At 57.5% G+C, this 111,895-nt stretch overlaps 7 protein-coding genes across 13 annotated transcripts; 5 read left to right on the top strand and 2 right to left on the bottom strand.

Annotated features, from left to right (window-relative positions):
- Positions 1–345: 345 nt before the first annotated feature.
- Positions 346–3,581, top strand: LOC138731693 (GRAM domain-containing protein 2A-like). The gene is given in 11 exon segments (XM_069877786.1): positions 346–522; positions 524–679; positions 827–905; positions 1,073–1,246; positions 1,337–1,435; positions 1,571–1,642; positions 1,723–1,782; positions 2,075–2,138; positions 2,397–2,468; positions 2,642–2,723; positions 2,930–3,581. Coding segments are annotated over 11 exon segments (1,092 nt in total). The 5' UTR covers positions 346–400; the 3' UTR covers positions 3,042–3,581.
- Positions 3,582–7,308: 3,727 nt separating this feature from the next.
- FZR1 (fizzy and cell division cycle 20 related 1) lies at positions 7,309–25,660 on the bottom strand. 4 transcript variants are annotated; one of them, XM_069877915.1, is made up of 15 exons: positions 25,559–25,660; positions 21,118–21,218; positions 17,339–17,487; positions 16,180–16,305; positions 15,872–15,935; positions 15,362–15,489; positions 14,763–14,845; positions 14,161–14,344; positions 13,886–13,951; positions 13,255–13,357; positions 12,408–12,592; positions 11,291–11,524; positions 11,105–11,209; positions 8,864–8,956; positions 7,309–8,079 (listed from the first exon to the last, which is right to left on the bottom strand). In XM_069877915.1, the coding sequence occupies exons 3-15, from the start codon at positions 17,405–17,407 to the stop codon at positions 8,038–8,040; spliced, it is 1,482 nt and encodes a 493-aa protein (XP_069734016.1). In that variant the 5' UTR covers positions 17,408–17,487; positions 21,118–21,218; positions 25,559–25,660; the 3' UTR covers positions 7,309–8,037. The 4 variants fall into 4 exon arrangements, with proteins under 4 accessions (XP_069734016.1, XP_069734015.1, XP_069734017.1 ...); XM_069877914.1 differs by having other exon boundaries at positions 17,339–17,484; XM_069877916.1 differs by lacking the exon at positions 21,118–21,218 and having other exon boundaries at positions 17,339–17,484.
- Positions 25,661–28,852: 3,192 nt separating this feature from the next.
- On the top strand, positions 28,853–32,084 carry LOC138731724 (uncharacterized). The gene is made up of 2 exons (XM_069877841.1): positions 28,853–28,971; positions 30,662–32,084. The coding sequence occupies exons 1-2, from the start codon at positions 28,885–28,887 to the stop codon at positions 31,778–31,780; spliced, it is 1,206 nt and encodes a 401-aa protein (XP_069733942.1). The 5' UTR covers positions 28,853–28,884; the 3' UTR covers positions 31,781–32,084.
- A 728-nt stretch (positions 32,085–32,812) lies between these two features.
- DOHH (deoxyhypusine hydroxylase) lies at positions 32,813–36,085 on the top strand. The gene is made up of 5 exons (XM_069877920.1): positions 32,813–32,892; positions 33,031–33,372; positions 33,738–33,814; positions 34,004–34,241; positions 35,590–36,085. Exons 2-5 carry the CDS (start codon positions 33,099–33,101, stop codon positions 35,904–35,906), a joined length of 906 nt encoding a protein of 301 aa, XP_069734021.1. The 5' UTR covers positions 32,813–32,892; positions 33,031–33,098; the 3' UTR covers positions 35,907–36,085.
- A 1,736-nt stretch (positions 36,086–37,821) lies between these two features.
- On the top strand, positions 37,822–39,396 carry SMIM44 (small integral membrane protein 44). The gene is made up of 2 exons (XM_069877921.1): positions 37,822–38,764; positions 38,898–39,396. Exons 1-2 carry the CDS (start codon positions 38,524–38,526, stop codon positions 39,119–39,121), a joined length of 465 nt encoding a protein of 154 aa, XP_069734022.1. The 5' UTR covers positions 37,822–38,523; the 3' UTR covers positions 39,122–39,396.
- A 1,114-nt stretch (positions 39,397–40,510) lies between these two features.
- Positions 40,511–42,388, top strand: SMIM24 (small integral membrane protein 24). Its single transcript, XM_069878279.1, has 4 exons — positions 40,511–40,787; positions 41,346–41,463; positions 41,544–41,579; positions 42,171–42,388. The coding sequence occupies exons 1-4, from the start codon at positions 40,715–40,717 to the stop codon at positions 42,226–42,228; spliced, it is 285 nt and encodes a 94-aa protein (XP_069734380.1). The 5' UTR covers positions 40,511–40,714; the 3' UTR covers positions 42,229–42,388.
- Positions 42,389–43,048: 660 nt separating this feature from the next.
- Positions 43,049–87,159, bottom strand: NFIC (nuclear factor I C). Of its 4 annotated transcripts, none has more exons than XM_069877911.1 (11): positions 87,008–87,159; positions 66,915–67,446; positions 56,933–57,004; positions 56,358–56,432; positions 56,083–56,206; positions 55,818–55,942; positions 53,984–54,112; positions 53,701–53,885; positions 51,970–52,129; positions 50,274–50,359; positions 43,049–48,739 (listed from the first exon to the last, which is right to left on the bottom strand). In XM_069877911.1, the coding sequence occupies exons 1-11, from the start codon at positions 87,008–87,010 to the stop codon at positions 48,722–48,724; spliced, it is 1,509 nt and encodes a 502-aa protein (XP_069734012.1). In that variant the 5' UTR covers positions 87,011–87,159; the 3' UTR covers positions 43,049–48,721. The 4 variants fall into 4 exon arrangements, with proteins under 4 accessions (XP_069734012.1, XP_069734011.1, XP_069734013.1 ...); XM_069877910.1 differs by lacking the exon at positions 87,008–87,159 and adding an exon at positions 84,655–84,813; XM_069877912.1 differs by lacking the exons at positions 51,970–52,129; positions 87,008–87,159 and adding an exon at positions 84,655–84,813.
- Positions 87,160–111,895: the final 24,736 nt, after the last annotated feature.

Here is a 111,895-nt window from a genome sequence, read left to right as displayed (position 1 = left end):
GAGGAGGAGGGCTGGGAGGCGCCGGGAAGGAACACGAGTGAGAGCGGGACCCGGACGGGCCGGGGGGGCTCCAGGTACCGCGGGGTGGGCAGGGTCGGGGGGCTCTGCCCTTCCCGCACCCCCGCCCCGAGCGCCGGGAGGGACCGGGGCAGCCACCGGCTGCTCCCAGAGAGCCCCTCGCCCCGCACTGCCCGGCCCCGGGGCCAGCAGTCACGGACCGTCCCTGCGGGGAAACTGAGGCACGGCGGCGGCGGGGGTGGCTGGGCGGCAGGGAGGGGCGCCGAGTGTCCCCGGGAGCCCCGAGAGAGGAGGGGGCACCGGGGGGCAGGTGGGAGAGGGGAGCCCCAGGACTGGAAGCTGCGGGGGGACAGCAGCTGGTGGAAGAACCGTGGGGTGGGAGATGCGTTCGTGTCCCCGGGTGGGCTTTGTCGTGGTGCCACCCGGGACCGAGCCCTGTCCCCACCTCCCCGCGAAGTGGCTGCGCTGCGGGAGCTGCTGCGCTGCAGGGACGGGCAGCGTGGGGACCCCCCACCCCTATCCCAGCGGGGCGGGACTCATCCTTGATGCCGGCAAAGCTGCGGAGGAGCAGCAGGGGGGTGCTCGGTGAAAAGCGGTGGCAGAGCCTGGAGGAGAGGAGCGGCAGCACAAACGCCCAGCTGGGGCTCCCCGTGCTCGCAAGGTGGGCTCCGTGCCTCCCTGGGGGCCCCTTTGCCCCACGGCTCTGGCACGGCCGCGCCCCCGGGTGCGAGGGCACGGTGCCCATGCGTGCGCAGAGCTGGCTCTGCAGGCAGCCCCTGGCTCACCCCTGCCTGCTGCTCCCCGACAGGTCCAAAACCTACGACTCCTCCTTCTGCAAGAGGACAGAGCAGGCGGCAGTGGCCACGCAGGGACCCCCATCCCCATCAGTGAGTCTCGGGGCACGAGGAGGGGGGCCCCCAGCGCCGGGGTCTGGCTGGTTGCTCTCCGTGGGATGGCACGGAGGGAGGGCCCGGGCTGGTTTTGTGGCAGAGGTGGCACTAGAGCAGGGTGCCCAGGGTGCCACGCCAGCCCCACAGCCCTGCCTGCCCCACAGCTGAGCAAGCGTGCGGCCGGCTACCACAAAGCCTTTGCGGAGCTCGCGGAGCAGGAAGAGCTGCTGGCCTGCTTCTCCTGTGCCTGGCAGAGAGAGGTACCCTACCATGGCCGCCTCTACATCTCCTCCCACCACGTCTGTTTCCACTCCAGCCTCCTCCTCAAGGACATCAAGGTGGGCTGGGGGTGGGCGGGGGGCAGTGGCTCTGATGGGGGTGTGGGCAGCAGCCAGGGACATGGTGACACTGCCTGTCCCCCTGTGCAGGCTGTGGTCCCCATTGCCTCCATCTCGTCCCTCAAGAAGACCAACACGGTGCTCCTGGTGCCCAACGCGCTCAGCATCCGCACGGCCGAGGGGGAGAAGGTGGGAGCAGGGACAGTGCTGAGGGGCAGCTTTGCACAGGGGTATCTGGGGTGTCCTGGTTGCTGTGGCTGGCAGGCCCTGGGCTGTGACCAAGGGAGCAGCTCTGGCACAAACCCTATTCCTGCTCCCTGGTAGTTCCTCTTTGTATCACTGCGCCAGCGGGAGGCCACGTACCAGCTCCTGAAGTCAGTCTGCAAGCACCTGCAGGTACGTACTGAGCGGCACCAGGGGCAGGTCTATGGGGTATTTGGTACCCCTTCGCACCCCCTTCATCTCTGCCTGTCCAGGACAGTGGCTGGAGCCCCCTGGCCTCTCCGAGGACTGAGGAAATCCTTAGGAAGCCTCTGGTAAGCCCAGGAAATGGTCGGAGAAGGATTTGGGCAAAGGGATACACAGCCCCAGCTCCCTGGACTGGGACAGGGATGGGTGCGGTGGTGGCAGCCCATGCTGTGTGGGTACCTGCCCTCCCCAAAGGCTTTCAGGTGGAAATGTGGAGCTGAAAAGCCCCAGCCAGGGGCAGCACAGACCCCAGGTCCCTCAGAACTCCCTTCTCAGGGTTGGCATGACTCCCATCAGGTCCCACTCGTGTCCCAATGGCCACAGAGTTGGGGACATGCACCAGGGTTTGTCTTCTTTCAGACCTCAAGCCAGTCAGACCTGGAGCAGAGCACCCCGGTGCCGGACAGCTTCCAGGAGCTGCCTGGTAAGTGTCAGAGCCCTGCTTGTGCGAGCACACGTGTCCGCACTTGCAGTTCTGCCTCGCTGACACCTCTCAGCTCTGCTCCCCCTCCCCAGCCATGCACGGTCCAGGAGGGACTGCTCCATCCTCCAGCACCTAAACAGCATCTCCCACAGCACTGGGGAGTGCAGGATCACCTCCTTGCGGCCCCATGTGCCCTTCTGGCTCCCCAGAAACCCCACTCCCCTCCTGGGCACTCATCAAACATCTGGTTGCACACAGATGGGCCAAGCCTGACACCAAGGCGAGGGGAGGAGGAGAATGGAGAGGCAGCAGCGCTGGCTCTTAGCAGTGGTAAGCAGGTGCCCTCGGCAAAGCTGCATGGCCCCCGGGGTCAGGCAGGGGCACTGGGGAGGGTGATGCTGGGGCTTCACCTCATGCTGGCCCCCAGCATCAGGCAGAGCTAATGGAGGGGGCCAGGCTGAGGCTCTCACAGCCCCAGCACTGATATCACCTCAACCCCGCAGAGACACCCCCCACCATGCTCTGGGCTCGGACCCCTGCGCTGCTGATCCCCCTCAACACCGTCATCCTCATCTACCTGCTGCTGTGAGTGCCCAGGACCCATCTGTGTCCCGCAGGGCTTCAGGACACCTCACATCCCTGTCCTGTGGGCAGGCTCTTCCATGGGGTGCTGGCAGCCTGGGGTTCCCCTGCTCCCCTTGGGCCTCTGCGTCCCCAGGGTGAGCGCGTGGAGCCCAGCGGCAGTCTTGTCCCACCTTGCTGTGCCCCCCTGACGCTGGCATGTCCTCCAGGATGGTGGCCCTGCTGCTGTCCTCGGGGTACATCGGTCTGCGCATGGTGGAGCTGGAGCAGCAGCTGCTGGCCATGGGGGCTTGGCCAGACCTCAACATTTCACAACAGTGAGTGGTGGGGCCAGGAGCCCCTCTGTTCCCAGTGCAGCAGAGACCCCCCCTCACCCTGCATCCACCCCACCATGTACAAGAAGATGTGAAACCAGCAAGGACCTACCTGTCACCAGGCTCAGCTGCAGCCCAGGCACAGGCTCAGGGGCTGCTCAGAGCTCTTCATCCACCTCTTGAGAAACGAAATAGGGCTGGGGCTCCATCACCAGGGGCCTTCCAGCCCCGCTAGAATGCCTGGGGACCCCACCTAAGCTGTGGGACTCCGCTCTGCTCCCTCTGTGTCTGCCAGCACCAGGAACGCCCCAGGCCAAGCTGCAGGGGCAGCGAGAAGGGTTCAGGGGCTGGCTGGGCTCCTGTGCCCACTGCCCTCCCCACGCAGGGAGAGGGGCAGAAGATGCCCAGCACCAGGCATGGCAGGGACAAAGGAACAGAATTACTTTGTTAATAAAGATGTGAGCCCTTCTGGGGTCTCTTTTGGCTGGGGGGGGCCCACAGTGCTGTGTTCCTGAGGACACACAACTGTCTTATTCCTTGGGACAAATGGAGAGAGTCTCGTAGCTCCCCAACCTCCCCCAGAGAGGATTTGGGGGGCTGGGGTGTCCCTCAGCACAGGGTGAGCACCAACCTGTGCCCCTATTCTGCAGCCCTCCTCCCACCCCCTGCCATGCTCCTGCCCCAGGACAGGTCTCTCCTGCCAGAGGAAGGGGCACAGGGTCCCGGGGCTGTGGTGGGGACCCTAGGGTCTCACCAGGCCACCTCCTGTAGGTGCAGAGCTGGGAGGAGGGAGGGGCACAGAAGGACCTGCACCCCACAGCAGAGTCCTCCCAGCCCAAAGCCTTTGAGCTGAACCCCCCCATCCTGATCAGGTTCACCCCCACACTTGAGGTGGGAAAACCGAGGCACTGAGCAGTCCTTGCCTGTGCTATTTTCTCCTTTCAGTTCCCTGTGCCATCCCTGCCCTCCCCAGACCTCCAGATCAGACTGGGGGTGGGGGGGCCTTCCAGTACTGAAAGAGGCTGTAGGAAAGCTGAGCAGGGACTTTTTACAAGGGCATGGAGTGATACGATGAGGTGGAATGACTTTAAATTGGAAAGGGAAAGATTTAATATTAGATGTTAGGAAGAAAGTCTTCCCGATGAGGGGGGGAGGCCCTGGCCCAGGTTGCCCAGAGAAGTTGTAGATGCCCCAATTCCTGAAGGCATTCGAGGCTAGGCTTGAATAAGGCTCAGAGCAACCGGATCCAGTGGGAGGTGTCCATGCCCCTGGCAGGGGGCTGGAATTGGGTGGGCTTTGAGGTCCTTTGCAACCCAAACTATTAATTCTACAGGGCTGCACCCCACTTGTGTCCATAACAGCTGCAGGATCTGATGGGGCTGGAGTTCCCCCTGGGCTGGTGGGACTGAGCCAGCAAGGTCAGCACAAGAGCTGCCACATCCTCCCCAGACAGGTCACTGCTGCCCCAGAGAATCTGAGGCACGGCCAGGCAGGAGAGGCCACGGCCATGGCCTGGGCCAGGGGCTTCTCCTCCGCCAGACAAGGCTCCAACCTGCAGAGCGCGACCCAGGGCCTGTGCTGCCCCAGCTCCATGCCCAGTGCTGCCCATGGCCTTGGAGCCAAGTGCCAACACTGGTGGCCAGGGGGACACCTTTGATCCCTTCCTGCCCCGGAAGGGGAGCAAGGGCAGGGCAGGGCAGTGCGCGCTGGGGATCCAGCAGCAGGAAAGCAAATAGGAGCTTGCAGGTGGGAGCAATAAACCACAGGCAGGACTCACTCTAAGGAAGCTGGAATCTCTGGAGCCAGGGCAGCCAGGGTCCCTGGGGCCTCTGAACCCCGTGGGGCAGCTCTGGAGCACCTGGGGACTCAGCGCTTCTCACCTTGCCCTGAAAAACCAAAAGGGAGACCTTTTCATGTTGTCACAGAAAACCAAAAGGGAGACACCAAGCCCAAGGAAAATAAATTCACAACATGTTTAATGCCAGTTAGATTGCTTTACATGGAAAAGTACAACGCGCTCCATTTCTCCCCCACCATATGATATATAACAATGCTAACAAGGTTGCAGACGTTATCGCCCAGGCCTGGGGAGGACTCTTTGCTCCACCCGCGTGGCTCAGCACTCACCAATCACACCCCGCAGTTACAAGATGCCATCAGCCTTGCTCTTTTCCCCATTTATCGCACCACAGGTGCTCCAGCCTGCTGACGGCATTGCACTGTGCGCCTTCCCCCTGCGAGGCACGCACCCACACTGCTGCTGTGGGAGAGCTGCAGGAAGCACTGCCAGGAACTCAGAGTGGGTGGGGGAAGGAGTTTGTGCCACGCTTCAATAGTGAAGTCAATCAGAGCAGCTCTTTCTCAGCTAGTGGGCTCAGCTGCAAACCAGCCACCACCTAGAAATCACTGGCCCTCCCTGCCAAGCACTGCGAGAGAAGCCACCACATGCCAACCTGCTCTCAAGACAGCTCGAAAGCAAGAAAAGTTAGACGTGGTTTGTGAAAGTCCCTGGCAAGAGAGGAGCACAATGGGAGGAAAGAACAGCAAGGGTCTGTGTCTCCCATGCAGCATCCCATGACATAGCTGGATGCTGTGAGAGCCGGGAGCACTGAGCTGGGGATGCAGCACAGGCCACGCACCTGGACAGGGCTGCACACCACCCCAGCATCGCCCGGGAGTCCTCCAGGGAACGCAGCCACATTGCAGGGCAGGAGGCAAACCCACCGCCCCTCTTGCCATCCCTGCAGGAGTCTCAGGGCTGCAGGTAGTCCCTGTAGCACAGTGCTCGCCCTGTGCATCCCACATTCCAGCTCCCTCCTCCAGCTCCAGAATGGGCACAAACCATGGTGAACGTCCCTCAGCTGAGACTGCCCGTGTGCCCCCATCACAACCACCTACTTCTTCCTGGAGAAGAAACCAGTGTCTCCTGGGGTCTGCATGTGTAGAGGTGATCCAGAACAGAAAAGAGAATGCACATCAACATTACTGACCCCTCGACCCTAGGCTGACAACCCTGACACCGCATCTCGCTGCAAACCTGCTTACCACCTTCACCATCAGACTTAACACTAACAGCTCCTCTATGCGCTGTGGTGTTCATTCTACTAAGTTCAACAGTGCCAGTGAAATCACAAGCAAGAGAGGGGCTGGGAGGCTAGTGGATGGTTTTTAACCCAAGCCCCAAGCTCCCACAGCAAGAATCACACTCAAATAGTTGTGTTGAAACCGTGTTCCAGAAATTACATTGAAATCACATTTTGGAGGCAAGCAAGGCTGGAAGCTGACAGTGTGGCTGCACTTTGGGCCTTGGAGACTCTGGAGCTGCCAGCTCCTGCACACAAGCTCCACACGCCTGCCTTTGAGTACCTGTGCTGGGCAGAGGCCACACCCCGTGCCCAGCCCAGGTAAAGGCAAACGTGGCCAAGGCTGTGGTGAAGAGAACAGCACCTCACTGCCCTTCTCCGTACCAGCCTTCCCCCACCGCAGCAGCTCACCCTACAGGTCCCAGTGGCGCTGGGGAGAGACAGTTGCATTCCTATCACCATCCCTACAGTCTGGCTTCAAGGGAAGAAGGCAAAAATAAAGGAAGAAAAGACAAAGTATTGCCTACGCACTCTACAGGTTGAGGTCTATATACACAGCCAGGAAAACCCAAATGAGGACAGGAGACAGTGCTCCCAGCCCCGTGCACTGGGGAGGGCAGGAGGCAGGCACATGGCAGGGAGAGCATTGGCACATATAGAGTCAGACAGGAACAGGCTGCTGCAAGCCTAACAGCTTCACTTTAAATTAAAAGCAACACAGAGATGCTTTGCATCACATCCCACCGCACTCATCACAGAGGCCCCGCACACACAAGCAGGCATTCTCTTCCCATACACCTACAAAAAAAAAAAATTCAGAACACAAATCAACCACACGTCCCTGGCTGGGACTTGGAGATAAAAAGAGAGCAACACTTTTTCCTTGCTTTACAAAAAGAACCCCTCTCACCAAGATGTGGCGTTTCCCGCCTTGAGCCAGAAGAGGCGACACTCTCAAAAAAAAAAAACAAACACCAAACAGATCCACATGAGTTGTTTGTTTCTCAAACGAATCTCAACTGCTTTTGTCCTCAGGAAGACTCCAGAGCAACCAGCCTGCCATTTGTGGCACTGCAGGAAGCTCCACACGCACAGTGGTTGGTGGATGTTGGTGGTTTGTTTCTTTTTTTTTTTTTTTAAAGCCATTGTTTTTCCTGTTAACCAAAAGAATCAACCCAGAACACGCAACGATTTCAGAACTTTCTGAATGCGCTCGCTTGGAGGTGGAGACTCTTCTAAGTCTCCTCCAAAGTTCAGAGCCCAGAAACATCTTTATTTGAAGGCAGCTGTCACGCATGCCACAAATCAAGCTGTCCTACAGGAATGACTGTATCAAACACTATAGTACCTCTCCAAAATGAAAGAAAAAAAGGGAAAATAAGCTGTTTGCCAGTTTCTTTATGTCATGGGGATGCCAGGCTATAACCAATGCCCTTAGGTAACTGGAGAGGCTAACACTCAGCCTGGAGTCTGGCCCCTACCTCCAAAGATGTCCATCCAAGGACACAGGAACCCAGGGCAGCACCTTAAACTCATTCCCACAGAGGCAAGGATACTCTCATCTCCCCTAAGAGAGGACAGAGACAGCAGCTGGGATGGCCTTGGTCTAGTCTCAATGGTCCATGTCATGTGTTTTCTCCAGTGCACAACATGAGGGTTGGAGGATGTTGGTTTAACACTGCTCTTGTACCAGTTTCCCTTTATGACGGATCAATCTGTAAACCTTCGGCAGTTCCCTCCCCAACCCCATGCCAAATACTGCCCAGCGTGGTTCACAAGCACATATTTAATTAGCATCCATTGGGTACATTCTCCGTTCCCTCTCCTTCTGGCTGATTGGTTGGGGTTCCATGTGCACTAAGGCAGTGGTTTTATCCTGGTGTGTCAGGCTCTGGTCTCCTGGGTCGCAGTAAGTGGGGTTTATCGTATCCTGGTGAAGAGGTTGAGAACGGATACAGACTCCTGACAAGAAAAGACAAAGCAGGTGCTAAGTAACACACGGCACACTGAGTGTTACTCCACATGCTTGTGTTGTTTGTTTTTTTAATAAAACATCCGATAATCTAGCGAGGCTCAGGGCGTGACCTGAGCTCAAAGTCCAACACCATAAATATTCCCATGGTTTTTCCCCAGCTGATAACAAGAAGCAGGGCAGCCAAGTGTGCCATTCCCACAGCTCTGCGGGAAGCTGGACCCCAGTGCTGCCAGAAGCCAGGGGTCACCCAGAGGCGTGCAATGCCAGCTCCCGGCAGCTCCTTCCTGAAAGGGTCTCTACCATTCTCCACTGCCTGGGCCAGACAACCAGAAAAGCTCTCACAGTATCTGGCACAACCCCCTTTCAGTGATGGCGAGTTGTCAGAGGCAGCGTTCACGATCCTGTTTCCATTCAAGTCAGTTTTAAGCAGTTCCATACAGAGCTGAGGGAGAATCGCCTTGGAGGGCCAGGCCAGCTCAGAGCAGTGTGCTAGAGGGCAGACAGTGGGCTCCAGGATGAGCTCCCCAAATGCTGCTGTGTTCAGCAGTCCTGTCCCAGCCAGCATAAGGGTGCTCTGTCACCCTGCTTTGGGCATAGAGGCAACCTTTTATTAAATCTGATGACTACAGATCCCTTTCTACCTCCAAGTTTAAACCCTTCACTGCCTCCAGCCCTCGCTCGCAGGATACACTGAAGAGCTCAGAGGCCAGGCAGCAGAACAGATCAAACTTTGACTGAGCCTCCCCTGCTGGACAAACAATACATCCTTACCTTCGTTGAGCGAGTTTTACTGAAGACGTTCCAGAAGCGCAAGGTTTCATCTCCAGCTCCTGTAACTATGGCTTCCCCATCAGGGGACATTGCCTAGGGCCAAAAGAGAGCAACCTATAGCATCTGGTACATTTTTGAGGTTGAAAACAAATCTTCATTGGAATGCACAAGGAATATTTAACTCTCCTTCCTACTTGGCTGGCAATGAGTAACCAAACAACTTGGTTGTTGAGAAACCAAACAACAACCTCTGCTTCCACATGCCTTATTCAGTCTCAGTAGGCATCAATTTGAGCACTCGCATCTTACTTACACAGCTATCACAGAATCACAGAATCATAGAATAACCAGGTTGGAAGAGACCCACCTGATCATCGAGTCCAACCATTCCCATCAATCACTAAACCATGCCCCTCAGCACCTCGTCCACCCGTGCCTTAAACACCTCCAGGGAAGGTGACTCAACCACCTCCCTGGGAAGCCTCTGCCAGTGCCCAATGACCCTTTCTGTAAAGAATTTTTTCCTAACGTCCAGCCTAAACCTCCCCTGGCGGAGCTTGAGGCCATTCCCTCTTGTCCTGTCCCCTGTCACTTGGAAGAAGAGGCCAGCACCCTCCTCTCTACAACCTCCTTTCAGGTAGTTGTAGAGAGCAACGAGGTCACCCCTCAGCCTCCTCTTCTCCAGGATAAACACCCCCAGCTCTCTCAGCCGCTCCTCTTGTTCTCCAGCCCCGTCACCAGCTTCGTTGCTCTTCTCTGGACTTGCTCCAGAGCCTCAACATCCTTCTTGTGGTGAGGGGCCCAGAACTGACCCCAGGATTCGAAGAGCGGTCTCACCAGTGCCGAGTCCAGAGGGAGGATAACCTCCCTGGACCTGCTGGTCACGCCATTTCTGATACAAGCCAAGATGCCATTGGCCTTCTTGGCCACCTGGGCCACTGCTGGCTCATATTCAGTCGGTTGTCAACCAACACACCCAAGTCCCTCTCCTCCAGGCAGCTTTCTAGACAGACTTCTCCTAGTCTGTAGCACTGCATAGGGTTGTTGTGCCCCAAGTGCAGGACCCGGCATTTGGCCTTGTTAAACCTCATGACATTGAACTCTGCCCAGCGGTCCAGCCTGTTCAGATCCCTTTGCAGAGCTTCTCTACCCTCCAGCAGATTGACACTTCCACCCAGCTTAGTGTCGTCCGCAAACTTGCTAAGGGTGCACTCGATGCCTTCATCCAGGTCATTGATGAAGACATTGAACAGGGCTGGACCCAGCACTGAGCCCTGGGGAACCCCACTTGTCACTGGCCTCCAGCTGGATTTCACACCATTTCCCACCACTCTCTGGGCCCGGCCATCCAACCAGTTTTCCACCCAAGAGAGTGTGCGCCTGTCCAGGCCAGAGGCTGACAGTTTCCCAAGCAGAATGCTGTGAGAAACTGTGTCAGAGGCTTTACTGAAGTCCAGGAAGATACATCCACAGCCTTTCCCTCATCCAGCAGCTGAGTCACTTTGTCATAGAAAGCGATCAGGTTAGTCTGGCAAGACCTGCCTTTTGTGAACCCATGTTGACTGGGCCTGATCACCTGGTTCTCTTGCATGTGCTTCATGATCGCACTCAAGATGGAACACATGGGCAGAGTTACCATAAAAAGGACTTCTGTGTTAAGAAACCCAAGCCATATGCAATCGAGGCTATTCCTCTCAGGACCACAGACATGCGTTAATGCAGGAAGCATGACTTGCCCGCCTTATTAGTCACTTGCACTGGAATCCACTTCACAAAACAGTCTCAGCACTTTTATCTCTTACGAATCTGCTGAAACCCCTACATACCAGTAACAAAGCAGGTACGAGATCAATGGGGATTAACTGCACCAAGCACTTTAATGAAAAATCAGGAGGACTAAAAGCATCAAATTCTGCCCCTGCTGGCAGTCACCAGTGAAAAAGCATACAAGTCTTAAGACAACAAGAAGAGATACTTCTGCCTCCTCAGAAAAGTTTAGGCAGGCTTTGCTATTCATTAATAAACCCTCACATTTCCACAGCAGCAAATTAAAGTATCCCTTGCAGGCAAGGAAATCAGATAGAGAGCATTCTCCATTGCCTGCAGGGCAGCATTCAGATCTCCACCTCGACTACAGGTGGCTCACAGCACCACTGGCACCTCAACTTTGGGTCTTGTCTCCGCACACGCATGCCCAGATAAACAGATACAGGAGTTTTCAGGGACACAGCACTTACTTACCAGATACAACACTCTGTATGAGTGCCCCGTTAGCTTTGCCACTTGAGTTAATGAGGGGTATTTCCAGACAAGGATCTGGTTCTGTGAGTATCCATGGGTACTCACCTGAAAGGGGAGAGGGAAATATGCATCACAGTTCCTAACACAAGAGAGCTCTGCAGCAGGACTGCACAGGGAGGAACTTACCAGCTCATTGGCGTGTTTCGACCAGGCCAGGTTGCACACTTGTGACCCAGTGTCAATGCACTGCAAAGGCTGCCCGGTGAGTGTGTTCCAGAAGCGTATGCAGCGGTCAGCTGTCCCACCGCCAGAGGCAAGGAGCCCATGCTGGTGTGGAGACCATGCGATAGCTTTTACTGCTGCAAGATGCTCAGTGTATTGTTGGACAGGACTCAGACTGGAGTGGTTCCAGACAAGGAGCTGGCAGAGAGGAGAGATCTGATCAAACTTGTGCTGCAGTCACACATCCACAACACCCACAAGCCATGAGATCAAACTGGGACTGAAGGAGGCAGTTGGGCAACAAGATGCTTTCCCACAGCTCTCCCCAAACACTGCATCTCTACCTGGCAGCCCTGAGGCCAGTCCCACCCTGCCACCATGCTCAAACGAGGAGCCATGCTGCCATTGGGCTGCAGGGAAGCTGAAGTCCTTCAGTTAAGCTCATGAAGCTAAAGACAGCATCACTGGATGTGAACTCCAACTCTTCTTTTGTCTTTATGGCTGCATTATTGCAGAACAGTTCGAAATATGCTCCAGTTCATTAGGAGTTATTCTGAGCAGGAAGAACTCAGTACAGCCATGCTGTCACACAGACACTGGGCAAATTCACTACTTAGCAACCTGCTCCAAAGGGCTCTGAACATTGCTTCTCCGTAACAGATGCTTCTCCCATATGGCGCTTCGTGAACTGGAAGCTGCGCTATAGGTATCAGAACTGACAGAGCTCTAAACTCAGTTTTCTTCTGCATACATAAACATTACTGCAACAAATTTGCCTATATGCTACCTAAACAAAGCCAGGAAGCGCAGTAAAGCTGCACCTTTGTTGAACCCAAACTCCTGAGTTAAGCTACAGATTTAATGAGTCAAATAGAGAAGCAAAGTTACACTTCCCTTTTTAAGTTTATTAGAGAGGAAATCGAGTAGAAGCTCAGCACGATTTGTGCTTGGGCACAATCCCACAATGGAAACAAAATTCCCTTTTGGAGAGGCTGAATATCCTTAAAGAAAAGGTGTCTGACATTTTCTGGTGAAGATCTAGAGACGCTGACCCTCACATGACTCCCTGGAAGCACTGTACCTTATTATCATTTCCTCCAGAGGCCAGGAGCTGGTGGTCTGTAGACCATTTGAGCCCACAGACCTCCTGCCTGTGGCCCTGGAGCCGCCGCTCAGACTGCAGGGGCGGGGTGCGGATGTCCCTCTGGAGGATCATCCTGTCTCGACTCCCAGAAGACAGCTGGTCCGCATTCCATGCCAAGGCACCTGTAATGCAGGCAGAGCATAAGAGTCCTCCAGGAGCAAGTAGGCAGAACAGCTACAGCTGCCAAGGTTTTAGACAAAAACAGATCAAAAACCAAACCCTAAAACCAAAACCAAACTCCAGTGCTTACAGGCGACCCTTACATCAACTGTCTGAAGTACTAGAATGGTGTACCAAGAAAGAGTAACCTGAACACACTTACTGAAGGTGTCACTAACCCCATTTCACAGTGCAGTGAAGCACAGAAATAGAACTCAGAAGGTGCCGTGACTTCACAAATCTCACTGCAGCATTCAGATTCACAACACCCCCGAGCAAAAACGAAACAGTACCCACAGAATAAGGGAACTGGAAATCTCAGTGAAAAGCAGCCTGCCTGCAGGGCTCAAACCGGAAGCCAGTAGCAGTGAAGAAAGATGTTGTAACCAAACCAAAAATGCCTCAGACATGGGGTAAACACCTGCTGTAACAGTCACATACCACCACACCCAAGTTCAGAGCACCATAATTATGGGATGATAACATTCTGAAGACAGCTCAAGACACAGCAGGTGATACATATAAATTCTGGTACTTCTTGATTTCTGTTATTTCCAGCTTACTAGGAAAAAGGTAAATAACGAGGAAACGAAACACGTGAAACCTCTGCCTCCCACCTCCTTACCGACTCTGGCCGTGTGTCCCTCTAGCATGGAGAGCTTTTTTCCTGCAGCTGCATCCCAGATCTGTACAAAGCCCTTGTGAGTGCCAACGGCTACCAAGTTCCCCTAAGCAAAAAGAAACCCACAATCAGTACAGCCAGTAAGCTAAGTCAGACATAAAACAAAAGCTAGATGCTGAGGAAAAGACTAGAGATCAATCCCACCAGACTCTGATCCAGTGGGTCTCTTCCAACCTGGTGATTCTATGATTCTATGAAAGCACCCATCATTCCTCCATCTTACATCTTTCCCTGCTAAGAGTGCCAAGTAGCCTGGCTGGAAAACATTTCTTATAACATTTTATTGTCAAGAGCTGGAGAAGCAAACTGTCTCTTTCACCCTCCCATACCTCTTAGCAAAAGCCTTGAGAACCTCAAGATAAAAGAGGTTGCTCTCTATCCCCCTCACTTAGCAGAGAAAAGTAGTGCAGGCAGGAAAACAAATTTAATTTATGATGCATACAGGGAAGTTTGGGGAAACACACACAGGCAAACAGCCCAAGTTAAAACCTGTGAGGAAGAACTACACAGCTCTAAGGACAGTGTCTAAGTTACAAGTGTTTTTGGCTGCCATTGTTGACAATGTTATACTGACCCGTTCTGACCAGCCCACAGATGTTACTGAATCTCCTTCCACAGAGAGATCACACAGTCGGGTTACCTTGAAAGCAGGACAGGATGGAATAAGAAATACTTGTTATTGTCATGCTACACTACCGTCTGTCTCACAAATTAGTACTTGTTTTAGGAGAGAGCATTGCAAGGGCTCAACATCTCACATAGCATATTCCATAGCTCTGAAAGATGCCATGGCTGGAAAAGACCTACAGCAATGGGTACTTCACTCTCCAGACACCGATGATCGTTTACCTGGCTGGTGCAAGCACTCCACAGGTAAACACAAGTCCCAAGGCCAACGCTGAGGACGTTAAGAGAGGACCAGTCCACCAGGTTCAGGTAGAAATCATCCTGCAGCTCTGGGGCATCCAGGACTTTGAAAGGAATCTTGGAGATTTTCCGAGTCGGTTTTCGAGGTGAGCGTAGCAGCTTCTGACTGTTTACAAAAACAGATATAAACCTGCCTGCAGGATCCTACACACCAGTGCAGACACAGATGCAGCCACTCTTAAAACAAACCTGCATTTCTATAGAAATGCACAGACACAGAGGCTGCACAATCCTTTCCAGCAGGTGAGACTTGAAAGAATTACGTTCCACTTCTATAAAAGAGCTAGCGAGCAAAAAGGTAAACTGACTACTGAAAGCTGGCCAAGATATATTGGGTATTTCTGCAGGTGCCCACCCTGCCTAGGCTCTTAGAATTTAACTATCCGTACTTACTCATCTCCCCAGATTTCCAAAACTAACTCACATAGTAATTCTGGGTGCCTCAGAAAGAAACCCTAGACCCCGCTCACTGAATGCTGTGGTCCAGCCCTCCCCTCCTCGCAGTTGTGGAGAATGAACATTACCTTTTGTTGCTGACAGGAGACAGGGAATACGGTGAGACCTCGTTGCCATCATCTGGACTGGAACGTTTTGTGCTGAGCGAATACTGCATAAAGAAAACAAATCCAGTAAGAACCTCGGGGTGCCTGAGATACAGGGGATAACTACAACATGCACTGGTGCCTGATGCCAAGAGAACTCCCAACATCCAGTCAGATTTTCCATCCCTTCCAGTTCCTCCCTTTTCCAGGTACTCCAGAACCATACAAAAAAAACCCCAAAACCAAAAAATCAAAAAAACCAAACCAAAATCAAAAAAAACCCCAAACCAAAAAAACATCTCCACAGAAGCCCAAAAGCTGGATTTGGTCATTTATCACGCTGTCCAAAAAATGCTTGGTACCAATCTCAGCTTCCCTGCCAGTACAGGGACAGGAAGCACGCAGCTCGCTGCAGATACTTACGTACTCTTTCCAGGCCACCAAACTTTGTTATCAACTACTTATCTGAGTCAAACCACAACACTCACTCACCTGCACTAGCAACTTGACAGAACTGTGCTTTGCTCCTGTGATGCACATGTGCAAAACCCATTGGTTTTAATGCAAAGTTACCAACTTACAGTGAAGAGAGACTTCTTTTCTGGGGTGGACGGCTGCAGCCTCCTGTCTTCTGTCTGTGGGTCTTGCACTTTCTCTATCCCTGCTCCTAAGAGTTCGTTCTTCAGCAAGGCAGAGTATGCAAGGCCATCTGTGAACCCAAATGAGTGCTTAGGAAGAGAGCTCAAAACCAACAAACAGCTCTGCAAGGAGTGGTAGGATCACATCTGCTCAATTTATACAATCACAGGGCCTCTTAATTAACCATGGGGTCCCAGTTTGGAATAAGATTAGCAGCAAGGTTCCCCTTGTTTCACTCCATCATGGAAGTGCTGCCATGGAACAATAAATCAAAGACACAAATACGCTCTCACTTCTCAGACACTCGTCAGAAGCTCTAGGTGACCTGGGATTCACTCTTGTGATGTGGGCATTTCCTAAAACACCAGCAGGAGTTATTTAGCGTAAGAACGGAAGCGTTAGCATTCCCTGGATTTCCAGGCATGGCACAAGTGTTAGGAAGGTGGTCTCACCTTTGCCATTGTCTGACGTAGCATCCTTTGCTTTTCTGTTTTGACTTGGTGATTTTTCATTTTCCTGAAAAGGAAAAACATGCCATCACCACATAGAAACCCCACAATACATGGTAAAATAACAAAGCAAGGAGTCTCCCGGACTGCGGGGCAGCCTGATTGAAAATGTGCATTCAAAGGAAAATTTTTTGAGCAGCAGCAGAATGCAGTGCACAAGATAAGCAGAGCAATTATACCAGGCAAACCAAAAACGCATGATTCCTTCTCAGTTCCAAGCCTGAGCTGTAGGAGAGGGAAGCAAGACTTACATTTATTCTGTGGAAGTTGATGCTCCAGTTGGCCCCAGCTCTTGAGGGAATGAATCTGTCGCCATGCTTACTTGGAGAAGACATTGGAGAATTGGAAGGTGTCAAGGTTCTTCTCATCTCTGCTACCTGAATTAAATAAAAGACACACAAATCCAGGTATTGAACACAGCAGGCATCTGAAAAACATCAGAGGTCTTGCCAAAGCTAAATACGCCTAAGCAGAAGAACCAGTAAGCACAGAGTCCTACTGTCATGGAAACTCCTGCCAAAAGAAGCAATTACACAGCTTCTTTCTCACTGCTCCTTCTCAAGCCGACATTTTCAAGGCAAATGTGGAAGGCTGAAGCAGGGCAGGCTGCTTGCAGTGTGAGCAGCAGATTCCTCAACTGCAATCACATTCTTTTTCATAGAGTAATTTATGTTGGAAAGGATTGCAGCTCCAAACAGGCTGATTTCAAACTTACACTGAACGTCACAGCGCCATCCAACTGGATTTTCAGCATCTCCAAAGACACTGACACCACAAGCTTCCTGTTGCAGTGTTTGGACGCCCTCAACTGTGGACATTGTTTTCTAACATCTAACTGGAATACCCCCTGTTGCAGCTTACGTCCACTGACTCCAGTCCTTCCACGGTCTGAACAAGACCGACTCCTTTTCTCCATAACCACCCACCAGGTAGCTGAAGGCAACAATTTCACCCCTCCCAAGTTTTCTCCAGGCTGAACAACACAGTTCTCAGCATCTTCCTGCCCAGCCTCTCCAAACATCTTGCTGGCCTCTGCTGGACTTGCTTTATCTTGTCAAGCCCTACAGTTGGTTTGTTTATTTTCCCCTAACTTCTTACATTCCGCATGTACTTACTGATATTACTTAGTGAAAACACATTACTGAGCTACAGAAAGATATCTTAACTCCTTTTTGCAACCCAAATAGAGTTTATATATTCAAAAACTTTGTCTAAGTCAAGTTATTTGGTTATTCCTGGAACAGCTCAGGAACTCACACCTGCTCATAGCCCAACAACAGACCAAAGTCTGCTTCAAAGAAGTCCTCAAGCTTGTGATTTCTCACAGGCTCAAGTAAAAACAGTCACAGTCAAGACAGACAACAACTTTGTAGTCAGACAGACTGTTTAGCACAGTCCATTTGCACTTACACAAGGCATTGTGTTTTCATTCTGTATGTTGATTTGGCGTAGGAGGCGCCTCTCGTAATCCTGGTCCATGGTGGAAAGCAGAGGGGCCGGGAAGTTCAGCAGCAGGCTCAGGAGTTTACGTTCATTAAGTCCAAGCAGTAATTAGTCTGCTGCAACAAAGAGGGAAAGAAAACCACCAAACTACTACATTCCTTCGTAGGGAAGCAGCTTCCTCAGAATCTCCTAAGCCTATTCTTTAAACTTTTTCCTCTCCCGAGCATTGGTATCAAACTTGCGTGACACAGCCCAGGGTGCTAATGAAGGCAATTTCTGTATCATTGCCCTTGGCTGCTGATTCATGTGAGCAGTCAACCGGCGTTCTGTGTCTGGCAGGGCCTCAGCAAGCAGCTACCACCAGTGGAGCAGAGACAATTGCCATGAGCACAGCCCAGCCAGCCCTCAGTACCTGGGCACAGACAAACCCAACACCCACAGCCCATCCCACCTTGGGCCTGAGGCACCACCACAGCACACACCACCATGCTGGTGCTTGGTAAGAGCTTTTACCCGCTTTACAAGTCCTACGGACTTTCAGTACCATACACTGCCAGGCTACCAACAGCTAGGTAGCCCCGGGCTAATATCCCGTGTCTGATGCCCATGCTGTCTTGGATATTCCTCTTGGCAAGGAGAAAGACAGTTCATTTATGGCCACACAATCTATGAGCAACGTTAAGCAGCTTTCAAGCACACATTTCAGAACAGGGCTGCTCCACGGGGTAGATCTGCCTGGCTATATTACAGCATGCATCAATACAACAGACGGCTAACACTTCTGCGTTGGCAGATCCCTTCTCCAACCTCAGAAGGGCACAAGCCAGCCTTGTTAGAGCCCAGCCTCCCTGACCCACACACGCCTTGCAATTTGTCGACAGCTCACGTGGACACAAAAATGCCAATGCCAGAAGAGATGGGCCAAACTGTTTTTTCAGCCCAAGATAAACACCTACAAAGTGAAAGGTGGAATCTAACACACCAGCCACACAAAAATCCCCACCAGAAGCTGTGCAGAATGGAAAGGGATTTTCATTCACTGTTACTGTACAAACATCTATGGCATCCGGCTGGAGTCCTGGCTACACAAACAGTGTTGCCTCTAAATACAAAATCATGGCGAGGTCCAGGAGTGCTAGGAGGAAGCTGTCTGGTGCCAAACTGCGCAGTGCCCTGCTCATGGCCTGCCCCAAACTGCCCTCAGCTGCCACCAGCATGAGTGTTTGATGGGGGAAGCATGACCTCCCAGAAGAGGGAACACACACAGAGCTTACCATTACAAACTAAAGGGAGGTTACCAAGCTAAGAGGGGCACAGCAGCACGTTCTGTAATCCAGCGAGATTATAGTGATTAAGTATTACAATATCTATGAAAGTAGCTCGAAGGAGAGATAAAGCACACAGTTCTGGGGTACAGTCGGCTGGGAGCTAGCAGAGCTGCATTCCTTTTATCTAAACCATTTGTTAGCACTGAAACTTGGACTTCTCACATGCTGAAGTGCAGAGGCCTTTTCTTCTTGCCACTGAGCACGTCAACACTTTTACAGGAGCATCTCTGAAATAGCTAGTGCCACGCTGTCTCCGTGTACACCTGCTCACCTCTGCTGCCCCTCCCCATGCTTTTGCTTTTGTAATTTAATACATTTCTCCCATATGTTCTTTCAAAGGCAAAACTGGAGAAAACTACCAAATTGAACGTTCATCAGCTTCCACCAAATGAAAATTAAGAGTCAGAGATGGCATTATTGCGAGTAAAAGGTTAGGAAAGTCTGTGATGTAATAACAAAGGAGGCTAAAACAAAATCAGCATACTGCATCCCATATCAAGTGCTCTCCCTCATTTTGCAGTTTACTTCCCCCAATCTTTACCTACTCATGATCTCCCAAATCTATCTGAGAGGTTAACAGGGCCTCCCAAACAAAGCTTTTCAACAAAATACCCCTCCCCTCCTTCTCTTTTTTTAACACCATGAATAAGAACAACTAGCTTGCAGAACCCACATGAGGAGCAGGATCAGCTGGGGAAAACCACACATTCAAAGCCTCCTCCTCAAATGGCTCAGCATGGTTGAGATCCAGACCCATTTACAAAGCACTGACAGTTTTAATTCTGGGTATGAAACACATTCACTTTTAGAGCTTTCCATGAGTTCCTGTCTGTACAAATTTTGACTGCAACTTCTAATCAGAAATACAGCAGAAAGAGTGAGCAACAGGAGAAATTGCACAGGCAGAACTGGCATGTAATACTCACAAGCCTCAAACCACCTTTTTCAGGCTTCAGATGCTTCAAAATAAAGCATCAACATAACATTAACTGTATTTGAGTTACCAATACATTCTCTACCCCCTTCAACCTTGTCTAAATTTGGAAACATATTCAGTTCTTACACTAAAAGTTCTCCTGCCTTTGGTATTCTCAGAGGCTCGCACTTTCATCAGCACCTCACACACTGAACACTTATCCACCCAATTCCCTTCCAGTTTTAAGGTGGGATAAGGGACTTCTGGAACAGAAAGGACCAGGGATTGTCCAGCTCTTGCCCTGCTAAGACAGGCCACGTTTTGAACTGACAGAGTCATAGAATCATAGAATCGCTAGGTTGGAAAAGACCCACTGGATCATCGAGTCCAACCATTCCTATCAATCACTAAACCATGCCCTTCAGCACCTCAATGCCTTCATCCAGGTCATTCATAAAGACAGGGCTGGACCCAGCACTGAGCCCTGGGGAACTCCACTTGTAACTGGCCTATGTTTGACAGCTCGACTTCAACACTTGCTGAAAGAGGCTGCCTCTCAAATGACAGCAACAACTTTGCAAAATTACTGCTTTCATCTCCCTGCCACCCCTGCCACTCTGCACCTGGCTGATTAAAGACAGATCCACAGTGAGAAAAAAACCCAAAACATTTAAGCGTTTGAATACATTAAGGGTGCAAAAAGAACAAAACACACTTGTTCAGCACCATAACGTTGTCCACAAGTATTGTCCTGAAAATCATGTGAACTGAGATGAAATGCAGCCAAATCGGAAACTGGACATCAGGTGTATGAAGGGAAGAGTCAGAATCCAAACCCTTCCCTAGGAATCAAAACTACTCCCTAACCCCCACCTTTCTTTTCTCCAAGTATAAACTACATAATCGGTTACAAAATCATATCCTAAAAGAATATATAATACCCGCAGTTCCTTGAGACCTTTTATTTCTTCACGTAAAAAGAGAACTTATAGCCTGCACACTCCAAATCCTGAGAGCAAAGCCTTTCCTATCCCCCCCTTGCTTCAGGGAAATGGAAACCCACCTCCTTCCCACAGACAAATTCAGAGTTTGAAAGAACCCACCCAGACCCAGAGAGAGTTCAGCTTCTCTTAGAGCCTGTATTTCATGGTGCTGGTTTTGAGGTAAAAACACGTCACTGTTCAGGTGCTAAGTATTTACAACTCTCAGGAAGTGCCCCGTAATTTACCAAGGGAAAATGGATGGCGTAAACAAGTACTGGGTCCTCTAGAGTCATGAGCAGCAGGATTCAAAATCAAACCCTGATGCCTTGCGTCCTCAAAGACAACATTTTCATCTCCCAGTGATTTATCAGACCCCATTACTAGGCAACACTCGCAAATCAAAGATCTCAGCTGGCAACAGGAGTGCTGGTCTGTCTATCCCTGCACCTCCCCTGAGCCACCTCTGACCCCTGCCCCACCACACACACACTGGTTTGGATCACTAAGAAGACAAAGAACTCCGACTCAAAGGGCAGGAGCTCTCTGCTGCACCTCCACCTTGGGCTGGAGTCTTGGTATTTCAGTTATGGAACCTTCTATTTCCCAGACTTTTGAACAAGCTGTAAGAAAACACAAAAGCTAAACCACAGAAATTTTACTATGCAATAGTCAAACCTATCCAAAATGCATCCACAGCGCTCAAGTCAGCTTCACAGCACTAACACAGACATCGACAAGGAGCAGGATACTCTGCTCTGCCAGCCTTAAGCAGAGCTCATCCATGCTTAGCCCAAAGGAAGAGTTTACTCTCAGTTTCACTTTTGTAAAGCTAGGAGCATGCAACTTCTTAACCAGCAGTTATGACAGTATTAGTGCAAAAAGCATTTATAAAATTAACCATTTACAGCAGTAACCCCTACACAAGGGAAGCAGGGAAGGTTTATTTCAAAACACAATATAATATAAATTTTGCTGCCTCACACTTGTCAAAGATGGTTCAGAACCAGGTATTGCATAGAGCCCACACTAGCAGCAGTGATAGAACTGCCTCTGTTACAGTGACAGACAAGATCACCACCCAAACCTCACTTTGAAAGCTGCAGAGAGTCAATCCTCCACTAATAAACTGAGACACTGTGTTACTGCACAAACCGTCACATTGCATCTGTGTATTGCAGAGGGGCACAGGTAGGAGGTGACTGTTCTTCGCTGAGGGTCCTGCAAAAATCCACGTTATTTCTGCCTTTCCGAAGCATCCTGTAAACAGACAGCTTCTGCCCAGATAGCTCATACCCCTTTACAGACTCGCTGCCATCAGCTCTAGAGTGCCCCCGTTCAAAAAATGCCAACTGTTTGGTGAGCAGCAATAGGTGCAAACAGAATTCCAGTTTGATTTGAAAAGCCACATGGCTGAAAGGCAAAGCTGAGACGTTGCTTTCATCTCCTGCCTGCACTCAGCCTCTCAGTTCATAACAGTGGCATAGAAGCTGGAGATGCTGCAATTTCACACGAAGCTTAGGAGACAACTGGCATGCACTCCCATGTCAGAAATCATCACCCCTGCCACACCAGCAAGGGCCCAACCTGGTGTTTGGGCTGGAGGTGACAAACGTTTGACTTTCTGCAACTCGCTGCACCTCTACACAGACAAGCTACAAGACATTCCCCAGCCCTCCACACCAGCTTCTGAAGCAAGTTTAAGGTTTTGTGTCTGCCCTTCCAAAGCAGCATATAGCCCTACTGAGCTGACGGAGGAACTCTGCCCAAACTGCCAGGCACCAGTGCTCACTTGAGACACTCAGGTCACAGAGCAGTGCAGGATGCTGGCATGAGCCAAGGATTAATATCTACAACAAAGAACTCTGGATGCAGCACAGCCTTTCGCGTGCCAGTGGAAACCCAGGGTTGTAACACCTTCAGGAAACAGCAAAGCCTCTGTCGCTGGAAGAGTCTTTACTGAAAATAAACACCCTCCTCTGCTAATAAACCCTCTCAGCACACTGTTATGAGCCAAACATTTTTTACGGTGACATTCATATGCAAAACCCTTGTTCTTAGACACCAGCGCCCATCTCCAGGAAGTCTAAGAACATTGCTATTGCTGCCTCTTTTATGTGGGTGATGCTCAGATATCACTGTTGCTTTCAGCACTGATGTTCTTCCTAAATCCCCCTTCTCTTCACAACTGGAAGAAAAGAAGGGAAGTCACGCTTGCCACATTGTACTCAAAACACAAGTACCTTTCCAACTGTTCAACTGAAGGCTCCTGTGCAAGTCTGAGGGCCAGTTACTCAGACTGTCAGAGCCACAGCCTGATCTGCTGCTGCACCCACGCTGCAGCCAGGCCCAGCGCAGAGGCATTTCCACATTTGCTTCAACCAGCTGTTAATAAGGTAGAAGAATTGTAGGTTTGTTACTTTCCATTCATGGGTGGTGTTTTCATTCAATACACACCTTGCTGCAGCATACAGTAGCCTGCTTGGAGCAGTGTTTATTGATGCAGACGTGACAATCATGTACTACACAAGGGATTTCTCAGAAAATCATCACCATCCAAACCCATTTTATTGCCTGCAGGTAGTGATTATTTCATCTTTGCACCGTGCTGCTCCATAAATAAGTGGCAACGCCTGCTCCCAGTGAATCTAAAACAAAGTACGATGCCCTCAGCAGCGCAGGAAGCCACATGCTGAGAAAGACAAGGAGCATGAAAACATAATGCAAGCTCAACAAGGGGTTACCTCTCACTTATGGGTCAAAATGCAATCTCTGCGTCTAATTAACAGAGTCTCCTAAGAGGTTCACCTATTATGAAAGCAAAACAAGTAAGAGGCAGCAGAAGAAAACTTCAGTTTGAAGATGCAATAATTAGCAAAGGTACGTGGGTCAAACAGATCTCAAACACTTCCTCCTGTCCATCTGTTACAAAGGCTCGACTAAAGCTCAAAGTCCGAGTTAAAATCAGTTCAGCTCTGGCAGATCGTGCTTGAGAAACACCAAGTGCTGAACATGTCCTCCTATTCCCATCCGCTCTGCTGCTCCCATGAATGTGATGGAACAGGTTCCTGCTGGCTGTGTCTCTGTGCTTGGGCAGAATGGGTGCAAAACCCTACCCCTGACTGTAGGTGCTGGAGGATCACACACAGCTGGGGAAGGAGCTAAGTGCAGTTTCTTCAAGGTACAACCTGACACAGAGGAGATTTGCATTAACCTTGCCATGTTCTGCTTTGAGAGTTCACCTCAGGCCATGACATAAGCTGTGCCAAACCGAGACACCTGGATGCTGCCACCTTTCCTTACTGGCAAAGCTGAGGGAGCGATTGAAAACCCATACAGCTTTCTCCTTGCTGCCTGGCCACTGCACCTCCTCTGGGACCAGAGAATGGAGGCACTGGCAGCACTGGCTGAGGAAGCAGCAGGCAGGCTGTGGCTACAGCACTCCCAGCTCTGCTGGCACCTGATGGCAGATTTCCCACATAAACACACTGTCTGGACAAGTCACCAGACAGCCAGGGGACACGGAGGTTCTGCTGCCAGCTGCTCATTGACCACCACTCATTTTGGTCATTACCTGGAAGGTATTTACTCATTTATTTATTCTGCAAACCACACAGCATTCAATAAAAGGAAGTGAGGATGGATGAGGCACTTAGACCTTATGAATACAGGGTGGACCTTTTCTGTATTAAGCATTCTGGACTCTCAGAGTACGAACTGAGAAGGAGAGGGAAGCCCAAGAGAAAGGCTGCTGCACTTCAAAACATTCTACAGAACCTTCAGGGCTTTGATTTAGTTTAGCAGTTTACATGCTTTGTCAGTGTAGGGCTTCCTTAACACAGCTTCCCCTCAGAAAAACAGAAAAATTCACATAATACGGTTGTTCAATTATTGCACATATCAAACCAGAGTACAAACAGTGAAGAGCACCAGCTCTAGAGAGATGGTCTGCTTTGTCAGAATCACGGAACTGTTTGGGTCGGAAGGGACCTCAAAGCCCACCCAGTTCCACCCCACTGCTATGGGCAGGGACACCTCCAACTGGATCAGGGGCTCCAAGCCCCATCCAACCTGGTCACAGACACTTCCAGGGATGGGGCAGCCACCACTTCCCTGGGCAACCTGGGCCAGGGCCTCCCCACCCTCACTGGGAAACATTTCTTCCCAATGTCTCATCTCAATCTCTCCTCTTGCAGCTGAAAACTGTTCCCCCTCATCCTATCCCTGCAGTCCCTAATCGAGAGCCCCTCCTCAGCTTTCCTGGAGCTTCCTTCTGTACTGGAAGCTGCTCTAAGGTTTCCTTGGAGCCTTCTCCTCTCCAGGCTGAACAACCCCAACTCTCTCAGCCCCTCTCCATAGCAGTTCCTCGTGCAGACGATGCTCCAGCCCACAGGTCACCTCCATGGCCTCCACTACACTGGCTCCAACGGTTCCGTGTCTTTCCCGAAGAAAGAAGCCTTATCAGAAGTCAGTGTACTAAAAGCCAAGGTTAACAATTCACCAGCAGCCTCGTCCACGGAGCTTTACTGGAAAGGCCAGGCAATTCCAACGTCAGCTTCATCACAACACTGAAGCTACTGAAGGTGCAACGGTGCCGCTGCCAACCCACGAAAGGGAATCACAGAATTTAGAAAACACAGCAGCTTCAGCCAGCAGGCTCAGAAAATTCTGCTTCTGTATTGGCGGCAACAACCGGCCTTTAATGCGAGATGCCGCTCCGCGAGGAAACTTCGGCACAAAATATCATCAACGGGCCCCGCGGGAGGAGCCGAGCCCCGCGGAACGCGACGGGAACCGGCCCGGCCGGGCGGCCCCGCTCCCCGCCGGGCCCTGCTCTGGGCCCGAGCCCCGGCCGCCCCGGGACGGCGAGTGGCGCGGCCGGAGCCCCGGGGGGAGAGGAACCCCCGGTCAGACCCAGCCCCGTCCCGGCGCCCCCGGTGCCCCATCCCCCACCCCCCCGTACCTGCGGCCGCTCCGCCTCCCGGTGGCCCCGCTCCCCAATATGGCGGCGCCGGCCCCGCCCGCCCCGCGCGCGGCACCACGGGACCCGCCCGTTTGAACCCGCGCGGCCGCCCGCGAGTGACGTCACCGCTCAGCGCGGGGACATCGCCCCCCAGGACGCTGACGTCACCCACAACACAGTGACGTCACCGCTCAGCACAGGGACCTCATGGGCCCCTCAGCACAAGAAGGATGTTGAGGCTCTGGAGCGAGTCCAGAGAAGAGCAACGAAGCTGGGGAAGGGGCTGGAGAACAAGAGGAGCGGCTGAGAGAGCTGGGGGTGTTTAGCCTGGAGAAGAGGAGGCTGAGGGGAGACCTCATTGCTCTCTCCAACTCCCTGAAAGGAGGTTGTGGAGAGGAGGGAGCTGGGCTCTTCTCCCAAGTGACAGGGGGCAGGACGAGAGGGAATGGCCTCAAGCTCCACCAGGGGAGGGTCAGGCGTGACATCTGGAAAAAATTTTTCCCAGAAAGGGTCATTGGGCAGTGGCAGAGGCTGCCCAGGGAGGGGGTTGAGTCCCCTTCCCTGGAGGTGTTTAAAAGACGGGTGGATGAGGTGCTGAGGGGCAGGGTTTAGTGATTGATAGGAATGGTTGGACTCGATGATCCGGTGGGTCTTTTCCAACCTAGTGATTCTATGATTCTGCAGAATGGCAGTGCCAGAGCCCTGCCCAGCTCAGCCAATCCCTGGGTGCTGGCAGCACGCACCCCCCCACACACACCCCCCCACACCCCGCCCAAGTCTTGCTCCTGCAGGAGGAAAGCTCCAAGCACAAATCCAGGCTGGGTGGGGAATGGGTCGTGAGCAGCCCTGAGGAGAAGGACTTGGGGTCTTGAGGGAGGAGGACCTCAACAGGAGCTGGTTGACATGCTGGAGGGAAGGGAGGCACCCACAGCAACCTGCAGATGGGTCGAGGCAACCCCCGGTGTCAGTGCAGGCTGGGGGTTGAAGGGATGGAGAGCAGCCCTGCCGAGAAGGCCCTGCGGGTGCTCGGGGTTGGGAAGCTGGCCGTGAGCTGGCAATGTGCGCTGGCAGCGCAGAAAGCATCTCCTGGGCTGCATCCCCAGCAGCGAGGCCAGCAGGGCGAGGGAGGGGATCCTGCCCCTCTGCTCCGCTCTGGGGAGAGCCCACCTGGAGCCCTGCGTCCAGCCCTGGAGCCCTCAGCTCAGGAAGGAGCTGGAGCTGCTGGAGCGGGTCCAGAGGAGGCCACGGAGATGATGTGAGGGTGGAACAGCTCCCCTTTGAAGAGAGATTGGGAGAGTTGGGGTTGTTCAGCCTGGAGAGAAGGCTCCAAGGAGACCTTAGAGCAGCTTCCAGTACAGAAGGAAGCTCCAGGAAAGCTGAGGAGGGGCTCTCGATTAGGGACTGCAGGGATAGGATGAGGGGGAACAGTTTTCAGCTGCAAGAGGAGAGATTGAGATGAGACATTGGGAAGAAATGTTTCCCAGTGAGGGTGGGGAGGCCCTGGCCAAGGTTGCCCAGGGAAGTGGTGGCTGCCCCATGCCTGGAGGTGTTCAAGGCCAGGCTGGATGGGGCTTGGAGCAATCTAATCCAGTTGGAGGTGTCCCTGCCCGTAGCAGTGGGGTGGAACTGGATGGGCTTTAAGGTCCCTTCCGACCCAAACCATTTCATGATTCTCTGATACCCAGTAGGCTCAGCTGGGGAGTAGAAGGGAGCCTCAGTGCCCAAGTGGCTGCTGCAGGTGGTACTGGCTGGAGGCCCTGCTCCCAGGAGCCCTTCCCAACAGCCATGCCTGTCTGGGAGCCACCCTGGCCAAGCCCTCACCTACTGCGTGTGGTGCCCATCCCAGGGGTCAGAGCAGGCCAGGGCCCCATCGCCAGGCTGTGTCCATCTGTAACAGCCTGGGACTCTGTCACCCCACATCCCAACTGGCATGTCTGCTCTCAGCTGTGCTGTGGCTGCAGGCATACGATTCCTCTGTTATTGGTGCAGCTCGGCCTCCCGTGGCTGATTGAGTAATGTTCTGGACCTCCTATGTATTTTATTTACAACAAGAAGAAGTGGCTCATAACTGCAGCCTGAGGAGGACCTGAACCTTTCCTTTCAAAGAGCCCTGGAGCAGGACACAAGGTGCACAGCAGCTTCCCCAGCATCCCCATTGTCATCCAGGACCTTGGATACAGAACATCCCCACCATGGCACATCCCTTGCCAGGCTAGATGGGGCTCTGAGGAAAGAGATCTGGGTAAAGATTTCCCGGCTCCTGCACGGAAGTTGGACTGGATGACCTGTAAAACATTCTGTGATTCTGTGATTCCATTCTGAAAACCTAGGAAGCTTTGGGGAGCTGGGGCGCTGCTTGCAGAGCACAATCAGGGACCCAGCACTGTGGGCATAAAGATTCCGGTATTGTGTGTATGCTGGGGCAAACGGCTGATGCCTTGGTGTACCTGTGATATTAGCAGCAAGCACAGAACAAGCAGCCGATGTTTTCATGCTTGCTAGCTTGTGAGACCTTGGAATCTTTATTAAGGCCTGTGGGTTAATAGGGAAGGAATGCACTAGACAGAAAACATGAAGATAAGGGGCACATCTGTGGAAAACAGGGGGTTGCACTCTGTTGCTGCACTGTGGGATTCTCACAGGTGGAAATTCACTGGGATAGCGGTTACTGGATACAGAGGCACTATATACGGTTTGCATTCTCTAAATAAAGTTCATCTCGATTGTTGCCCCCATCGACAAGGTCCCTGCCTTAATTGCTACACAGCATCACTTGTTTATTATTGGCAGGTTTCATGGTTTTGGGGCACAAACTCTTGCCCACAGTGGATCCTGGTGCTCCTTTCCCTGCCTCCCACAAACCAAACGTGTGAGTGTGGATTGGGACAGACGGTGGGCTGGGCTCCGACCCGGCAGGGTGCAGCCTGGGCCAGGGGGACCTGCAGCCTCCCCGGTGCAGCCCAGGACCCAGGGGCACCCGCAGCCTCCCCGGTGCAGCCCAGGGGCACCTGCAGCCTCCCCGGTGCAGCCCAGGACCCTGTGACACCTGCAGCATCCCCGGTGCAGCCCAGGACCCTGTGACACCTGCAGCATCCCCGGTGCAGCCCAGGACCCAGGGGCACCCGCAGCCTCCCTGGTGCAGCCCGGGACAACTGCAGCCTTCCCAGTTCCCCTTCCCCGGTGCAGCCACGCCGGGACCACCCACATCCCCCCCGGTGGCACCGCCCCGTCCCGCCCCTCGGTGCCGCCGTGACCCCGCAGGCGATCGCTTCCAGGGCGGCCCCGGCTCCCGATTTGAAAATGCGGGGCGGGGCGGGCGGCGCAGCATGAGCGGCCCCGCCGGGTGGGACGCGGCGCAGCGGCGGGCCTGGCTCCGGCGGTTCTACCGGCAGCGGCAGAAACGGCTCATGACCGTGAGCGGGGGGGACGCGAAGTGCGGGGGGGGGGGGGGGGGGTGTGGGATGCGGGGGACACGGGGAGACAAAGGGTGCGGGATGCAGGGGACGTGACGGGCGGGGGGGGCCGTGAGGGAACACGAGGACCATGGGGGGACAAGAGGGGCGGGGGGGACCTGGGGACAGGGAGGATGGGGGGCACCGCGGGGGCACGGGGAGACAAAGAGGGGGGAATGTAGGGTGCGTGACAGGCAGGCATCTGGGGGGAGGACATGAGGAGACCTGGGGGGACAAAGGGTAGGGGATGCAGGAGATGAGATGGGGGGCGTGGTGGGAACAAGGGGGTGATGGGGGAATGGGGACCTGGCGTCGGGAGGATGGGGGAGGGTGATCATTTGAGCTGGGCTCTTTTCCCAAGTGACAGGGGACAGGACGAGAGGGAATGGCCTCAAGCTCTGCCAGGGGAGGTTCAGGCTGGGCATCAGGAAAAAATATTTCACAGAAAGGGTCATTGGGCACTGGAACAGGCTGCCCAGGGTGGGGTTGAGTCACCTTCCCTGGTGGGGTTTAAAAGACATATGGATGAGGTGCTGAGGGACGTGGTTTAGTGATTGATGGGAATGGCTGGGCTCGATGATCCAGTGGGTCCTTTCCAACCTTGTGAGTCTGTGATTGGGCAGACACGGGGGTCATGAGGAGACAAAGGGTGGGGGACATAGGGGACAAGGGGGACATGAAATACATGGACAGGAAGGATGTGGGATGTGAAGGACACAAGGGGTACACAGGTCATGGGGACTCAAAAATGGGGAACAGGAATGTGCGGGACACAGTGCAGGCTGGGAAGGATGGGGGGAATGGGAGAACGCAGGGCCCAAGGACACAGAGAGTGGTGAACATGGGGGACGTGTGGAACCCGAAACACTGGGATAGGAAGGATGTGGGACACAAAGGAGATGAGGGGGACATAGAGGTGGCAAAGGATGGGGAATATTCAGGACATGAAGACAGATGAAAGATGTGGGGACACGATGGACAGGGGACTTGACTTCACATCACACACATGATGTGAACCCAGGCACAAAGGGCTGGGGATGCAGAGCACACAGGGACATGAAGGGGGGGAACCTCAACAGTGGAGGACACAAAGGATGGGAGATGTGAAAGGCCTGGGGACACGTGGCAGTAAGAACAAGTGCTTAGAAGGGGACTCACTTCCCTGAGCAGTTACCAAGGAAGAGGAAAAAAGCTTCGCTCAAAACATCTTAATGATGGTTATTTTTGAATTTAATAACAGAAACCCTGTTCCCGTGGAGGGGCTGGGAGCATGAGTACTTGCTCCCCTTTCCAAATCGTATTTGAGCCTGCAGGTCACTCTGTTGCAGGAAAGCAAGTAGTACTCATTAAAAAATAACACTGCCGAGTAAGTGGCTGCCCCAAAAAAGGACTTTTCTGGAAGAGTCTGCTGCACCTGGGAATCTTGTTCAGGTCACAACTCTTACCTGGTGGATTTGCAGTGATGTTTCTCAGGAACAGGGAAATTTGGGCCAGTGGCAGTGCGGGTCAGGGCAGCCAGCTGCTGGCACCAGGCACCCTCCCTGCTGCAAGGAGGTCGCCTGGACCAGATGGTCTTCAGAGGCGGGGTCCCGGCAAAGCACAGGATGGGGAAGAGCTGTCACACCTCTCTTTTCTCCCTGCCATGCTGCAGCTCTTGATTGCTCGCCGGAGGAGAACCAGCTGCTACTTCTACCCCCGTGCCTGGCCCAGCCTCAGGAACACAGACTGGTGGGAGCGGGTGGTCCTGAAGGAGTTTGGGCCCCAAGACTGGCTGGAGAAGTTTCGGATGTCCAAGGAAACCTTCTTCTTCATCTGCAACCAGCTGCGGCCTGGTCTGGCTCCACACAGTGCCCACTTCCACCCCACCCTGCCCCTGGAGAAGAGGGTGGCCGTGGCCTTGTGGCACTTGGCCACCAACGTGGAGTATCAGACTCTCAGCCCGCTCTTTGGCGTGGGGCCCTCTACAGTGCAGACATGCGTTCGGGAGGTGAGCTATGCTGTCGTCTTGCTGCTGAAGCCCCTCTACCTCCGGGTGCCCAATGAGAAGGAGCTGGAGAACATGGTGCGCATCTTCTGCACACGCTGGGGCTTCCCGCACTGCATCGGTGCCCTGGACAGCCTCCACATCCCCATCCACCCACCCCTGCGCCTCAGTGCTGACTACTGCAATGGCCAGGGCTGGCACTCCATCCTCACGCAGGCCACCGTGGACGGGCTGGGCCAGTTCTGGGATGTCTCCACCGCCTTCCCTGGCAGCATGGAGAACAGTGCGGTCCTGGAGAGCTCCAGCCTGTGGGTGCTGGCCAAGGAGGGCCGGCTGTGCCCCAACCCTCCCAAGCACTTCATGGGGAAGGCGCAGAAGTATGTGCTGCTGGGCGATGCTACCTACCCCTTGCAAGACTGGATCCTCAAGCCCTACCAGGAGGATGAGAATCTCACTCAGCGGCAGCTGCAGTTCAACTACCGCCTAAAGCGGGCGCACAGCGTGATTGAGAACGCCTTCCTGCGCCTGAAGGCACGCTGGCAGATCCTCCTGAAGTGTGATGACTGCAGCCTGGAGCTGCTGCCCACCCTCATCCTTGCCTGCTGCATCCTGCACAATGTCTGTGAAGCCCACGACAACCCCTTCAATGAGGAGTGGCTGGAGGGCACAGAGCCAACTGAGCTGCCCAAGCCCTGCCAGCCTGCGCCCGCTGCCATGGAGGACGGCCGGGCTGAGCAAGTGCGCGAGCTGATGTGCCAGTACTTCGAGAGCTGTGGGGAGGGCTGATGGGGCCAGGGGAGAAGCAGCTGTGTGCATCCTTGCTTGCGGACTTCCCTTGGACTCTAGCAAACGTGGGCCCAGCGTTATGGGCTGTTTGGCAAAGGACCACACTCTCTTGCCTCTGCTGAAGGCTGTGGGCTGCACCGTCTGTTCCTGGGGTGGGGAGGGGGGTAGCTGTGTTGTGCTTTTGCCCAGTTTGCCACAGTGCTTTCAGGCAGTTGAATGTATTTGTGCCTGTGCTCTTTTCCAGGATTTGAGTGTTCTGGTGGTGTATTGTGTGAATAAAGCAGGGATCGGGGCTGGGAGAGGAAGGAGCTGCCTGGGTCCCCCTTTCCTGGAGCAAGTCTGTGCCCCAGGACCCCTCTGTCAGGTGAGAACCAGCAGGAAGCTTGAAATAAGAATGCAAAACCCATTTAAAGGGAAGAAACCTGCTGTGTAAACACAGCTGGGAGAAGAAGGGAAGGAAGAGGCAGAACAGTGGCTGGCACCAGCTCGGAACGAAACATTTTTGCATCTGCAAATTCCTGTTCTGCTGCTGTTCAGGCAGAACGTGCCACCTCGCAGCGAGCTGAGCCCCCACCGCCGCGCTCCTCTCCCGAGGGGCTGGCCGTGGCTCGGCCTCTGGGGTCCCTGACTGACCCGCGGGCCGGTTCCTTCTGCCGGCGCCTCTGATCTCTGCTCCCAGCCCGGCTGCCGTGCAAGCAGGAGCGCCCACCTCTGCCCCGCGTATCGGCTGGGAAACCGTAGGCCGCTTGGAAAGGTCTCCAGCGGGGAAACGCGGCTCCCCACGGCGGAGCGGGGGCCTCCGAGCTGCAGCGCGTGCCGCGGGGCGGCCCCCCACCCCGCTTCTCTCCCGGGAAGGAGGCGCCGCTGCCGGCCACGTTCCCTGGCCGCTCCCATTCGGCGGGAGCTGGGGGGGGGGGAGGAAACGCGGCTGTCCCACACCACCCCCCGGCGGCGTGATGGTTGGCACCGCGCCGCGGTCACGTGACCGGCGCCTACTCCGCCGCGCCCCCCCCCCTTCACGTGGTCACGTGACGGTCCAGTACCGCCTTTAACACACACACACATTCCCCGGGCGCGCGGCGGTCACGTGACGGCAGCGATGGCGGCGCGCGGTGAGTGCGGGGCCGGCCGCGGGGGTCCCTGCGGGTCCCCACAAGGCTGGGAGCCCTTGTCCTCCCTGTCTGGGTGAGGGGCCCCACGACCCCCAGGGGCCGGACTTTAGCCTCCTACGAGCCCTCTCTCGCTTTCAGGAGTGTGACCGGCGGGAGCCGTGCTGCGCCCTGCGCGTGAGCGGACCGATCGCCCCCTCCCCGCCGCCATGGTGACCGAGGAGGAGGTGGAGGCCGTGGGCCGCACGCTGGTGGACGCGGGGCAGCCCCTGCCCGCGCGGTTCCGGGCCCTCTTCACCCTGCGCAACCTGGGCGGCCGCGCGGCCGTGGGCTGGATCAGCCGGGCCTTCGGGGATGACTCCGCGCTGCTGAAGCACGAGCTGGCGTACTGCCTGGGCCAGATGCAGGATGAAGCGGCCATCCCTGTGCTCATCCGCGTGCTGGAAGACACTGGCCAGGAGCCCATGGTCAGGCACGAGGCCGGTATGGTGGCAGCCCCTGTGGGTGCAGGGGAAGGGTTCAGCCTGCGAGGGGGACTTGTGGGTGCTTCCCTCCCTACCGAACAGCTCGTGATGGTCTGATCCAGCTTGGGTGTTGTGGCTTGGACAACCCTGAGGCGTTTAACTACTTTGCCATGTTCGCTGGCTGGACTGGTTGGTCGAGCCTTCCTCTTTGTGCTGGCCAAGCTCGCTCCTGCTTGTGTTCCTGTGCCCGGCTGTGTCATTTGGGATTGGTCACAGTCAGGCCTGTGTCCCCATTGCCGTGGGAGGTGAGGCTTTGCTGGAGGACACAACAGGGCCCTCCTTGTGTGGACACATTGGTAACATACTGACATATCCTTCCTTCAGGTGAAGCCCTGGGTGCTATTGGGAATCCCAGTGTTCTGGATATCCTGAAACGCTACTCAGAGGATCCTGTGGTTGAGGTAAGACTTGGAGATGTGGAAGATTTCCCTGGGGTGCTGCACTGCTGGCCCTGATGGGCGAGGCAGGGCTCTCCTGAGCAGTCCCTGCCCATGGACAGGGACACCAGGAGCAGCATCCTGCCCTGTGTTGGTGACTTGGCACCCTGCCAGTGCCATTCTGCAGCCAGGGCTCTGTCCCTGTCCCCACAGGTGGCAGAGACATGTCAGTTGGCAGTGAGGAGGCTGGAGTGGCTGCAGGAGCACAAGCAGGAGCCAGGCAGCAGCCTCTACCTCTCCGTGGATCCTGCTCCCCCTGCTGAGGAGACGGATGTGGCCAAGCTCCGTGAAACCCTCCTGGATGAGTCCCGCGCGCTGTTTGACCGCTACAGGGCCATGTTTGCCCTGCGCAACCTGGGGGGCCAGGATGCTGTGCTGGCACTGGCAGACGGTAAGGACCAGCGCAAGGCTGCCTCCAGTCTGCACGGGTTATTCTGGGATTGGTTCCATCGAGGGCTGCCAGAGCTGTGGGGCTCTTCTTAGGTTTTTCACGCATTTGTTTTTAGAGCTGCTGTCCCACTGCTTGCTTGTAAGAGCCACATCACAATGTGCTGGGTGCTGTCTGGTGTTTCACAGCCCCCTTGTTGTTCCTTTCCCTGTGGATCCAGGTTGAAGAGGACATGGTTTGTAATGTTGGCTTGGGACCAACCAGCCTGGGCCTGTGTCTCCTGGTGGGACACAGCCCCAGGGTGTCAGGGTCCTGCTTTCCCATCCTAGACTGTCAGAAGCTGCCTACCTTGTCCTGAGGTTTGGGAATAGCTCTAGAGAGGGGAGTGGATGTCTCCTGAGCGGGGAAGGGGCAGACCACAGCTCAGGAACTGCTGCGACCCACACCCCAGCCCAAGGGGAGAAGATGAGGTTGTCTAGCCATCTGGAATGAGCTGAGGGTGTTTCTGCACTGTGACATGAGGTGTGCAGGGGTCTGTGAGCTCTCGCTGTGGCTCTTCGGTCCTGTGCACAGGAGGGCCTGAGGCTGTGGCTGCACTGCCAGTCTGCCCAGGAGCATCGCACTGATGGGGCATGGCCTGGGGGCAGTGCAGGCTTGTTGGGGCAGATGAGGGCGCTGGCAGCTCTGCAGGAGGGTGGATGGATGCTGCTGACATAAGGGTGCGTCCCTATGTCCTGGATGTGCAGGGTCAGGAAGCTGGGTGGGACAGCCCTTCCCTTAGGTATTTATTGTCCTCTTCCACGAAAGCTCCCACGAGTCTGTGGGGGCAACTGCCAGCTCTGACCCCCAGGCTACACCTTCCCTGGCAGGCTGAGAGGGTTGAGGTTGCTTAGCCTGGAGAAGAGAAGGCGCCAGGGAGACCTTAGAGCAGCTTCCAGTACAGAAAGGGGCTCCAGGAAAGCACAGGGGGCGGCTTTTGATCAGGGCATGCAGGGATAGGATGATTGGGAATGATTTTCGGCTGAAAGAAGGGAGATTGAGAGGAGATAGTGGGATGAAATGTTTCCCAGTGAGAGTGGGGAGGCCCTGGCCCAGGTTGCCCAGAGCAGTGGTGGCTGCCCCATCCCTGGAGGTGTTCAAGGCCAGGTTGGATGGGGCTTGGAGCAACCTGATCCAGTGGGAAGTGTCCCTGCCCATGGCTGTGGGGTGGGACTGGGTGGGCTTTGAGGTCCCTTCCACCCCAAACTGTTCCATGATTCTATGATTCCCTGGCTTCTGACTGGGGGGTTCCAGCCAAGTATCCAGGTGCTGTCTGGAGTGATGGTGGCTCATTCTCCCCTCCTCCCCACAGGACTGTGCTCCAGCAGTGCCCTGTTCCGCCACGAGATTGGCTACGTGCTGGGCCAGATGCAGGATGAAGCCTGCGTCCCGCAGCTGACGGCCGTGCTGCGCAGCCGCACTGAGAGCCCTATGGTGCGTCACGAGTGTGCCGAGGCCCTGGGCTCCATTGCCCACCCCTCCTGCCTGGAGACCCTACGTGTCTTTGCCTGCGATGAGGAGCGGGTGGTGCGGGAGAGCTGCGAGGTGGCACTGGACATGTATGAGTATGAGAACGGTGCCCAGTTCCAGTACGCCGATGGGCTCTGCAAGCTGCAAGCCTCTGCCTGAGCCCTGCTGCAGGGGACACGTGCTGGGCACACTGCCTCCCAGTGCCCCTCATCTGCACTTCCCTGGTCACCCTTGTCGGTGTGGATCCATGCCTTGCTACTGTGGAGGTGGAAGAGGAACTGCATTTGCTCTTTGGCACAATTACAGCTGCCTTCTCCCTCCAAATCCAGGCTGAGCCTTTACTTGCCCCCTCCCCCTACTGTTTAGTTCCTGGATCTGCCCCTTCTTCCCTGCCAGCACCAGCGCTCCCTGCTTGCAGCCTGGCCCGGGGCTTGGACCAGGTGGGCTCCACTCTGCACGTCGGAGCCTGTCACGGCTGTGCGGGGCCTGGGGCTGTTCCGGGCTTGTGCTGCCATGGTGGCTAGGTGTGAAACAGCTCCGCTTGCTCTACCTAAGCTTTGCATGGGAGCCAGGGCTGCTTTGGGTGCTCGCACTTGTAGGTTGTAGCAGCAATGCCTGGAAATTGCCCTTGGTGCCAAGTTGGGTCCCTTTTTGGCTCTGTGGTGCAAGAGTTGCTGTGGGTTTGGCCTTTCCTGTCAGGGCAGGCCAGGGTTGTGCTTGCGGCAGCCTTTGCCCTGGGATGGAGTTATTTTGTGGCAAAATTTGGAAGATTTGGCTGCGCTTTTTCTTTCTGTAGGGAATGATGCTGCCATTAGGGCTTACAGGGTGAGGCAGAGCCTGCCTGGACTTTCCCCCACATTTAACCAGACCTGGGAGCGCTGAGGCTGGTGTCTGTCTACCAGCACCCAACCCCCCAACCCTGGGCAGCCCAGCATGAGCACAATGGGGCTGGCAGGGAATAAAGCGCTGTCAGGAGGAGCTGCCATGTGAGTCGAGCTGTGATTTGGCAGTTGCCTCTATGTGGGGTGCATTCAATGTCGCAAGGTGAGGAGCCCCATAGCTGCCTTAATAGAATTATAGCACAGAATCATTTAGGATCAAAAAGATCTTTAGGGTCATCGAGTCCAGGTATAATGGAAGGAGAGAGCAAGGGGTGGGGTCTCTGATGGCACGGAGTAAACCCTTGCTCCCCACAACTCTGGCAGGGCTGGGGAGAGGGACAGGTGTTCCCATGGGTCCTGCTGCACTGCAGGGAACGGCGTCCTGCTGACAGGGCTTTTCTTCTTGACTGAAGTCTCCCTGGGAGTTGAGCTCCTGGGCCCAATCCTCTTAGTTCCTAAAGCCACTGCTGCAGCTGGCTCAGCATCCCCGCAGTTCTAGTGCTTCAGAGCACAGCTGGAGGGGGAGCCCATTTCAGGACCCTGTGGAAGGGGCTTTTACTGGAGACATCACCAGTTCAGGTTGCCTTACACAATGGAATTCTACCTGTATGCTTAAGTGCTGTAGGTGAGGTTGCTTGCATGTGACTTGGAGAATGAGGCCCCCTAACCTCTGTTCATCAGCATTGGTGATGAACAAAGACTTGATGTTTTCTCACCCTTTTGGAGTTGGCAGCCATTATGGGACTTCTTGTGCCCCTTCCTTGCTCTCCGTAGTGCCTGGTTGATAGGCAGGACCTGGTTGGCGCTGCTGGTGTCTCCCTGGTGTTTGCTGGAATGTTTGTCCCCATATCCCACCCCAGCTGCTCCAATCCTTGCTCGCCACTGTTCTCCAGCATTTCCACAGGTGGCTCACTCGGACTGTGCAGCGTTGTTTCCAAATGTCTCTGTGTCAGCATTTGCCTCTGCTCACTCAAATGCCTTTTAAGCCCAAATTGGAATGAATCTGGCATTTTTGTGGTCAGCTTTTGGCTAGGGGTGACCTGGGTATGGGAGGGCCTGGGCATTGTGCCCTGACTTGGCACTGAACCCTGTGCACACCTTCGTCCCTCCCTGGCTAACGAAGTCTGGGAAGGTTTCAAGTTTCATTTCCAAGGCTGCCTGCTGCTCTGGGCCTCCCTGTGCAGAGTGCATTGCTTTTGGGTGTTGCCCGCCCCCTGCGCCCCCCCTGCAGGCTGATCCTCACTGGAGGAGCCGTGCTGGGCACCAGGGCACTGTGCAGTGGCCAACGTGAAGCTCTAGGAAGGCAGCAGCCCCTCGCTGTGGCTGCTTTGCTGTGGCTGGGCTCAGCGTGGGGCTGCATCCTGCTGCCTGTCAGCTCCCACTCTCAGAGGGCGCTGTGTCCTTTAGGAGAGAGAGCTGCTGCCAGGATTTCACACCATCTGCTTGGGGGATCTGGGCCCTGCCGAGGGATTTAACCAAGTTCAGGGAGGAGGGGAGCCGTGGGGGGCACCCTTCCCCATCCCTGCCTTTGAGGCTTCCGCAGCTGTAGGCAATTCCTTATTCACGGGAGGATGGCGATACCTGGGGTGCTGCCAGAGGGTCAGACTCTGGGGATCCTGAGCCACCTTGGAGGCCCCCAGTAGCCCCCCATGCTGAGCCTGCTGGGGCTGTGCCCAGATTAGCGGGCGCTAAGCTCCTTTCTGCAGAAGCTCTGTCCTCCTGCGGCAGTGGGCAAGCAGCTCCCCACTGCATGGAGATGAGTGGCACTGCTACCAGGCATGGGGACCACACCGTTCCTGTGAGCTGCTGGCACTGAGGAGCCTCACGGACCCCGATGCCACTTCTCTCCTGCGGCACGGCACAGGCTCGGGGCTAGGCTGTGAGGGGAGCTGGCAATGGCCCTGGCAGGGGACACGCCGCTCCCTGGCACGGGGCGGGCATGGGGGGCGCGGCAGTTGCTACAGTTCCCTCCTGAGGAGGATGGAGTGCTGTACGTAGACTACAAGCCCCCCGCGCTTGACAGCATCCGCTTGCCCCGCTATGTCCTTTACCTGGTGATGGCGGCCAGCCTGGTGCTGGTGGTGGCCTACGCCATTGTGGGCCACCTCATCAAGGACCTGGTGCACGACTTCGCTGGTGAGTGCTGCCTGGAGCAGGGTTGAGCTTTGGGTCTCCTTGTAGGGCTAAGCTGGGGGTAAGAGGGACCCCCCCCAAATCCTGAGCCTTGCAGTGGTGCCATGCTGCTGATGGCTCCATCTCTGCCCCGCAGACTGGGCGTTCGGGCCCAAGCCAGAGGAGAAGGCAGCGGTGATGGCCGAGGGGACCACGCCGGAAGTGGAGTGGCTGCAGGAGGATGGGGCGCTGGCTGAGGGGAAGCCGGAAGGCAAAGGCGCTGATCCCCTGCCTGGCATGGACACCCCAGTGGGGCTGCTCACTGCCGTCCCACGCAGCTCCATCTCCTTCGCTGACTCCCACAAGAAGAATTTTTTTTAGGGCCAGGGTACCCCCCACAACCTGCCAGGACCCTGCAGCTGTGCCCAGCTGTCGGCTCCCAGCATGGCCCCAGCCTTGCATGCAGGGGGGACGCTGCCTGGTGCTGCCGCACACCAACCCCATCCCTAGCACAGCCCCACACCCTGTCTTGGGGCTGCCGTCGCTGCCCTACAATAAAACAGTGCCAGCCCCACTCCCTCACCCCTCAGCCTAGTGGGGGTGTGGGAAGTGGCAGCACTGGGACACCCTGACCTTTGGTGGGGATGGCGGTGTCCTTGGCTGCGGGGTGGGGCACACGTGGGCACAGGGAGTGGCAGTGGGTGCTCAGGGGCACACATGGACCGTGGGCACCAACACACATGGGCAGAGGGGTTATGAAGATGGATGTGGACAAGCATGTGTATGGAAACACAGATGTGTGCACCTACGGGGGGGGATGCATGTCAGCAAACCATGTGCAGGTGCACGCAGATGGACACTGAGGCTGGGTTTACCCTTGCCAGCCCCATTGGTGCCCTAGCGTTATCAAGCCGTGCCCCCATCCAATGGGACTGAGCTCAGTGGCACCCGAAGGTGCCCCCAAAGCTAGTCTTAGGGGGCAAAGTACCTGTGAGCCCCACTTGGGCTCTAGGTGGAGGCACTAGGGAGGGGGGCCACATAGTACAGACCCCCCTCTCCCTGCCTTAAACCCACACTCGGACTGGACCTGCCCCCCCCGCCATCCCTGTGATGACTCTGTCCCCATGTCCTTCCTCCACCTCTTGGGCATTTGCTGTGGGCGGGGTGCCCCTGTTGAAGCCCACAGTCTTGTCCTGGGTGCTGCTGTGCCTCAGTTTCCCCTATGCCCCAACAGACGGGGACTGTGAGGCACAGCGGGACAGCTTGCCCTGCCAAGGTCTTTCTGATAACGCTGTTGATATTTAGCTCTGCGTGGTACCCGGGCACTCCCTGGGCACGAAATGAGGTCCCCCTGGCAGTGCCTGCTGCAGCTGAGCCCCAGCTGGCCTGGGTGTGGGCTTTGGGGAGCCCAGCACTGCCCACCCCCCGCACTGCCCCGTCCCTGCGGTGAGGCAGCATGGGGATGGGGATGCAGTGTCCCATGGGCAGAGGGGAGAGTGGGCACTGTCCCACACATCTGCCTGCCCTTCCACCCACCCTTCTGTGTCTGTCCATCCATCCATCCACCCACCCACCCACCTGTCTGTCCCTCCCTTACCCACCCACCCATCCATCTGTCTGTCCATCCGTTCTTCCACTCACCCACCGGTATGTCTCTCCCTCACCCACCCACCCACTGTCCATCCACCCACTCACCCTAGGATGGTCCCCAGCTGCCACTGTGGTGTCTGAGGTGGTGGCCGCTGGCTGCTGCAGGGTGCTGGTGGCTAGAGGTGCCACCTCCCAAGCGTTTCAGGAGCCACGTTGCCATGGTGCTTGGTGGCACTTGTCCTCTTGAGCCCAATAAAAGCTGCCCATTGGCCCTGGGTGCAGAGAGCAGCACCTGCTCTTGGCCCCGGCAGTGGTGTGGGAGAGGATCCCAACTCAGGGTGTAGGATCTGCCTGTACCTGTCCTCTGCCAGCCTCCACTCCAAAATGCTGAGGGCCATGCACCCCTGCTCGCTTCTGGTCCTGCTCCTCCTCACCGCCGCTGTGCAGGGACAGACTGGTAGGTGCTCCGTGGCCCCATGCCCTGCAGTGCCCTTGGGGGGTGGCAGTGCCCGCCCTGGCGCACCGCACAGCTCCTGGGAGACCTTCCCAGTAGGACCAGTCAGTCCCAGTGCCCTGGCAGCAACCATCTTGGGGGCAGTGCAGAAAGGTCTGGTGGTGTCTGCTTGCTGTCCCCAGTGCCCCCCAGCATGCTGGGCACCCCTGTGCTCTCCTGGGGATGGGATGGCTGTGTTGGGGGTGGCTTCCTTGGCACCCATGGGATGGTGGGGAGGGAGTGGTGGTGAGGATCTGCCAGTGTCCCCAGCATCCCCCAGTGCTGGGCTTAGCATGACTGAGACCCTGTGCCACAGGTCCCATCCCCTAGAGGATGAGGTTTCCCTTAAGCTGTCCCCATCCAATCCCTATCCTCATCCCCCATCCCTGCCTCCATTTCCATTACCATTCCTGTCCCCATCCTCTTATCTGTCCCCATCCCCACTACCATCATTGTGATCCCCGTCCCCATCCCTGTCCCTGTTCCCATGCCCATCCCTGTCCCGACCCCCCTGCCACACAGGCACAGGCCACAAGGAGCTGCAGCCCTGGCTTGTTGGCCTCACGGTCGTCGTGGTCTTCCTCTTCATCGTCTTCGTGCTGCTGCTTGCCAACCGCCTCTGGCAGCTCCGGATGCACAGGTGGGCAGGGGTCACATCCTGCACTGCTCCGCGGGGCCCGGCTGCAGCCTGGGCTCGGCTCAGCCTCTGTCCCCTTGCAGGAAGCGTGGCCGCCAGGACAGCCTGGGTTCTGACAGGTACGGACCCGGGAACCACGGCGTCTGGGGTAGCTCTGGGAGGCACTGGGGTGGCTCTGGGTGGCACTGGGAAGCACTGGGAAGCACTAAGGTGGCACTGGGCTGGCTCCAGGTGGCGCTGGGCAGCACTGGGTGGCACTGGACTGGCACTGGGCAACACTGGGTGGCACTGGGCGGCACTGGGTGGCATTGAAGTAGTGGTGGGTGGCATTGAAGTAGTGGTGGGTGGCACTGGGAGGCTCTGAGCTGGTGCTGGATGACTGTGGGAGGCACTGGGCTGGAACTTGTTGGGACTGGGCCGGAACTTGTTGGGACTGGGCCGGTGCAGGGCTGGAACTGGGAGACACTGGGTGGCGCTGGGAGGCTCTGGGTGGCACTGGGTGGCATTGGGCTGGTGGTGGGAAGCACTGGGAGGCCCTGAGCTGGCACCGGGTGGCGCTGGGACACACTGGTGACGTTCGGCTGGGACCTGTTGGGACTGGGCTGGTTCTGGGCTGGAACTGGGAGGCGCTGGGTGCTGCTGGGAGGCGCTGGGTGTCACTGGGGCGCTGGGAGGGGGCCTGTGCCGGTGCCGCTCAGCTCCTCTCCCAGGCTGGAACCCGCGGCCCAGGGCGACCTGAAGCAGCGCAGCAGGACCACGGCTCTCTGAGGCGTCGTCCCGTCCGCGGGGCGCGGATCCGCGCCGGGTTTTGCGGGGCGCGCATCCGCGCCGGGTTTTGCGGGGCGGCCCAGGCTGGGGAGGAACCGCGGTCCCGGCTGCCGTCAAGACGTGACCTGGATCGCCCGCCGGAGTGGATCGGGAGCGGCCCCGGTCGTGCCCCGCCGCGCGCAGTAAAGCTCCGCTGCCCTCGGTCCGAGCCTCTGGTGTCACCTCCGGCTGAGCGCGGGGCGACAGGGCCCGGCCACCTCGGTCACCGCCGTCCCCCCCGCCGCGAGCTGCGCCGGTGCCCCCAGACCCGGGGGTCCTGGGGGTCCTGGGAGGGTCCCGACTCGCCCTGAGCAGCGCGGGGGGTGTGGGGTGTGTGTGGGGGGGGCGCAGAGTCACCTGGACGAGGTGCTGATGCAGAGGAGGTGGCAGCAATCCGCGCCCCGCCCAGGTCCCCCTGTCCCCATCTGCTCCCCCCGACCCCGCACGGGGCTGCTCAGCCGCCCTGCTCACTCAGCCATGAGCACCCAGCGCGCCCACTGCCCGGCACAGCCCCGGGACACCCCAGGATGCTCCCTGTACGCTCCCAGTATGCCCCAATACTCTCCCAGGACACCCCAGGATGCTCCCAGTATGCCCCAATACTCTCCCAGGACACCCCAGGACGCTCCCAGTGCCCCCCGCGATGGGATACCCGGTCCCTTCCCAGGTGGGACCGTGCCTCAGTTTCCCCAGGGCCGTGAAGGAAGAGCGGAGCCGATCTGGAGTTGAAGCATAGCTTGTTTAATTTTTATACATTTTATTTTTTGTCTTTTTTTTTTCCTTTTCTTTTCTTTTCATTTTTTATCCTTTTTTTGTCCGTCAGTTTTTTTTGTTTTTGTTTTTTTTTTCTTCATTTTTTGTCTCTTTTTCTCTTTTTTGCATAGGGGAGGGGGGGGGGGAAACCAACCAAAAAAAAAAACCAAAACGAAACCAAGCCCCCAAAAATCCCAAAACAAAAGAAACAAAACAAAAAATAAGAAAACAAACAAAAAAGAAAGCCCCAAAAATCCATAGTAAGGGAAGTAACGGGGCGGCGGCGGGAGCGGCGGATGCATACAATGATATAAAATCAATCGACTATTGTGAAGCACCAGGGAGGCGAGCAGGGGGACTCGGGGGGCTCATGCTGGGCTGCGGGGGCTCGGCTCGGGGGTCCCAGCCCCGGCTCGCAGCCCTGGTGCACTCGGTGGGTGTGTGGCGGCTGGGTGGCACGAAGCGAGGGTCCAGCTAGCGGGGAGCGGGGGGGCCAGGACCCCCAGCAGCGGGGACCCCCAGTGCAGGGGCGGCCGGCGGCGCAGGCACTGCAGCGGGATTTTTGGTATGGGTGAGTTGCGGGCCGGCCGGCTGCCGCTCGATGCCTTTTTGGGGCGCTTTCTCTCCTTTTGCTGCTCTTTCTCTGTCAGGGGGTGGGCCCCCCCCCCCTCTCTGCCCACCCATTCCTGCAGGCATCACACGGAGGCACCCACGGGTGCTGCCTCACCCCGGCTGTCGCTGTGCGGGGACACCCGTGGGGGCTCCTGTCCCAGCCGGTGGCGGGAGCTGGGGGACAGAAAAGCAGCGATTCCAAACTCAGAGTACAAAAGAAAAAGAAACAAAACAACACCAAACAAGACATATATATATATATATATATATATGGATTTTTATATATATATATATTCCTTTGCGCTTTAAGTACCTTAACTGTGTGTCGGCCGCAGGACCCCGCGCCCCCGGCCCTGCAGCCCCATACATACGTGTGGAGAGATATAGCTCTATGTACAGGTTATTTTTTTTATTATTTATAGGTCACAAGGACTATTTTTTTTAATTATTTTGTTTTTAAGCTGACGAGCCGAACTAAAAACCCTTGAGGAGAGACTGTAGTGCATGAAACCCCGCAGGAGCTCTGGGCGCTGTGATTGTTGAGTGGACTCCCCACATTCCCACCCTGCTGGGGTCCCCTTGGAGCAACCCCAGGAATGGGGTCCCCCCAGAGTGTCCCCAAGGATGAGGTCTCTCCCTAGAGCATCCCTAGGGGGATGAAGTCCCCCCAGAGCATCTCCAAAAATGGGGTCACCCCCAAGCATCCCCAGGGATGGGGTCTTTCCCTGGAGCATCCCTGGGGATGAGGTTTCCCCCCACCCCAAGCATCCCCAGGGATGGGGTTCCTCACTTTGCACCCACCCCAACTATGACCACTGAGCCCAGAGGAGGCGGGGAGGGGGGATTAAAAAATAAAAGGGAAAACGATTAAAAAAATACAAATAATACAAATTAGTGGTGGTTCGCCCCCGGTGGGAGCCTCGGGGGGGGGGGGGGCGGGGGGGTTGCATATTCCCTTTGGGCAGGGGGTGCAGCCCCAGGATGCTGAGGGGGGAGCAGTGCAAACACCCCAGGGGCTCCGGGAAAGGCCCCATACGACCCCCATGCTGCCCCCACAGGCCGGGGGCATCGAGTCGATTATTTTTTGCCTGTGTTTAACATGGTTTAAGGTGCTTTACTTGCCGAGGGCGGGGTTGGGGGGCGCTGAGGCCCCGGGGCTGGGGGAAGGCAGCAAAGGCAGGACCCTGGCCGATGCCCCTGGGGCTGGGGGGTCCCTCGCAGCAGGCGGCCGAGGCCAAGAGGCGCCAGCGCCCCTCGTCCCCCCTAGCCCCCTGCTTTCTGGGGGGTGCCCTGACCCCCCCTAATTGCTCCAGTCATCACTGAGAAATGCTTTTTAATGTCTTATTTTTCCCACTTTGAGCGGATCTTTTTCAAGCCTTAAAACCCTTTTTTTGGGGTTAGCTCCCCCTTCCCAGTTTTCTCTCTATTTTTTTTTAAATTCTATTTTTTTTTTAAATCCTAGTTTTTTGACATTTCTTCTCCCCCATCCATATACACCCCACCCGCTCCCCCCTTGCATTGTCCAAACCAAACCTCCACCTTGCATAAAGAACGAGGCTCCCAAGGTTCTGCCTGCTCTGTGGGACCCTAACAAACTGCAGTGGACGGGCGAGCAGGATGGGACCCTTCCCCCCCACAGGTACTTTTGGACACCAAAACAATAAAACCCCCTAAATGAAAACGGTTAAAAATCGCTGACAACAATGTTTTCTTCGATACAAAGCAGCAGCGATGTGTGGTGCCACTCATTGGTGTCACGACCTCACCAACCCTCAGCCTCAGGGGCCTGGGGGTGGTTCTCTCTCTCCTGCTTGATGGGGGATGCTTGGGTTTTAAGGCAAATTCTGGATTTTTTGGGGATGTTGGGCCCGCGCGGGTTGGTTGGCGCAGAGGGGAATGAGCAAAGGGCCAGGGAAAGGGGACTATGCCCATTCCCTGCTGTGCCAACCAGACCCGGGAGAGGAAGCTGATGGGGATGGAGGCTCAAGGGGGCTGTGACCCGCCCCCCCCCCCCCCCCCCCCCCCCCCAGCATCAGCCCTGGAAGGGGGCACAGCTACATTCACATGGTTCCATTCCTGTCACGAGAGCAGCTGGGCTCAGCCCTCCTGGCCCTCTGCCCCATTGAGAACAAGTTTAAAACAGGGGGTCCCCAAGGTGGGAGGGAGGTGCTGTGCCCCCCCCCCCCCCCGTAAGGGCTCAGCCATAGGGGGGGCTCCATCCCTGCATCCTCACATCCTCACCCCTCACCGAGGTTCCCCGAACATTATGGGGGGCTTTGAGCTGGGGGGGGGCCTGCTGCCTCCTGCCTCACTGCCTTTGGTTGCTGGAAGCTGAAAAACAAAAGAACACCCCTAACCCCCCAAAAAAAAAAAGAAAAAAAGGGGAAGGAAAAACAACAAAAAAGAGAGAGGCAAAGCAAAGGGGTGACCAGCCCCCCCCCAGGCCCCCCAGCCCCCCTTGCCGGCGCAGCGGCTATTGCATATTCCGAATGTTGGTGCAGAGGACGCATCGCTGTTACCAACTGGAAGACATTTCCGAGGGGGGGTTGCGTGTGGAAAAATTGGTTGAAAAAGAAGAATAATTGAGAGAAAAGGGACTTTTCTGGCCGAGAAGAAGCCATGCAGGGGGCAAGGAGGGGGCGGCCACCCCCAGCCCCCCGGGAGCCCTGGGCATGCAGCGACTCCCTCGCTCTGATTTCGGCTCCGGTAATACTTAGTCTTGAAGGCAAGGCACATCATGTGGTATAAAATTTCGTGCAAATTAGGAAAACATGGATTTTTTTTCTTGTGTTTTTTTTTACGGCTTTTTTTTTTCTTTTTATACAGATTTTTTTGTGGGTTTTTTTTTTGTTTTTTTTCTCCTTTTTTTTTTTTTTTCTCTGTTGCTGAAGGGGGAAGGTAGAGCCGGTTAATAGAGTCTGCCATGCACAGCGTCAGCCAGCGCGGCTGGGTTGAGCCAGGTCACCAGATCCTGTTAAAGCACCATGCAGTTTATTTGTCTTTTTTTTTTTGTCTTTTTCTATTTTTTTCTGTGTTTTTTTTCTCAGATCTTTTTTTAAAAAAAGGTTTCTGTCTCTGCCAAGCGCTTTTTTTTTTCTTTTTTTTTTTCTTTTCCTTTTTTTGGTGGGTTTTCTTCTTTTCTTGTCCTTTCTTGATTACTTTGTTTGTCTCCCAGGATTTTCTGCATCAGCCCTTTCTCCGGTGCCGCGGGTGGGCAGGATACGGCCTTGCTGGGCTGTCCCAGGGGGTGGGGAGTTGGGAGAAGTGGGAAGCCGGTGGGATGGGGATGCGATGCCGGTGGTCTCTGGAGCAGCTCTGGGTGCCAGGGTGGCAGCATTGGCCTTGGCGACGTCCTCTGCTCCCAGATATCCCACGGTGGCTTCTCTCCTGCGTCACTTGTGGGGTGTCCCAGGGGCGTGGTGTCCCTGTGGGGACAGGCCTGGGACTGGTCTCCTCTGGGGCTGCCACTGTCTCGTTTGAGATGCCGGGTGCCTTCATCCTCCTCCTCCTCGGCCACCGCGTGGGTTGCTCTGCTCTAAGGCACTGCCACGTCCCTGTGTCCCCTGCCTGGCCATGCCACCACTGCGCGGGACGGGGATGGACAGGAGCTTCCTCCAGTGCTGCCCCTGGCTAGGGGCTCCTCCGGGGGTGCCGGGACCCCTCCCCACCACAGTTCAGGCACTTGACGTGGGGCCGGGGGCTCCGTGGGGCTGGCTCTGCCCTCACATGGGCTCCTTTTCTCCATCCTTTTGTATTAAAAAAAACCAAAAAACCCCAAACCAGCCATTCCAGCAAGCCAGTGCCGGGGCCTCTGTCTCCTCTTCCTCCTCTCCTCTTTTTATGTTTTTTTTTTCTCTTTTCTTCTTTTTTTCTGGTTTTTTTTTGACAATTCCCTCTTCAAAGTGCATTTCCTACAAAATGTGCAACACGCGCGCAGCCTCTCCTCCCGTCCCCCGGGACCTGTCCATAGAAATGCATAGCTCGGACACACGGACGCATGCTCTGCCACGGTCCCACGGACCAACCCAGCGCAGGGGGACATGGGGACACACGTGGGGCCGTGGGCAGTGCAGGGCTGGGGGTGAGGAAAGCAATCAGAGGGACGATGACTGGTGCCTCACATGGCGGTGGCAGCCTGGGTCCCACTGCGGCTGCGGTGCGAGTGTCCCTGTGGGAATCAGGTGCCATCACACCCTCTGTGGCCTCAAGCACCCTCCTCCTGTGACACTGCTGTGCCTAGCCAAGCTGACCACCATGTCACCGCACCACCACGTCACTGCATCACCATGCCACTGCATCACAGTGTCACCACATCACGGTGTCACTGCATCACCATCCCACCGCATTGGCATGTCTCTACGTCACCAGGTCATGGTGTCACCACCTCACCACATCACGGTGTCACCGCAGCACAGTGTTGCCCATTCCCAAGACGCTTTCATGGCACGGAGCATCACATCACCCTGCCAGCAAGCGCAGCCGCAATGATTGGTAACCGGCAGCAGGAAGTGTCCCCCGCACCCCACCATGCCCCACCCCGGCCCCTGGGACCCCCCAAGAGTCTGCATGGGGCCAGGGGGACATGGCGAGGGGGAGTTTGATCTTTTCTACTCACGTAGAGGCAAGAATGAAAGTGAAGAGCCATTTGCATATCTGACCTGTGGCAAGCAGCCAGCAGGCTCTGGTGCTGCAGCCCCGCTGCCGCTCCGGGAGGCATCGCTGGCACGAGTTGTGTTAGGTTTCAGCGCGGCGCTGGCCAACGGGGCAAAGAATAGTGTTTTTTTAATCTTTTTTTTCTGTTTCTTTGTTTTCTGGCGTGTTGCTGGGTAGGGGGGAGGGTCCTCCTGGGATGGGGTCTTGTTTTGTCTGTATTTTTTTTTCCTTTTTAAAAAAGTTTGACCCTTTTCCTTCTTCGTTTCCCTCGCTCTTTCCTTTGGGTGTGGGTTTTGCTTGTCTTCGTCGTCGTCGTCGTGAGTCCACGCTCTCCGTCATCACCGCAAGGCTGGGCCTGGTGCTCGGGGACGGGGATGTTCCTCTGGGGGTGCCTAAAGCAGAGGAGAAGGGAGGCGAAGGGGCGGCACGGCGGCGGTTATCCCAGGTACCAGGACTGACAGGAGAGAAAAGAGAGGCTGATGTTAGTGCTCTGCACTCCATCACCCCCACAATGTCTCCCCACACTGAGCTGTCCACACACAGTCACCCTGTTCGCCTTGTTGTCCCGCATGGAGCTGTCATCCCCATTTCTGCACCGAGTTCATCAGTCCTCTGCAGTGGGGCTACCCGTGTCCCTCTGCATGTCCATGGCGAAGGCGACACTCCACAAGGAATGGTTCCATTTGGGGGTGGCACGGCTGCAGATCCCACAGGGTGGGCCCCTGCTACCCTCACATTATCTCCCCCCAGCCCCAAGTTCAAGCTCATCCCTGATTACCTCATGTCTGGTTTCCATTGGCAACGAGACAGATCAGAGCCAATGCTTCCCTTAACCCTTCCCAGCCCCACCACACATGACCCGAGAGCAGCAGGTCTCAGCTGCCACTCCCAGTGATATGAGATACAGCTTTGTTTGCCCCTTGCCTCAGTTTCCCCACACAGAGCATCCTTCAGCCCTGGGGAAGTTCCTGGGGTGTGACCAGACACAAATGCACAGGGACAGGGACCCTGGGGTCCCGAGGCTGCGAGTGGCTGTGACCCCCAAGGGGACAGGTGGTGCAGAAACCCCCACACCCTGCTCTGTCAGGGCTCTCCTGGCACTGCCCTGGCACTGCTGTCACCTGCTGGGCACGGCTTCAGCCCCTGCAGGGACGGCTGAGACTGGCTAACTCGTGTCACAAGTGAGGTGAGGCAGTGCCCCGCAGCACTGCCTGTGGCGCTGGCATTTGCTTGCAAACGACCAGTTAGAACCTATCCAAGACTGATGGAGAACCTCTGGGAAGGCGCACACTAGATCCCACTGCGACTGAAGCGGCGGAGGGTGCAGTTGGGTGGAGAGCAAGAGCCATTTGGAGAAGAGACACATGGCCCTGGTGCCACTCATCTGGGGATGCTGTGGGCGCCTAGGCAGCCCAGCTGTGCCGTGGTGCCAGGCAGGGCATAGCTGGAGCCTGGGGAGAGGAGGGCAAGGTGCCAAGTGTGAGCAAAGCAGGGACCTCCCCCTGCCCTGCGGCACCCTGGGTGGACCCAGGCCTCCAAGAGCACTCAATGTTCTGGCACATGGCACTGGGTTGTGACACCCATGGTGGGGATGCCAGAGTGGCAACGTCTATGGTGGCAGTGCCTGCAGAAGCAATGCTGGGGCAGTGATGCCAACGTCTACAATGGTGATGCCCACTGCAGCAACACCCATGGCAGAGATGTCCCGGCACCAATAGCACGGCAGGGACGCCTGCATCCATGGCGGTGGTGGCGTTGCGGCAAAGATCGTGATGGCAATACCATGGCAGTGATACCCACGGCGGTGACGCCTGCAATGGCCATGCCCGTGGTGGTGATACTCATCGTGGCAAAGGCCATGGCAGCAATGCCATGGCAGCGATACACATGACAGTGATGCCCACAACGGCCATGCCCATGGCAATACCACTGTGGCAGTGCCCAGGACGAGGGCAAGAGGGTCCCCCCAGCAGCATCCCCGCTCTCACCTGTGCCTGATAGATACTCCCAGGATCCCTTGGTCCTAATCCCACGAAGGAACGGTTCGCAGGGGGCGTGCCTGGTGCAGAGTAGGCTGGGGAACAAATGAGAGCTGATTAACGGGGCTGCCGGCAGGACCGCCATTGCCCCCGCCAGGGCCAAGCCTGGCCTACTCCCTGGCACTGCTGGGACAGGTGTCCTGGGCACCTGGAGCTGGTGGCCGGGCGATGTCCCTGGCTGCATGCTGGCAGCAGGTGAGCAGAGGCCAGGAATGCTGCACGCAGGGCAGTGCCACCTGTGCTGCTGCCCTGAGCGGTGGCGTCAGAGTGATGGTCAGCTGACGGGTAATGGTGCAGAAGGGTGCTCAACTACCACACTAGTGCTGCGGCTTCCCGAGCTGAGTTGCCAAGGGGTGAGTGCAATGAGAGCCACCAGCCCTATTCAGTCATGTCCCCTCGCTGCCACGTCCGCACTCAGCTCGGGGTCCACTGGAGGGACCCCCACCCCCCACCTCGGGCTCAGCCTGTGGAGGCAGGGTGCTGCTGGGGGGCATGGGGGCTCTCAGCCAGCTGGCTCTACCTGCCTCGGGGACAACCAGTGTGTCCCCCCCCGCCCCCTCCCTGAGGCAGGCAGTGCCTGTCCCCTCCCTGTGGCCGCAGCCCTGACACCAGCCAGGCGATGCCACTCGGAGCTCTCTGGATCAGCCAGGCTTTGCTTTCTTCATGTCACACAACCTCGACACCCCCTGGCTGGCTGGTGGGATCCAGCGGTGGCCTCTGCCCTTGGATGGTGACCCTGGGCAGGGCTTGACCCTGTGGGGACATGACAGCCACACGGGGTACCAGGAGGTGTCCCATGTGTACAGCGGGACAGGAACACACTGCTTGCAGAGTATGGTGATGGCACAGCATTCTACCACAGCGGCACGCACCCTGATGCCAGTCTCAGGGTGACACCAGTGTCTCCCTTCTGTGGCCCTGGGCCCAGCGCCCCCAAATCCTCCTGGCCAAGGCTCAAAACTCCCTGAGATGGTGTGGAAGGGGACGAGCTGCTCAGCCACCACTGCAAATGAAGGCTCGCCCAGGTGCCTTTTGCGAAGGGCTCCGAGCGGCCTGCACGCAGTCCTTGCACTCACAACACTTCACAGGCCATGCCCAGATTGGGGTCCCCAGGGCTGGGGATCCCTGTGGCAATGAGAGGACGGCAGCCCCATGCGGCACAGCCGGACACACTGCCCTCAGCCCCAGCACCACTCCTGTGCTGGCTGGTACCCACGTCACCAGCAGCACTGCTGTGCAGGCTGGTTGGGGAACTGAGGCACAGAGAGGCAACAGCCTCCCACACAAGCCCTACCCGCGCTGGGGGGGGTTTGGGCAGGACACCAGCTTGGGGGAGCCCCACCGTGGCTCCACTCCGGTTCCCCCAGCCACCTCAGACGCAGGCCTTGGGCTGGTCCCTGGGACCAGCGTGGGACACCCTGGAGTGGGGGACACAGCAGCCACCTGCCCAAACCCTGCCCGCTCTGACCTGCCTGAGACCCAGCAAACTCACTGTGTGCCGGCTGCCGCCCTCTCCCCGGCTGTGGGGAGGCCACCTCCGCCAACATCCCCCCAGGAGCACTGAGATGGGTGGGGACCTTGGGGGGCTGTGAGAGGAGGGGGCCGGCCGGGCCAGGGAGAGGGTTGGGCGCCACGGGGTGCTTACTGGGTGATGTCGGTGAGGTCGTCCCTCCCTCGGTAGTTGTCGTGGTGGATTTGGTGTCAGGAGAGACGGCCAAGCGGGGCATGCCGGGGGGAGGTGGCGGCGCCAGCATCTGCGTGGGCAGGTAGTGGCTGGGCACTTTCACTTGACCACTTCCATTTAACTGGGGACACAACACAGACAGAAAAACAAACAGCACAAGGCATTAGGAAGCAAGTGCGGCACCGGCTAGGCCGGCCCACTGAGCACCAGGTGTTGCCCGGCATGGGCACGGAACATCCCTCACCCCTGACACGAGTTTGTTGGGTCTCAGAGAAGCCCTGAACGGTCGGCGCCAGTGACGGGGAATCATGGCAGTGCAGGGGGGTCAGTGTGCACTGGGGGGCCGTGCCCCATGACGGCGCGTGCCAGGGCCACGGTTCTGTCCTCCCTCTCTGTGGTAGCAGGAGGCCTTTGGACTGCTCATCAGCAGGGAAGGGGCACCCTGCGCAGTGGCACGGCCTGGCCCTTGAAGGCTCCTGTTACAGCTTCCCACACCACACTCGGCAGAGGCTGCTCCGAATCCAGCCTCTGCCAGCCTGGCACTCAGCCACCGTGCTGGGGAAGGGTGGGTCTTCCCCTCACCCAGGCATCAGCCCTCACCAGTTCAGGGCAGCGAGCAGGCGCTGGCAGAGCTCGGAGGGGCTCCCTGAGAGCTCCTGCATCCAGGGGGCAGAGCAGGGCTGCAGGACACAGGAGTGGAAACGCAGTCTCAGCTCCAGGCAGGAGGCACAAAGGGAGTCCAGCAGGATGGGTGCAAGGGGGTGCTGGACGCACAGGCTGACAGTCGTGCACGGTGCTGTGTGCGTTGGGTGCTGGGTGCACAGGTTGCTGGGTGCATGGGATGATGAGTGTGTGGGGTGGAGGGTGCTGAGTGCATGGGGTGCTGGGTGTGCAGGGTTCTGTGTGCATGGGTTGCTGGGTGTATGGGGTGCTGGGTGTGAGGCGCTGGGTCTGTGGGGTGCTGGGTGCACAGGTTGCTGGATGCATGGGATGCTGAGTGTGTGGGGTGATGGATGTGCAGTGTTCTGGGTGCATGGGGTGCTGGGTGTGTGAGGTGTTTTGTGGGGGGTGGTGGGTGCAGGAGGTGCTGGGTGTGGGATGCTGGGTGTATAGGGCGCCTGGCAGCACAGTGTGGCTCTGCCACCCCCACGGCGATGCTGGAGACACGGCGCATGGCAGGGCTGACGGGTCACCGGGTGGCTGCGCAGGCAGACGAGGGCGGGGGGCACAAAGCCCAGTGCTCTCCCGGTCCTGCTGGTAGACGCAGGCTCTTCAACGACGGTCACAGCCTGCTGGCTGCCCCACTGCTACAGACACCCCCAGCCCTGGCTGACAGCTAAGCCCTGGCACACACCTGATCCCTGCTACGAGGCAGTGTCCCCTCCATCGCCACATAACCGAGGTGTCCACACACACCAGGCGCAGCGGGACTCCCAAACCAACACAAGGCACTGCCCGGAATCACTCAGCCCCAACCACGGCAGCAGGGGCACCTTCTGTGCTGGGTGCTGGCAGCAGAGCAACACCAGGGCACCCTGACCCCCCGACACGGCGGCGGTGGTGGCAGCAACTGTGGTGGCAGGCGGCAGACGATGCTGGGGATGGCCACCCCGGCAGCCCAGCTGGCAGCACCCCTGGCAACCAACGGCGAGGTCAGTGATGGGAATGCAGGGCTAGGGGCCAAATCCTTACCGGTCCGGGCTGCTGGTTGGACGGGTCGCAGGCCAGCGAGACGAGATCTTTCAGCGGGTCCTGCGGGTTGAGATGAGGCGGGTACCGAATGGCCGTGTGTGGGAAGTAGGTGGAGGCCGTCTGGGGGAGGATGGAGGTGGTGGGGAAATGCAACGCAGACGATGGGTGGGGGCTTCGAGCGATACCTGCAGGCAAAAGCAGAAAGGGGAACCCACCAACATTACTGTGAGCTAAGCCGCCGCCCCACCCCTCCACCTGTTTGCTTCCCTCCCAGGGCACTCACCACTGTGCACTGCGATGACGGGACGGTGGTGCTGCGTGAAGCTGCTCAGCCGGGGTGAGGAGTCCTGGGGCGATGGGCTGTTGAAGGGGGACTTGTCCATCTCCGTCTTCTTCACGGTGGGGGAGATGCCTGGTGAAGACGGGCACAACGTCATGCCCCAGCACCTGCTGTGGGACTCCAAAGTCCCTAGGCTGCTGGGGGCCTAGCCTGGAGTTGAGGTGCTTGTTCCTGGGGTAAGGGGCACCCTGGGTACAGGCTGGAAACAGTGTATGGGTGTGAGCATGCACGAGGGTGTGCATGCATGTGGACATGTCTAGGGGTGTACTGCAAGCATGCAAGTGCACACTTGTGTGTGCCAGCATATGGGTGTGCAGGAGTGTGCACACATGCGTATATGTGTGTAACAGCATGACTGTGTGCATATGTATGAATGTGTGTGCATGTGTGAGTGTGTGTGCACACAGGCATCAGCCGGAGTGTGTGTGCACAATTGTGCATGCGAGGACACCTGCAGGCATGTGGGTGCATGCAGCACTACATTTGTGCACTTGCCCTTGCACCCCCACCGGGCACCCACACCCCTGGGGCTGGGGTCCACATCCTGCTAGCACAAGAAGCTCCTGGGGAGGCAGAAAGGTGCTTTCTGGAGGCGTGCCCCCAGCAGGGACATGTAGCCCCAGCCCCCAGGACCTCCACGCAGCACCAGGCCCCCGAGGGGCACCGTGGGGTGCAGGGCCGAGCGGGAGGGGCGGTGGGCACATTAATCCCCCGCCACTGTGGCTTTAGCTCAGGCCATTTGGCCTAGGCCTGGTAATGAGTTTAGCCCCTTCTCAACTGGGGGTTAGGAGGATTTCCCAGAACATCCTGTACGGGATTGCCGTGACCCTCCCCGCTGGTGGATCAGGCCACCAGTGGCAAGCAGGGACACCCCTGCATGGCTCCCACCTTGCATGCCCATAAGCAGTACTTTAGAGAGGGGGTCATCTCTTCCCCTAGGACCCTCCTGCTCTCCCACCAGCCCCATAGGGGATGAGATGGAGCAGGAGGGGGTACAGTCCTTGGCACGCATAGGACACTGTCCTGGGGCAGGACCTCCTTTCCCCAAGCCCGCCGGCTGGGCACTCCCCAGGCTCTGGCAGGGCTTGGGGGCTGAGACAGATCCTGCCCCACTGCTGGGCGAGCAGGGAGGAAGGATAAGAGCTAAGGGGCAAGAAAGACAAGTGGTTTCTTTGCCTGCAGCCCCGCAAAGGTGCCTGGGGCGTGGGAGCTGCTGTGTCAGCCCTGCAGCATGCTTTAATTAGCCCAGCCCCCCATTTTCTTAATGAACAGCTAATTGGGGCTGTCTAGACATGAAAGGGAAAAAAAATGCCAGGCAAGAGAGAAGGCTGTCCGTAGTGCCAGCGGCCAGCATGGGGCTGGGAGAGGCTGGAGTGGGGCCGGGGTGCTGGGCTGCCCCTTTAGAGAGCACCTATAGAGCCTATGTCTAAATCAGGGGGAGCTATAGCAACACCACTGCATCTACAGAACCTGTGCCCAAGCAGGAGGGTACTACAGCAACACCACAGCACCTATAGAGCCTGTAACTTCATGGGGTACCCTATAGCAACATCACAGACCCCACAGAGAAGCAGTGACTTGCTGGGGGCCCTACAACACCATCACAGCACCTATGGCCGGATTGTGCTTTGGCCTGCAGGCACTATGGCAACACTACAGCACGTACAGGGTGCCCAGGCTTTCAGAGGTGAGGTCTGACTACGGTGCCTGTAGAGACCAGGTGAGGTGGGGGGGGGGCTCTATGGCAGCAGGAGGGCCCCTATAGGGAGGCACCTACCCCCTTCCATGTCTTCTGTCCAGTTGCGGCTGCTGCTGGTGGGGGAGTTGGAGGAGGTGTAGTACTCGCCTCCCGGGCTGGTGTCGATGTCGTCCTCCATAGACCCCGACTTGTGCCGTTTGCTCCTGGGGGCCAGGGAAGGGATCAGCACCAGCCTGTGGCAGGATCCAGCCTGCCCCCGCCTTCCCCACGCCGAGATGGCCCGTGCAACGCACAGCCATGCTCAGGGTGGCCCTGGCACCACCCTGGCCATGCTGGCACCTACCCGCTGGAGGAGGTGCTGGGCAGCGTCCTCCTCATGCCGGTGCTGGAGGGGTTCAGGTCGTAGGCCAGGTGGCCCTGCAGCTCCCCCAGGGAGAAGTTTGGCCCCGTGCCTGTCACCACCGGTGCTGCGGGGTAAGAGGGAGTTCAGGGGAGGCCGGCATTGCCCCCGACTCAGCAGGGAGGAGAGTCCCAGCCTGCAGCTGGGATGGGGAGGTGTTGGGATGTTGCTGTGCCCAGGCACCTGGGGGCGGGCAGTGGCATCACGATAGCACTTACTTCGGGACACCTGGATGAGTTCGGTGACACTGAACACCCCAGAGGTGACAAAGCTTTCCTGGAAGTCTGTTGAATCTGCACAGGAGAGAGAAGAGCGTGCTGGGGGAGGACAGACACAAACACCCCTCCTACACCCTGCTGTGATTGTGGTGATACTTGAGGGCACCTCAATATCCCCAAATCCCCTGTAATGCCACCTGTCCCCTTCTCAGCCAGCTTTGCTCCACTTCCCTCCCCTAGAAAGGGACCACCCTGCTCAGTCCCCTCTGCTGAAGACACCCTGGGGCTGCTCTGTGCCTCTGTCTGAGAATGCTGGCAGGGCTGCGGTTATGTACCCCTTGTCACGGGATCCCCACAGCAGCTGCTGCTCCAAGGACCATGGCCATGGCTATGCTCTGGCAGCCATGAGGCAAGACTGAGGCCATGCCCAGCTCATTGCAGGTGCCAGGCAGTGGCTGGGGGGAACTGCCAGCATGGAGGGTATGAGCTTCTGTTGAGGTTGCTGCCGCTGGGACTCTGGGGGTGGGCGTGAATATCCCTTGACCCCTTGACTGAGCCCTGCCTGCCGTGCTCACCAAGCGTGATGGGTTTGCTGTCCTCCTGGTCCGAGCCGATGCCTGTCCGAGGGCTGCTGCTCTGCTCTGCATCTACAAGAGAGAAAAGCCACTGCGGTGAGCCACACCATGCCAGTATGAGGGGTGATACCTCCTCTCTCCTCTCCTCTCCTCTCCTCTCCTCTCCTCTCCTCTCCTCTCCTCTCCTCTCCTCTCCTCTCCTCTCCTCTCCTCTCCTCTCCTCTCCTCTCCTCTCCTCTCCTCTCCTCTCCTCTCCTCTCCTCTCCTCTCCTCTCCTCTCCTCTCCTCTCCTCTCCTCTCCTCTCCTCTCCTCTCCTCTCCTCTCCTCTCCTCTCCTCTCCTCTCCTCTCCTCTCCTCTCCTCTCCTCTCCTCTCCTCTCCTCTCCTCTCCTCTCCTCTCCTCTCCTCTCCTCTCCTCTCCTCTCCTCTCCTCTCCTCTCCTCTCCTCTCCTCTCCTCTCCTCTCCTCTCCTCTCCTCTCCTCTCCTCTCCTCTCCTCTCCTCTCCTCTCCTCTCCTCTCCTCTCCTCTCCTCTCCTCTCCTCTCCTCTCCTCTCCTCTCCTCTCCTCTCCTCTCCTCTCCTCTCCTCTCCTCTCCTCTCCTCTCCTCTCGCCTCATCCCCACCAGGCAGCGTCATGGCAGACAGGCATCACCACCCCATGGCACCCCGTCCTGCCTCCTCCAAGCCCCGTGAAGGGCAGCAGGGCAGTGAGAGAGCATCTGCTCTCAACCCCAAGCCCCCACTGTCCATGTTCCATCTCAGCTAAAAATAACGCGGATCAGATGCTGAGCTCAGTGGCACTGGCGTGTCCTGGCACAGCATGCCACGGGCGCACCCTCCAGCTCGCTGCACCCCGCTGAGGCCTGAGCCGCGCTGAAGGGCATCCTTCCTCCTTGGCAAAGGATCTGCTTCCTGCCCCTCAACCCACCTCTCCCAAAGCCCTTCCAAAATTCTGCCATGCGTTTCTCTGCTCCTCATTCCTCCTCCTGCTCCTCCATCCTCCTCCTCCCAGCCCTTGGCCTTTGCTGTTTCTCTTTTGCAGCTTTAGCTGATGACGGAAAGGGCTGCAACAATTCAAACACCGCCATCACAACAGAGCGGCCACTGCCAGACTGCCTACCACAACTTAGGGTATTTTTCCCTTACTTTCCCTTTTTTTCTACCCTCCCAAACCCTGCTTTCCCCCAGTCCCTTGTGCACGCTCCCGGTGTGGTTATTTTTGGCTGGCCAGGCAAAGCCATGCGGGCAGCAGGACCATGCCAGCCCACACCCCACCACCCCCGCATGCCGCCTGCGCCACCCCCGCGGCTGCTGGATGCCAAACACAGCCATTTTGTCTCCCTCACCAGTTCCTGGCGTTCCTCCCCGCCCTTTCTTCTAGCCTGGCAGCCCTTTCACACCAGCAGCCCCGTGCCATCCTGCCCCAACACTGCATCCCGCCACCAGCCTGTGCCCATGCACTTGTCTGTGCGCTTGCCCATGCCCTTGGCTTCCTCAGGCAGCCATTTTAGGGAGCAGAAACTCTCCTAGTGACGGGTGCGAGGATTTCTCCCACCCTTCCCTTCATTTTTCTTTTTTTCCCTTTCTTTCCCCCATTTTGAAAGCTGCCATGCGCCCAAGCAGGCAGGAACAGGCGGTGGGAGCCAACAGGGCATGAGCACACTGGGGAAGGGGATGAGGGGTGGCAGGGACCCCCTGCACACTGGCAGGCACCCCACAGCCGGACACAGCCCCTCCTCGCCTCTTAAAACAACAAATCTCACAGTGGCTCTGGAAGTGGTTAGTGATGGAGCGCGGCCAAGGCACGGGGCGGTGTCTTGTGGTTGCAGCCCGACGCTGGTCTGGCTCCCTGCACGCCCCCAGCCATCTCCTCGGGGCTCCTTGGCCCTCTGACTGCCCCTGGAATGGCACTTGGCTGCTGCTTCCAGGGTGCTCGGCTGCTAGGAAGCCCCCTGGGCCATGCCCTCACCAGCTGACTTCCAAGGTACCCACACAGACCCCGGGATCTCCCATTATTGCTTACCCTGAGATACACTACATGGACCCTGCTCACCTCTAGATGCCCCACGTGGACCTTTCCTCACCCCAAGATGCCTCACATGGACTTCTTCTCACCCCTAGATGCTCCTCGTGGACCTTTGTTCCCCCAGGACAGCTGGCACAGCCCTTCCGTCCCCTCAAAGCCACCTCAGCCTGGGGGACTCCCCACAACCCGCGCATCTCAGGACCAGCCATGGCACCCCAAGGAGCACCAGGGACTTTCCTGAGCTCCAAGATTTGGCAGCAGGACTCTCTCCTCCTGGCACCCTTGTGTCCCTGCTGATGGAACCATGTGGGTGGGAGGATAGAGACCGTGGGCTTGGTGCCCCCCCAGCTGCCGGCAATCCTCGTGGCTGGGCCAGGCGAGCTTGCCAGCAGATTTCTGGCTGCCTCCTCCCGCAGCCGGGCCAAACTCTGCTCTCACCGCCATGTGATGGCTGCCTGCGGCCGGCCAACGCATGCTAAAATGGCGAAGGAATCACCAGCTTCTGCTCCCTGTGAGGGATGTTTTTGAGGGGGACCAAATCCAGCATCCAACAAGTGGCTCATCTGCACTGGGAAGCCAAAAGAAGCCTGGGGAGCCCCATGCTTTCCCTGGCCTCACTGATGGGCTGCACCCTCTGTACCTCCCTGAATGGGGGATCGAGGTGGGGAGGCCAAGCTGCCACATTGTGGGGAGCCCAGGGGGAGGGGATTCAGTGCTTGGGTCCTCCCCAGCGTGGAAGGGGAGAGCACTCGGTGCACAAACAGGTCGATCCAATCACTTTAAAAAACAGCAAAGCATGATCCTAGGAAGGGGGGCAGGGGCTGCCCAGGCTCCTGGCCGCGCTGGCAGCCTGGCCCAGTGCCACCCATTGAATTATGGATCCCCAGCCCCCAGCCCTGCTGACTGGCAGGGTGCGGCTGGCCCCACGGCGATTCCCTGCCTGCAGCCTCGGTGCGTGGAATGACCCCTGGGAAGCAGGAGCAGCTCTGGGCAGGGGTGGTCCCTGCAGGCCAGGTGCCCCTCAGGGCTGGCACAGCTACAGGAGAGCCCTGGCTCTGTGCCTGAGTGTTGACGGTAACAGGGCATGGTGTTACCGGCAGTGGTGTGGGGCGCAGGCGCAGAGGTTGGAGGATGCTTGGGGCTGGTGAAGTTGCTGGCACCAGTGTGCACGGCCCAGGCTCCCCTGACAAGGGCAGTGACTTTATTTCTCCCCACCTAAGCTCTGCTAGTTGCAGGGCAGGAGATGGCAAAGAGCTTAGCACCACTACCTGCAGGCTTCTGACCCGTGCCACAGTTTCCCCTGGGGATGCTTGGGGCTAAGTCCCCATGGAAGCTGCCCCCCTTGCCTGTCCTTCAGTGGCAGCACAGCCCCACAACCTCCACGGGAGCAACACTCAGCTCCCCCAGTGCCTCTGGCTGATCCTCTGCCTCAGTGTGCATCATCAGGGCCCACAGTGAACAGCCTGCACAGGATGTAGGACACCTGGAGACCTGAGGGAGCCTGGGGGCTGCAGGGCAGTGGCCTCACTGCAAGGGGGACTGATGGGCAAGGCTGGGGTGGTGCATATGTGTGTGTGATTGGGGGGCCCCTCCTTGCCAGACCCCCCCTCCACTCCCAGTCTGAGCGGCTCTGCCCATCCTCCTGCCTGTCCTGTTGCCGGGCAGGCTTGGGAGGGGGCTTACATAAATCGCAGACCAGACCCACTTGTGTAACCTCCTTTATATAATGCCACAAGAAACACCGTGCATGTGTGTGCACTGGGTAAATCCTAGCTCATCTGGGCGGTATGGGGGACTGGACCCCTCTGATGTGCCCTTCATAACACCCGGCACCCCCTCCAGCCCCTCCCACCACATCTGGAGGGCCGTGGTGCAATCAGAGGTGACACAAATTTGTGGGGTCTCAGCCTGCTCTCTGTCAGCCTGTGTTGTCTGCAGGGGCAGCAGATTCTGCCCCCCCAAGCCAAGCAGAACCCCAGGGAAGTCCTGGCCAGAGGCGTCTCCCGAGGCGGCGGGAGGGGGATGGATGCACACGGCTGCCACGTTCACTGGCTGCAGCCAGTTGGCCTGCGCAGGAGGCTGGGGAGGCGCAAGCACGTTGGCCAACGCCTGTGAGTGAGAGCTGGCGTGCTGGGAGAGAGCAGGATTGTCCTCGGCCGACCCTGGCCAGCGCAGGGAGACAACAGCGGCTGGGGGGAACCCCCACAGGCGAGCGACGCGGCCGCCCCCTCGCTCAGCCCTGCCAGGCCTGGGCTACATCCAGAGCTGCTGGCGCCCGTGGAGGCGAGCTTGGACAGATGGCAGCTGACAAACGGACAGGAGAGAGCAGGATGGACAAAGGGACAGCTGAGCCCCCAGCCCCCCTGTAATCCCCCTCCCCATGTGGTGCTGGCACCCGGCCCCTGTGCCCTGGGCTGGGGGGCACCCAGAGGGCAGCTGCTTGAAGGGGTAAGAGATGAGAGAGGGATGGGGAAGGAAGGGGAGAAAGGAAGGGAGGAAGGGAGTGAGAAAGGAAGAAAAAAGTAAGGAAGACATAGAAGTAGAGAGAAACGGAGAGGGAAAAGGGAAAGGGAAAGGGAAAGGGAGAAAGAAGAAAAAAATAAGGAAAGAGGGAAAGAGCTGACAGGGAGGAGGGAGGGAGGGCAGGGAAAGCAGCAAGAAGGCAAGAGGAAGAGAGGAGGAAAGGCAGGAGAGAGGAAGAGGGAGATGGGAGGATGGACCCAGCCCTGCAGGTGCAGCCAGAGGGCCCCTAGCCTAGCCTCCTGAATGCCCTGGACAGACCCATGGCTATCAGATCTGAGGCTACCCAGGGCTGGTGTGGTGGCCAGCATGGCAGGGGACTGCAGGCCCCAGGTATCTGTGCCAGCCCAGCTCAGGGGCACCGTGGCATGCTGGGGGGCTTGGCAGCATCTCTTCCCCCTCAATGCCCCATAGCTGGCAGTGGGAGGGAGCACCGTGGGCATCTGCTGCCCCACCTGTCCCTTGCCAGCATGGGCACCCAGACAAGATGACAACTGCAGCCCTGAGGAGGGCACGGCGTTTGCCAGCGCAGGGGGCATGGTGGGTGGTGAAGGCGGGGGACAGCAGGTGCTTGTGAGACAGAACTCACTCATTTTTTTTTTCATTGGGTGCTGAATGGTGTGGGGAACCACACCAGCCCCTTGCCCCCCACCCCTGGCACCCTATGACGTGGCACTCCGTGCCAGGTCCCCAGCAGTCACCACTCACCGGGCTGAGGCCATGGGGCTGAGCACGGGGCAACTCACTTCACTGGTGATGCAGTGTTGGGGTTGCCCCTGCCAGCTGGGCACTGTAGGGAAACTGGCTGACTCCGGCACGCCGCCAGCTCAGCGCACTGCGGGAGAGCCAGGGAAGCCCTGACCTCCCCAAGGTCACCAGCACATCGATCCAGAGCACTCCAGCACACTGAAACCATCGCGGCTGTTGCTGCCGCTGGGCTTGCGGCAGGCATGGGGACAGCGGGGCCCACAGGCAGTGATGGTGCAAGGATGGGGTCGGCTGGGCTCTCCACACTCCACTGAGCCCCTTTCTACCCTGCAGCCCACGGACACAGGAACCCAGTGCTACCGATTCTCTCATGTCTCATACCCTTGTGCTCTTTCCCAGGTGGTCTCTCCCAGACCTGCTGGGCTCTGCCAATCTTGCTCCCATCAATCCCAGCCTTCCCAGCTGTTTGGCTGGGAGCAGATGGAGGGTTTACCCACATTTATCTGTGTGCTGGGGGTTTCTCCAGCCCACCGGTGCCCAGCTCTGTGAACGGTACAGCCCAAATATTGTGCACCGCCTCGATCTCCTCACGACCCCGTTGATAAATATTTGCGTGGGAGCTGGCAGAATGGTGTTGCCCTGGGAAATGCCTGCTCCTCCATCTGGAGGGACTGCGCAGACGTTTGGCATGGCTGGTCTGGCACGGCTGGCAGGTGCACTCGGGATGGGAGCCCTGGCACAGGCTCCCTGGCAGATTGGTGCCATCTGCCTCGCACTGCAGCCAGTGGCCAGGCTGGTGAGGGGAGATAAGGAGCTGCCAGGTGGTGGGAGACGTAGATGCTGGCACGGGGTGGAGGTCCCTGCCCCCCCCTGGGTGTTGCCTGATGGTGATGGCATGGCTGGCTGCATGCAGTGGCGTGCAGTGTGCTGGAAGAAGGATGCCACCCTGGAACCCGCTGCCTGCGTGCCCAGGGCACCCATCTGCTCCCGCCCACATGGCCCTGCAGGGGGCACTGCCAGGGGAAGCTCAGTGCTGGGCAGAGCCTTCCCCCCACCCTCAACTGAGCACATCCACTGCGGGGTCTCTGCCAGGCCCGAAGGATGCAAGCACTGATCCCATCCTGCCTCCCCCTGGCTTCTGGAGCCCAGCTGGGATGGGGATGGGGTCCAGGAATAGGGGGATGAGACGGGAAGTCCAGGGATGGAGAGTGCTGGGATGGAGATGCAGGGGTAAGGAGTGCCAGGATGGGGTTCAGGGATGCAGGATGCAGGGATGAGGATGCAAGGATGGAGGCACAAGGTGCAGGGAGGGGAATCCATCGAAGTGGGGAGCACTGAGGTGAGGCTACAGGAAGGTGGGCTCTAGCCCCCTCCCTCCACCCCCAGCCTGGCTGCTGCCATCAGGAGCTGCTGGGAGGAATCTCTCTGTAATGCTTCGAAGGTCCTGGCACCATCGACTGGGGAGATTGATTACCATTTTACTGCAATGCTTTTGACTTTCACCAGCGACCTCCGAGCTCCCCCCCAGCCTCCCCCTCACCACTGCACGCTCAGCTCTGGGCTGCAGCGCTGTCCCCTCCCCCACTGCGGTGTGCACAGCCCAGCCCTGCACCCAGCCCTGCCCACATCCAGCACCCAGTCCTGCACCCAGCCCTGCTCCCAATCCTCCAACCAACCCTGTGCCTAAATCTCACCCATCCTGCATCCACCCTTGCTCCCACCCTGCACCGCATCCTGCTCCCAATGCTGCTTCCATCTTGCCCCATGCCAGCAGCCCATCCTGCCCCCAGGGGTACCAGGGGCCACAGGTGCAGGACAGAGCTTGTGGGAGCCCCATGCTGCACTGCTGAGCACTGGGCACTGGATCCAGGTGTCTGGCACCCCCTTGCACCCCACAGAATCCCTCTCTCGGGGCCAGCAGGGCTGGGACAGAGCCTCCCTGTAGCCCAGCATTGCTCATGCCTCAGTTTCCACATGTGCACCCAGGAGCATGGAAAGCCAGGCGCTTGTTCCAGGCAGAGGGACGGGTGGCAAGAAAGAGCCAAGAGGCAGAGCTGGCCTTTGGCATGGCTCTGTGGCTGGGGGGCAGAACTCAGCCCCCACTGGCTGCCCCCAAAGCAAAATGGGGGGAGCAGGACCTCGGGGGCTCCACCACCTCCTCCCCTCTGCGGCGTTGCCAGAGCAGCGGCTGGGAAATTGTGCTGACACCAGCAAAACAGACCAGGCGTTGGCGGGGGAGCCGAGAGCCCACGTGCTCTGGCCTGATAACGGGGGACTGCGGGGGCTGCAGGGCTGCAGGGAGCCTGAGCTGCCCAGTATGGGAATGAGATCCCCTCTGCCTTCTCCTGCTTCCCCTTTGGGGCTGGGGATGCTGCAGGGTGCGATGTGCAAGGGGTGAAGCTGCAGGAGCGAGCGGGAGGGAGCAATGAGGGGGGAGCAGGCAGGGTGCTGGGCAGGGAGGGGGCAGCAAGGCTGCGGTACTGGGCCTGGCTACATAGGGCAAGCTCCCATTGCAGCCGGTAGCCACCCCAATATCCCTCCCTGCCTCAGTTTCTCCACAGACATGGCAGGCCAGATAACCCCTCGCTAGCCGTAGCCCTACAGAAAGCACCTACTGTGAGCTGGGGTGATGATGACCCCCACCCCAGCACAGCCCCCAGTGCCCTGCAGACCTCAGCACCCCACAGACCCCAGTGCCCTGCGGCTCCCACCCCAGCACAGCCCCCAGCACCCAGTGCCCCACAGCACCCAAGGCCAGTGGCTGCCACCGGCCCATCCCGATCCCCCTTAACCGGAGCAGAGAGCGACCTTAACAGGGAAAGTGAGAGGCTGCTAGGCCTTATCAGAGAGTATTTACAGCCGCTGTGTTCCCAATTAGACAGTCAGGTGACTGCGGCTGCCAGGAGGTGGGGGGGGACGGGGACCCAGACGCTGGGGTCAAGGTCACCAGTGGGGGTGGGGGGAGACACGGCAGGGGGACAGCACCTCCCTAGGGATGCCCATCACTGTGGTGCCAGCACAGGCACCCCAATGTGCACGCCAAGCAGAGTAAGGGACCCCATCACGGCTACTGTGAGGGTGCAGGTCCCTGCCGTTCATGTGGCCACTGTAGGGCTCTCAGTCCAGTATGGGGGGGTTCCCAGTCCAGCCCAGTACAGGGCACTCCCAGTTCAGTGTCACACTGTACCTCCAGCCAAGTCAGAACAGGGTGCCCCCAGCATGGCATGCAGCACCACAGCACCCTACCCCAGTTCAGTCGAGCTTGGCTGTGTCTCAGCTCAGTACACAACACCCCTCTCTACTCTACCCAGCAGCCACTGTCTCAACCTGCACAGAGCACTCCTGCCCCAACCAATGCCTGGGGTGCCGCCATCCCCAGCACAGCACCCACGGTTCCCAGTGCAGCACTGGGAAATGGCAGCACCAAGCCCTGCTGGGCCCCATCCTGCCCCTGAGCAGGCAAGCCACGTTTGTGGGCATGGGCACATGGTACCACGTGTGCGCACATGCAGGGAGCGGCAGCTGGGCAGGCAGGACCCGGCTGCACACGTGTGTGCGACTGCACACGTGCACCCCTCCCCAACTGCCCGTGTCCCCAATTGGCCGCAGGGGTCCCACCTGGGTCCTGGGGCAGGATCCAGCCATTGCTGTTCCCTGGCAGAGGCTGCATCCTGCTTTTTCCCAGAGCCATGAGGGCTTGGTGGTTCCCCTCCAGCACCCTGCCCAGGACATGCGGGTGGGTCACATGCTTGCCATGCCTCAGTTTCTCCAGCGACACCTAGCATGTCCCATTGGTGGCCAGGCAGGAGTGCATATGTCTCCATCTGTCTGTGCCCACCATGATACATGGTGCTGGCACCTCCTTTGCTGGGACTGCTGGCACTGCAGAGCCCCTTGTGGTGTCACCATCAGCGATGAGGCCCCATCCAGTGCCAGGCAAGGGGCCACCAGCCCCATGCCCAGCTCACAGTGGTGTCGAAGGGGCCAGGCCCACGAGGCTCAGAGACATCATCCGGTGCTGCGGGGGTGCTGCCTGAAGGGGACTTACATCCTGGTTCACACACACCAGGGCACCCTGGCCTGGTTATGGGGGGGCCACAAGTCCCTTCTCTGCCCCTCTGATCTGCAGGTCACAGACCCCGCCACCCCCAGCTCTGCATTGTTCCTGCGAAGCTAAGCCCTGCCCTCGCCTGTAGGGACCACACAGCATCTCCCTGGGCTCCTCACCTACCAGGGGTGCTGGAGGGTGTCAGGGTTTGTGGGGGACACCAGCTGCTGGGGGCAAAGCTACATGGAGAAAATAAGATTCAACCTGACCTACTACAAGCTTCCCATTCCCAACATGCGAGGAGGTGGCATGATAATGGCATCAGGACCTAATCCTCTGAGCCTGGAAACCACCCTTGGCCACTCCTGCCCGGTGAGGGGCCAGCACCACAGCCTGGGGCTGGATTGCTCCCAGCTCCAGCCCTAGGGGGCCACACTGGGAAAAAGCTATCCCTTCCCTGCCCACGCACCTCCCAGGGCAGTCAGGATCTGTCCCATCTGGGGAAGAGATGCCACGGGGGCAGGGTAGAGGGTACCCCCTTGGGCTGCAGTTTGGAGGGAGGGCAGCACTGGTCTCCTCTCTGTGAGGTCTACAATGGGAAATGTCCCAGAGCCAGGACAGCTGGAACAGCCCCCACCCTCTGTGGTGGGGATGCATCCCACAGGCAGAAAAGCACCCACCTCTCTCGCGGACGAAGTAAGCCAGGTAGAGGTCGAGCTCCTTGACGGACACGCTGATGTGGTGGGGCTGGACGCAGAGGATGGGGTTGGTGCACTGGCCTGACTTGACCAGGCGCTCACCGTCGGTACTCTCCAGAGGGATCCCTTTGAAGAGGATGACCATGACCAGGTCCAGCCGCCACACCTTGTCCGCCTGCCGCAGGCAGTCGATGCGGCGCATCTTCCCCTTCTGATCAGGGTTGGAGAGGACACAGCATGAAGGCTTCTTGCCCGTGATGGAGAGCACGAAGTCCTCGCGGCACTCGGGCCGGATGTCCTTGCGCAGCTTGGCCAGGAGGCGCGAGGCCCATTTCTGCTTCACCTCTGGCTTCTCACTCAGCAGCTCATCCTTCACTGCTCTCTCCTCATCCTTTGTCATCCTCTTCTCGTGCTTCTTGAAGTACTTGCGCTTACGGGCCTGCAGGTTGAACCAGGTGTAGGCAAAGGCCCGGACGTGGGGGAGGAGCGCCTCAATGAAGGGGTGGAACTCATCCTGTGGGAACAGAGGGATAGGTGGTCACTCCTGGCCAAGCCCCCAAATCCACTCCAGGACAGCTGGGGAGCCCACAGGGATCTGCTTTGGACATCCCTGCCAGGCTGTACCCCAGTACAACCAGAATTGCTGTGGCAGAAAAGCATGCCCACCAGGGATAGGGAACCCCTTGGCATCAACCTTGTCCCAGTAGCCCCCCATAAATCCCACCAGCTTCCAGGCCAACTGCCTGCTGGGGGTGACTGGGGTACACTGGAGCTGTCTGTGGAGGGGCAGGAACTTGTGCCTCCTTGGCAGCACCCAGACTCTCTCCCCTTCCCATGCAGATCTGCCCCATGACTGGCACAGAAATCCCACTTCACATTGTGCCCATTGAAGCCACCACACTACTGCCAGGCACCGCCAGACCACAGCACCCAATGGATGGGTCATCCCCTCCCCTTCATCATCCCGGGTTCTCCTGCACCGCTGTGGGTGCCTTGGACCTCTCTGCTCCCCCTGGAGCAGTGGGAAACTCCCCCAGTTCGCCCAAGTTGCAGTCAGCCCGGCGGCTGGCACCCAGCCCAGTGCACAAGCCGTGCTCTGACTGCCTTTTTCCATTTGGCAAAGGCTGCTGGACGAGTCCAGCCCCAAAAGAAAACAAAGAAAATGCATCCCCCTGCCTGGCCACTCCTTCCTGCATCCCATTCCTCCCTCCTCCGGCCTTTGGAAAATCAGTGCTTCCTGGCTGGGGAGGCCTTCAGCCCTATCTTGGGATGGAGAGGAGTTGGGAGCCCTCCTGTCAGAGAACAGCACAGGAAAACGACAGGGAGAGGGCCAAGCATACCCTGCGTGGCCAGGGCAGTAGCAAGCTGGACCCCAAGGGCAGGATCTGGCCCTTGTGGTCCCTTATGACGGGTGATGATGCGGAGGAGGATGGAGCCCAGCTTGAGGCTGGCCAGAGGCTGCCAGGGCTGGGTGGGGGTGGCTGGTGGCAGCCACAAATGTGGTGCCATAGCCCTGGTTTGCAGGGTCGTGCCTGGGTTTGGATTCCCCTCCCAATAGGGAGGGTGCCAAGGGCAGCCACTGCTCCGGGGAGGCATCCAGGAACCCCAGCAGTGGGATAGCGCAAGTGTCTCTGGAGCTGGTGCTGGCCCTACTCCTCCCAGGGCTGTGATGCTGCTTGCCAGCCAAAGCAGCTCTGTCCCAAAGTGGCCCTGCTTGGAGGGAACAGTGTCCCTTGAGGCAGGCTCCCAGTCCCCTACAGACCCCACTAACTCACACTTGGCCCCAAGTCCAGCACAGACACCGTTAACCCCAGAACAGACCCAGCACAGCCCTTGTTAAACCCTAAACCCACTTCCCTGGCATAAACCCTGTGAACAGCTAGCATGGGTCCCTTGGCACAGCCCCAAGCGTCCCCTGCACCAGCATCCCTCGCACCAGCGTCCGCTGCACCAGCCTCCCCTGCACAGCCCCTGCTGTGACCTGGCACAGATGTCCCAGCACAGACCCTCAGACCCCCTGAACCTGGCACAGACACCAATAACCATGAGCACCGACCACCAGCACAGCCCCATCAACCCCCTAGCACAGATCCTGCTGGCCCTGGGAGCCGACTCAGCTTCATTAGAGCTGTGACCCCACAGGTGTCCCCCTGTAACCAACACGGGACAGGGGACCCTCCCTTGCTGGGGAATGCATACCCCACGGGGATCCAACCCTGCCTGTGGACCCATCCTGATCCTGAGGACACAGCCTGACACTGAGGACTCATCTCTGCCTGTGGACACATCCTGACGCTGGGGACTCAACCCTGCTAAGGGACCCATCACTGCTGGCTGCTTCTGGGGTGGCTGCAGCCCTGCGCGGCCACAGGGTCTGCTTCCCTCCCCAGCAGCAGCCACTAATTCAGTGCAGCTGGGCAAGGGCTGGGCATGTGTCTTAAATCAGGGAAGAAGGTCAAAGAAAAGTAAGACAGGAGCTGAAAAAAGCAGCAGAGAGTTCCAAAAACAATACTTGGCTGGGGTGGTGGGCGGCTGATCTTCCTTGGTGGCCAGTTATTCAGACAAGCCCTACAAATTGCTGCCATCCCCCATCCCCACCACCGTCTCCAGGCAGCCGGCAGCAGGGCTGAGGGGGACATTGCACCATTGTCCCTGTCCCTACCCTCCTGCCAGGTGGTGCCACCCTTGGCATCGCTGCAGTGATGTTGGGTAAGAGTCAGGTTATCCTTGCTGGGGGTGGCAGCACCTTTGGGTGCAGCTGGCCCCCCCTGCAAGGGTTGGGTGCCCTGCCACATGGCAGCAAGCGGGACCCCCGTTTCTGTGGGGCTCTGAGCAGATGGCACCTTTGCACGCCCTCACCATGACGCCAAAGACATCCAGATCCCACTCAGATCCACATGTAGGACCCCATAAAAACCTGTTGCGTGCAGAAGCCCCAGTGGCCTTCAGAGCCCCTGAACCTGTCATGTCCCTCCGCTCCCCGGATTACTGCAGGACGGGAGCTGCCCTGAAAGCCGATCAAGTCCCTTGCCAACTTTCCCTCCCGCCCAGCTTATCCCGCACCGCGATGCTGCGCAGAGTTAAGCTGCTTTAGTGGGGCCAGACGAGGGCAGCCGGGGGGCACCAGGACAGACAGTCAGATGGGTGGGATGCCCACAGCTGGGTGTCCAGGGCACAAGACAGAGTACTTGGGGACCGTCCCCATGCCCTGCATTGCCACCACGTAAGCCCCTCAGCCGGGCACTTCAGCCAGGCTGATATCAGCCAGCTTCACACTCGGCTCTACTTTGGGAAGCAATGGCAGGGATGTGCTTTCTGTTTGTCCCCATGGCTGTCCCTGATCCCAGCCAGCAGTGCCGGCAAAGGGCTGGTTAAGTGTTTCTCCTGCTGTTTTTCCTTTGTGGGGCTGGGAAGCAGAGACATGCTGCAATACCCCAGACGAGGCTGCTCCCGGGGCATTTCCGGATGGGAATCTGGCAACAGAGCCTGTGCTTGGGCCCCATCCAGCCCGGGCTTGTAAAACCCCACAACCCAGGGAGGATCATGCCTGCATGAGGGTGCTACTGGACGTGGCACAGGGCCACCTCACATCCCCCTTCCAGGGACTGGTGGAGCGCGGACTTTCCACACCAGAGGCTGCGAGAGGAAACTGAGGCTCTGTCCTGGGTCAATCCTGCTGTGGAATAGGGAGGGGAGGCAGTGATGCTCTGCAAGGAGCTGGCTGTGCCAGGATTAACTCCTCCCAGCTTCTGGCAGCACCAAGGATCTGGGGGGGCACAGACAAGTTGCTGCCTTCCCCAGTGCTCCTGCCCACCATCAGCTCAGCTGGTGCTGGGGCTCTGCACCTTGGCTGCTTGGCTGTGGCGAGTACCTTCCACCTTGGGATGGCGAGGATGCTCTGTGCCACGCAGTGACACACAGCCAGGCATGAGCACCATGGCCAGGCACTGTGGCACAGGTTTGCCAGGCCTGCAAGCATCCTCCACTTGAGCGCCTTGTCCTAACCAGTCAAGCGTGGCAAAACAGCCTGAACTTTCCAACGAAAAAAACGTTTCCTCAGGAAATTCCCAAGCAGTTTCCAAGGGGGTGGGCGGGAGGCAGAGGAGGAGAAGGAGAACTGGAGGACACAGCTCCCCTGGCTGCGGGTTTTGCTGCCCAGCAGCACAGGGAGGAGTGAGATGCCATCCCCACTGTGACGAGGCGACCTTGTTGCATCCCGGCCCCGCAGGGACCACACAGGGTTTATTTTATGAAAGGATGCTCAGCCTCCCCGCCAGCCAGCCACACATCTCCAAACCGCTGCCGGCTCCCCTGGCCACTGCTCCTGCCAGGTACCGCTCCCTGCGGCCACGCGAGCCTGGGCAGGGGCTGGCAAGTTCGGTGCTGGGCACCGTGCCCCCACAGGAAGCCTTGGAGTGGTGGCAGGGGAAGATGCAACTGGAGACATTGAAGTAATCCTGAAAATCCTGAAATCCTGGTACCCGAAAGGGGCAGGGCAGAGACTCGTTCTTTGCCCCAGCCTCAGTTTCCCTTTGCTGAAGCCCACGGGTGCGCACGGATGGAACACTTGCATGGCCTCAGTGAAGCTTCTGTAGCCGCTTCTTAACTGTTCGCTGAAGCAGCTCTCGGTAATAAGTTAACTCGGTAATGAGACCTGTTGCCAAGACAGATGCAAATGATTGGGAAGTGCTCATTAGAGGGGATGGAAGGAGGCACTTAGGCCCTGCAGAGCACCCAGCCCTTCCCGGGGCTGGCCCTGCTCCGTATTAGAGCCCATTTTACAATAATTGCTCCAGAGGAGGAAATCTATTTGGCTTCACCATAAAGTATTTATTAACAAGAGCTAATTCATAATTTTTGCTGCTCGCCAGCGTGGTGCATCCAAGCTCCCTGGGCTCTCAGCAGATCCCTAGGAGGCTTTCCTGGCGCTGGGAAGCAGCACCGCAGCACTGGGTGTGGGGAAACAGAGGCACGGCAAGCACAGGGCAGTGGGAAGGAGTGTGACAGCAGCTGAAGCTGCTGGGCCAGCAGCTGGGGACAGCACAAGCTGTGCTGGCCCTATATTCACTCACCCACATCACACCAGAGCTGCCCATGGAGCAGAACAGGCTGTGGCAGCCACACTCTCCCCCAGCTCCCTGCAGCAGCTCCTGGAGCTGGGGAGGGGACGACCAAGCCCTGTGCTCAAAAACCCCTCTCGCAGCCTGTGCCAGGACACGGAGCCCCAGTGCCTGAGGCAGCCTGGCTGCCACTACCAGTGCAGGTGGAGGGGAAGGCAGCACATGATGCAACCTCCCTGCAGCTCTTCTCCCTAGACCTCTTTTTTGCCCCCAGAGCCAACAGCATCTCCAGCCAAGATCTGTGCACAGCTCAAGGCTTTGTATGAGCTGGACAGTACCCACAGCCTGCTCTGGATGTGGCCACCCTGTGCCATCAGTCAGGTTGGTGCAAGTCCAGAAAGGGGATCCTATGCTTCATTTACTGCCTTGATTCTCAGCCCTGCTCAGGATCAGACCGAGAGGCAGCAGATGGGCTCATAAAGCACCCAGTGCTCACCGCGCATCTGGGACCATGGTAGCCCTGGACCCCTCACCAAGCTGCCCCGGGCTGCCTGCATTCAGCGCTGCCCCAAAATGCTCCACCAGGTGCTCTGAGCCCTTCTAAGGCAGGCAGGTCCCTGTCGCCACACTGGGCGCTGTGAGCAGCCCGCACTGGGCCGGTGCCCACCTGCCTGTGCCTACGTGCTGGGGCAGGATGTGATGACGGTGCTCGCCCTCGCAGGTCATGCGGCTGCAAGCAGGGCCGTGGGGAGTGTGCTGAGGCTGCTGCCGCGGGTCACAGGAGGCCACGGCAGGCAGGGAACCTGCAAGTTGCTTTGGAAAATATCAAGGAAGAAAAGCAGCTCTCTTTGCAGCGCTGGGCTCAGGTGCCAGCACTGGCTGGGCCTGCGCCAGCCAGCACAGCCCTTCCTGCAGAGGCAGCACCGCCAGCAGCCGGCTGCTGGGGTGGCCCAGGTGGACTGAAGCCAAAAGGGTTTTCTCTGGCGACACAGCACATGCCCCAACCCTGAGCCCACCACCCCACCTCTGGTCTGCCCGCATGTGCTCTCGCCTGCAGCAACAACTGGCGTTGCTGGTCCTTGGCTTCACCAAACAGACCCCATTCCAGGGAGCAGCATGCCCAGGGCACAGAGAAGGGGTTAGGGTGCCCTGGGGATCAGAGGTGCTGGGAGGTGCTGGGCAGGGAGATCTGGCAGTGGGAGCACCCGGGGCCACTTGCTGGCTTCCTGCAGACTAACTCGAATCCCCCAGGTGCCTCAGTTTCCCCAGGTGCCGTCTCTGCCTGTCCCCCTCGGGGTGTGGGAGCTGATGGCTCAGCTGCTTCCCTGGGGTGACCCCACCTTCCCCCAGGGTGCAGTGCTGCCTTTCCAAAGATGGGGAAACTGAGGCACAGCACCTGCCAGACCAGCCCGCAGCAGAGGCAGGATGTGACAGCAGCTGCTGAGGCCCTGGAAAAGCCCTGTGAGACCCGGCCCAAGGCCAAGGAGATCCCCCCTGCCCCGGGAAGCATCCTGTGTCCAGCAGTGTCAGGGCCACGTGGCTTCCCAGACAAATCCCCCTGGGGCTCCAAGGAAGGGAAATGTTTTATGGAACTGGAAAATAAAAAAGCTTTGCCAACAGGCCCCGGCACTGCCAGTTCCTCCGCCCAGTCCTGCGTCAGCGCGGGGCCCCGGGGGTGGCCTGCTCCCCCCTCAGCCTCGCTCCTGGCACACAGTGACGACTGCAGCTACAGGGGTGGTGAGGCTGAGGCAGATCCTGAGATCCAGTGCTTTGCCCACCCCAGACCCTGGGGTCCCAGCCTGGGAGCTGCTGGGTTGGGATGCAGGATCACTGGCAGCTTGCAAACCCAGGAATGCAGAGGGAAACTGAGGCAGGAGAGATGCCTCAGGACCAGCAGCGCCATGTTTGCCTCAGGGAGGGCAGGCAGCCTCAGCTCAGTATTCCTCCCCAGCACCAAGGAAGCTAGGACCAGGCAGGAGACCCAGCTTGAGCCCAGGGCTCTGAGCCTGCCTTTAGTCCCTGACGCAGGAGGTTTTATTTCCCTCTCAACATATTTTTAGCCCTGCTTGCTCTGTCCTGGCCTTTCTGAGGGGGATTAATTCCCCCCTCCGTCATGCACCACGTGTTGGGGTGCAGAGAGGGGTTCCCGGCTCCCTCCTAGAGGTGCCCACCAGGGCAGGTGATGGCACCGGGGGTGTCCTCACACCCCATGATGGGGAGAGCTGCAGTGGGCTCGTGGTGCCCACCCAGATGCAAATCCAATCTCCAGTGGGTTGGAGCAAGTCGCCGATTAAAAATAGCATCAATGTTTTGCTGAAGAACTAGCAAGGTTGCAGGTGGATCAGCCGCCCCTGGAGCCCTGGGCGTGAAAAGTTCACAGCCCCCAGCCCCATGATGTTTGCTGTGCCATGGCTGTGCCAGCGGTTCAGACTCTCAGGCTCCCCAGGGGCTGCAGACCCCTGCCAAGAACCCACATCTAGGGCTAGGGAAACTGAGGCACAGGGCAGCGACAGGCTCTCCTGGAGAGCAAAGGGAGACACAGTGGTGTCGCCAGAGGGTCAGCACTGCCCCAAGTATGGCTGGATCCTGCACCCTGAGCATGGAAGGACAGGATTGCTTTACTAGGGAGGGGGGGCTCATCCGCTTTCGGCAGCTCAGCAGAGCCTTCCTGAGGAGATTCAAAGGTTGAGTCCGGACGGGTCCTATTTCGGGAGAGGTTTGGATGCCTTCCAGGTGGCTGGAGCAAGGGCTGGCCTGGACAGAAGGACTCTGTTTGGCACGCTGGCCTCCAGCAGTGCCCAGCGCAGAGGCTGGTGGCTGTGTCTGGTCTCATTGTCCCTCATACGAGGAGTCAGTGCCAGGGCTGGGGCAGGGGATGAGCACCCGTCTCCCATGCCAGATGCTGTTCCCCACCAGGAGGTAAACTGAGGCATGGAGTGGGACTGTCCTTGCCTCCCAGGCTGCTGCTGTAACCGCTAAGTGACACTGCCATACCACGGAGACGGTTGTGCCAACCTGCCTCGTGACGTGGAGTCCATCAGCCACCCGCCCTGGGCTACTTGCCCAGGCTGGCCCTTAGCCATACCTCAGGGGAGTCCAAGGTCCCCAGGCAGGAGCAGCTGTTCTGGGAGCCAAGACCCCGGCCACCAGCTCCACATTGGAGCAGAAGGAAACCCCTCCATCAGGCTGGATCCTGCCAGCTCAGTGCCACAACAGGGTGCACTGGGGTGCAGCGCTGCCAGCACTGCTGGCCTTGGGATGGGGGCCTCCTGCACCACCTCAGTCCTCCATCCCTGGCCCTGAGGAGCTTCAGAAAGCACTAAGATTTGGGGGTCACGATACCATCCCCAGCCCATGTACGCTTGCATGCAGCCTGCCACATGCAGAGCGGCAAGTGCCCACATGCACGGCCATGGGTGCCAGGCACAGAAACCCCGGCGACAGGGACCAGCTGAGCGGGCAGGGTCCTCACCAAAGTGATGCCAGGCAAGCTCCAGCTCCTGTTCCACCCCCACACACAGGACACAGCGAGGTCACAGCTCAGCCCTGATGCTGCTGCCAGCAGCTCCCCTCTCCAACCAATTCACCACCACAAGGCGAGGAGGCTGGAAATCACGTCCCGGTTCCCTCCGGTCGTACCTCAGGATGCGATGCAGTCATCGCTAATGCATCTGGACTCATTTACAGGGATGAGAAAATGTTTCCCACAAAGTCCCATTAAGATCCCTGTCCGACTCTATTTTTAGTGCCCTCAGCAACAACGCCTTCCCCAGCCACCCTGGTGCCAGCAGGAGCACCCCAGGCCACCGCCTGGTTTTGGGGGAGCCAAGCAGGGTGAACCCCGGCCCCGTGTTCCTCGATCCAGCAGCTTTGCATGCATGGGGTGGTGGGGATGCCCCAGCTTTTGCTTGAGAGCAGTTGAGGAAGGGAACCTGGTGCGAAACAACACCAGATACTGCCCTTGGTCATTGCGTCAGCCACCAGATACTGCCCTTGGTCACTGCATCAGCCACGGAGCCCCAGGCTATGGGGACTCGGCTAGAGGCTGAAGGCAGAGAGGGGACGTGGTGCCGGGAGATGCTCGGTGGGGCTGGGAACGCCAGTGGCAGCACATCTTACACCCTGCAGCACCGGTGTGGGACCTGGTGATGGCCAGGGCTGGCTCAGCCACTGCCCTCTACGCCAGCATCCCTAAAGCCCCCGCAGCATCCCCTCCCTGAGGCAGTGGGTGCCTATAGGATCCCGGTGGAGCTGGTGAGGGCACACATGGATCCTGCCCTCAGTGCTACACCCTCCCCAGCTATCTATAGCCATGACCTCAGTGGGAGCCGGGGCAGGCGCCTGGCTGTGCATCCTCCCTTCTTGGCAGGGCTGCCACCACAGCCCCCGCCCGGTCAAGAGCCGCCGCCAGATTGAGGCTTTTATCCCATCCACTCGCTAATCCGATGGGATTCAGTGTCGGGGCTGCCCACGGGTGGCGCGCAAAGGCCTTTTCCAGGGGGGCTCAGCCAAGCGATGAACACCAGCCGGCTAGGGCAGCCAGCGGTGCTGGTCATCACATGTGAGGGGACAGGTTCTGACCCCAAGAGCTGGACCAGAGGGCACGCAAGTGACCCAGCTCCAAGGAGGGCACGTGGAGGACATCTTGGGTGCCGGCAGGGGTGACCTGAGGACACCCAGCAGCTGTGCCCCACAGGCACCAGGGTCGGAGCTGCCTGCAGAGCTGGGGGAGCGCGGGGGGAACCTGCTCAAGCTCTGCCGGGTGCCCCGGGGAAAGTGGAGAAGGGGTGGCCCAGAGGAGGGGAATTTCCCCGGCTTTTTTTCTCCAGCAAACTCCTCGGCTTGTGCAATTAGAGAAATTTGTTTAACAAACTCCCAGGGAGCAGAGAGGGAAGGTGGGGTGGCATGCGGCCAGGGGTGCTGCTCACACAGGCCTGCTCCCTCCCTGCCCGCACCTTTGATCAGCAGTGCGCTTCACCAGAGGAGAGGAGCGGTTCCTCACTGCCAGGCTGTGGCCAGAGCCCTTTCAGGCCATGCAAAGTGCCTTGGCCTCTACAGAGCTGCCCACAACAGCCCCCCATCCCAGCCACGCACCCCTTATCCAGCACTTTGCAGCCCACTCTGCTCACTCACCCCCATTCCACCACCCTCACCGGGATGGCACAGCCTCAGCACCCTGCCACACCTGGTCCCCAACCTGCTGGGCCATGGGAAGCGCCTTGGCCCCTGTGGAGCTGCCCACTGCAGTCCCCCACCCCAGCCATGCACTCCTAATCCAGCGCTTTGCAGCCTGCTCCACTTGCTCACCCACATCCCACCACCCTCACCAAGACGGCACAGCTCCAGCACCCTGCCACACCACCATGCCTGGTCACCAACCCGCTAGGTCACACATGTGTAACCCTGTGTGTGCCCTGCACCCGCGTGCAGCATTGACTGGCGGGCAGGCATAGGCTCTGGGCACGCGCTTGTGCACATTCGCATTCGCTCTCTTTCTCGTACAACGCCATTTCCATCAAAAACCCTTTACTCTGCACTTTTTGCCAGCACTGCTTCATTGGTATTCACGTCGCGCTGCTCGCCTGTCCCGGTGCACAGGTTACTAAAGGAGATTTTGCGGCACAGCGCAGCGGGGGTCACATTACAGCCCGCGTCGGCTCGCTTTCCCGAATCGCCAGGCAGGAGCCAACGGGTGGCAGGAGGGCAGGGTCAGAATCTGGCACAGCTCGTGCCAAGAAACCGTGGGACGAAGCAGCCCGGTTGTGCATTGTACTGGGGCAAGGCAGCCTGGCGGGTGAGGAACTGGGCAGGAAGCACTGCGAGGGGTGGGAGAGCTGGCAGGACCCCAGTGCTCCCCATCCTCCCTGGCAGCCCACCATGCCCAGTGCAAGGTGGGAGCAGCCAGGACCCTGAGCAGAGAGCGGGGATGTGATTGGCACTGCCATCACCCTCACCACTAGTGCCTGGCCAAGTACTGGGTGGCATCCACTGTGTCCCCAGCAGGACTGTGCCCCTGCGATGGCATCCTTGGGTGAAGAGGGATCCGTGGCGCCTCTCGTTTCGGGGAAAGGGGAAACGTCTGGGTGGAAAATCAACATTTCTCTTGCTGGGTTTTTTTTTTTTCTTTCCCCTGAAAGCAAGAATATTTCTTGGTTTTTCATGATCAGAAACATGTTGGGGGTTTTTTTTGGACAACAGCCGGTCAAATACCGTTTCCCCGCGAAGGGAATGCAGGGGCCCTTTGCAAGGAAAGCAAAAGCCTTCTTAAAAAACAATATAAAATCCCTTCATTTTTTAAAAAGTCCACCTGACCATGGACTCAAACAAACTCGCAGGGAAGAGGGGTCAGCAGGAGGGCCAGATCCTGGCAATTCCGGTGTCAGGCAGTACTGCCTGTGGGTGCTGCAGCCCATTCTGGCGCAGTGGCTGTGACCGGGAGGGCAATGCCCACAGCGGGCAGCCCAAAGCCTGGACCTGGGGATTTTGCCCAAAATGCTGATTAGAGCTGGCTGCTGGCCGGGGAAGGGAGGATTAATGCACTTTTAAAGCAGCAGCGAGTTAACCGAGAAATCAATCCTTGGCAGGGGCTGGCTCATGGGTCCCCCGGCGCGTGAGCGCTGCTGCACCTGGGCCACGGGATCCTTTCCCAGCATCTCTCCAGGACTTGGGAAGCGCCGAGCCTTGGCGGCCAACACAGGGCATTGGGTCCCAGCCAAGCTGGCTCAGCGCTGCGCAGCTGTGGGGAACGACTGCCTAGGGCCGACGTGACGGAGGGCGAGCCCAGCCACCCGCCCGGGAGTCAGCCAGGCCCTGGGGTGCCCACGGGGACCCTCTGTAGCTGGCATATCCTGGAGGTCTACATCGTCTGCCCGAGGGCGACACTGTAGCAGGGTGCCCAGCTGGACAGAGCAGGGAGGGAGGCTGAGCTCACATCTGTGCCTATTTGGGGGAACCAAAGCCTTCAAAGGTGTTTTGGTAATCTAAAACCCACGAGGGCACCTCTGCCCCACTCCATGAGGCTGTGCCCCTCAGGGACTCAACTCCACCAGCGGCTCCCAGCCATTCCATGGGGGATATCACTGGTGATGCCACGTGCTGCCAGCCCAACCTGGAAGGGCTGAACACCCGCTGATGCCCTGGCCACTCCCCATTGCCTTTGCTGCCTTGCCCAGCACACCCAAGGTACCACGGGAGAAATCCCTGTCTTGCAGGTCCCTGAGGAGCAGATCACACCCCAGCCACCCTGAGGCACTGCCTGCACCTCCTGGCTTGGGTGCAGGGGTTGTAGGGGACAGGAGCCCCTCCGGCCCCTTCCCACAAGTGCGCATCCCCTCATGCTGGCACTGGCATCCTTGTGCAGCGTGGCCGGGGGAGGCAGGCAGTGAGCCAGCCTCACAGGGAGATATTCTGCCTCCCCCCAGCCCTCCTTTTTCCCCTCCAGCAAGGCTCCCCATTGCTGCCACCGTCCCCATCTCTGTCATCCAGGGCTCAGCCTGTCCCTAGGACAGGAGCAGCCATGCTGGGAGTGATGGTGGGGAGCGATGGGCACCCCTTGGGCTGTAGGTGGCATCTGGGGACCAGGCACAGGGAAGGCTGGCGCTGATAATACTGGGCAAAGAAAGCTGGCAAGCAGGCAGGGGACACTGTGCCCCCTTTCCTCAGGGTGCAAACCCCCCACTTCCTGCCCTCCCCACCTCACACAGCCCCAGGCTGGAACAAATTGGGGTTGTTTAGCCTGGAGAAGAGGAGGCTGAGGGGAGACCTCATTGCGCTCTATAACTACCTGAAAGGAGGCTGTAGAGAGGAGGGTGCTGGCCTCTTCTCCCAAGTGACAGGGGACAGGACAAGAGGGAATGGCCTCAAGCTCCGCCAGGGAAGGTTTAGGCTGGACATTAGGAAAAAATTTTTCCCAGAAAGGGCCATTGGGTACTGGCAGAGGCTGCCCAGGGAGGTGGTTGAGTCCCCATCCCTGGAGGTGTTTAAGGCATGGGTGGACGAGGTGCTAAGGGGAATGGTTTAGTGTTTGATAGGAACGGTTGGACTCGATGATCCGGTGGGTCTCTTCCAACCTGGTTATTCTATGATTCTATGAAATCCTGCACTGCCACTGTGGACTCTGTGGACACTGTGGCTCCCAAGCTCTTGGTCCTGGGGCTTCCTGGGGCTCCCAGAGGAGTCACTTTTCCCACTTTTTGCTGCATCCTTGCCAAGGGGAGCACAACCCCTAGCACAGCTCCTCTTCTTGCCAAGCCACACTGTGCCGGCACAGCCCCATTCACACCCCAGCCACGCTGCAGCTACCACTGCAAGAGGGGAAGAACTGCTGGGTCAACACAGGCTCCTGGCATCAGTCCCCAGCCTGCGCAGGGTTGGGAGAATAAAAAAGCACCAAAGAGAGTTATTCCTGCTCACTTCAAGATGCCTGGGCAGCGAGCAGAGCCCTAGCGGCCGGGCTTTGTTCAGTGAGCTGCAAAAGCGCGCGCACACTTGCAGCGCTGGGCATGCAGCGGGTTCACTCCCTGTGCAGAGGGAAAGGCAGGGAACTGTGGGCAGGGAGGGAAGCGCAGGCAGGGGCAGAGCTGCCTGGGAATGTGAATTATTGGTGGGCACCACAGTGCACTGGAGGAGGGTGGCTGATTTATCGTGCAAGGCCACAGCCAAGTTCAAGGTGATGTGGGGAGTAGGGCAGCATGAGCACTGGCCACTTGGCTCTCACTCAACAGTGTCTCCTGTGCAACAGGCCTTATCCTGCCCACTGCCCCATCTGCCATCCCAGGCCTCTCATCTGGCTTTATAAACCACTCTTAAAACATGATCTATTTTTCCCCAGCCAGGATTTAAGATCAGGTCAGGCAGGAGCAGCAGGGTCCTTGGCAGCGTGAGTGGCAGGGCAGGGCCATGCGAGCACAGTGCAGCAGGCACCTCGTGGGGAAAGTGAGGATCTCCCGAAGGCTGCATTTAAAGAACGGCCTCATTGTTCTTCCTAAACACCACCCAGCAGATGGGAGAATTGAACTGGTGTTGCAACCTTCCCTCTCTCTCCCCACCGTGCCCAGCTTGCTGCTCCCATCCTTTGGCAGCCGATCTGAGCTCCCAGTTGGAAACCAGTTTGCTGGAGCTACTGGTGGAGAGGGCGAGCACGGGCGCTGCTCTCTCTCACTGAAAAGCCACAGTGCTTTCAGGAAGGAGTTTTGCCAAAGGATGCCTTGGTGAGACATGCCCAGCAGGCAGCTCCCCACTATGGCCACATGCCCGAGCCAGCAGTGGCAGCCGGGTGATGTGCAGAGCCAGCCGGTGGCGGCTGGGGAAAGGCGAGATCGCCCTCGGCACCCAGCAGACATGGCTGTGACTGGGCCACGTGGCCGCAATGCCTCTTGCGGCCCGGCTCTGTCCCCCAGGCACCACAGCGTGCCCATTTCCCTGAGTGCTGGCAGTGTTTGCTGGTACAGAGGCTTGTGCCAAGTCAGCTTGGCCAGGCTGCTCCCCGATGCCTCCAGGACCAGGTGACGCTGACTCCAACACGCGCAGGGGTTTAACCCTGACAACCAGCTCTGGGTTGTGCAGCATGGGTGCACTGCCCCTGCACCAAAACCAGGCACGAAGGACGCATCTGAGCAAAGTGGTGGGAGCCAGCTGACCTGCCAATCTGACCAGAGAGCCTCTCCCCTCTCCCACGCTCCAGAGGACTCTTGGAGTGCGGGAGAGAGGAGAAGTTCTCCGGCCAGACCCTGGCGGGACACCAGGTGGATGACCACCTGCAGCCAGCTCCCACCTCACCTCGCTCCCAGCCGACGGGTCCCAGGGTGGGTGGCTCAGGGAGTGCCACGCTGACTGTTGGGGGCCACAGATGAGCCAGAGTTTTTCAGGAGCATCACCAGTCATCAAATTTGCACATCTCACTTCAAGGAACATCCAAAATTCACCCCCTGCAACCTCATTGCAGGCCCAGGAGCTGGGGATAACTGGAAAAACTTCCAGCTCCTTGGCTATGCTTCCCCAGGGAGACACGTGCGGGTGCTTAGCACTGGGGTTATTTGGAGCTCTGGCAGCTGGAGCCTCCCTCCTCTTCCTTGTGGGCAGGGTGAGGCCTCATGCATGGCAGCGGTGCTGATGCCGCTTCCCTGCTAACCTAGGCAGCTCCCTCTGCTCAGCCTGTCTCCAAGGAGGGACAGAGGTGAGCCAGGAGAGCAGAAGTCCCCAAGCAGGGACAAAGAGCAGAAGAGGGTAAAAAAGTCACCCTTCTCGCCTGACAGGAGACTCAGCCAAGACCCCATCCAAGAGTGCATCGTGGATGATGCCTTTGCCAGGGCTATTTTGGTGCCACTGGGCTGCCAAGCCCCAGCCTGGATCAGATCTGTCCAGGATGCACGGCTGCCCAAGCTGTGGCTGGGGTCCGAGCGGCTGTGCCGGGCTCGAGGAGATGGCAGTGGTGGTAACAGCGGGGAGATGTGCAAAGGCAGAAGAAGGGCGGCTCCCGTGCACGTTCCAATGTATCCACATCACCATCCGTGGCTCCCGAGCCTGGGCGAGCCTCCCCGCCGTGCGAGTGGGATGGGAACGGCGGGAGCTATGTGGGGGCCAGACCAAGTAGGTGCAGATGACATCTGGTCCCATTTGAGCTGGGCAGGATCGGAGCTGAGGCTATGCCAGGGCAAGACAGGGGGAAATCGGAGCCTTTGCCACACGAAGACAGAGGGGTGGAGGTCACGATCAGCAAAGGAAAAGCCAGCTCCCCTCAGTCTTCTGGGCAAAGTGTAGGGAACAGCATGGGTTTGTGAGCAGAACGGCTCCTGCCAGCTCTGGGCTGGCCAGCAGCTGCACAGCTCCGCACATCAGACCAGCGCTATGAGCTGGCAACAATGGGATCTGCCAACCAGTGCTGGCTGGAAACTGGGATGGTAGTGAGGTGGAGGGACCCCTGTGAAGGATGGAGTTGGGGGGAAAGGGAGGGGAAAGGGAAGGGAAAGGGAAGGGAAAGGGAAGGGAAATAGAGAAGGGAAATAGAGAAGGGAAATAGAGAAGGGAAATAGAGAAGGGAAATAGAGAAGGGAAATAGAGAAGGGAAATAGAGAAGGGAAATAGAGAAGGGAAATAGAGAAGGGAAATAGAGAAGGGAAATAGAGAAGGGAAATAGAGAAGGGAAATAGAGAAGGGAAATAGAGAAGGGAAATAGAGAAGGGAAATAGAGAAGGGAAATAGAGAAGGGAAATAGAGAAGGGAAATAGAGAAGGGAAATAGAGAAGGGAAATAGAGAAGGGGAAGGAATAACAGAATAAAAAAGACAGAAAGACAGACCTAGGCGCGACCCTTGCCAAGTCAAACACATGGCGGGGAGCACCATCCCCAGGGTCACTGGAGCAGCCGCAGCACTGCCCACCCGTGCCGCCTTCAGGAGTGCACACTGCCCCCCGGCACAGGGCAGGGGCTGCAGAGCGGACCCCCGAGCCCCCAAAGGACGGCTGAGCCCAAGGCTCCAAGGTGGGGCCAGATACTGCCTGCAGCTCCGGCCCAACTATTGGGGTCTGGCTGGAGAATCACAGGGGCTGGTGGCAGCATCCACGCCAGTGGAGCAGAGCTTTGGCGGGTGCAGCTCAAGGCCAGATTCAGAGCAGGCAGCGGCTGCCAGCAGGGAAGAGGTTATGAGTGGGGGAAGCTGCCTGCTCAATAATTAAATAAATAACAGTGATCAATATGGACAGAGCAAAGGCAGAGCTGCAGCGGCCATGGTGCAGGCAAGATGGGGTTCCCTGATGTCTCCCCCGGCAGCCATTCCCAGTGTTTCAGGGAGCCTTCGGAGATGCCCCCCTTGCCCACACCACGGGCCCTGGCACAGCCACCCTGCTGTGCGCCATCGGGCCACGTCGGCGTGGCCTGGAGTGACACCAGCGGCTCCACGCATGGAGCTTGGGGCTGCCTCTGGCCTCCCCTTCACGCAAATGGGGGCTGGCATCGCCCCTTGTCCTGGACACCAAGGGGGGCCCCTTCATCCTGCCCTACACGACCCCCACCGCCCTCTCACCCACCCATACGGCATGCCTCAGCCGGTTGTAAATTGTCCCAAACTTGTAGGGTTTTGAAGAAAAAGCCTGTGCCCCCCCCCATTGCATCCCACCATGTGCAGCTGGGCTTGGGGGCGGGGGGGTAAGGAAGAAAAAGTTTCACGCTCTGCAAGAAACAGCGCAGCCAAGGCCGAACCCGCAGTGCCAAGCCCACCCCTTGCAGCCTCCCAGATGGGGACCCCCCCGACACTCCACTGTGTCTCCCCAAAGCCAGAGCTTCCCTGCACCACCCACCTCCGGGTAGCGCAAAAACAAACCCAAATAAAACCCAAACCACAATGCAACCTCCTCCCCCCCCCACGCCCAAAGTGAAAGCAGAGACAGAAAAACCCCCAAAAGCACCAGACACACCAAGAAAAAAAAAAAAACACAACCAACTAAAAAGGTAGTGGAGGGGGGAATCAAGAGGGAGGGAAACGCGGCTCCTCTGAGTCGCCTCAACCCACCCTGGACCTGTTATGATTATTTTTTTATCGGTGGGGGGAAATTTTTTCAATTTTTTTTTTTTTTTTGGCATTGCAACTGTAAAAATCTGTTGCAGTGAAGGGGGGAAAATTCGGGGGGGGGGGGGGAGGGATGCGGGATGGGGAGGGGGGCGGTTACCTGGGTCAGGCAGAGAGGAGACGAATACATCCCGAGCCGCGCTGGGAAAGTGGCAAATTGCAGGGCTGAGACTCGAGGCGTAAAAGTTACTGAGTCATTTCGGAGGCTGGAGCAGTCCGGGCGTTTTTTCTCTCTCTCTCTCTCTCTCTCCTCCGGAGCTGCTCTGCGGGGCCCGGGGGGGTGGGGGGGAAACCGGGAAGGGGGGGGCGGCCCCGCGGGAGGGGGCTGGGGAGGAAACAAGAAGGGTCCAACTTCCAACTGCCCCCCTTCCGAAAAAAAATAATTAAAAAGCAAAATTCTCCCGCCGCCAAGGAAAATAAAGCGCTTTTTGTTGGTGTTTGTTTGGTTTGGGGGGGGGGGGGGGGGGGCGGGGGGGGTGGGGGGAGTGTTTTAAAGAGGCAAAAGGCTCCTCTTCACCCCGGTGGGGGACGGGGCGGTGGGGCAGTCAGAGGGGACGCGGCTCCATCCGAGGCAAGGGCAGCGGAGTGAGGGAGGGAGCGAAGAATGGGAAAATGAAAAAAAAAAGAAGAAGAAGAAAAAAAAAAAAAAAAAAGGACCGAGGAATGAAGTGACGTTATGAAAAAAGCCCATCCCAAAATATTACATCCCATTTAAAGATGTAGGAACCCCCTTTGGCTTGCAGCGGCAAACGGGGGAGCGACGCCCCCCCCCTCCATCGGGCAGCGCTGCGCGAGCGCACCCGTTTTCGGCTGTTTTGGAGCTTTTGGTTGTTATTTATTTATTATTATTATTAATTTCTTTTCCAAATCAACGGAGCCAATTAGGCGAAAGGACAGGGAAAAAGCCTGCAGATTCATGTGCAACTTCTGGGCAGCGGCTCGGGGATGCCCCGCGCTGCCCCCGCTCATCCCAGAGGCGCCTCCGTCCCCTCCCGTCCCGTTCCCCCCTTTAACGGCGCTGTTGTCACCAGGGGTGGGGGGAGAGAGCCCCGCCAGCCCCGAGTCCCCCTCCGAGCGGCGTTTGCTCCCTCCCTCACGTCCCCCCGTCCTGGAACCACCCGCACATCGCGACGCTCGCTGCGGGGGAGAAGGACGGAGCACCCCGCGTGTCCCCCCCGCGCCAGCCCCGCGGGGAGCGCTTCTCGCCCCCCTCCCGTTATCCCCCTTTAAGGACCAGCAGCATCTCGACAATGTTGCCACCGGAGGGGGGGTGGGGAGCGCCCCGCCAGCCCCCGAGCTCCCACTCCCCTGCATCCCCGCTTGACCGCGCCGAGAGGCGCTTATTTCCCCCCCACCCCCACCCCCCCCGTCCTGTCTCCCCGTTTAAGGACCAGCAGCATCTTAACGCTCGCTGGGGTGGGGGGAGCGCCATCCCAGCCCCCCCATTACCGCAGGTTCTCCCCATCATCCCTCCCCCCCCAGCCGGGACCAGCGCAGCCCCGCGGCCGGCAAACTCCAGCCGCAAGTTGTCCCTCCGGCCCCGCCGCGCAGCTCCGCGGCTTTAATGAACCGTAATTAGCGAGCGAGCCAGGGCGCGAGCCACGGACGGAGAAACAAAGGGAATCCCCGGCTCCTAATTGTGACAGCGAGCTGCAGCCCCGCAGGAGAAGGCGGCTTCCCTGCGCCCGGACCCCCCTCCGCCCCCGCTCCCGCAAAACTCATTTCCACTCTCAACTTTTGGGAGCCGAGCTGCACCGGGGGGGCAGGATTTACGCCTCCCTCCCCGCATCGGGAAAATCCGCCCCGGCGCCAACTTCGCGGGCCGCCCCGCTCCATCCCGGGGGCTGCGGGAGCTGACGCGGGGGGAAACCCCGGCTCGGCGGGATGTTTTTATTCCCGTTTCCACCCCCGGTGCCCCGCGCGGCGCGGGCCGGAGCGCGACCCCGCCGGCCGTCACGGCCAAGTTCAAGTCGGTGCGACTGCCGGGCTCCCCGCCCCTTTCGTAGCGGCCATTTTCAGCTCCATCCAGCCCTCCCCTCGCCCGCGGAGCCTCCCCCGCCACTCGACCTCCCTCCCCGCCGGGCGGCTCCCGCTTCCCCCCCCCCCCCGCCCCGTTTATACCGCGTGGAGGGGCGGGGATGGAGGAGAGACGGGGGCAGCTTCACCCCGCACCCCCTCCCCTCTGACCCCCCCGCCTTTATACCATGGGGGGGGGGGGGCAGGGGGAGCAGGAACAGCGGCAGCTCCCCCGGGCACCCCCTCCCCGATGCCCCTCGGTTTGTACCGCGGGAGGGTGGGCAGGGAGAGGGGAGACAGTGACAGGTTAACCCCCCCCCCCCGTTAAACTCCGCCGCCCCCTCCCCGCAGCCACAACTTTTCCCGGTGCTGCAGCCGCAAACACCCGCGCACGGGGTGGGGGGGGAAGTAGAAAACGAAAGTGTCACGGGACCTACCATAGCCAAGTGAATTAACGGGCTTCCAAGTTGCTGCGAGAAGCGCAGAGGGTGGGTTTTGGGTATTTTGGTCTAAAACGTGTGTTTTCTACCGAGCCGGAAAAAAAAAAATAAAAATAGCCGATGTCCCTCAAAATAATAAAAAAATTCCCCCCCCCTCAGGTCGTAACAATCGCCCCCCCCCAAGCCACCGGCGTGTCCCCGCGGGCGGTCACCCTCCGTGCGGCTCCGTCCGGCGGGGGCCGCGCTCGGCGCCGCGGGCCGGGCCTGGGGCGAGTGCCGGGGCGGCGGGAGCTCGGCCCGAGGCACTGCGGGGGCGGCGGGGCTGGGATGGAAGCCGGGAGGGGGGGGGGGGGTGTATTTTTGGAAGGCAAGAAAAAAAATATAAAATAGCTTTTTTTTTTTTTAAAAAAAAATAAATAAATAATATAATTAAAAAAAAAACAAACCACCCAAGCGGGGAGAGGGCCGGGCGCGGCTACGGCAGAGCAGAGCCCCCCCCGCCCCCCCCCAGCCAAGCCCCGCTCCGGCCGGGCACGGCTCCTCCTCGCAGCCCGCAGCGCCCCGACCCCATCGCCTCCGCCTCCTCTGCCTCCTCCCCTCGCCCCGGGCACCGGCGGCGCGGCGGAGGGGGCGCTCCCGGCGCGGGGGCGGGGAGCGGCGGCGGCCGACGAGGAGGAGGAAGGCTGGGGGCGCTCGCCCGGCGGCCCCCGGCTGTGCTGGTGGGTGGCGGGGGTTGCGGCGCGGCCCCCCCCCCCCGGGCCGGGTGGATGCGGGTTGGGGGGGGGGGGGGTTGTAGGGAGCGGAGGGGGGGGGGGGCGCGGCCCCGGTGCGGAGCTACCGCAGCGCGGGGAGGAGCCGCGGGCAGCGCCGCGCCCGCCCCTGCACCCAGCGCGGCCCCCGCCCGGCACCCCCGGCACCCCCATCAACCGGCAGACCCCCCCGGCACCCCCCCGGCATCCCCGCGTCACCCCAACGTCGCTTCCCCAGCCGCCCTCCGCGGCCCCCCCGACACTGCGCTGGCGATTCACCCTGGCTCACAGACACCCCCATCCCTGCCCTACGGGCACCCCCACGCTCACAGACACCCCCATCCCTGCCCTATAGACACCCCCACGCTCACAGACACCCCCATCCCTGCCCTATAGACACCCCCGTGCTCACAGACACCCCCATCCCTGCCCTATAGACACCCCCACGCTCACAGACACCCCCATCCCTGCCCTATAGACACCCCCGTGCTCACAGACACCCCCATCCCTGCCCTATAGACACCCCCACGCTCACAGACACCCCCATCCCTGCCCTATAGACACCCCCACGCTCACAGACACCCCCATCCCTGCCCTATAGACACCCCCACGCTCACAGACACCCCCGTCCCTGCCCTACAGACACCCCCGTGCTCACAGACACCCCCATCCCTGCCCTATAGACACCCCCACGCTCACAGACACCCCCATCCCTGCCCTATAGACACCCCTGTGCTCACAGACACCCCCATCCCTGCCCTATAGACACCCCCACGCTCACAGACACCCCCATCCTGGCTCCGCAGAAGTCCCCAACCCCATGGACACCCTCATCGCTGCCCCATGACGCTCCCATCCCCATGGACAACTCTGTGCCCACTGATACTCCCATCCCTGACCCGTAGACACCCACACCCCTGCTACAGACACCCCCTCCCTGCCATCCGCCCGCACTCATCCCCACAGACACCCCCACCCCTGTTCTATGGAGATATTCCCTGTCATCTCCAGCCCAAAGACACCCCTACCCCTGCCCTGCGGATGCCCCCTTCACCTCCCCCCAAGCTCCTGCCCGCCTGCCTACTCCACTCCGGCCACCCCATCCCCTCCAGAGTGCCCCATCCCTGTCCCCCTACTCCCCTCATCCCCCCTCAGCACCCTCACCCCCCATATTCATTCTCCCCCTCCACCCCTTTTACCCCCAGGACCCCCATGTCTCCCCCGCCTCAGGTCTCTCCTAAGCCAGAGGCTGCTGCACGGCTCCAGCGCTGGGGTTGGGGGCTGGGGGTCCCCCTGCTCCCCCTGTCCCGCTTGGAAAGTTGGCAGCAACCTGGGAGCTGGGAGAGGAGAAAGCGCTGTGGGGAGAGCGTTTCCCTTCCTTTCTATCAACCCCTTTTGTGTCTGAACCTGTATTTTTAACCCTTGTTATCGTGTAATCCTTTAAGCTCTTAATCCTTTCAAATAACCATATTTTTCTATAGGAAGGCAACAAAAATTAGATGTTCTATTTTTCAGTTTATTAAGGGGCAAAGCATGTGCTGTGGGGCTGTATTTTTGCATGTTCCATAGCCTTGAACAAACGGGAACATAATCCCTGTCTGCCTTGTGCTCAAATGGTTTCTGTGTGAGAAATAATATGCAAAATAATATATTATATATTTAAAAAAAATATAGCAAACTGTGCTTCCCCAGTTTTTTTTTTTTTTTTTTAATTTTGAGTGGACTCGGGAAGCCCTGAGCATTTTTACAAGGGATCAGCTTGATTTCAACAGGGATTTTGGATACACGAGGGGTTTATTTTATCCGTCTCCATATCCCCTTTGCCTGCTAAACCCACTGCGTGCATTCCGAGATGCTGGACGTTACACGGCATAATTTGTGCCTTCACAGGGGATATTTTACTGCCGTTCAAGTTGTTTGTCAGACGCCGAAGTGATTGGCCTGGTGGATCTAATTCTGTTCCAGCTTTGGATATTAAAAAATAAAATTCTTTATATTTACAAGTTCTACAACTTTTTATTTTTAATTTAATTGCCATCTGCTCCTCCTGTGTGTGTCATCCTCCTCCCCCCACCCCCATTTCTCTCTTTTAAAGCTGAAAAAAGGCTGAACTGAGCAGCTCGCTCGCCTCGTCTCAGCTCCAGAACTCTCGAGGAATGTAAACTCGCCGTAACTTTGCTTGCAGAATCCAGTTCTCATTTTCTGCCCGGTGCTGAGTGCGATACGGCACAAAAATAAACCCAGAGAAGAATTTGCCAGTTTTTAACTGCTTCCAAGGCTGCTGTCAGTGCCCGCCTGGCAGCTCCCTGCCCTCCTTGCCAGCGCTTTATTTTGCTGTGGTGATTCCTTGGCTCCTCATGTTTTAGGGAGGACGTGGATGTTCGGCTTTGGTCCTGGTGCCCCAGGAGCTTGGCAGTGCCCGGCTGCCGAGCCCAGCACCGTGGGGACCAGGAAGAAAAAGGGGTCTGATTGGATGATGGAAGGGCAAGAAAAAGTAGGGATGGGATTTTATTTTCCCTTCAGTGATGACCTGGACGTCGTTACGGTGAGGAAGGGGGTTCTGCTGTAGTTATTTTTTTCTGTAATGCCTTTAAAGCATTTCTGGCTGATTCAGAGCTGGGATTGAAGGCTGCCAGCCTCTGCGGTGCGTGTCCCGAAATTAATCCTATTTTACCAAGAGGCCTGGGAACTGATCCTCATGGACTGTGAGGATCCAGGGCTGGAATAACCTCAGCATGGTGAGTGGCGCCTCTGGGGCTCTGCTGCTGTCAGGGCTGGAGGCAAAGCGAAAGGCTGCAGGTGGGAGTGTTCAGCCCTGGGGGTGCAAGCAGTGGGGTGCAGGCTGTGGGGTGCAGGCAAGCACTGGGGTACATACTGGCTGCTTTGCCCACGGCCCCGATGCCGACTAATCCCCGCTTGTCCCAGCCGGCCTCAGTTCCCTGCAGCCATGCCAGCTTCAACCCCAATTCCTGGTGCAAACCCTGCACAGAAAAACACTGAAAATACAATAATCAGGCTGCCTGTAAACAGCATTCCAAAAAGGGGGGAACCCAAACCCCATTTAATTTTCCTGTGCAGGTCATCACTGCTGCTTCAAGTAAAGTGAAAAGGGAGCTCTTTGGGGTCTGGTTCTGTTTCTCCTTACAGTTTTTTTCCAAGTGTTGGGCCCTGGGTGTTGGAGCTGAGTTGCTCCTATTTTGGTGCAGAGGCAGAGAAGCTGGATCAGGCCTTTTGCTTCCTTCTTTGTGTTTAGATCTCAGCCTGTTTGCGGTTCCCAACTACCCATCTGTAAAATCAGTGCTGGGAATAAGTGGAAATGCCCTTCTTTCCCCAAATGAAATTTGCTGCTGCAAGAAGCTGCTGCAATCTCAATCTGGCAGGCTCCAGCTGTGCCCCCACTCTATGCCCCCCAAGCTCCTGTGCCTCCCATGTGCAAGACCGCCCTGCTTAGGACCAACCCCACTCGCCTAAGCCCCCAGCAGCCACACTTTCCCCCTTCTCAAAGCTGGATTTTATTCCTACAAGGCATTTTATGGTGGGTTTGTGCTGCTCTGATGCCCCACTGGCAACTTTGGGGCTCGGCTGAGGGGGTGCCGATCCCCGTGGTGCAGCGCGGGGCTGGGTACCCCCGCAGCAAAATCTCCCCCAGCCCCATCAGTCTTTATTTTGGCTCATTTCTCACATTTTTGGCAGGGTTTTCTCGAAGGTCCCATTCTGCTGGGTGCACGCTCGGGGCTGCTGACACTGGCAAAGAGGACAAAGGGAGAGAAAGGGAAAGAACTCACATTAGGGAAGTTTTGTTGCTGCCTTTCTTTGCTTTTAAAGAAACTTTTTAAGGAGAATATTCTGGTTTTGACCAGAATTTATTTACTTTATTCCTGCATATGGCTCTTGGCCCGGATCCCAAACAGGCAGAGGGCTGGCCTGGCTCAATTCAAAGCCAAAACATGCAATGAAAAGATTTTTTTTTTTTTTGTTCCTTTACAAAGCAGGTTTTTCACTGGTGAAATTTAAAAAGAGCAGGGGGGAATTTCAGATTAAAAATTCCTAGATTTCAGTGAATTGTTCTGCAGGAATTTCAAGGGAGTTTTGGATTTTTGCTGGGTTTTTTGTTGGCTTTTTTTTTTTTTTTTGGCTGCAGGTTAGATGTAAAAAAAAAATTAAAATAATAAATCTACAATTCCCCCCCCCCGCCCCCGTATTTTTTCCATAAGCTCCAATGTCATCTCTTCCCCCTGGATTTGCTGGAAAACAGCCCTCAAAGAGCTGCAGCCAGCGAGAAAATCCTTTTGCAACTCTTTCCATGGTTCCCGCACTGGGAAGCACAACCTCACCGGGGTGAATCTGATCCGAACTGACCCCAAAATTGTTTCTTTGCATCCAAATGGAGGGGGCTTTGCTTTCTCCCCCACCTGCTCAGTCGTAAAGTGGCTTCAAATCCACCCATGGTGCCGTTGCCGTACCCGACTGGGGGTCAGGCAGGGCAAAGCCCCTTGGGTTTGTGTGGATGGAGGTACTGGGAATTTTTGCAAATACTGAAATTTCACTCTTTAACAAAAAAAAACCAACCTAAAATGAAACCCTAAATGCAACCAGGAAATGTTTCCTCGCTTGTTTTCTTTATTTTTTCTTCTTCTTCTTTCTTTTTTTTTTTTTTCTTCTTTTCCCTGCAAAAAGCAATAAATCCAGTGCAGCGGCTCTCCTGGGGCTGCTTTGTCCTGTCAGGATTGGGGGAAATTTCTGGAGTTGGAGGCATGGGGAGAAATCCGGCCCTGTCTCTTTGTTCAGATTTGCTTTTATTTCCCTCCCTGCCCATGTCTCTGGCAGCTGTGGTCCCCGCACTGCTCAGCAGAGCTGCCAAATCACCACGTTTGCCTCTCGGCTCCAGCAGCCGGAGATGCTCGGTGTTGGGAGCCGGAGCATCGTGGTGCCATGACCCCATGGCCTCCTCGTCGTGGTGGTTGGGTCTGTACCAGCATGCTGTGGGCCGATGCTGCTTTTGCACTGAACCCAGCATCACCTCATTGCCAAGAACCTCCTAACGCCAACGGGAGCAGCACCCAAGCGTGGGGGGAGAACAGAAGTCCCTCCAAACCTGGCTTTGCTGGGGTGGATAGCAGAGGAGCAGGGAAGCCTCACACCAGCTTTGGGGAGCAGAAAGTGAAAGAGGCTGGCATGGGTGTGATGAGTGCGTCGGGGCTCTGCACCCTGGTACCCAGCTGGCATGTCTTCCCCTTGAAGGTTTGGTCCCCAGGAGCTGCCAGGGCCTGCGAAGGACAAAAGCAGCTGGTGGTGGCATTTTAGAGCTGAGTGGGAAGGGGAGGAATCACAGGGAAATTTTAATCAGTTGCCAAAGCAAACAGAAGCACGGAGAGGTAATGAGCTACCTGTGCCCGCATTCTGACTTGGCATCACTGCCTCACTGTGCACTGGGGTGTCCTGAGGCCCCGTTCCCTTGGTGCAGCCAGTATCAGGGATCAGAGCAATACCAAGGGCCAAACACCTCAACGGTGACAATGGAGCGTTGCCATCTCCCAGTTGCTCCAGTTTGACACTGCGTGTGCGGGTTCGCTCTCCTGGCACAGCCTTCGCACCACAGCAGGAACCCAGCACCAGCCCCAGCCCCTCCGGCAGCCATTTGGACGAGGCAGTTGCCGCAGTAGGAAATGGTTTCTCCAAGGGTTTTGTTTGCCAGAGGAGAAAACTGGGCTGGAATTTGCAAGAAGAAAGTTTGAAGGGAACGGCAAAAAATTATCTTACTTTTCCAGAACGAGCTTCCAGTTGTGACGGTGCATGGAGCTGCAAACTGAAGCATTGTGGACTGGAGGCACATGTGAAAATAATACCAGGAGAAAGGACCCTGCTCTGGGAAGAGTTTAGCAACTCACACAATCAATTGCCAGCCTACGTCTATAGCTAAAATGTCTATAGCGAAACCAATTACTGCAGACAAATTGGCGTGAATATTTGCTTCGCAAAGCTCTCCGGCCGCACAAAGGGCTCCGTTCCCCCCTTCCCCTGCCACGATTTTATGAGAGAGGAAAATTACTCAGATGCTGAGCGTCCTGTAAGTAATAAGGGCTTTGAAAATAGGCTTCTAATTAAAAATGATACATCTGCTCATTTGTTTTTAAGCACATGTTAAACTTTCTTTCCGTTCCCTGCTGCATTCAAATGTTGGGGTTGCTGGCTTGGATTTTTTTTTTTTTTTTTGTGAAAACTGGCTTTCCGTGCCGTGATTTGGGTTTGATTTGACTCCCTCTGCCCCCCTCTGGGGTCTGCTTTGAATTAGCAAAAGCCAAATCCAAGAAGCTGGAAAGGGATATTATAGAATTTTCCATGTCCTTATTATTTTTTTTATTAGTGGGATTGGGCCGCTGGGCCAAGCTGGGAGGAAAAATGGCTTTTGTGGTTGTGGCAGTTGTGTGAGGCACTGGCGCTGGGGCCGCGCTTGCCAGGCGTAGAGGCGGCAGCACCCGCCTGCAGCCGTGCTCGCTGGCCTCGGGGCTCCGCAAGGGGCACATTGCCCAAGGCGTTCAGCACAGGGCATCAAACTGCCCCGGCAGAGAGCACTGGCCTGGCCAGCTGCTGTGTTTTGCTGGGGTCATCTGCTCTGCAGCACCCTTCGATACTCAGCACTACGGTGTCCCATCCTGCGGGCCAGCTGGCATCCCTGGCACCAACCAGCCCAGGCACGTGCAGTGGGCACTGATGGATGCTGTGGTCCCTGCCAGAAGCTCTTAGGGGATGCAGTGGCATCCAGGGAACCTGCGGGTACTGCCTGCCAGGACAGTTCCCCAGCGTGCAGCCGTCGCCCTGGTGAAGCCCCGTCACTGGCAGCTTCCATGCAGGCAGTGGGTGTGTTTTGCACACAGCATCAGGGACCAAGCATCTCTGCTTGGGGTGGAGGGATCATGCAGATGGGGGACCTTGGCTGGAAATGGGAAGGGGGGACATGACACTTCACGGTCCTGGTCTAGACTTGACTTGTAAACCCCAAATTATTGCAGGGAGTGGGGCTGGGGACAGTGCATTCACTGCCTGTGAGGGATGAGCCCCTCCTCTTTAATGCCTTGCCCAGGTGAAGGTGCCTGGGCTTCAGTTTCTCCAGCCGCACGGTGCCAGGGAGAGGGGCTCAGGGGGCCAGTTTCCTCCCTGTTTACCACATGGGGTGCTCATAGCAGGGCCTGGCGAGTCAACTCCAGCAATGCCAGCCCTCGGCTGCTGGCACATGCTCTGCCAGACCCTGAAGCCCAGCCAGCTCCCAGCTCCGCCAACAACAGCCGCTATTGTGCGCCAGCAGCCCTGTACGAGCACCCAGCTGCCACCGCAGGGTGGGAGGGTACAACCGGTGGGTGACAAGTGGACTTTGTATCCTAGCTTTGGGCTGCTGGTTGTTGCTTTTTTTTTTTTTTTTAATATAGGAAGCATGGAAAACAGGGTGTTTGGCTCCCAGCATTTTTCCCAGCCCACTTTACTGCAAGTAAGGGGAAAAAATATTTTCTTAAGGGGAATGGCTTGTCTTTTTTCTTTGCGTATTTTCCCTTTTAATTTTTTTTACACTTTTTACTTCCTCCCCCTGCTCCTGCCCCCCCTCCTTTTTTTTTTTTTTTAATTCTTGGGTCTCTTCCTGCAGTGGCTATGGATGCATCTCCTTGGAGGGGCTGTGTTTACCCAAGTGGCACCATGTTTGTCACTGGGACTGGCTCCCTCTGGTGTGTAAATATGTGGCAGGAGCCACGTGACAGTGTCAGCAAACATCCTCCTGCCAGCCATCAGCGCTAGAGCCAAGTCTTCTCCTTCCTCAGCAGCTCCCATCTCCCTTGTGCAGGAGCACGACCGAAGCTGCCGCTCCCCAAGTGCTACCTTGGGTTTTTTTCCCCAACCTCCATCTGTTTTGTGGTTAAGAAGGGGCCCTGTGAACCCTGCCCTAGGCTGCCTGCTGGAGCTGAAGGCAGAATCTGTACCTGCTGCCCCATTCGCATGGAGCTGCTGGAGAATTGTCACCTTCCCCTGTGTTATGAGCAGGGAAACTGAGGCATAGCTCTGTGCTGGCTTTTAGCCATCAACAGCAGTGGGAGCAGATCAGACTCACAGGGGCATTTTTCTGCTGGACCCCCGGTCTTTTTAAACCAACATTTTTGTGCCTTTGAGGTGAGGGCTGTTGCTATGGCAGAGACACCTTGCTCCCAGTTTGGTGTTTTGCCCACGTGTGCTGTGTGGGACCTTTGCGGGAGCATCACTGAGGCTGACAGCAGCAGGGCCATGGGGAAGACACCCAGCTCCCACACAAAGGAAGGGAAACTGCAGCACAGAACCAAGATGAGACCAGCAGCCGCTCACTGAAATGCCCACGCTGGCACTCCCTGTCTGCCTGGGCATCCTGGCTGCATGCCTGGAATGGGAAGGAGGGGGAAGGTAGCATCATGGGCCGGGAAGCCAAGCCAAAGCCCAGCCCAGTGATGTTTAACGTTGATTCTTTATATTCCCCTTTCTCTGGCCCAGCAGGACTTTGGTGCGTGCAGATCCAGCGGCTCCTGCGGCCACGACCTCCTGCATCTGTGTCCCCCCTCTATTATGACCTGGCTCTGAGGCCTAGATCTTCCCGGGGTTCTTGGAAGCAGAAAGAACCTCTAAATAAAAGAGTGTTTTGCAGGGATGAAGGCACCCAGAACCCAGGGTTTCTTTGGCAGGGAGCAGGCCCCTGCAGGTACTTTGTCACATATCCCAGCCCTCCATGTGGGCTCATACCGCACTGTGTGTGCAGAAGAACCCTGGATACACAGGATCTGTTTGTTACCTCTGCTCAGCCTCTGGCTGCTGATTCCTGTGCAAAGGGCACAAATGAACAGGGAAATCAAACTGATTGTAAAACCAGGGCAGGGGCAGTGATTCCCACTCCACCAGCCTGTTGGCATGGAAGGAAGCTGATGGAGGAGTTCTACAGCAGCCCCGTGCTGCACCTGTGCCCGAGCCTGAGGTGGGAGCAGGACACTGGGAACAGTGCAATGCCTGGATCTCAAATTTTCCCCAGGAATGTGGGGTTCTGGTCACATCTTCAAAGCTCAGCAGAGGACCCTGCCAGCCCCAATCTCCTGCATGGAGCATCCCTAGCCATGGGACTGGGTGTCTCCAGCCCAGCGCCCCCCCAGACCAGCCAACGCTGTGGAACAGGGCAGTGCCAGCTTCAGGCAGGTCTCACCCTGCTCCTCTTCTGTCTTTCTACCAGTAATGGGAAGCGCGGTGGTGACCTGGCCTGAGGCTGCTGGGGAGCCCGCCGCTGGCTGCCCTGTAGCACCATAAACCCAGCTCAAGCCCTGGAACTGGGAAGTTGGTCTTGAAACCAGTCCGACTAGAATAACTGGGAAGGCAACTGTGGTTTCTTTTCAGGAAAAGAGAGATCTCGAAAAAGAACTGAAACTGTTTTCATTTGGACAAAAATATTCCTAGACATTTTTCCACGTTTTGCCAATGCACAAGAGCATTTGCTTTTCATTTTTCAATGGAAACCCAGAGAAATGTAATTGGAAATTATGTTTTCCCTGAGAAAAAAAAAAAATAGGAAAAAGGCTGCTGAAAATCCGTTTTGGTTAAAAGAAAGAGACTTGGTGAAAGAAAACCCTTCCAAACCCAGGCCTAGACTGTGCTACCATGGTTTCTCCAGAGCCCTGGTTCCCTGGGAGCTGGGCCAGGGCGCACGGTGCCACGTGTGGCGGGTGCTGGTGGGCTGGTAAGACACAGCCTTGGCCACTTGCCTGCCACTAGGAGATGGGGTCAGGCACGGGGTGCAGCAATGTATCCCCACCACATCCCTGCCACCGCCCTGCTGTATCCCTGCTGCCTCCCCACAGCGTCCCCCGCATCCCGTCTGCATTTTGGAGAGGGGTGTGAAGCAAATATGAGATGGCCTCAAATGCTCGGTCCCGTGGTGCTTTTTGGAATAGTGTTAATTAAATTCAGACTTTTTTCCTTTCAAAATGCCCTGGAAAAATCCAATCACTTTGCAAATCAAAATAAGCATTTCCAATTAATCCTCTAATTCGAACCACATGGCTTTTAGGGAACGCGGTTGCATTCTGCTGAGACGCTATTTTTAAACTGGTGATGGATCCAGCGATGTTCTGAGCGTGCTGCAGGCACAGCACGGCCGAGGCAGCCGGGAGCTGCCAGGGACAGGCGCTGCTGGAGCAGGGCTCGGGGCACATCATCCCTGTAAGTGTGAAGGCATGGCCAGAGTGAGGGCGGGTGACATCTTGCTGATGGCCGTGTGGCTGCAGGGACAGGGGCTGAGGATCCCTGAGTTCATCTTTCTAGATCCAACGTGGTGGCAGTGACCTCCTGCTCCTTCCCTGCCAAGGGGTCCCAGCACCCCCAAACACCTCCCCCAGGGTCTGAGGCTGCATATGGTCACGGGCAGGGGTGGCCACTGGGCTGAGCAGTGGGGCTGTGCCAGAGACGAGAGTGGGCAGAGGTGCTGTGAGAACACTGCCGGTGCCACAGGGGGAGGATGTGAACATTAAATCCTTCCCCTAAATCACTTTTACCAGAGATCCTGCCAATGAGTGCAAATCCCCAGCCTTGCTTGTGAGACTGGCAGTGCCCAGCACTGCTCTCAGTCATTCCAGTGGGAGGAACTGGTGCCACTGCTGAGCCACCTGCCCCTCTCTGCCACCTTCCTTCACCCCAGGGACAGGAGCCTCTGTGTGCCCTGTGGTGGGCAAGGGCACCCAGCTGAGTGATGGGGCCAGTTCCTGCCTCTCGGTTGTTGTATCCCCACACCCCATGGCAGTGGCATTTCCAGGACCCCTCATGGTGGTGCCGAGGTGGTGCTGAGCGGTGCCAGCTGCCACTCACGGAGCCCGGGGGGTTATTTTTAGCCCTGGCTGGGGATTTGGGTGCTAAGCAGCTGGCACCTTGCAAGCTGATTTGAGTGCTAAGCTGAAAAGCTGGGGACGTGGCCAAGGCAGGCACAGATCTGGCCCTGGCCCCCACCTGCCCCAGCATTGGGAGAAATGGTACCTGAGCGTTCCCAGGGAGCGGGCGCAGGGAGAGCAGGAGATGCTGGCATGCCCCTTCCCACTGCCTGTGTCCATCACTGCCCCACACCCAGGTGCCACCAGAGGGGAGTGGGGTGCTGGCCCCTCTCCAGGCCGCGGCGGCTGGTGCTGGGATAAATTGCCGTCAGCAGGGCGAGGCGGGAGCAGGAGCCACACACCCCAGCCAAAGTCAACTCGGACATCGCCATTCCCAGGCTCCATGCACTGACTGATGGCCCGACCCCCGGGGCCTGTGCAAGTGGTGTGCTACCCCCTTCACCAGTCCTCCTCTTCCTCACACATGTACTGTGTTCCTGCACCACCTTTTTGTCCCGGACTCATTTGGGAACAGCCAGGAGCCCACAGCATCCTCTTCCCCCAGGGGCTGGAGTTGTGGTGGGGCTGTGCCTGGATTTGGCACCATTTTAGGCACGAAGCCAGCACCTGGAGAACATGGAGATGCTTGGGACTTGGCTCACTCACTGCAGAGACCAGGGCACTCACATTATCAGTGTAGGGAGAAATGAGGATGCTGAGTTCCTCTGGGAGCTCCAGCAAAGGACAGGCAGTGGAGCCAGACACTGGAGCATTGAGAGTGCTGGCCTCAGCCCAAGACACCTCAAGCTTTGTGCTGTGCCCTCCAAAACAGCTCCTCTTGCCTAGCATCCTGGCCTTGTTGCTTATATCACCATCTGCCCATGCCTTGTGTCACCACCTTGGCCACCTTCTCTCCCCGGTGCTCTCTCCCCTGGCTGCCTGATGGCCAGTCTGCTGGTCAGGATGGAGCTGTCCCCACTGGGACACCCGATGCAGTGGCAGGATATGGCGGCACATCAGGCACTCAGAGGTGAGTGGCAGAGGGGACGACCTCAGCTCTTTCCCCTGTCACCCCCAGCCAGCTACAGGCCGGTGCTCGCTGTTTGCAAATGCCCTGCAGCTGCCCTGCCACGCCAGCTGGCTGCCAGCCCCACCTGGCACCCACTCCCTGCCCGCTCCTGCCTGCACACGCCACCAGCAGGGCCCTCGCTCAAGCCCCAGCGTGCTCAGCACCCTCTTTACACCCTGTGCCAAAGAGCCCAGCCTGACCCTTCTCTCTGCTGCAACTTTGCCGACAATGGTGCAGACACCAAGTCTAGCCCCTCGTGTAAACGGTTTGCTCTTGCACTGACGACTGATTTATTGCCTGTAGATGATTCCACAGCACCCAGCACCCTAACGTGCTGGGGAAGGGCAGTGCGGAGCTAGCTGGCACCGACACTGGCTCCTCTTCCCCCTCCTGAAAAAGCCTGCAGTGTCTCTGGCTGCGCCTGGCCAGTGGGTGTTTGGCAGACGGGTGTGGAGGTGGATTTGGCGCTGTACCTGTGCCAAGCAGGCAGCTCCAAAACACTGTTGGTGCCGGCGGTGCATGGCTGGGCTCCATGGGTGCCTGTGGCTCCCGGGGGAGCTGATGGGGGGTGATAGCAGGGTACTAGCCCCAGCATCTCCCTGGCTGTGGGGGAGAAGGGCCATTTCCTCAAGCTACCAGTATATTTTTCAGTGTGGAAGGAAGGAGGCCGCTGTGCACAGCTCCCAGCCACACAGTTAGGTTTTCCAAGCAGCTTGCCGTTCATTTCTGAGTTTATTAAGAGCTGGGCTTTGTCAATAAGGCACCATGTAATGCACATTGTTGTCTCTTAGCAACCCTAACTGGATTAAGAAGAATTTTGTTTGGTTTTTTTCTGTGATTTTTTTCCATTTTTTTTTTTTTGTCGGAATATGGAAGAAATGCGCCAGGAAATGGCTGCGCCAGCTGGGTTCATCCGGGAGCACCAGCTCTCCCGCACGAGTCGTTGTCAGCACAGCACAATGGCTTGGCCCTGGCTCCCAGGCGCCTGGCCCCAGCTCCCAGCAAGCCAGATCTGCTCCCAGTTACAGAACAGGAACGTGGGGAGCACTGGAGCGCTGGGAGGCTTTTGAGGAGCGGGGGAGGGGGGGATTCAAATTCTGGGATGGGCAATGCTGGTGATGAGGAGGTCACCAGTCCATGGTAGACTGTCCAGGATGGACTGGCCCTGTCTGGGCAGGGTTTAGGGAGGTGGGGAGGATTTGGAGAGACCATGTCCCTGACCTGAGGATGGGAGGGAGCCTCAGCCATACCCCATTGCTCTCGGCCCAGAGACCTCCTCTTGCTCCCATCCCTGTCCCCTACACAGGAACTGGTCAGGGTGACATGTCCAAGGGCACTGGGCAGGCGGTGGCAGGGTGGATCGGACCCCACATCCCCCACTCCTGCCTGAGCGGGACTGGGATGCATGGAGACAGGGCTCCCACCACATCCCTGCCTAGGTTATACTGTGGTAACTGGGCCCCAGTCTTGCCCTCCCATGGAGCCAGAGCCAGTTAATGGCAAACAATGCTGAGGAGTATTAACTGAAGCGGGCAGGGGGGCCTGGGTACAAACAAATGCAGAAGGTGAATCTGCAACCACAGGAAGTCAGTTATTAATTTGAGTGAGACATTTTGCCCCTTGATTTCCTGTGATCATGCCTTTATGTAACAGTGGGGGAAGGGTGGGCAGTGCTGTGAGGAGGGGGCAGCTGGTGAGAGGGTAACATGGGATCCAGCATCCCCCACCCTGCACCCCTTCCACCACTCCTCAACCTCTATCATGTCACCCTCGAGGGAGAAGGTTTTCATGGTAGTGACCACCTGCTCAGCATCCCCCAACGGTGCCAGGAGGATATGGGGGAACGTGAATGCGTCTTGTGCCTTCCCCAAAGTGACCACTCCCCACCGTTCCCAGCTTGGACCTCAGCTATCATCCCCTTTGGGCCATAGCTGGGGCCTCGTGTCCTCATATCACCTCTTGGGTAGGGGGACAGGAGCTGGCAGAGCCAGCTGCCTCCTGCATGGTGCCAGCATGCAAATGTGGGTGTGTTTGTGCACGGCTGCACTTGCACATGTGGATGTGAGTGCACATGTGTCCATATGGGCATATGCCTGTGCACCCACACACATCATGTTTGCACGTGTATGCACACACATCCCCTCAACACACACCACGGGGCACCACCATGCACACACTGAAACACGAGTTTGCAGGCAGGTGTGTGGCAGGGGACATGCAGAGTACCGAGGCCCATGGCAGCCCTGCATGTGGCTGGAAGGCCAGGGGATGCACCACTCCCCTGCCTTCAATTGGCTGAGCGGTAAATAAATAAAAGGGAATTAAATAAATAGAGGCGAGTCGGTTTATATAATCGCTGGTACAGTTTGTCCTGAACCTCTGCACGGATTAGAGAGCTGGCACTGGTCGTGGGTCATTAGCAGCTGGGCTAAGCCCCCCCAGTGTGGTCACCCTGGCCCCCCAGGCAGCAGTCTGCAGCCTTGCCCCCTATTTACCTACCCGGGTACTTTTTAACAAGCAACCTTGGGAAGGGCTGTCACAAACATGCATGTGTGTGTAAGTCCCTACATGGATGTGTGTGCTTGCATGTGCCTCTCTGCAAACATGCACATGTCTGTGCGTGTATGGGAGGGCACACGGGGTGTACATTGCCCGGGTATATTGGGGTGTGCATGCATGGGACTGTGAGCATGTGTGTGTATTTGGTGTGCTTCTGTCCATGCACATGTGTGCATGTGTGCACGTGTGTGTATAGGTGTACATGCATATATGTGTGTTTATGCATGTGCCTGTTTGCATGTGCATGCCTGCATGTGTGCACATACGTGCCTGGGAGTGTGCACGTGTAGATGTGCACAGGGGCATGTGTGTGTATTTGCACACGTGTTTGTGTGAGTGGGAACATGTGTGTGCCTCTGTGTGGTATGCATGTGCACGTGCACGTGTGTGTGTGCTGGAGTGGGAGTGTCCATGTCCCCAACACCGTGGCAGGAGGTGGATGTGCCAGGGCACACTGCGTGCCAGCTGACTGGGGTCTCTATGTCCCCCGACATCCTACCCTCGCCTCCCAATCACCCCAAACGATGTCACCCCCAAACCTTGACTCCACTGCCCCATGGTGGCCTCCTCCAGCCTCTGCAACCCATCCCGTGGCAGAGCATCCCACAGCAGAGCACCCCACACCGTAGCATTTCTGAGCAGAGCATCCCATGGCAGAGCATGTCCACGGCAGAACATCTCACACCAGAGCACCCCATGGCAGAGCGCCCTCCAGCACGGTACCTCACTGCAGAGCACCCCACGTCAGAGCACCCACAGCAGCGCATCCCCCAGCACAGCACCCCTAGCAGCGCATCCCCACCGGAGACCATCCCACAGAACACCCCACGACAGCACACCCCGTGGCAGCCCAAGCCCCGCACAGCACCCCACGGCACAGATCCCCCCTCGCAGCGCCCCCCGGTCCCTCCCGAACGCCGTTCTGCTGCCATCTAGCGCCCGCACGAAGCCCCCGGGCCCCGGGGAAGCCGCCGGCAAGCGCCCGCCCCGGCCCGGTCCTCGCTTTTGGAGGGGCTGGTGGGCTGGGACTCCCTCGCTCTGGACCGCCAGGTGGTGGTGGGGTGGGGGCAGAGCAGAATCATCTTGAGAGCGAGGTGGGGAAAAAGCCTTTCTTGTATAAAAGCTGTGGAAGCACAGCACCAGGGAAAGGCTGGATGATGCTGGATGCTACGATGCCAGGCAGACCCCCCCTTACCTCCTCCCCACGCAGCCAGCCCCGTCTCCCCAGGCACTGGCTGGGAGGGGGTGAGGGGTCCTGGATTTATCCACCAGGCCCATCCTGGTGCACTTTGTCACTGGGAGTGACGGTGCCACAGAAGGGCTGACATGGCACCAGAGATGGGTGGCATCTTGCTACCACCGTAGCGGTGCCGGATGGGTCTGCAAACTACTACTGCGGCAGTCCCCGGTGGAGCCTTCTTATATATGGCAGTGGGGAGCAGGTTTGCTCCCTTCTTCCAGAGGCAGCTGAGCTTCCTCAGGATGGATGTCCTCATCCCACACTCAACACCTGCTGACTCAGGGACTCTGTGCTAGCACTGATGGATCGCTCTGCCGCATCCCTGCCGGGGCTCAGCTCTAAATCAGCTGGGCCCAAGCCAGCCCTGCCCAGGAAACACTCATATGCAGATGCTCCAGTGCCATGAAGAAGTGGAGTAATCAAAGGGGTGTCAGCAGAAACTCTTTGGTGCTCTTTGGTGCTTTGCTCAGGGAGGAGACACTGCAGAGGTACTTTTAGCTGCATAATTCAGAGCTACCTACAGCCTGATTAATTTTTTTTCCCCATTGGTCAATCTATCATGCACCCTTCACTGCCTGATGGATCCACACTGTGAGCCGTGCATGCTGGGAGGGGCTGAAGCAGAGCCTGGGTGCCACTTGTGTCCCTCTGCACCTGCTCCAACCTTTTGCCACTGTTTTACATGGGGAACACAGAACACAAGCCAGGGCACAACGGGACAGTGAGACAACCTGCCTGTCTCAAGGGGCTTACAACTAGTACCACCCAGGATGGGTGCAGCACTGGGCTGCAGGCATGAAACATTTCACTGTGGCATGTGTGCTGGGACAAGCGGCCGATGCCTTGGCATACCTGTGATATTAGCAGCAAGCACAGAGCAAATGGCTGGTGTTCTCATGCTTGCTAGCTTGTTGAGACCTTGGAATCTTTACTAAGACCTGTGAGTTAATAAGAAAAGAATGCATTAGACGGAAAACATGAAGATAAGGGCCACATCTGTGGTAAATAGTGGGTTGCACACTATTGCTGTAACTACAGGTTTCTCACAGGTGGAAATTCACTGGGGTAGCTGCTGACTGGATATAGAAACATTATATAAGGTTTGCATCCACTCAATATAGGTGATCTCACTTGTTGCCTCATCGATGGGGTTCGTGCCTTAATCGCTACACTGGGTGGCTGTGGACAGGGTCAGTGCTGGGAGTCTGTATTGACTGTAAACCAGCCCTGGGATGCTCCAGCCTTCCCTAGGGCACTTTCCCAGCCAGAGATCCCTACATGTGAGCCAGGGAGAGGCTGCAGCAATCCACATCTTTCACCCCCAGTGAAAGCATCTCCACTCAGCCCTGATTCCACAAAATAGTGTTTATTTTTCGAAGTCTGCTGCTAACAGGATGAGGACAGACAATCCTGGGGGCTGCCAGTGTCTCCCAAGGGTGGGGGCACTGGAGGTGGATTCCCAAAATGTTTTAGGGGTTAAAATCAGGCAGCTGATGTGCTTGTCTCCTTGGTGTGCAATGTGGGCTGAGGGAGCTGAAAGAATCATAGAATCATAGAATGGTTTGAGTTGGAAGGGACCTTAAAGATCATCTAATTCTAACCCCCTGCAATGGGCAGGGACACCTCCCACTGGATCAGGTCTCTCAAAGCCCCATCCAGCCTGGTCTTGAACACCTCCAGGGAGGGAGCAGCTACAACTTCTCTGGGCAACAAGGGCCAGGGCCTCCCCACCCTGACTGTGAAGAATTTCCTCCTTAAGTCTAGTCTAAATCTTCTCCTCTCCAATTTAAAGCCATTCCCCCTCATCCTATCACCCCATGCCTTTGTAAACAGTCCCTCCCCAGCTTTCTTGTAGACCTTTCAGATACTGGAAGTTTGCTATAAGGGGTGTCTTTGAAGCCTTCTCTTCTCCAGGCTGAACAACCCCAACTTTCTCAGCCTGTCTTCGTATGAGAGGTGCTCCAGCCCTCTGAAAGGACCAATCTTGTCTGGAATTTAGGGTCCTACTGTTTTGGCACAGCTCCCTGCATGCTCCCAGCCCCCTCAGCCCTCCCCTGCCCTGCACTCGCTGCAGTGAGGGGCACTGCCTGCCTATGTGAGAGCCAGCACACATGCATACGTCACCGTTCACCCAGCGGTGTGGCCACCCCAACACCCACCCCGAGCCCCTGGGCTCCCACCAGCCCCTCTCCTGGCCCACTAAACGTCACCCACTGCCCCCATGTCCTGGCACAACCTGGCTCCCCCATGCCAGCAACTGCAAATTAAAGCAGCCTGGGGATGCGGGGGCCACCTTAAAGGCCCAATTTTCTCCTTCTGAAGCCTCAGCTCTGTTTGTGGTGGCAGGCAGGGCCGTTGAGTCTCTGGGGCAGCGTGGGTGCTCCTGAGCAAAGGGGCACTGCATTCCGTGTCACAGGGAGTTGCTGGAGGGGAGCAAAAAGCCAGTGGCCTGCACCTACAGCCCTTTGATATCAGCACAGCCTTTTGCCCTGGAAACCACAGCCACCCACAGCAGGATCTGTCCTCCTGCTCTGCCCCTGCCCTACGTGCCTGAGCCCTGGTGGAGTTGGCATCACATCAGGTGCCATCCCTGCACAAGGATGAGGACATTCAATTGTCCCCTGGGTTCATCCTTGTCTGAGCACTCTGTGCTGCTCCTGGTTGGGGCTTTTGCGTTTTCCTCACAAGCTCAAGCTGCTGCAATGACAATGGCTTGTGCTTCTTGGCAGGGATCCGCTCAGCCCATCTGCTTCCCAGAAATCCCACGCACCAGCCTGGGAGAGCTGTAGGGGCCGTTACAAAGGGAGATGGGAGCTTGGGAGCTGCTGCGAACACCTGGGCAGAAACCTTGGCTGCTCCTCAGAGACCCACAGTCCCGGCTCTACCTTCTTCTGTGAAGCTGTGGATAGATTCCTCTCCTTCCCAAAACCAATCTGTACCCGAAACAGCCTTAAATCCAGCTTAAGGTGATCCCTAGGCCCTGCCTTGAGCCAGGGTGGGTGCTGGGGAATGGACAGACAGGTACCCAGGTCCTCTGGCAGGCACCGTCCCAAGGACAGGGGCTGGCAGAGGCTGGTTGAGGCTCACATGTCAGCAGAGACCTTCACAGCCAAGTAGGGAGACGCTATTCCCTGCTGGCAGCAAGGCTTTCTCCAAAAAGCATTAACAGGAGCAAAGCACATGGAGTGGAGATGAGGACAATCCATCAGGATCCCAGGCTTGGCCAGGACCCAGAGTAAGGCCAAGATCAGCAGGGAGAAATAGAAAGCCAAACCTCCAGTGCAGGGTAACCACTGGATGAAACAAGCATCAGCGAGCAGATTGCACCCCAACCCTCTTCTCCCTTGATCCCAGCCAGGGCTGTGTCATAATCCCCACATCTTCAGCCCGAAGTCCCACTTCTATCCCACAACTGGCCTTCCTCCTCCAAAATCAAGCAGTCAAGACCCAACCCTGTCTTCCCAGTCCAGCTGCCCCCACTCACCACCCACCACATCTTTGCCCTCACGTTGTAGCACAGCTGCCACTTCACCGAGCCCTCAGCCACCGGTGCCACTGCCGTGCCTCGCGCCTCCATCCTCACCCAGCTACTCCGGAAGGTACCTGGCTTGATGTCTCAGCACCATTGCAGAGCCTTTTGCCCTAGGAGCACCCAGAGTAGTCTCTAATCCCAGAGGGCTCTTGGGGAAAAGCAGCTGGATGTAGGCAAGGAATAATCTCAATGAGGGAGTTTTCTTGGCTGCCCCTGAGGGAGGCAGGTCGGCTGCTCTCAGTTGGGCTTGTGGGTTGTCACAACAGAGGCCATGCCAGCAGCTGGCAGAACACGCCTGAGAGGGAGCACCCATGTCTTGAGGACAGAGGGACACCAAGGGATGGGAAGGAAAAGGGTTGTGCGGGGTCTCAGAGGCTTTGGGGGTTGCTTTGGATTTGACTTCCCAGGGAAGGCGGCTGCTGCAGGTACTACCTACAATGCCATGTGCCCCTGCATCAGGGACTTTCAGACCACACAGGGTGTTCATGTGTGGCCAACAGATGCCCACACCACCCATTCTAGTGCTGCACATCCGTGTGTGTCCAATACACACGCACCTAGTGTAGCATGCTCAGCCAGGGGGACTACTCCCCATTGGCTCTCACACCTGTAGAAACTCAGGGATAAAGGAGGAGTGTGTGGGAGCCTCATCTGAGGGACCAGAGGTGCTGGGGATCCACAGAGCTGTGGGAGCTGATCTCCACTCACAGTGCAGGGGCAGGATCCGGTCACTGGGGAGAATCACTTCCAGGTCCTGCTGGGGATCCTTGGCCCTGTTGCCCTGGCTGTAGTCCCAGTTTGTGGTTGAACCACTGGTTATAGCTTTGTTATCCTCAGATGCAGGCAGGTCCTTCCTGGCACTGTGCTGGGACAAACCCTGCTTCTTGTTGGGTGCCCACTGGTTTTCCAACCCTGCCTAACTGCCCAGATGGTGTGCAGGCAGAGCCTGGCTCCTCCAGGCTCCTCTCTACAGCTCTGCCAGGACATGCAGCAGCTGAATGGGGTATCCCTTCAGCCCAGTGGCGATGCTGGTACAGGCAGGTGGGACCTGGGGCTTTGCTGGGTGGGTGGGAAGGGTGATGTTGGCAGCAGGCAGATGGGACCCATGGATGTCCAGGAATGGCAGGAGAAACTGGTTTCATGCAGAACTGGGGATTTGGTGGCATCTGGGGATATGTAGACAAGAAGATTTTGGGGATGGAGTGTGCAGCACTGGGCACCGCCGTGCACACAACACCAAATGATTTGGGGATGGGGGAAATATATATGTGTAGGGAGGGAAAAAGTGTGAGAGAGAGGTTTCTGGAATTCAGCTCCAGGAAATAAAGAATTCCAAGTCCTGGAGACTACTTTCTGGGTTTTTTTTTGTTTTTGTGTTTGTTTTTTTTCTGAATACATTTTTTTTTATCCTTATGTTTGATCAAAGCTAGGCTTTTTTTTCCCAGGAAAGAACTCAGGAGCACTTCATGAACGTCTCCCCTTCCCATTAGACTTGTTTTCATCCAAATGAGGTCATGGGGCAGAAAATAAACCCAAAAGTGAGCCATGGGAGAAGCTCAACATTAGGTGCCAGGGATGGGGGGGAAGGGTGCTGGAGAGCAGCATCAGGCAGCAGTGGGTGCAGGCCCCTCAGTGGAGGTGGAGGCAGAGGAAGTGCGCTGAACGAGGAAAATCTTCCTGTTTAAGAACTGCTTGAAAGGATGATTTTAAAGCAGTGTGTGCCAGCATGTGTGTGATAATGCATGCATGCCTGTGTGTGCATGCCTGCATGTACACATGCACTAATATGCATGTGCACAAGCATCACGTGTGTGTTTGTGTGCTTTTGTGTGGTGTGGCACGTACATGTGTCGCTATGTGCAAGTGATGCAATGACTGTGAATGGAGGAGACGTGTCCTGCTCAAAGCTGGGCTCCCCTGCCTTGGGGCTGCAACGCTGGCAAGGCAGGGAGAACATGCCACAAGACAGCACTCAAAAATACACTAGGGGGTGGAGAGACCTTGGTGGAGTTGGGGAGGGCCTAGTGCATTCCTGGCTGTGGGGAAGGGCCCTGGCAGGATTTGGGGGAGGACTCTGCACTCCCTGCAGGGCACTCTAACCCTGCCAGGATGATGGTCATGGGGGTGGGCACCGTGGGAAATAGAATGCTTCAAGAACTGAGGGAGTACACTGCAGCCAGTCTGGTTTAGCAGAGTTGGCCCATCATCATGGCTAGCACCCCGACTTTATAGGAGAGTAGAAGTGCTTTTTACGTGCCAGTTGGAAGCAGAAAGGGAGTAAGCAGCCCACAGAGGGCGAAGGAGGAGTTAGCCACAGTGCTGGCTGCCACCCCAGACCAAGCACTGACACCCACCCTGGCAAGAGCTGGCTCCGTCATCCCTGGGGCAGAGCTGCTGGGAAGCAGAGCACCAGGCAAGCAGACACAACATGCAAGGAGATGGGGCTAAGCCAGCTGCTCCAGCCAGGGTTTCCTGGGGAAGGACAGTCTTGACATCCCTGTATTGCCCAGGACAATCCTGTCTCTCCTGCCTCATCATGGATCTGTTAGTGCAAAGCCCAACTCTCCATGCCTTGGTTCCACTGGCAGGCAGGGCTCTGTCTCTGCAGTTACTCCACATCACCTGCCTTCCTGTGCTTGGGGCTCCATTCCTGGAGGGAAGAGTGGGAGCTGGCAGCCGTGCTGCTCCAGCCTGGCTCCATGGGCCTCTCCCACTGCTTGCCATGTGTGGCCCTGCCTGTGCTGCCACCTTGGGAGGGTGTGCACAGGTACCTGTCTGAGGGTGAGGGTATGTACACATATGTGCTGCTACAGATGCATGTGCACATGTGGATGTGGTGGGCATGTCTGTGTGTGCTAGGGCTCCACACACATACTGATGTGTGGTGCCGGCACACAGGGATGTCCATCCTTTGTGCCTCCTGCTGCTGCCACCTGTGACTCTAGTCCTCCCTTGGCAGAGGGCTGACCTGCTCCAGACCATGACTGCTTCCTAGGGGGAACAGGCCCTGCTAGGGACATGCATTAGTGATCAGGGGCCAGTATATGAGACCAGACCAGGCCACTCAGGTCCCACGGAGCCCTGCACATATTCCCTCCCTGCCCTGTGCCTCAGTTTCCCTTAGCATATTTTTGTTCCTTGGTGTCCCTGACCCCACCTCTGCTGGCCCCTGCAAGATGCAATGACCCCATGAGAGCAGCACGATGCCACCCTCGCTTCTACAACAATGACGCTTGGAGCAGTAGGATGGAAAAGTGAGTCCATCACCTGGCTCCACAGCAAGATGGGAGGCAGATGAGGACAGGCAGATGAGGACAAGCTGATGATGAAACCTTGTCTGAGCTCATGTCCCCAGCTGACAGTGTTGGGGGCTCTTCTTCAATCACATGCAGGACTCCTCCCATGAGTCTCAGCCTCTGGAGCCAGGGTGCTGATCCCTCCCTGTGACCACTAGCCAGGATCACTGTGTCCAGATCTGACATTCGGAGGTGGAGAGGGAAGAGAGACCCTCTTAGGGAGGGATGATGACTGCTTACCGTCACCCACTCAGACCAATCTCTGAACAAACCCAGAGTGGCACCCTGCTGCCTCCTGCCCTTGGGGGCTGTGAGTGCCTTCCATGCCTGTAATGGGGTGAATGCTGCACTCTTGATCCATCTGGGGCTGCGTAGGAAGGGCAGAGCCCCCCACAGCTGTGCAAGTCAGGTGACACCCCTCCCCCAGGGTCAACCAGGGCATGACAGACCCACAGGGCTGAATGAGCCAGACAACCCCCCCCACATGCAAGATGGGCAGGACAGATTCTCCCCCTGCCTGGCTTGGAGCAGTGTAGGTAAGGCAGCACAACCTCCACCTGCACTGGGGCAGGACCATAGAATTGTTTGGTTGGAAAAGACCCTTGAGATCATCAAGTCTAACTATACCTGTCCACTACTAAACCAGACCCCTGAGCACCACATTTACCCATCTTTTAAATCCCTCCAGGGATGGGGACTCAGATGCTTCCCTGAGAGCCTCTGCCAATGCCCGAGAACCCTTTCAGTGAAGAAATTTTTCCTAATGCCCAATCTAAACCTGCCCTGGTTCAACTTGAGGCCTTTTCATCTCATTCTATCAGTTGTTACTTGGGAGAAGAGCCCAACACCCACCTCTCCACAACCTCCGTGCAGGAGCTACAGACAGCATTGAGGTTTCCCCTCAGCTTCCTCTTCTCCAGACTGAACAACCCCTGTTCCCTCAGCCTCTCTCAGAACCCTGGTGCTCCAGCTTCTTCCTCAGCTCTGTTCCCTTCTCTGGATGTCTCTGGCCCCTTGATGTCCTTCTTGTGGAGAGGAGCCCAAAACTAAACCCAGGATTCGAAGTGTGGCCTCACCAATGCCGAGTCCAGGGGATAATCCCTTCCCTACTCCTGCTGGCCATACCATGGCTGATCAAAGCCAGGATGCTCTTGGCCTTCTTGGCCACCTGGCCCCTCACTGCAAGAAAAACATTGAGGTGGTGGAGTTCATCCAGAGAGGAGGAATGGAGCTGGGGAAGGGGCTGGAGAACAGCCTTATGAGCGGCAGCTGAGGGGATTAGGGGTTTTTAGCCTGGAGAAAAGGATGTTGAGGGGAGACCACATCGTTGTCCTCGAGTGCCTGAAAGGAGGTTGTGGTGAAGTGGATGTTGGTCTCTTCTCCCAAGTAGCAGGCAATAGAAGGAGAAGGAATGGCCTGAAGTTGTGCCAGGGCAGGTTCAGATTGGATATTAGAAAAAAATTCTTCACCAGCAGGGTGAAGAAGCTGCCTAGGGAGGTGGTTGAGTCCCCATCCCTTGAGGGATATGGAAGTACTCAGGGATCTGGTTTAGTACTGGACCGGGATGGTTGGACTCGATGATCCCAG

The sequence above is a fragment of the Phaenicophaeus curvirostris genome, chromosome 28 (genome assembly GCF_032191515.1).
Source record: "Phaenicophaeus curvirostris isolate KB17595 chromosome 28, BPBGC_Pcur_1.0, whole genome shotgun sequence".
Lineage (NCBI taxonomy): Eukaryota > Metazoa > Chordata > Aves > Cuculiformes > Cuculidae > Phaenicophaeus > Phaenicophaeus curvirostris.
This window is presented reverse-complemented; position numbering and strand designations above follow the sequence as displayed.

Coding starts and splice junctions, on each gene's coding strand:
- FZR1 (XM_069877915.1), bottom strand. CDS start 17,407: ATGGACCAGGATTACGAGAGGCGCCTCCTACGCCAAATCAACATACAG. Junction 15,490..15,871: donor TACGTCAGACAATGGCAAAG/GTGAGACCACCT, acceptor TTGGGTTCACAG/ATGGCCTTGCATACTCTGCC. Junction 8,957..11,104: donor CATACAGAGTGTTGTATCTG/GTAAGTAAGTGC, acceptor TTTTGGCCCTAG/GCAATGTCCCCTGATGGGGA.
- LOC138731724 (XM_069877841.1), top strand. CDS start 28,885: ATGAGCGGCCCCGCCGGGTGGGACGCGGCGCAGCGGCGGGCCTGGCTC. Junction 28,972..30,661: donor GGCAGAAACGGCTCATGACC/GTGAGCGGGGGG, acceptor GCCATGCTGCAG/CTCTTGATTGCTCGCCGGAG.
- DOHH (XM_069877920.1), top strand. CDS start 33,099: ATGGTGACCGAGGAGGAGGTGGAGGCCGTGGGCCGCACGCTGGTGGAC. Junction 33,373..33,737: donor CATGGTCAGGCACGAGGCCG/GTATGGTGGCAG, acceptor TCCTTCCTTCAG/GTGAAGCCCTGGGTGCTATT. Junction 33,815..34,003: donor CAGAGGATCCTGTGGTTGAG/GTAAGACTTGGA, acceptor CTGTCCCCACAG/GTGGCAGAGACATGTCAGTT.
- SMIM44 (XM_069877921.1), top strand. CDS start 38,524: ATGGCCCTGGCAGGGGACACGCCGCTCCCTGGCACGGGGCGGGCATGG. Junction 38,765..38,897: donor CCTGGTGCACGACTTCGCTG/GTGAGTGCTGCC, acceptor TCTGCCCCGCAG/ACTGGGCGTTCGGGCCCAAG.
- SMIM24 (XM_069878279.1), top strand. CDS start 40,715: ATGCTGAGGGCCATGCACCCCTGCTCGCTTCTGGTCCTGCTCCTCCTC. Junction 41,464..41,543: donor TGGCAGCTCCGGATGCACAG/GTGGGCAGGGGT, acceptor GTCCCCTTGCAG/GAAGCGTGGCCGCCAGGACA. Junction 41,580..42,170: donor GACAGCCTGGGTTCTGACAG/GTACGGACCCGG, acceptor CTCCTCTCCCAG/GCTGGAACCCGCGGCCCAGG.
- NFIC (XM_069877910.1), bottom strand. CDS start 84,684: ATGTATTCGTCTCCTCTCTGCCTGACCCAG. Junction 57,005..66,914: donor TTACTTCGTCCGCGAGAGAG/GTGGGTGCTTTT, acceptor TCTCTCTTGTAG/ATGCAGAGCAGAGCAGCAGC. Junction 52,130..53,700: donor CCAACCAGCAGCCCGGACCG/GTAAGGATTTGG, acceptor TTGTGTCCCCAG/TTAAATGGAAGTGGTCAAGT.